The sequence below is a fragment of the Panthera pardus genome, unplaced genomic scaffold, assembly GCF_024362965.1.
Source record: "Panthera pardus isolate Hobbes unplaced genomic scaffold, ASM2436296v1 HiC_scaffold_13, whole genome shotgun sequence".
Lineage (NCBI taxonomy): Eukaryota > Metazoa > Chordata > Mammalia > Carnivora > Felidae > Panthera > Panthera pardus.
The window spans coordinates 148,820,684-148,923,550 of NW_026526688.1; the positions used below are offsets into that span (position 1 = coordinate 148,820,684).

Below are 102,867 nucleotides of genomic sequence, written 5' to 3' on the forward strand. Positions count from 1 at the left end.
AGATTCGTTGTTTTAATTTTGAATTGCTATTCACTCCCTTATTCATTGTGCTCCTGCAGAGGTGAAGTGTCTTATCTAACTAGTAAATTGGGGAGAAGGGCTGGCATGTTTTGCTCATTGCTACTCTCTTCTGGGAGTGGGCATGTACTCTTTCTTTAAAGATAAATTCTGCCTAACTCTGTGGTTTAGTAATTCTCTTTGGCTAGGGCCTAAAGTCATATTTTCCAGCTTGGCCTCTGTCAATAATAATGGCAATATTCTTGCATCATCTTTAATCATTTATTTTGTTTCTTAATATTGTACGGAAGCTGAGCCAAGAAGAGTAGCCTTCAATGGTCTGTAAAGGGCCCAATTGTGCTTGGATTGAGAACACTGAAAAATGAAATAACAAAATATTAGATAAAACACTCATGAGGAGAGGTTTTTGGAATGAAAAGGGCATTGTTTCTGTCCTTAATCTCTGGTATAAAGGGAAAGATTTTTGACGTTGATGTTTTTTAATAAGGGTTATACTGGGCCAGTTTTGACCCCTGTAACCTTGGTATCAATAATGTGGTATAGTGGCCTTAGAGATAACTGCAGCTTATGTAGGATTTCACCTTAAATGAGTGTTTTGTTTTTTTTTTTTTTTTTTCTTCAAGCAGGTCTTGGGCAAAGGTGGTATATTCCTTGAGAACAGCCTCAGTAAGAGCCAGAAGAGGATCCAAGCCAAAGGCGGCCAAATGGATAGCCTCAGAGAATGGATGGAGGTCTGTGAGACAGTTTGCAGATGACAGCAGAACTTTCTGCTTTGTCTCAGTAGACTCAAAGACTCAGTTATAAGCACAAATACACAAGAACACCAACAATAGCGCCTTAATAAAGTATGGCTCTGAGGCCTCTTAGCAGGCCCTGCTTGTCCTCAACTGAAGCAGCTGAGACAAACATTCCATACAGAGGAAAGATCCTTTAAAGCTTTTTGGTCAATGGTTGGCAGAACAGTATTGGTTGCTTCTAAACTGCAAAGCAGTTATATTCCTTGTTATTATAGAAATCAGCTTCTAGAAAGCAGATATTCTAAAACTCAGGTTCTAGCAGGATGTAGACAACAGTAGAATCACTAACCCAAATTTTATTCCATGCTTAGGGACACAGAGGAGCTGTAGAAAAGCTAACTTTGGACCCATCTGGTACTGAACACAAACTCAGGGCTACCCTCCTCCCATGGCATGATTTTATGTTGGCTATTGACTTACTTAATAAGAGGAAGCTTAGGATTCCTTCATGTACTCAACTCTCTCTAATATACCAAATCTTGTGTCAAAACCAACATCTTTCTGGGAGTTTGTTCACAGCTTAATTTAAGTATACAGGGCATGATGTGATAGATAATTTTATGTGTCAACATAGCTAGGCTATGTTGCCCAGTTGTTTGATCAAACACTAGTCTAGATGGTACAGTGAAGGTATTCTGGAATGTGATTAATGTTTCTAATCAGTTGACTTAAAGTAAAGGAGATTATCTTCACAATGTAGGTGGGCCTTATTCAATCAGTTGAAAGCATTAAGAACAAAAAGCTAGATTCCCCACCCCCCCCCCCAAAAAAAAAAATTCTGCCCTCAAGACTATACATAGAAACTTTACCCTACTGTTCCCCAGGCCACCTACAGATTTCAGACTCAGGACTGCAACATCAACTCTTGCCTAAGTTTCAGTCTGCCAACCCACTCTATGGATCTTGGACTAGTCTGCCCCCAAAATCATGTGAGCATATTTCTTGAAATAAATCTCTTCAGGGGCGCCTGCTTGGCTCAGTTGGAAGAGCATGCAACTCTTGATCGCAAGGTCATGGGTTTGAGCCCTCGTTGGGTGCAGATATTACTAAAAAACAATAATAAACTTAAAAAAAAATCTCTTTACACACTCACATACCTACAATCACCCAGACTTTCTCCCACATAAATGTGTGTGTGTATATATATATATATATATATATATATATATATATATATGATTGGATGTGTATGTATGAATATAAAGACATATATACATACATATATTGGTTTTGTTGCTCTGAAGAATCCTGAAAACCTCACATGGTATCTGGGCAACAGGCATAAAGTAATTGGCACCCTGGAAAAGTTAAAACGAGGAATAGTTTCTCTTTTCCTTGAATACCATTGAGTTCCTGCTATGGTCTTGATGAATACTAAATATTGAGGTTCAGTAGCTCAACATTGCCTGGAATAATTGCCTTAGGGAATAGTTTTTTTTTCTTTTTTTTTTTTTTAATGTTTTATTTATTCTTAAGAGAGAGAGAGAGATAGAGCATGAGCGGGTAAGGGGCAGAGTGAGAGAGAGACACAGAATACGAAGCAGGCTCCAGGCTCTGAGCTGTCAGCACAGAGCCTGATGGGGGGCTCAACTCCACAAGCTGTGAGGTCATGACCTGAGCCAAAATTGGACGCCCAATCGACTGAGCCACCCAAGTGCCCCCTTTTTTTTAATGTTATCTTTTTTTTTACTTTAAATATTATGTAATGTTTATTTATTTATTTATTTATTTTTTTGAAAGAGAGACAGACAGAGCATGAGTGAGGGAGGGGCAGAGAGAGAGACACACACACACAATCTCAAGGAGGCTCCAGGCTCCAAGCTGTCAGCACAGGGCTTGATGGGGGGCTTGAACCCACGAACTCTGAGATCATGACCTGACCTGAAGTCGGACACTTAACCAGATGAGCTGAATAGTTTTTTTTTTTTCTAAATATGGTATAGATGGTGGCAGGGTCGTGATATTATTTTGTATGTTACTAACTCTTCAAACTTTTTAATCTGCTGCATATCAGAAACTTTTGTTAGATTTTCTGAGACCCTGAAGGAATTAGGTCCATTCTAATGACAAAATTTAGGCTGCAACTGCTAATAGAACCCCAGAATCTACTAAATTATTAAGAATCCATCTGTCTGTGACTCAGGAGAATTCCAAGTTGAGAGAAATTGGGCTTTGGATTATGAACTTCTTGTTTTTATTATTCTTTTTAATAGTTTGTGGGTTCAAGCCCCACGTGGGGCTCTGTGCTGACAGCTCACAGCCTGGAGCCTGCTTCAGATTCTGTGCCTCCTTCTCTCTCTGCCTCTCCCTCACTCACGCCCTGTCTCTCTCTCAAAAATAAACATTAAGGGGTGCCTGGGTGGCTCAGTAGGCTAAGTGTCTGACTTCAGCTCATGAGCTCATGATCTCATGGTCTGTGAGTTCGAGCCCCGCATTGGGCTCTATGCTGACAGCTCAGAGCCTTAAGCCTGCTTCAGATTCTGTGTCTCCCTCTCTCTCTGCCCCTCCCCTGCTCATGCTCTGTCTCTCTCTGTCTCAAAAATAAATAAAAACATTAAAAAATTTTAAAAAAACATTAAAAGAATTTTTTTAAATATTTATTTTTGAGAAAGAGAGAGAGAGAGAGAGAAAGAGAGAGAGAGAACAAGCACGAGTGGGGGAGAGGCTGAGAGAAAGGGAAACACAGAATCCGAAGCAGGCTCCAGGCTCCAAGCTGTCAACACAGAGCCCAACGTGAGGCTCGAACTCACAGACTGTGAGATCATGACCTGAACGAAAGTTTAACACTCAACCGTCTTGAGCCACCCAGTTGCCCCTGGATTATGTACTTCTATTTCAGAAAAGAAAGAAAATTTTATTTTGGTAATTCTGTTTCTTTGGAGTTGGAGTTGCAATGGGATTTAATGTTTAACCTTTAACTTCTCTTAGGAATCTGACAAAAGAAGTGAGAATATAGTCCAATTTGGGATATTTTTATGCTGTTAGCAGTTTTTAGAATTTTTTTTGTGCTTTATCCTAATTATATCATTTAATTTCATTGCAGAATCTCTAATAATCTGATGATGATCAATAGGGATAGACATAATTGGGTTGAGAAATAGAATATGGAGTAAATTATAGAATGGCCTTTCTGTTGACTTAATTAATGTGCTGTTTGGATAATTTCACAGGTTTCTAAGGCCAAAATCTAACTACTGACCAGCAGTCCCAAAGGATAGACTGGTATTGGAGGAGTGGCTTTGGAAAGGTGTCACCAGGACTGTCCTGATTACTGCTAATCTTGGGGTGCCTGGGTGGCTCAGTTGGTTAAGCATCCAGCTTCAGCTCAGGTCATGATCTCGTGGTTTATGAGTGCAAGCCCCTTGTTGGACTCTGTGCTGACAGCTCAGAGCCTAGAGCCTGTTTCAGATTCTGTGTCTCCCTCTGTCTCTGCCCCTACTTCGTTCACACTCTGTCTCTCTCTCATAAATAAATGAACCTTAAAAAAAATTTAAACTGCTAATATCATTCAAGAGAAATGACATTATCCCTAGTTGATCATAGTTGATTGGTTAAGCCAAAGGAATAAAGAGAACAAATACTGAAAGAGTATTAGTAGGAAGCATCTCCTCCTCTTTGTGTTTTCTTTCTGTGAAAAGAGTTCTGATATTTAACTCAAAGCCTCTCTCCTCTACTGATTCTAAAGCTGAGGTTAAGTCATAAAACTAGTAAATTTGGGGAAAATAACTAAGCAAGCACTGTTCTGCTGCACTCTTCACCTTCTGACTGTTATTCTGGCCACTAAGGTATTCTGCTCTGCTTCTCCGGGTATAGGCCACCCCCCTATTGGACCTGTAGACCATATAGACCTATAAACCTATCCCAGTTCAGAATTACTCACAACTATGTCTGCCTAGTTTTGAGACCAGTATTAACAAGCCTATTTGACTGACAAATATAAAATTAAATTCATGGACTTGGTTTCAATCAATAATAAAGTTATTTTAGCTTCTTTTCCTTATATGTCCTTTCTCAGAACTTCAATGGAGAGCAGGGATTCTCTATATTGGGATCTATTTAGAGAGCTTAATATCTGGTTTCCATAAATATATTATTTTCCCAGTTATTCCAGGTACAACTATTAAACAACCATCCCCACACCTTCTACTGCCTTTTCCCTACGTAGAACTTACAGCCACATTTCTAAGGCATATAATTTGACAGAGTAATGAACTAGCTAACTAGTTCTCTCAATACCATTTCATAGATCACATTACCCTTTCCCACTGATTTAACAACCCCTTCTTTTTTATGTCACATATTATATACATTCACATTTCTGGATAGACAGAAGGAAATATAGAGGAAAGTCACAGTCTTAAGTAATGAAAGTTCATGTATTTATGTGTTTATTGTATTCATTATGTTGTCCTCTTCTGTTGAAAACCAAAGCACATTTTTTAACCTTTTGTATTTCTTACCACTATGGATTATGCATTGATACATAAATAATTTGTTTTAATTGTCCACAAATGACAGTGTATCCTACCTCTGTTTTTTTCCCAATTCCTAGCATAGTAAAGTCACAAGCTAACCATTCACTAAAGGGTTGTTGAATATATTTATATAAACTGTAAATCTGTTTACAAATATAAATTGAAGAAGTGATTATGAGTATTATTGAGATATTTTGTTGTTTCTAGAATATAAGACAATTGTCTTCTTTTGCTATATCTTGGGATAAATATGTTTTCAAACTTTAGTTGATGAGGGTTATAAATAGGTTGACTTATAACTTATGGGTTGGAAGCTTTATCTCCTGAGTTTTATTTGTAGAGGTTTTAAGAAAAGATGATACTGACGAATAGCACCCCCCTCCAAAATCATTCTACTATAAGGGACCTCTAATAGATGGTTTTATAGATAGATTGGACTTACCTACATATTGTCTAGTTATGTCTATGGTGGCATTAAAGATCTAAATACGCTTTTTCACATGTGGATCCATACAGCTTACTCAGGAGGAGAAGGGAGTCGAAGCCCAAACTTTGGTTCATAGACAGTGGGCCAGAGTATGAGGGGTAGAGTAATTCTTAGTGCTGCACAGGAACTACTGTCATTCATATTTCCCTCTATCCCTGTCATTCAGAGCTTCACAACACAAGGGCAGACACCACTAAGAAAAATCCTTCTTGGTTTCACCCATCACTGAATATGGAGACTGGGAAGTATTGAGAATTTCAGAAATCATGGTCTTTAGATGGGTACTGTAAATGGTTGCAATATGGACACTGGCATCAGAGGATATATGCCTCCATGAACTGGGATGAAAGAGGAAATCAGAAACCACCACAGGAGCCTGGAACTAGACCAGACGCATCCCCTAACAACTTCCAGAAAAATCCTGGAAGAATTTAAGAGCAACTGAAGTTCTTGCAAAGTACATGAAGTGAAAAAAGGAAGAAGAATGTTTTCATAATGTGTGCTCAGTACCTAAAAGGCATGTAAGAAATGGTCATTGCTGTTATTAGTAGTACTGTTACTGAAAGTATTCAATGACAGAGTGTCTTAGAGTTGTTAAGATTGTAAGCTTTGGAGTTGGAGTGCCTGTGTTCAAATCCTGGCCATGCCGCTTATTGGCAATGTGATGTTTGTCAGGTGACTTAATCCCTCTGCTTCAGTTTTCTCCTCTGTAAAAATGAGCATAAATATAGTTCCTACTCATGGTGTAATGAGGGTAAAGTTTGTAACATATGTCAAGCTCTTAGAATTGTGATTCACACATAGTAGGACTCAATAAATGTTAGATACTCTTCTCAGAAGGAATTTCATTTCAGAGAGTGAATGTATTGCCATCTTTAGACACTGGCCTGGCAAAGACACATTTACTTTTGAAAGCAACGTAACTTTTCTAAAAGCAAACATAAGATAATATGCCTAAAACAAACATGGCAGAATGGGAAACACACACACACACACACACACACACACACACACACACTTACACACACAGAGCCAGAAGATTCTTGTGGAGAAAAAAGATTAGAAGTATTAATCTCCACGCTACTAATCTACACTGTGAAGGAAGAACCACACTTGAAAACAATATATTATCGAAGCTTTGGTATAGTGTCTTGCATCAGTAAATTCTTACTGGATTATAATGTGTTTTCAACTTTTAAATTTAATATATAAGGGTGGATTCCAAAATCCTTAACAGACAATTGTGTTCAGATGATTCATTCTGAAAAAAAAGTTAGGAAACAAAAATGACTCTTAAAGAAACACACAGAGAGTACTGCCTCATAATTGTCTTATCAAAGCAATCTGTCTCATGTGTACCATGGAAAACAAAATTAAATATGACTAATCTTGAGTAAACACATGCTTAAGAACACGTTCAAAAACAAAAAAGAGGAAGAAGAAATCAGAAAAAGAAAAGAAAAAGAGGACACACACAGGCATGCCTGGGACTGGGAGACATTTACAAACTGCCTTAGGCAAAGCTTGTTTTGGAGCTGTGTTAAGTAGCCCCATTCAACTACCACAGGTCTGTTTGGTTGAAACCATTTCTCCAGTGAAATTTCCCAGATAGTGAGAACATTCTGATGTGAGTAATAATGAGATACTATGATGTGATTGCCAAAATGCATTGGTATAGCAGCCAAATTTTAATGCTCTTGCATGAGTCCTCTGAAGAGTCAGTGAAACCCCAAATATAAGCAAGTGTTGAATTTTATGTTTCATGACTCATTTATTAGAGACAAAAGAACCCCTGGGTTCTGAAGGCCAATATGACAAATTTCCGAAGTGAAAACACAGTACAATGTCACTATAGAGATAGGATTTTCAAACTGGATTCATGCATATTTTCTCTTTTTGTCTTGATATTCTAAGACAAGATGATTTACGAAGTCCTGATAGACGAATAAGGGCTGTTTGTAATGATTCTAAAATGGAAAAGTTTCTTTTTTTTTCTTCTTTCCTTTTCAAATTTCCTTTCTCCCACAATATTAGTGTTAACGTGTTCTTGTCCCTTCCATCCCACTCCACCTACATTTGACTATACGATCAAGTTATAAATAGCTGAATTACTTATTGTGATAGGTGACCTATATTCATGCATATGCAGAACACACGGACACACAAAGGCCATTGTCAGCATTGAGATTGTCTACTTTTATGTAACAAACTATTCAAAAACGTTAGTGGTGGGGGCGCCTGGTTGGCTCAGTCGGTTAAGCGTCGGACTTCAGCTCAGGTCACGATCTTGCGGTCCGTGAGTTCAAGCCCCACGTCGGGCTCTGGGCTGATGGCTCAGAGCCTGGAGCCTGCTTCCGATTCCATGTCTGCCTCTCTCTCTGCCCCTCCCCCGTTCATGCTCTGTCTCTGTCTCAAAAATAAATAAACGTTAAAAAAAATTAAAAAAAAAAAAACGTTAGTGGTGGAAAGCAAAACATTATCCTCAAAGTTGCTGTGGATCAGGGATCTAGACAAGGCGAAGACAGTGTGGCTTGTTTCTGCTCTGTAATGTTAGGACATTCAACTGGGAAGACTCAAATCTCAAGTGGCTGGGTGCTGAAATTTCCTTGGGGCATTTTTAATCCCACGTTGGGAGTCTAGGTTGTGTTGACTCGAAGACTACTCTCAGCTGGTAAGGGAGACCAGGGAGCCACATGTTTGTTTCTCGTGGCTTGGGCTTCCTCCAGAATGGTGGCTTCACTGTAGCTTGACTTCTTACATGACAGTGCAAGGCTCCAAGAGCAAGTGTTCTGGTAAACACGTTAGTAATTGCGTAGCGTTGTATGGTTCAGCATCAAAAGTTAAATAGTGGCATTTTCAATGTCTTCTTTCAGTTAAAGCAGTCACTCCCCTTCTCAAGGGGAGGTAAAGAGTACCACTCTTACTGAGAGGAGTATTAAAAATTTACATTCATGTTTTTAAAAACCACTGCAATAGTGTTGGAGATAAATATTAAAACAAAATTTCCTATTATAGCTGAAATCTGGATTTCTCACTATTTCATTCATTGGAATAAATATCCCTAGATTTTAATTATGACTGTTTTTCCTATTGATTCTAAGTAAAAGAAGAGCAGTGAAATCTTCAGGAGGGGGAATGAATCCGTTCTCCTCCTAGATTTTCTCCCCAGCATTGAAATAATACTAAGCAGTTTTGTGGGCTCTCCTTAGGTACAAAAATTTACATGTAGGCTGTAAGACAGCAGATTTTTGCTTGAGTAAAGGGAGATCAAAGTCCTGGTTAAAAATATTAGGTGCCTAGCGTAGAAATAGGAGCAAGAGGACCAACCTGTTGTAAAAGAGGTAAAAACCTAACAGCTAGATGATACCACAAAGTAAAAACTAATCCTTACTGCTCAGTCCCGCCCTCCCCCCCTCCCTACCTGAGTGGGATTTCATGGAGCTACAGTGCTTTTCCTTTCCTCTTCTCACATGTTTAGTCCTCTGGAATTGTTATCTTTTTGGTCAGTCATACTTTAGTTGGAAGAAATATATTCTTGGCCATTACCTGCTCATAAGCTTTAGAGAGCCACACTCTGGCCCTTCTCTGGCTGCACCTCTCTGGAAGCCAGGGAGTCTGCTCCTCCTTCTGGACCACGTTTTAGGAGTCTTGAACCCTGGAATTCCCTGCACATATAGCCCTAGCTTGCTCTCAGATCTATAAAAGTTCTTCTCAGGTCAGTCCTCCCCGGGCTGACCCCTGCAGCAGGCATGTGCCCAGCATGGTCAAGTGGGAGCTTTTAGCCAGGAGGGAGAGGTGTGGACAGAGCATAAGCTTGTGGCTTAGTTGGTCCAAATACATTTATATGAGGCCCTTTGGGTGGCAAATAGAGCTAACTGGGGCTGTGGTCCAGGGCTTCCATTTGTGCTGACAAATGTCAGCAGTGGGCCAGTTCCGGGCTGTTTCTGTTTGATAAAAAAAAAAAAATAAGAAGAAATAGCAACTTATAAAATTGCTCTTCTTTCCTAATCTCTCTTCACACTGGCGTATTAATTTATTTTCCTGACATATGAGTCCATAGATATGGGAATGTAATACATTTCACCCTGTATTATTATTTGTTTGAACAAAAGGTACAGGGTGTACAGTCACCAGTAGGGACACCCACCACTCCTGACACTTCCAACTTGGAGCTCTGAGCACACATTCCAGAGAGTTATTGTTACACAGCGATTAAGACATATAGAATAGCTTGTTATGTGCAATATTTCATGAAGTTAATCAGTCCCAGGGAAAGAGTTTTGTTTAGGTCAGTTGAGAACTACAGAACAGAAAATGTGTTCTAAAACATGTGATTTACAAATGAATTTCATGACTACAGTTGATTCAGGGTCATGGTTGGTTACACTGAAGCAGACGTCAAAACAAGTTTACCACTTAAAATTCTTCTGATGAAAATAGTACCATTTAACTTGAATTCATCTAGGTGCAGAAACTTTTCAGAAGACTACAGTGCAAAAGTGGAGAACAGTGATATTCAGGTTAAGCCAGACAGTTTAGGTCTGGTTCCAGATGGCTCTGAGCTCAGCGAGGGTCCTCTATCTGAGTCAGAATCCTAAAGGCTGGATACTTGAGGCTTTCAAAATTTTTCTTTCCGTGGCTTATTTGTTTTTATGAAATTATTGAAAGACTTATCTTTGCCTCATCCTAAATCATATACTTCTTACAAAATGCTACAGCTAAATTTGAGAAATAAAAGTTTAGTGATAATATGCGGAGCCCCCTTGATTAAAGATAAAGAAAGAAGGATGGTATATTCATGCTTGCTAATCTTGGGGTTAGTTACTTTTCAGAACAATGTTCACTTGAAAAAGTAAGTGCTTTCTCCTTATGGACATTGAAAGCCGTGAGGAGAATTAGGCACTTCCATCGTTGTTACAGGACATATGATGTAAATGTTCACTTTTATGATGATTTTTTTAACTAATTCTATTCAGTACTCTGGAGTTTATTCAAGGTCATGGGGCTTGGTATTTAACTAAGGATTGCAAAAATAAGTTCTCCTCACCCTCTTACCTCTTCAAGAATTTCATTCCACCAATATTTCCTTCTTTCTTGCACAATCATTCCCTCATCCCATGAATGTTATTCCTTCTATGTTAGAAAAATATATATACAAAAATCTCTTTACCCTGCATTGGCCTCCAGCAATCACTTCATTTCTCTACTCCCTTTACAGTAAACTCTTAGGTGTTGACTATCATCACAATCTCTTTGAATCCACTCCAGTGAGGCTTCCCCCCCCACCACCACTTTATCACACTGCCCTTGCCAAGTTCACCAAAAGCCTTCATATTGCTAAATTATATGGCAAATCTCAATTAGCTTACAATCAACAATGGGCACAGATAGTTCTTATTTTCTTCTTGAAAACTGACATTTGGCTTTTGGAACACTACGGTTACACATCAGAGATATTGCAGGTGCATTTTCAGACCACTGCAATAAAGCAAATATCCAAAAAATACTAGTCAAATGAATATTTTGGTTTCCTAGTGCATATTACATATACACTATATATACATTATATCATGTCTATTAAATGTGAGCATTATGTCTAAAAAAATGTACATATCTTAATTTAGAAAATACTTTATTGCTAAAAAAATGCTGGCCATCATCTGACCTTTCAGTGATGGTCATTTTTTTTGCTGGTGGAGGGTCTTGCCTCAATGTTGATGACTGCTGACTGATCAGGGTGGTGGTTGATGAAGGCTGAGGTGGCTGCGGTGATTTATTAAAATAAGATGACAATGAAGTTTGCCTTATTGATTGACCCCTTTTCATTTGAACACTTAGAGGCCATTGCAGGATTATTACCTGGCCTAGTTTCGATATTGTTGTGTCTCAGGGAACAGGGAGGGAGGAGAGGGATAATCATGGGGGAACAGCTGGTTGATGGAGTAGTCAGAACTCATACAGGACTTACCAATTAAGCTCACTGTCTTGTATGGGCATGGTTTGTGGCACCCCAAAACAATGAGAATAGTAACATCATAGATCACCGATCGCAGATCTCTGTAACAAATACAACAATAATGAAAAAGTTTGGAATATTTCAAGAATGATCATCATGTGACAGAACAAATACTATTGGGAAAATGGTGTTAGAAGACTTGATGCCATCAGCTATAAAATGGTGCTCAAGACAGGGTTGCCAAAGACCTTTAATTTGTAAAAAAAAAAAAAAAAAAAAAAAAAAAGGCTGTATCTGCAAAGCACAGTAAAGTGCAATACAAGGAGGTATGCCTGTTTTCCCAGTTGGTTCTTCTCCTACCTCCCTGACTGCTCTCCCTCAGTCTCCTTTCCTGCTTTCCCCTCATCTTGCCAACCTCCAAATACTGGAGTCATCCAGAACTCAGTTCTTGGATCACTTCTCTACCTATACTTACTCCATAGATGAGCTCATCTGTTGTCATTGTTTTAAAAATCATCGGGGGCGCCTGGGTGGCTCAGTGGGTTAAGCAGCCGACTTCGGCTCAGGTCATGATCTCACGGTCCGTGAGTTCGAGCCCCGCGTCGGGCTCTGTGCTGACAGCTCAGAGCCTGGAGCCTGTTTCAGATTCTGTGTCTCCCTCTCTCTGACCCTCCCCTGTTCATGCTCTGTCTCTCCCTGTCTCAAAAATAAAAATAAAATGTTAAAAAAAAATTAAAAAAAAAATCATCTGCAAGCTGATGACTTCCAAGTTTATATTTCATTCTGGACTTTTGCTTTGAGTTTAAAACTTCTGCCTCCAAAAGTGTACTCAGTATGACTACCTGAATGTTAAATGAGTGTGTCCAGTGTAATATATGTGTTCCAAACTGAAATTTTGATTCCAAACTCCAAACCTGCTTCCAGCACAACCTCATGTCAGTAAATGTCAACTCTCTCAATTGTGCAAGTAAATTAACCTTAGAATCATTCCCTACTCGTTTTTTCCTAAGACTTGCAGCACTACCTTCAAAGTATATCCCAAATCTGATCTCTTCTCACCACATCTCTCACTAATACCTTTCCCCAAACTTCTGGTACTAATAGCTTTGATTATAGCAACAACTTCCTAACTGGTCTCTGTGGTTCAGCCCTTGGCCTTTACCCTCAACCATCAACCCAGGACAGAAAGCTTCCACAAAGGCAGGAATCAAATAATGCCACTCCTCAGCCTAAAACCCTCCTGTTAACACTGTGGCAAGATTCTCACACAGAGAGTCACCAGTGACACTGAGGCTTTTTTTTTTTTTTTTTTTTTTTTTTCAGGAAGCAATTTTATTTGTCAGCACGGCTCAGTCTGGTTCCTACATGCAGAACTGAGCCCTGAACGCCACGTGGCATAGTTTTTTTTAAATACATTTTCTAATTCTTTGTCTCCCATATATGGTAACACACAAACATGCAGTCTGATTAAGTGGTCTCATGTTACAAGGTCGAGAGGGATGTTGCTACATATGTGTGTAGCTGGGTTGCCTTGAGGGTTTGTTTTGTTTTGTTTTGTTTTTTCATTCTTTAGGTAGGGGACCCTACCACGACACTGCATTTCTCACCAGAGTAGAAACCAATGTTCTTATAATGGCCTTCAAGTTTCAATGTATCTTTCCTTTTATCTCTTGGACCTCTTTATTTCCCCTCTCCAGTCTTGTCTGACCTCTTAGCGCTCTGTGAGCTTTTTAGGCATGATCCTGCCTCAGACTACAGCTCTTCTCTGTATTTGAAACATGCTTCCTTAAACATCCAGATGACTCACTCCCTCAGTTGTTTCAAAGGTCTTTTTACCAGAGAACTTCTCTGAACACTCTATAAACCTAATAGCTCACTCTCCAATCCATTTTCTCTTGACCAACTTTAATTTTTCTCCACACCACTTATCATCATCTAACATATATTAATTTCATTACTTGTTTAGAGTTTGTCTTTTCTCAAAAAATACAAACTCCGAGAGTGTAGGAACTTGATCTGCATGTATGCTACTGTATGTTCAGCATGCAGAATAATAAGTGGCAGGTAAATAGTATTCACTAAATGAATGAATGGACACAGAAGAAGATTCCCAAGCACACTAATAGAAGACTGTTTATTAAGATGGTAAAAGATCATTTCAGCTTCTGTAATGACAAAGAAAATTCTTGTGACATCTACTGCTGCAGATAAGAATAAAACTGATAGAGGGGCGCCTGGGTGGCGCAGTCGGTTAAGCGTCCGACTTCAGCCAGGTCACGATCTCGCGGTCCGTGAGTTCGAGCCCCGCGTCAGGCTCTGGGCTGATGGCTCGGAGCCTGGAGCCTGTTTCCGATTCTGTGTCTCCCTCTCTCTCTGCCCCTCCCCCGTTCATGCTCTGTCTCTCTCTGTCCCAGAAATAAATAAAAAAGGTTGAAAAAAATAAAAATAAAAAAAAAATAATAATAAAAAAAAAAGAATAAAACTGATAGAGTGAGAGCACACACAAGCAGGAAGGAGCAAAGAGAGAGGAAGAGAGAGCATCCCAAGCAGGCTTCATGCTCAGGGTAGAGACCATACAGGGCTCCATCCCCTGACTGTGAGATCATGACAGAAGCAGACATCAAGAGTCATGTGCTTAACCAACTGAGCCACCCAGGCGCTCCTTTAACGGAGTGTTTTTGTTTTTGTTTTTTTTGTTTCAGAGAGAGAGAGAGGGGGGCAGGGGCTCAAGTGAGCAAAAGGCAGAGAGAGAGAGGATCCCAGTAGGGGCAGAGGGAATGGGGGAGGAGAGAGAGAAAATCAGGGCTCACCTGAAGCAGGACTTGTGTTTTTTTACCTGAAGCAGGGCTCAAGCTTACCAGATGTGGGACTCGAGCTCACGAACCCTGAGATCATGGCCTAAGTCAGATGCTTAATGACTGAGCCACCCAGGTGCTATGTAAGAGGCTTTTAAAAAATAAAGTTTACTATAATTAAAAATACCATAGAGGCACCTGGGTGGCTCAGTCAGTTAAGCGTCTGACCTGGGATCAGGTCATGATCTCGCAGTTGGTGAGTTTGAGCCCTGCATCAGGCTCTGTGCTGACAGCTCAGAGTGTGGAGCCTGCTTCAGATTCTGTGTCTCCCTCTCTCTCTCTCTCTCCCCCTCCCCATTAACTCTGTCTCTCTCTCTTTCAAAAACAAGCAAACATTAAAAAATTTTAAAATATTTTTTAAATACCATGTCATTATTGGAAAATATCTTCGAAAGAAACAGAAGCAACAGTATGTATTTATTGTAGCATTGTTTGCAGTGGTAACAAAAATTGCATTTTTTTTTGTACACCGGTATGGATCTGGTACAACAAACTGTGGTAAACCTAAACTACCAAATAAGTCAATGATATTGACCTTGAGAAGGCTCATGGTGTATAGCAAATTTAAGAAGCAAATTGTAGAGTGCTAAAGGCTACCTGTCATACAAGTGAAATTTGTATGGGGTGCCTGGCTGGTTCAGTTGGTAGAGTATACAATTCTTGATCTCAAGGTCATGAGTTCAAGCCCACATTGGAAAGAGATTACATTTTTAAAAAGTGAGACTTGTTACATACTGCATCAAGAAACTTTGGGTTTGTTTTAAGTGATTTGGGAAAGGGGTCATGACGGTGGGGTTTGTCCTACGGTGGGCCAGTCAGAAAATGGGAGCAACTCTATGATGAAAATCTTTATATTTTATCTAGGTAGTGGGAGGGATGGAGTGAAGCTAAAGCTGTCATGGTTAGAGAACTATTAGTCACCCATGTTAGCTAAAAGAGAATGATAGATACTATTTTTGTTGTTCCATGGTATTCTTGTTTTTGTCTGGGCTTAGTCATGATTACAGAGTGATCCTGTTTTTGTCTCATTTACCCAGTCACAGACAGAGCCTGTTGGATTTTGGTGTTCTGCAAAATCTTTTAAATAGGAAACATGGTCAAGGTGATATTCATGGTAGGACAGACCAGCTGACAGCTCTCAAGGCTACTTTTGTCTTTCTCAAGATTAACGCGCACAATGTGATATTATTTTGATAAAAACATGTCATAGGCAGCAACATCAGCTTTTATAAATAAAAAAACATAGTATTTATAAATAAATAAACATATTGTATATATCTGTGTGCATATATATATATGCATATGCATGTCCCCATACACATACATATTAGGGTATATGTGGGTACATATGTGTAGGAGTGTGTAAATAGTCAGGAAAAATATACAACAAATGATTACCATTAGCCACAGGGATGGGGGAGTCAGAAAAGCTTGAGAAGAAGATAAGAAAAAATTATCAAATTTTTCATTAAATAACTGAAATCCTTGACGGATTGCCATGATCATGTATGTGTGATAGTTGTCAATCTGAATGGGAAAGCTAATAAAATTTGAAGACAAAAGAAAAGAACAATTTAGCCTCTAAATGAGAAGTATGTAATTGGTGGAAATAAGTTCTGATTCCAAAGCTTTCAATTGTCAGGAAATTCTTAACTTCTCTGACCTTGATTTCTTCATCTATAAAATAAAGTTAATATCACAGACATTTGTGACCATTCAACAAGAAACTGTTTGTAAAGCACCTTTGAAGTTATAATATTACAAATGTGTATCATCAGGCCTTAGGTTAGACCTGGATCTCACTCAGGACTTCTTTTCCGGATCCTAGTTCGTCCAACTTTGGGATATGCCGCCCCCACGTGGATGGTAGTGGATAATGCTGACCAGGTATCATGAGTCTGAATTCTTAGGATTTTCCTAAATTTGTTCATGGAATAAATATAAGATTTATCGAGATGTAGTTGTGTATATATTTGTGTATATATTTGTTGTGTTTAAATTTTTTAAATGTTTAATTATTTTTGAGAGACAGTGTGCGATTGGAGAGGAGCAAAGAGAGAGGAAGACACAGACTCTGAAGCAGGCTCCAGACTCGGAGCTGTCAGCACATAGCCTGCGGCGGGGCTCCAACTCACGGACTGGGAGATATGACCCGAGCAGAAGTCGGACGCTTAACTGACTGAGCCACCCAGGCGCCCCTTTTTTGTGTGTTTATATAAATATGTAATATAAAGATATGTTTATGTATAAAACGAATACATGATATCACACAAATTACATGTGTATGTCTGTGTATGTACACAGATATACAAAACCAACATGAATATACACAACATCTATAATAGGAAATTTCATGGCTATTCTCTAATCAATAACTTCCTTGATATCTAGCCAGGAAAGTCTTTTTACATTAGGGCCACTGCTATTTATAAAATAACAAGTGTATTAAAAGTTTAAGCCGATTTCATTAGCAACATATAGGACTCAATGGCATGTTACATAAAATTATTAAAATGATATAAATTATTGCTTATTAGATGTTAAAATTTCTAAAAATATATTCCTTACAATTTAAGAAATATGTAAGATTGTCTAATGTAATTCTCAAGACTATTGAAATAAAATATAACTGGGTTTCAAAATACAACTGGAGAATAGTTTTTTTCATCAATAGAAGTTCACTCCTTAGTTCCATGGGAAATCTAAAGACAGTAACAATAATAACAGCAAAACAATGAAAAACAAGGTGTCATTATCCTATTATTCTGTTTTAACATAGTTTTTGGAAATCATTCACATTTGCAATTTGATAAAAGAGAAAATTTTTCTAGGCCTTAGGAATTAGTTATTTCAGAACTGTTCAATTAGGAGTCTAAAGAAATTCAAATTATGGAAAAGTTGGTTTGGATATTTTAATAAATAGATTTCATACATATCTTATATATTCTCTACAATTCTATGAGAAAGATATTATTTCACATGCAAGGAAACCAAAGCCCTCATGTTGAGAACTTGTCCAAGAATGTGTGTGTGTGTGTGTGTGTGTGTAGTAGTAGTAGTAATAGTAAAGTTGAAATTAGTGACTGGCTACATATATTGTTCTTTCTATGATATTGTGGTTCAGCCAGAATTAAATGCAAGGTTCTTTTCGTATTGAACAGCTAGAGAAATGGGTCTGCAGCATAGTGTTTGTGTGTTTGTTTGGAGGAATGGGAGATAGGCATTGAATTTGACTGGAGTGGTTATAGTTCTCTTGAAAATATTTTTGGGGCAGGAAAATCAGGAGAGCCAGAAATTCAGGAAGTCAAATTAATGAATCTGGTGGAAGATTCCTCTGTAAAGGGAAGAGAAGAGACTAATAAAGATTGAAATTTTCTCCAACATTTTAAACAGTAATTATAAAGTGTTCACCAATGTAACCACCCCCATTTTAGAATTAGAATGTGTCTGGTAACTTAGAAGACCCCTTCATCACTATTGTTTCTTCCTTCTTTTCTTTCAAAGGTTACCCCTATCCTCACTTTTTGATAATAAATCTTTTTGCTATCTTTTCAGATGCAAATTCATTACTGAACAATGTAGTTTAATTTTGCTTGTTTTTACATTTTAAGAAGCTATTCAAGAGTTTGTTTTTGTAGATTCCCTTTATCATGTTAAAGAAGTTCCCTTTAAGCCTAGTATTCTATTTTTTTTTCAAATCATGAATAAATATTGAATTTTACTGATGGCTTTTTCTACATCTGTAAAAATCACCATATTATTTCCCTTCCTTTAATCTGTTTAATGTTGTGGATTATGTTAATTGATTTTTGAAAGTTAAACTTGAGTTCCTGGAATAATCCTGACTTGTACTTGAAGCTTATTATCCATAATTGGAAAAGTTTTGCTAAATTTGTGTCATTACTTGCCTCTATATTTATCAGTGATTTTCCTGTAATTTCTCTCTTTTGTACAGTACATATCAAGTTTTGGTTGGGAAAATTTAACGTTACCTGTTCTTTGAGTACTTCACAAAAGTTGCTCAGAAATCTGGTCTGGACCTGGAGTGTTTTTGTAGGAATTTATTTAACTACTGATTGAATATTCTTATATGGTTCTTGGGACAAATAGATTTACCCCTTCTTCTTGCATCACTTTGGTTAACTTATTTCTTCGTTTTTTATTTAACTTTCTTATTAAATGTATTAATTCATAACATTAATTAGTATTTTCATTTTTCTCTCAATAAATTATCCTACGTCACTTTAGCTCTATTTATCCCTCATGACTTACATGCTATTGGAATGAAATATTTTCTTTCTCTTTTATACCTTTCAATTTCATGAGGGTTTTTCTAATGTTTTATTCAATTAATGGTTAGATTTAACCATATGTTTACAATTTTCTTTGCTCTACACAAAAAATATATGTATGCATTTTTGTTCACATATAAGAAAATTAACAATATTTATATGAAGATTAAAAAATTTAAAATAATACTACATGCTATTTAATGATAAGAACAAAAATAATAACAGTACAAGGAAATTCAAGAGAATGCAAAGAACAGAATTCATTATTATGAGGGGCAAATGAGAAGTAAACTATAAAGAATTGATTTATAATTTCTAATTTTTTTAGCTGACCTTCTTACAGATTAGTATTTGCTTATCTCACTTTATTTGTAATATTTATAATATAGTACTAGAATCATTTACATAAAACCTTTGAAATTAGAGTTAAAAAATCCAACTTAATGCTTTTTACAATAAATTAATCTGAAAAAAATTAAACAAATATAAGGACCTGGCAAAAATGTGTTAAAAAATGAAAGCAATAAAAAAGAAACAGATTTTACAAAATTAACGCTGGCAAAAAAGCACAAATAAAGTTCCTTAAAGAGGCATGTTGTATATTGTAAACTACACAAGATTGCCTAATTTTCATACATTTTTTTGCCATGAATACAGACTCCTTTATTACTCATTGATTTTCTGTCAGCTTGTTCTGTCAATTATTGAGAGAGTATTACCATAATCACCAAGTATAATGGTGGATCTATTTCTTTTGTATTTCTATCAATTTGCTTTATGTATTTCGAAGCTCTGATGTTAGGTACGTACACATTCAAGGTAGTGACGTCTTTTCGATGAAATGACACTTTTAATTATAAAGTGACCTTCTTAATCCCAATAATATTCTTTACTCTGAAAATCTACTTTATCTGATATTTAGATAGCCACTTCAGCTTTACTAAGTTAATATTTTCATGGTGTGTGTATTCTTTTAACCTCTTTTTTCTTGTAAAGTGGATGCCTGTAGACAGCGTACAGTTTAATCTTCCTCCTTAAAAAAATCCATTATGACAATATCTAACTTTTAATTAAGATAATTAAACCATTCACATTTAATTTGCTTATCTTGCCATTTGTTTTCCGTTTATCTTATCTCTTCTTTGTTCTTTTTTTTCTTCCTCTCTACTTTTTTTTTATGTTTATTTATTTTTGAGAGAGAGAGAGAGAAAGAGAGAGAGAGAGAGCATAAGCAAGGGAAGAGCAGAGAGACAGGGAGGCACAGAATCCAAAGCAGGCTCCAGGCTCTGAGCTGTTAGCACAGAGCCTGATGCAGGGCTCGAACCCATGAACCATGAGATCATCACCTAAGCCAAAGTAATTTAGCCGACTGGGCCACCCAGGCGCCCCTCTTCCTCTCCACTTTCATTTGGATTAATAGAGTATTATTATTTCTATTGGCTTAGTAGATATTTCTCTTGGTTTTATTTTCCAGTGGCTGCTCTAAAGAGTAAGTATCATTTTTAGTGTAATTACTTTAGTGTACATCCTTTACCCCTTCTCAGAGTTTGCAGTATTTTTCATGTATTTTTTTCTATGTGTTATAAATTTCACCATACTTTGTTATTATTTTAGTTTTAAATAGTCATTTGACATTGAGAGACATTAAATAAAATAAGCAAAAAAGTCTTTCATATACACCCACATATTTACCATTTCCAGTATTCTTTCATTTGTTTAGAAATACATTTCCATTGGGGATAATTTTCCCTCTGCCTTTAACATTTCTTAAACTTGTGGTCTGTGGAAGATTCTCTTGGTTCTTGTAGCCATGAGAAAAGTCTAATTAGTCTTTATTGTAAAAATTTTGTTAGTTATATAATTTTCTGGGTATATATATTAATTAGAAGAGTTTTAATTTCTTTTAGTGCTTTATAGATGTCACTCCACCGTTTTTTAGCTTGCATTGCTTACAATGTTTAATTCGTTTCTTTGTTCCTTTGTTAGGTAATGTGTTTTTCTAAATTTTCCTGTTTTTGAGATTTTTGTTTAATCATTCATGGTCAGCATCTTAATTATGATGCACTAGAGGTGCTTTTTTCTCTTTCTTTTTGTTTTGAAAAAAAATTGATTATTAGAGCTTCTTATATCCATGTGTATATGTGATTTTTCAAATTTGAAAAAGTTTGGCTATTATTTCTTTCAATATTTGTTTCTATATCCACTCCCTCTTTCAGGGCCATAATTACATGTATGGTAGGCTGCTCTGTTCTTTTGGAGAGGGTGGTGGAGGGGAGTGGTTAATTTCCTCTGATTTTCATTTTGTGTAATTTCTATTACTATGTCTGGACGTTAATTTTTCTTCTATACTGTGTCTAATCTTTTCTATACTGTGCTAATCCCATCTGATGGATTTTTCATCTCCAGAAGTTTAATATGGGTAGGTCTCTGGAGCTCTTTTATTCTCTCTTCACATGCTTATGCTTATCACTATGTTTTTGGCCACATGCTAGTTATAATAGCTGTTTTAAAGTCCTTGTCAACTAATCCTATCATCTGTCATCACTATGATTTTATCTATTGAATGGGATACTGTATATTATACCCTATAAGTTATATATTCATACTTTGTTCAATGTCTCATAAATTTTTATTATGGATTTACATTGTTGGGTAATGGGTTTTTATTTCCATTTCTTGGTATTCTTTTAGGTATACAGGGTCTTTGTTCTAGTAGAGAGACATTTGGAATTTTACCCATTAGAAGTGTGCTATAGAGTTCGTTAAATCATATTCAGAACATACTTATTTTAGGGTGAATTTTACTCCACCACTGAGGTAGTACATATCTAAGGACTCTGCTTAAACTGCTTGCAGGTCTTTCCACTCTAGTTGGGAAAACATGAACTATTCCTACACCACCTACTATTTCTCACGGTTCTTCCCCAATTTCAGTAGGGATAGGAGAAACGGAATACCATGTATGGATACCCTCATGGAATATATAGTGATTGGGAGGTCACATTTCAAAGGTCATAATTTGCAAGATGGGGCAATAGCACTTGACATTAAATGGAGGTTCCATCTCCCCTATAATCTACACTGAGCAGGATTGATAGAAAAAGAAAATGAATATTAAAGCAGCAAAGTAAATTGTTAACAGGTAAAACCACCTTGGCTGGGTGAACTAAAGTACTGTTCCAGGTTTCAATATATTTGAATGATCAACCAGTAGGGCTTGCGCTCTATATGCCAGACTGGGGACCCTCTGCCAAAGCACCCAATACCATAAAGTTATGAAAATCCTAAGAAACTGACACTGCCCCAACTCTCACTGTAGACTAATATGGTACGCTGCTGAGAACACCAAGTCCTATCACCCAGTTGGAAAAGGTGTTGTCTACTGGAATTTACAATAGAATATTGCCCACCAAGATGGGTGAGTTACTTCCCACTCCTGCAAGAGGGGGAATTACTCAATCTCCCCTGGGACCCTATCGTCCTGCTGCAAGCTGCACCAGCTGAAACGCTTGATTCCTGGAATGGAACACGCACCATCACAAACGAGGAGAAGACAGGGGTCCTGATCTGGCATACTCATCCCCAGTGCATCTTCTCATGCCTAGACATACTTGGTTGGAAGGGGTGGTGGTGAAGGTTGCAGAGACTATAATAACAAAGGCAATATTTAATGCAAATAGTTGCCAGAAAACCAATAGGAGAAAACACCTTTAACAGAAGATTAGGTGCTTAACAATGTAGAGGAAGTGGAATGCCTTAGGAGTAAACAAATCTGTATAATCTCTCCTCTATTTAAGATCACATTTCGCATCATGTTATGCTTAGTCAACTAGGATTTCTTTAAATTCAACTTTCAAATAGCAAATGAGTGCTATTAAAGTTCTGGCTGGAAACTTCAGGTAAGAAATTTAAAAATCTCATGACAAATAATATATAATCTCATGACAAATATATATGATGTACATTTGGATTTATGTTGTCTTCTAAAAGAAAGGTCAATCATTACATGCTTCTGGGTTAACTTTTGGCTTGTTTAATCACTTTAGAAAAGTTTTCAGTTGTATTTTTACATAATTGGAGGGTTTTCCCCCCAGGTGTTATACTTCAGAATAATTTGATAGATCTTGAGGGAAGTGTACGACAAAGCAGTAAAATTAAAGTTGTATACAACTGTGAGCTCACTGGCCTATTACCTCGAATTTCTACCAGTGAAAAGTTAATTTGGTCCTTTAATAGGTAACACATGAAGTAAATACATAAAGGCAAATATGATTCTCACCAGTGACCATTACCATCTTTAAGATAACATGTGTAGATGAGCCAAGATATCATCCTTCGATGGGTATTTTATCTTCTTAATGTTGTGTACTGGATTTTGTATGTTTATATATTTTACATGTATTTTGTATGTTTATATATTTTACATGTACATATCAAATAAGTTTTATGCAAAGTCAAATTTATTTATTTAAAAAAAGGATATTAAAGTTTCTCTAAAGAAAATTCTGTTATAGGGGTGCCTGGGAGTCTCAGTCGGTTAAGTGTCTGGCTCTTGATTTCTGCTCAGGTCACGATCTCATGGTTCGTGAGAGGGAGCCGCCCTGTGTCCCGCTTTGCCCTGACAGTGTGCAGCCTGCTTGGGATTCTCTCTCTCTCCCTCTGTCTCTGTCCCTCCCACCCCCTACCCCATACGTGTCCTCTCTCTCAAAATAAACAAATAAGCATTAAAAAAAGAAAGAAAGAAAATTCTGTTGTAAAAGCAATGATCAATTGGGGTAATGTAAATACTATGTGTGCTCTCTTTTTGTGCAATTAATTGAAGCACGGCTTCTATTATCCTCTCTATGATAAAACTATTTGTATACAGTAGCTTCTTTTAAATTACTTTAGCTTTCCTTTCAACTCATCAGATTTCATAAATATATTAGTCATATGTTTAGCTATAGTTTCCTATAATTTTTTCTGGAAAGAGACTAGCTCTTCAGGGATCTTAAGGTCAGAATAATTAAAATCACATTTTTAGTTTTTGAAAAAAACCTTATTTTACAACCTCTTCAAATCTTTATGGTTAATATAATTTCTTCACTTAGGTTTCTATTAAATTTAAGAACACAAATCTAAAATTTAACTTCAATAATTGGAGAAGTTTTCTTAATACTGTCCCATTAGTAAGATACTTTTTAAAAAATCAAAAAGTTGGGGCACCTGGGTGGCTCAGTTGGTTAAGCGTCCGACTTCGGCTCAGATCGTGATCTCGCAGTCCGTGAGTTCAAGCCCCGCGTCGGGCTCTGTGCTGACAGCTCAGAGCCTGGAGCCTGCTTCAGATTCTGTGTCTCCCTCTCTCTGACCCTCCCCCATTCATGCTCTGTCTCTCTCTGTCTCAAAAATGAATAAACATTAAAAAAATTTTTTTTTTAAATAAATAAATAAATAATCAAAAAGTTAATTTATGACATAATACTGGTCATTGCCTATCACTCATGTGCAGACACTTCAAGCTCCAAGATGAGCCTCAAATACCACATTTCTAATAAAAACTTCCCCCTCTTTACCCCTACCTCTAATTCCTAAAAAACAGAAAGCAATCTGTACAAAGCTCTGACACATTTTACCTGTGTCATTTCATCTGAAGGTACTCGTCGCTTTCTCTAAAGTTAGGAGAAGGAGAAGGAATTAAATGAGAGAGATAATAGATTTTAAATGTGTCTTTTATTCCAGGCACTGTAGTTGTAGCTTAATCAATATTATTTTATTTATTTAAACATATAACTTTATCTTATATGATGCTCATGTCATTACATAATTTATAGTATTTATTGAATAGTTATTCATTTATTATATATTAATAAACATTTTATTTATCTTATATTACTTAATATAAAAGCCTCTTAAATTGCCTTTCATTTCTACCTTACAGAGGAGAAAACTGAGTCTCATAAATGTTAAACAAGCCAAAATTCTTTGGCCTGATTCTAAAACCTAAATTCTTCTCATGATATCATGCTGACTCTAATATACTATGCCTATTTTTATTATAGTTACGTCTGCAATTACCTTCACAGAGAGCATAAAATGGATATGAGATTATCTCCTTTATTCATCTGCCTTTCACTTAGCAGGGAGTTCTCTGTCTAGTAGCCACACAATAAACACAAATAAACTTAATAAAGGCTACAGTTTAATTGTTTAGAACTGAATCTGATTCCCTGATAGTGAATAACATGAGTAAAATATCAGTGAATTGTGACTGATTGTTCATTCTAGTGAATCACGACAACTATTTTAAAGTATCCTGGCAATTAACTATGGATGAGGTTGACACCAGCAGGCAAAAATTTTGTGCATACCATAAAATCTTAGTATACAGAGTCTTGAATTGAAATCTACTCCCAAGAACTGTACGATGAGTCTGCCAAACTCCGAATAGTACTTTGGAAAAGTTAGTAACTGCTTTAAAGAAGCAGCAAATGTCTCACTATAGATTATCTGTGGTTATAGGGGAGTTCAGCAAAGACATCACTAAAAAACATAGGATTTCTAATTTCAATAGATTTATTAAAACAAAAATAAGTCATTTCTACTTATTCACAGATATATGCATACACATACATGTACACTTTTCATAGAGGTGTTTTTCTTCAGATGATTTGTCCTACATTATCCAGTGTGGGCTGCACAAATTCATAATGTGTGAATTTGTGACACAAATTTATATTGTGTCAGCATGTTTTGGGCACTTTGTGGTTTACATGGGTAGGTTGCTTATACTTGATAAGAGGACATGATACACGCTGATAGGGCAATCTATCTTAGTGGTTTATACAATAGACTCTGGAAGCCAAAGAGCCTGAAGGCTGCTATTACCAGTTCTTTTCTTATTCTAGTATGTGAACTTGGCAAATTACTAAACTTCTCTGAGCAATGGTTCTTCCTTCTCTGATGGGAGAATATAGGATCGACTTCATTGAATCTTTTTTTAGTGAGAAATAAATGAGATTAACATATGTAAAACACTTTACACAATGTCTTGTTTGACACACGGTGAGTGCTTAATTAATGCTAGCAATTATGAAAGGTTGAATGTTGATGTAAATTATTTATTACTCAGACCAGCCAACTAGCTTTCAAGCACCACTTTCCATAAAAGCATGCTTGAGTTAGCATTCCTCTTCAAAGAACTCCTATTGACTAGTAATGTTACCCATCATCTCTTGAATGTATACTTGTACACAGTTCATCCATTTACTTATAATTTTTTCTCAGTATTAACATAAAATATTTTCCTAAACATATTATTAAAGTAGCAATAAACATTATAATTACTCTATCTGCTTGTACTTCACATTTTTTCTAAGTATTCCCTTTGTAATAATCTTATCTATTAACAACCAGTAACTACTATAATAATGTTTCATTGCTGCTATCGACACTATATTGAATGTGTTAAATATTGGAAAACTGATAGCCTTAGCCTCTCCACATTTCTGAATAAGTTCTGCCCCAAATTGAGGCTTCAGTAGCCAGGCCTGAGGGTAGAGTTGATGTACACAACAGCTTCAAGCAATTTAACAGTAAGAATTTCACAATTATGAGATGCAATGAAAAAGTTAAAGGATCAAGTTTAAGAAAATGATCAGAGAGCAGGAATCATGACCCAAGCTAAAGCAACAGGTTGAGAGGTAAGACACATGTTACCCCAAGCCTATAATTATCATAAAATATGGTGCTACCATGAGGAAAACCATTTGGTAGAGAGAAGGCTCTTAAGGGTATCGTTTTGAATCAAAACTGAAATAATTTTTCTTTCTTTTTTGCTTGAAAAACAGAGAAATTCATTTGTCATATCTCATCAAATCTTCTACATCAAGCTACATCATGTTAAACAAGAACATTCTGCTGTTGTATCTCCAGATTAGTCTCCTAGGAATCACTCTTGGTGGGAATGTTCTGATTTGGCCAATGGAAGGTAGTCACTGGCTGAACATTAAGATAATTATAGATGAGTTGATTGAAAAAGAGCATAATGTGACTGTCTTAGTTGCCTCTGGTGCACTTTTCATCACGCCAACCTCGACCCCATCTCTGACATTTGAAATATATAAGGTGGCCTTTGGCAAAGAAAGAATAGAAGGACTGATCAAGGACTTTGTTTTGACATGGATGGAAAAGAGGCCATCTCCTTCAACCATTTGGAGATTCTATCAAGATATAGCCAAAGTCATCAAGGACTTTCACATGGTATCTAGAGAAATCTGTGATGGTGTTCTTAAAAACCAAAAGCTGATGGACAAGCTGAAGAAAAGCAAATTTGAGGTCCTGATATCAGATCCAGTATTTCCTTGTGGTGATATAGTAGCTTTAAAGCTGGGAATTCCATTTATGTACTCCCTCAGGTTTTCTCCAGCCTCAACAGTGGAAAAACATTGTGGGAAGGTACCATTCCCTCCTTCCTATGTTCCTGCCACTTTATCAGAACTCACGGACCAGATGTCTTTCACTGACAGAATAAGAAATTTCATCTCCTACAGTCTACAGGACTACATGTTTAACACTCTTTGGAAATCATGGGATTCCTACTATAGTAAAGCTTTGGGTATGTAATATTTTTTTATTATTATCTGAATTAGAACAGAGCTTTGTATCACCTCTTTACTTCCCTGTGGCTATTATTTTTCAATCCTACCTATTGATTACTATTAGTATCACTTGAGAGCAGGAAGGAAGATAAGTAACAATATGCTTTGTAACTATCATGGGTTTTCTAATTTTATGGACTCAAAGATACCAACTAAATTCTTTTATGGGTAACATATAGCAACAAATATTTTAGTTTAAAAATAGGACTGAATTCTCATTTAGATATTGCACTGAAAACACATATTGCCTAGAAACTTCAGTGGTGTGTAGGGAAAACTGGAAGAGATTGTTTCCTACAAGTCCATTATTAACATAGAATGTGTATGTGTGTGTGTGTGTGTGTGTGGTGTGTGTGTGTGTGTGTTTAAAAACATACAGGCATACAGATAATCTCTGATCATTGTTCATATATCTCTCACTGTTTACTAGGTATGCCCTTAGGTAGGGAGGTTACAACATAGATTAAGATGAAGTTCCTGGCTTCAAGAATTTAAGTCAAGCAGAGAAGTCATACAAGAAAGAGAATGTTTATAATATGAACGATTGGGTAATGGAAATATGTATAAAGAACAGAGAGGGCATAAAGGAGATGAACAGTATGTGACAGAAGAGAGTGACATTCTGAGAAACTAGAGGTGATATACAAAGAAAAATTTAAACAGTGAATATGAATTTCCCTGCAAAATAAGTGTGGGGAAGGAAACTGTGCCCAATGTTGTGGAGTCTTAAAATAGCACATGTGTGCTGGGTATTACTGATGATTCATTTTTTATGAAGGTCAAAGTGTAAGATGCATGTAAAAGAACCATGGAGATATCAGGATTGCAAAAATGAATTAATCCAATAAATATTTTCAGAGCCTCTTGTATGTTATGCTAATCATTTGGTTTTTTATCTATTGAACAACTGGGAACTGTTTAAAGGGATGTATAGATTGCATCTTATATAAAATATCTAGATAGATGTGGACCCAGAGTGAGATGGTCTTAGGCTACAGGCTTCTGCGTGACTCCAGGAAAGATGTGGTAAGAGCATGTATGAATGAAGTAGCTTATGGGTGGAGAAGAATAATGTAGATGACACTGTGTATTAAGGCAATTAGGAAAGAAGGCTCTTGATAAACAATTTCTGGTTACAAGTGTGAGACCATGGAGAAGTAATTAATTCTCTTTACACCTGCATTTATTTATCCCATCTCTAACAGGGCTACTGCAAGGACTAAATTAGTTAACAATACAAGGATTTTACAAAAGTGTCTATGAGCTAGAACCATTCAATTTGTGTTAGCTGTGTTAGCTGTGAAATTAGTAAAAGCTAATGGCTAATTGGTAAGGCATGTTAAGAGGCATGAGGAAGAGATTAAGATGGTTTCTTTTTTTAATGGAGGTTTAATTGACATATAACATATTGGTTTCAGGTGTACAATCTAATGATTCTCTCTAAATATATATATATTTATATTTATATATTTATATCTATATCTATATTTATATTTATATATATTTAGAGAGAGATTATAGAGATATTATATATATTATATATACTATATGTTATATAGTATATATAATAATAAATTATTATTGTATTATTATATTATATATCATAATATATAATATTATTTTATATTAATATATAATATTATATATTATATTAATATTATTATATTATTATATATTATATATATTGTATATTATATATATATTTAGAGAGAGAGAGATATTGTGTGTATATATATATATATATATATATATATATATACAAAATGATCAGCACATTAAGTCTAGTTAACACTTGTCACCATACATAAATAATTTTTTCCTGTGGTAAGAACTTTTAAGATCTACTCTTCTAGCAACTTTCAAATATACAATACAGTATTAACTATAGTTGCCATGCTGTATATTATTACATCTCTAGGACTTAATTTACTTTGTAACTGGAAGTTTGTTCCTTTTGACCCTCTTCGCCCATTTCACCACCCTCCAACTCTCCACCTCTGGCAACCACCAATTTGTTCTCTGTAACAATGAGATTTTTTTTTTCATATTCCATGTATAAATGAAATCATACAATATTTGTCTTTCTCTGACTTATTTCACTTAACATATGCCCTCAAAGTCCATTCACATTGTCATAAATAACAGGATTCCCTTCTTTTTATGGCTGAATAATATTCAATTCTAGATACATATGCCACAGCTTTTTTATTCATTCACCCATTGATGGACACCTAGGTGGTTTCCATGTCTTGGCTAGTGTAAATAATTATGAAATGAACATGTGGGGTGCAGATATCTTTTCGAAAGAGTGATTTTGTTTCCTTTATGTATAACCCAGAAGTAAAATTATTGGATGACATAGTAGTTCTATTTTTAATTTTTTGAGGAATATCTATACTGTTTTCCATAGTGACTGTACCAATTTACAGTCCCATCAACAGTACCCAAGGGTTCCCTTTTTCCCCATATCCTTGCCAACAGTTGTTATGCCTTATCTTTTTGATAATTACCATTCTGACAGGTGTCAGGTAATATCTCATTGTAGTTTTGATTTCCACTTCCCTCATGATTGGTGATGCTGACCACTTTTTTTTGTACCTGTTGGCCATTAGTATATTTTCTTTGGAAAAATATCTATTCATATCCTCTGGCTGTTTTTTTTTTAATCAGGTGGTTTTGTTTTGTTTGCTCTTGAGTTATATGAGTTTTTATACATTTCAGATAGTGACCTCTTATCAGATGTATGATTTGCAAATATTTTTCCCATTAGGTAAGTTGTTTCTTCATTTTCTGGTGGTTTCCTTTGCTGTGTAGAAACTTTTTAGTTTGATGTAGTTACATTTGTTTTGTTTTTGTTTTCTTTTGTTACTTTTGCTTTTGGAGTCAAATCATCACCAAGACTGAGGTCAATCTGCTTACCACTTAAGTTTTATTCTAGGAGTTTTATGGTTTCAGGTCTTATCATCAAGTCTTTAAACAATTTTCAGTTAGTTTTTGTGTATGGTGTAAGAAAATGATCCAGTTTCATTCTTCTGCCGGTCCAGTTTTCCCAACACCACTTATTGAAGAGGCTATCTTTTCCCCCATTACATTTTCTTGGCTTCTTTGTCATAAATTAATTGACCATAAATGTGTGGGTTCATTGATGAGGATTGTTAAGAGGATTGTTAACTGGCTCATCATCTCCTGTGGGTATGTTAAATAGTTTTCCCCAAATTCAAAAGTAGATGTTTTATCTCCTGGGATGTAAATGAAGACTTGAGTTGTACTGTTATTCAGAGAGAATAAGCATAGCTACTATGTTGATTATAAACTATCCTATGAAGATAGAAGTGAATGATCAATATTGTAGGGCTAAAACAGGATCTTAAAAATGAAGAAAGAGGATAATGAAATGACAATTTTATGAGGCAATTAAGTTGTCAAGATCTGCAAAAACCCTTTAATCTCATGCATATAGTAAACAGGGACATCTGAACATGCGCAGCATCTCAGTTAATGAAATAGAGGAATGTAGGTAGAGAGCTCCTTGGTCATGATATGTTTACATTTTTATCTTATTACTTATTTTTTTTCAACTATTTGTTCTCAGTCTTGAAATAATAAGTATCACGATCGTAATGCCTCTTATTCATATTGGTGAGATTATTCCCCAGATAAACCTTCCTCATACTGGGAGTCATAGAATCACATGTTCCTTTGTATTTTGCTTGTAAATTAATACTGGTAATAAGACTACACAATTTTCCCGTCATAAGACATGAGACTATTCTTTCTTAACAATGTGTTCATGGAAGTGTAATAAAGATTTCTAAAAATGTTCTTATCCTTCGATTTTGATAATATCATGTTTCCAATCAAATTACACTCTTTTGACTTAAAATGACTATTTAAGTTTGTCTTTACAAGCAATATTCTTCTTATTGATGCTGAGGGACATGAACACTCATATTGAAAAGACCAGGTAAGAAAGTAAAAGTATTGACATGACAGAGTAGTTTATTTTTGTGCAAGCCTTTGTACAGGGAGAATGATAAATAGTGCTGACATAAAAATCACTTCCTTCCAATGTGTAATTTCTTCTACTTTAGTTTGAATGCTCTGATCAAAGTCGTTGCAATGAACTCTCAAGTCTCAAACTGGCACACCTGAGCAAAAATTAGGACTTTCTCTAAGATTACTTTTCTGTAGTGGAATGCAATAATAAGCTCAGAGTGAGTTCTTAATCTCTGCTAATTATTAGGAATCAGATCTTATAATGTCTAAATTACTTCTTTTATCCCAGGTTGTGGGTATTTGGTTCAAACTCATGGTTCAAAATCTTAATAGCAATAGCAGTTAACATTTGTTGATTCCTTCCTGTGCACTAGATACTGTGATAAGTCCTTCACATATTATATCTCTTTATCTTTGCAATGAATTTATGAAGAAAAAACTACTATCACAGGTGAGAATATTGAGGCTTGGAAATATCGATTGTCAACATAAAATTATATAGTGACTGGTAGGAGAAAACAGTTTTCATATGAAAGTCTGACACCAAAACTTCTAGAACAATTTTTCTTTCCTTTCAAAGTTTCAGTTGCAAATCCATCAATTATTCAGAATATTATTTAGGTTAAACTTGCTTGGGTACTTTTCCTCTTCCTTTAGGTGGACTTAGCTTTTGAAATCTGCTATCCCAGATTTTACTTAATTAAATTTGCTAAATGGAGTTTAATTAACTCATGTTATCATCAGGAAACTTGTTGTTTCTTTAGGCGTATGTCTCCATGTGACTGTTGCCTGGAGCGAATTGTCTGAGGATAGGTTTCTGGTCCTAAAAGAACTTTAAAAGCAAACTTTAACTGAAAGTATGAAAAGGCTTCTGCAGATTTCAAATGTATTTATATAAAACTGAACCAAGAAAATTATATTTTTGTGTACATATTAATAACAATAAAACTCCACCAAAATTGGGGGAACAATTAAGAAAATAATAATATGGCATTTTAATGCCAGTAAAAAATATTTATAATCCATAAACATTACCTATTGCTATCAACAGTTTTATCCTTTAGCCAGTATAGAAACAAATAGCTTTTTTTATGTGAATAATCTTTATATATTAGATTTATATGAATACATATGTTTTATTATCCATGAATATTTGGTGAATAATCTCTGAGAACTAATGCCATCTATAATAACAATAGACTTTCCTGTAAATATATTAAATAGGAAAAACAACAGATCTTCAAAAAAATTTATGATTGTAATATTCAGACCTTTGCATGTACTAAACACTAAGCACAGGTAATTAATGTAAAATAAAGTGCTAGAAATGAAACAAATGTGAATGTGTATATCTCCAAAATGCTTGATTTCCAGTAGATATTTTAAAGGAGAAAAAAAAATGTATTGGAGTTTTTTCCCTAAAGAGTAATACATGTTGGTTCGGAACATTTTTTTTTTCTTTTTCTCTCTCTTCCCAACCTTTTTCTTGCTTCCTTCTCTCCTCTCTTCCTTCCTTTCTCCTTCAGTTTTTTTATGTAAATTAATTTTGATTGGTTAGAACCAATCAAATGACCTCTGGTAGCATCTCCTTTTCCATAATAACCCCTGAGTGGGCTGACAGCCATTAGATGACATCCAAGATAGAATTTGGTATGGGACATGAGCAGTTTCAAGAGTATGGTCACTCTTTTACCCCCACTCAATGAAAGGGAATGAAGATGATCATTTTTATGGGTATACTCTTGAATTCTATATGTATGGACTTCTTAAAGCAAACCCTTTGTGAACTTTGGTACTGAATACATTGTTAACCATATCATTTGTGATGGGCCTCAGACTGAGCATGACTGACACAGGAAAACCTGCACCAAAGCTCAGATGCCCCAGGGGAGCATTACCTGAGAAGTGGAAGAGAGGAGGTGGGTCTAGGTGATGAGATCTGGTTAAATTGGTAATTCTTTTTTATTTTTTTATGTAAATTTTTTTTAATGTTTATTTATTTGAAAGACAGAGCACAAGCGGGGGAGGGTCAGAGAGAGAGGGAGACACTGAATCTGAAGCAGGCTCCAGGCTCTGAGCTGTCAGCACAGAGCCCGACACGGGGCTCAAACCCAGGGACCGTGAGATCATGACCTGAGCTAAAGTCGGTTGCTTAGCTGACTGAGCCACCCAGGCGCCACTGAATTGGTAATTCTTAAAGTAAGATTTTCTCCTTACATTATCATAAATAGCTAACACTTATTGAGCATGGATGCCATTCTGAATAATTTACATGCATTTTTTTTTCATTTAGTCCTCATAACGATAGGAAATAGGCACCATCATTCTCCACCACTTTGTAATGAGGAGGCTGAATAACTTGCCTGAGGTTACAATCAAGAAAGTCGTGAAGCATTTGATGCAAGACACTGAGCTAAAAGGAAAGTTCTAGAAAGATACTCAGTTTATATACAACAAAACAAAGGGGGGAAAAAGTAATCTAATTGAACACTTTCAAAAGGTTTAACTAAATACCAAACAAGATACTCAAAAAAAAAAAAAAAAAAAAAAAGGAAACTCTAATGTGAAGCTAAAACTCTAACATCACTAAGGAGTTGATTACTCAGTTTTTTAAAATAGTATTGATGGGAAAATGTTGGGGTTAAGAGCAAATGCTCAGAAATGAATTTTTGGAGCATCTTTGGTGGTTTTATTAAGGCACAGGGACAGGACCCGTGGGCAGAAAGAGCTGCACTGGGGTTGTGAGGAGTGGCTGATTATATACTTTCAAGCTGGGAGGGGGTTAGGGATAGCAAAAGTCTCTAAGGAATTTAAGAAGCAAGGTTTCCAGGACCTTGATGGGGCTAGCTGTTGTTAGGCAAAGGTCATTTATTACCATCTAGTAAAACCTTAGTCATGAGACCCTTTAGATGTATATCAGGGGACCATATGCTTGGAAGTTGATTACTAACATATATCTTGAGGGCCTCAAGATAAAGGAATCTTCCAAAGTAATTTTTATATGTAAAAGGAGACTTACAGGGTCCTGGAGGTCAGGATAATGTTAAGTTGTTTGCCTTTTGCTTTTAGCAAAGTATTAACATCAGGGCAGTTGAGTTTCTGGAGGAAGGTCACTCTGTTAGTCCTAAGTACTTCAGCTGTAAGTTGTAAGGAAATTTAATTTGTTCTAAATTTCTTCTGCCTTTGTTCTCCATATCAGTATGGAGGATGGTCTCCAGGCTTTTATGGCCTTTGGGACCATCTCCAAATCCATGAGAAATGAATTAGTACAATTAAATTCTACCCATTCATTATAATACTCAGTGAGCACACACAGGAAGAGGAAACCTTCAAGCCAGGGCATGTAATTGGGGGGAAAAAAAATTGTAAGAAAGAACTTGAATACAAAAATGTTATTTTAAGGATTCTCAATTCAAACTGGTAGTATTATACATATTTTAAAGAATTTGAATCTTACTTTAATTTTATACGGATGATATTCTCCAACAAGTGTTATATACACTGTTAAACAACACAAATTCAACTGAGTAAATTTGAATATCTAATTGGATTTATTAAATGGTTCAGGGATTGGACAGCATCCCATCTAGTAAGTAGAGGGGAGCTCTGTAGAGCTATAGAAAAGGAAAGGTTGAAAGAGGACTGGTTGGGGAGAATTATTACCAAAGAATGCAGTGTTTTAGGCAAAGTTGCCTTCCTAAGGGGAACAGAAAGTTCAGCAGATTACTTCCTGAGGTTTACCGGGATATTCCAGCTTGGCTGGTTAAAGGTTTCAAACTGGGGATTGAAACTGCAATTAGATTAGATATTAAATCTTTGTTTACTGATGTGGAACCTTAGCATGGCTTCATTTGGGGCCTGCACTTCTCTCTTTAAAAACACAAATTTTATCAAATAAGATTGAGAGAACTTTCTGTTTATTTTATCACCATTTGGAATACTTCCTTTCAAAATAAGCAGAATGAAAATGAGAACTTGATTCAAAGCACAAGGATTATATGCTAATTGGTGCAAACTTTCTCTGGCTGACTTAGTTTTCACTCATACCTACTCATATGTTCATGTTTCAGAAACATATTTAAAAATATCATTTTCTGGACTCTATGTTTAAGATGTCATATTATCAAATATTCACCACTACAAAATATGTTTTTCTAATTTTTGCTGTTATAAATTATATCTCACATTTTAAAAGGTAGAATAAAGGGTCTCCTGGGTGACTCAGTCTGTTAAGCATCTGACTTCGGCTTAGGTCATGATCTCACGGTTCATGAGTTCGAGCCCTGCATCGGTCTCTGTGCTGACAGCTCAGATCCTGGGGCCTGCTTTTGATTCTGTGTCTCCCTCTCTTTCTGGACCCCCCACTTGTGCTCTGTATCTCTTTCAAACATAAATAAACATCAAATTAATTAATTAATTAATTAATTAAAAGTACAATAAAAAAAGAAAGAATACTGGGCTGGGAAGTGGAATACTCATGTGTTCATCTATTCTGCCACTTACTAGCAATGTGACTTTGAGATTACTTAAACCTTTCTTGATCTGTTTTCTTACATATAAAATGATGGAGTTGGACAAACTGGACCCATGCTGTCTGCAGAATGACAATCCACTATGCTTTTACCCAAACTTTATTCAGATACCTATTAGCAAACAAATGTGATAATTTTAAATCACTGAACTTCATTTTTGTCATGAAACCAGGCATATTTGGCAAGAGTTGTTATTTTTCCCATTGATGGAAATTTAAATCTAAGGTTATACCTACATCTGTCCCCAAACATAATTTATTTTTTATCTTTTTAAATTTTTGAATTTGCAACTATGATATACTTCAGGCATACAGGAAACCAGAGGATAAGTATAACAGACATCTCTATCAACACCTGTGAAATTAAACACTGTAACATCAAAGTATAATTTTATATCAAAAAGCATATATATTAGCTATTAATAAATTCTATTATATGCTATTGTTCTTCAATAATTAGATAATTATGTTATTGTCCTGGAAAGGCCACTGTTTAACACTGACAAATTGACTCCTTGGACTCTCCTTGTTTTTTATTCAGGGTGATTTAGGGCTGCCTACATGTATTTGATTCAGGCATATATTTTGATAAGCTTTAAGTGCTAATATAACTATTGTTAATGAATAATCCTTAATTACTTATTATATTCTATTTATCCGGACGTCCATAATTAGACAAATCTAAGTATTTTATAGATAAACTTTTGATTATGCCTTGTACATTGCTGTGTTTTGTGTCCTATTTATTGGAAGGTTGTGATAGCACAGATTTATGAGGACACTTCAAATTCTTTCTACTAGGTCAATTTTAATGGTCTCCAGGATTACTCATACTCTCCTTTGCTGTTGTGTTTCAAAATCTAATAAATTTTAAAAGTACAGGGGTGTCAGGGTGGCTCAGTCGGTTAAACGTCCAACTGATTTAGGCTCAGGTCATGATCTCATGGTTCATAGGTTCAAGCCCCAAGTCAGGCTTTGCACTCACAGGGAGAAGCCTTCTTGGGATTCTGTCTCTCCCACTCTCTCTCTGCCCCTCCCCTGCTCATACTCTCTCTCTCTCTCTCTCTCTCTCTGTCTCATAATAAATAAATAAATAAATAAATAAATAAATAAATAAATAAATAAACATCAAAAAAAATTTAAAGACATAATATTGAAATTGAGGCTGACTCTTAAAAGGATACAAGCACAATAATTCTAAAAGCATCACTTCCCTCTCCTCTCTTTCCCTTTCTCTGTCTTTCTGGTCTTTTTGTTACTCAAAGGCCTGTAATTAGTCAATTCAGAGGCAACAGAGCATGAAAAAAAAGCAAACCACTTTATTTCCACTCTCAATTCCTGCTTTCTATCCTTTTAATCACTTTATTGTTCTTATTTTCTCTTTTTAATAGAAACCTCTAATAATTTTAATTTTTCAAATAGAACCATGATATAGCTGCCCTCCTTCAGTTTGGCATTTAGTAAGAATCTCAACTGATAGATATCATTTTATCTATGCCTAGCTGGTCATTCCGTAGCTAACCCATTGGTTTCCTGATCAATCTTTAGGTAAATTTATTAAACTATGAATATTACCAAATATTGCATTGAACCAAGCAGTTTATAAGACAACTTTGCAGGTATTATTGCTAATCCACAAAGTAATATAACAAATGAATATCATTATCTCTCATTTATGCATGAGAAAACCAAGGCTGAAAGGGTCTAGGTAGTTTTCCAGGGTCACAATGCTTGTAAAAGAAGTTTTTAAATCTGGGGCTATTGAATGCTAGTGTCCACATATTTTAAGCTACTACACAGCTCCAAGTGAAAAAGCATGTTGTTCCTTCTGGTGCCAGGCCCTATCCTCCTGATTTGGTGTGAAGATGCCATATGGAAGAAAGTGAAAAATTCCCTGCACCAAGGAGATGATTGTAAATATGCTTTATCAGAGAAGAAAACTCTCCTCTATCAAATGTGTAGTAATTTATTCTATAACCCAATTAATCTAAAACATCTTGAAATGTCCAAGAAACCTCTTCTAAATGAAGGTTGTTTTTAATTTTTTTCCTAAATATGAGCCATGGGGAAGTGATCATAAGGCTGGTCATTGTGCATTCCCAAAGCTTCTAACACTTTCAAAGATGAGGCATAATACTGTAGATCTCCAGCAATTTCTCAAATGATGGTATGATGATGGCCCAAATTGCCCTATTTTGTCATATGCTTTTGGGTATGCAACTCAGTATTAATTTCACTATGTATGAAATGGAGCAAATCATTTGTGCCTCACAGGTTCCATGAAGGACTGAATTAGACAATGTATGTAAAAATGCCTTGTGATATGGGTGGCCTGCGTGGCTCAGTCAGTGAAGCATTGGACTTCGGCTCAGGTCATGATCTCAGGGTTTGGTTCATGAATTTAAGCCTCACATCAGACTCTCTGCTGTTAGCATGGGGTCTGCTTCGGATCCTTTCTCCCTCTCTTTCTGCCCCTCCCCTACTCGTGCTTTTTCTCTCTCTAAAGAATAAATAAATAAATAAATAAATAAATAAATAAATAAATAAATAAATATTAGCTGCTCCTGAGTGGCTCAGTCAGTAAAGGGTCTGGCTCTTGATTTTGGTTCAGTTTATAATCTCACGGTTTGTGAGTTCAAGCCCCAAATCAGGCTCTGAATTGACGGTGTGGAGCCTGCTTGGGATTCTCTCTCTCCCTCTGTCTCTGCCCCTCCCCCTGCTTGCTCTCTTGCTCTTTCTCAAAAATAAATAAGTAAAAAGTAAAGACTAAAAATATGCCTTGTAATAAAGGACATCTAATTTGAAGATACCATAAGTTCTGAGTAAATGGCTTTAGCAATAAGAACTAATATTTTTTGTTAACCTAATTTGGGAAAAGGTTTATTAAATTGAAGACACGTTTTATAGTTATTATCACAGAGTACACAGATACCAGGCTTATAACTTGACTTCTTTTCCTTTAAAATAGGATTTGAAATATCATTTAAAATATCATTTCTGTTGTCAGAATAATCATATTAATGCATATAAAGGTTTGAATTATATCTTTTTCCTTTTAATCTATAGATCAATTGACCTATGAATGAGTGTAGCCATCACATTAAATATTATTTTATTTGAAAAATATGCCTAAATATACTTTGAAAATTTCTTTTTATATTAAAAGATCTACAGTAGGATGGTTTTTGTTGTGGATATCCCCATGTCTAAGAAGTTTGTCCAGCTGCTGGTTTTTATTTTGACTTTGACTAAAATTGTTCTTAATGGAAATGTGCTAATTTGGCCAACGGATGGTAGCCATTGGTTAAATATTGAGCTCATTTTAGAAGAGCTGATCCAAAGAAATCACAATGTGACTGTACTGGCTTCATCAGCAACTCTATTCATCAACTCCAATCCTGATTCTCCTGTGAATTTTGAAGTGATACCTATCTCCTATAAGAGCAGCAATATAGACTCCTTAATTGAACACATGATAATGCTGTGGATAGACCACAGACCAACTCCTCTCACTCTCTGGACTTTCTACAAAGAACTAGGAAAATTTCTAGATGCTGCTTTTCGAATGAATATACAAATCTGTGATGGAGTATTAAACAACACCAAGTTACTGGCAAGACTTCAGGAAGGTGGTTTTGATGTATTGTTAGCAGACCCAGTAACTGTCTGTGGGGACCTGGTTGCTCTGAAATTAGGAATTCCATTTGTGTACACACTGAGGTTCTCTCCAGCCTCAACAGTGGAGAGACACTGTGGGAAAATCCCCGCACCTGCCTCCTATGTTCCTGCAGCTTTGTCAGAGCTCACTGACCACATGACCTTTGGTGAGAGGGTAAAAAATACTATATCCTATCTTCTGCAAGACTACATATTTGAATCCTATTGGGGAGAATGGAATTCATACTACAGCAAAGTTCTAGGTAAGTCTCTAAAATATTGTCTTATTAATGACTCCAGATACCTTATTTATCTTGACAGTAATACAGCAAAGGTTTCTATTCCACTGCACATGCCAGGCTGAAGTACAGATAGTTATTATAAATATAATTCTCTCTACAAGATCATTATTTTTGGATAAGTTTGTAAAAAATGTAATGGTGTTATTAATATGTATGTAGTGTTTCAATGCAAATAATCTCGTGACTATTTAGGTAGTGGCTTTCCAGTGAGTAAATCAATCTTCCTATATAAATGAAAGTGTCTTTACTAGGATGAACTGCAACCCTGCTAAAAAATACCTGCCCAATATTTTGAAGTATACATGATTTACTTTCTCTTCTTCACTGCTCATTCTTTTGTAGGTCTGCAGAAAACTTTAAAAGGCCTAGGACTGGGGGGCACCTGAGTGTTTCAGTCAGTTGAGCATCCAACTTCATCTCAGGTCATGATCTCATGGTTCGTGAGTTCGAGCCCCGCATCAGGCTCTGTGTTGACAGCTCGGAGCCTGGAGCCTGGTTCGGATTCTGTGCCTCCCTCTTTCTCTGCCTCTACCCGAGTCACACTCTGTCTGTCTGTCAAAAATAATAAATAAACATTAAAAAAAAAGGTTCAACCCTGATAAAAGGCCTAGCATTGGGGATTGGAAACCTGACTTTATACCCTGCCCTTCTCTATCTCTCCATCCTTAGGCTCCTTTGGGTGCTTAGACTAGCATGGCTCCAACTTAATTTCCCTGTATCTTTTGGCAATCCTCAAGTTTCATGGCCTCACAGATCCCTTAGGGGGATCAAATAAAATAATGTAAACAAGGCCAGCTCTGGTTGGTTGTTTATATTTCTGATCTCTTTCTGATACTTATGAACCCTCCTTCATTTTTCTATTTTCTTCTCTCCTGAATGTTTTTTTTTATCTAGATTTATCAGTAGCACCAGGAGTATTAATTAACAGCAGAAATTAACTGTTGATGATATCAATGCTACTTTTTCACGAAGATAAGATGCAAAATATTGTCCTTTTACATACCTTTCAGGCTCCCTCTCTCTCACTCTTTATTTTCCTTTCTTTCTCCTTCCTCTCTTCTTTCCCTCCCTCCCCTCCTTCCTTCCTTCTATCATGCTTTCATTGTGTAAAAAACAGCATTTCTTGAACACCAACCCAGTACCTGCCACTTTTCTAAGTACAGTTGGCAAAACAGATCAAAATCTCTACCCCCATGGAGCTTACATCCCAGTAAGAAGATACAGACAATAAATGAATACAATATAAGATGTTAGACTGTGATATATGCTGTATAGTAAAATAAGAATAAATAGTTCTGGGAGGAGGGTTACACTTTTAAATACGGTGATCAGGGAAGGTCTCAAAAGGTGACATTTGAATGAAGACTTGAGGGCAGTGAGGGTGAGCGCCATTGGATCCCTGGGCGAAAAGCATTTTATTAAAATTGTTTTTTAGTTTTTTTTTTAAGTTTATTTATTTATTTTGAGAAAGAGAGAATGTGTGCCAGTGGGGGAGAGACAGAAAGAAAGACAGAGAGAGAGAGAGAGAGCAGGGGGTGGGAGCTGGCAGAGAGAAAGAGACAGAATCACAAGTGCTGTCAGCACAGATACCTATATGGGGCCTGAACTCAGGAACCATGAAATCATGACCTGAGCTAAGATCAAGAGTCAGGCGCTTAACCCACTGAGCCACCCATGTACCCCTGAGGGAAAGTATTTTAGACATCGATAAGAACAAGTAGATGGAAAGATCTGTGGTAAGTCATAGAACCAGGAATATCCTTGCTGTAACTTGACCTTAATCTTACCTTTCACAAACAGATTTTGTATATATTTTTTCTTTATTGGATTTTGGAATATTTTTCATCCAATTTTCCATCACTTAAACTTTTAAATTGCTTCATAGAATTGGTCTAGAGAGAAAATATCAAACACATCACACATATAAATAAAACATATGCGGGGCGCCTGGGTGGCGCAGTCGGTTAAGCGTCCGTCTTCAGCCAGGTCACGATCTCGCGGTCTGTGAGTTCGAGCCCCGCGTCAGGCTCTGGGCTGAGGGCTCGGAGCCTGGAGCCTATTTCCGATTCTGTGTCTCCCTCTCTCTCTGCCCCTCCCCCGTTCATGCTCTGTCTCTCTCTGTCCCAAAAATAAATAAAAAACGTTAAAAAAAATTTAAAAAATAAATAAATAAATAAAAATAAATAAATAAATAAATAAAACATATGCAAGATAATTAGATTTACATAGACTTTTGAAGATACATACAGTAATTAGAATTTTGAAAGTAAAATGTTGTGTTTTTATATTCATTATAATGTCACCTAATTATATTTTCCTTTTCCTGGATTCCAAATTTCTTATGCCTCAAAGACATATTTTGATTTAAATTTAGATGTTATTCATCTGATTATTTCCCAAGACATTTTAAATGTGTTCTATAATAATTACCCCTGCCCATATATGTATCACATACCAACTATTGCAGGTATTGGTGAGATAGCAGTCTATATTCCTTAAAAAAGGGGATTACAAAAAGTAACATGGTGACGGTTCCTGGAAAGTCATGAGGCTCTGAGTTCAAGTTCCATTTGCTATGTATCTTCAGGCAAATGACTTAAACTCTGAGTCACAACATTTCCGCCTCTTTAAAAGAGGGTAATTATTTCACTGTACTCTTTAGGATGACCATTAGACACCATATATATGGATATGCTATGTCAATTATAAAAAATTATACTTATGTTAAATATTGTTTATACCAAACTGCACAAGAACTCTGCAATGACAATTATACTACCTACCCTATATATATAGGGTATATACTACCCTAATTATACTACCATGGGGCTTTGTGCTTGTAGAGTAGTGTGTGTATATGTGTGTGTGTGTGTGTGTGTGTGTGTGTGTGTGTATATATGTATATATATATATATATATATATATATATATATATATATATATATATGAAGAATAAATGGCCTCTGGAGTTTACTAAATCTCCTTTTTCAAAGGGACCCATAACAAGTTATATAATGCATGGAAAAGCCTTTGTAAAACACAATGTTCTTGACTTCTTGTTTTCACAGGATAATAGTTTCAGAAATCCTAGATTCTGAGAAATTAAATATTTTATTTATCTATATCCTTTATACTTCTCATGTTACTAAACATACTTGAACAACAAATAACTCTCTTGGGTATTTTATTTCAAATCAGGAGGAGTGGTATAATCCAATTTGTCTTTTGTTTGCAATTACATTCTTATTCAGGACACCTGGTAACTGTAAACTGATACTGAAATAGGGCAGGTGCCTTGCACTTCATATTATCCTCAAGCATAGGAGAACACAGGAGATTTAATAACCTCAAATTTCTGTGGAGTTCACTTCTAAATGACTATTCTTTAGGTCTCTGGGAAAAGCAGATGAGAAAAATAGCATATTTAACCATGGTAAAGAATATACCCAAATATCTATATTGAAGGAAACAAGTCAGTGACAAGGAAATATCTAACTACATTGGTTAAAAATCTTGTTTTATTTATCAGTGTGATGTTAAATTTTATAGATGAAGCAAATAAAAATCATCATCAATTCAATTTTAAATATGCTTCTAATGCCTAATGGAGCAGGCATATCTGAGAAATGACAATCATTGCTATTCATATACAGGAGTGAATGGATAATAAATCTTGGTCAAGCCAAGTGTTCTGTAGAGTACCTTCAAATTGTACTGAGCTTGATCTCCCCCCAGCCTCTGAGAAATCTGCTGTATGGCATGTAGATAGCTCTAATGTGGGTAGGATTGGGGACTGGCCTTTGCTACAGCTCTAGGAAGGATGAGGGCTGAATGCTATAGTAAAACTAAACAGGTACAGCAACTGCATGTCCCCATTTTGTCTGTACCTTTTGGTTTCCCAGTTGGTTTCCATCTTTCTAAGCACAGTACATATCAAGAGAGCAGAAACCCAGTATTAATCTAGGCACCATTTGGCCAATGTAGCCTATTTTACATGTCAGTACCATACTGTACTGTCAGTACTGACACTTAGATGGTTTCCATATCTTGTCTATTATGAGAACGTTGCAGTAAACATGGGAGTGTAGATATCTTTTTAAGACAGTAATTTCATTTCCTTTATATATAAACCCAGAAGTGAAATTGTTGGATCATATGGTACCTCCACGTTTAACTTTTTGAGAAACTTCCATACTGTTTTCCACTGTGGCTGCACCAATTTACATTCTCACCAACAGTGCACAAGGGTTTCCTTTCCTCCACATCCTCACCAACACCCATCACTTGTCTTTTTGATAATAACCATTTTAACAAGTGTGAGATGATACCTCATGGTGGTTTTGATTTGCATTTATTGATGATTAGTGATGTTGAACACCTTTTCATGTATCTGTTGGTGATTTTTATGTTTTCTTTGAAAAAATATCTCTTCAGTTCCTCTTCCCACTTTTAAGTGGATTATTTGAGGTTTTCTGGGATTGAGTTGTATGAGTCCCTTACATATTTTGAATATTAACCCTTTATCAGATATGTCGTTTGCAAATATTTTCTCCTGTTCCATAGGTTGCTTCCTCATTTCATTTCTTTTGCTGTGAAGAAGCTTTTGAGTTTGATGCAGTACTACTTATTTTTTCCTTTGTTTGTGCTTTGGTTGTCTTATCCATAAAACAATTGCCAAGACCAATATCAAGCAGCTTTGATTCTGTTTTCTTCTAGGAGTTTTATGGTTTTAGGTCTTATATTTGTCTTTACCATTTTTGTGAGTGATGTAAGATAGGAATCCAATTTCACTCATTTGCATATGAATATCCAGTTTTCCCAGCTACCTTTCCTTAAGAGATTATCTTATCTCTATTGAGTATTTGTGGTTCCCCTGTCAAATATTAGTTAACCATAGATGCATGGGTTTATTTCTGAGTTCTCAATTCTGATCTATTAGTCTATGTGTCTGTTTTTATATCAGTATCATATTAATTACTGTACCTTATAAATATAGTTTAACAACAAGAAGTGTGATCCCTCCAACTTTGATCCTTTTTTCTTGGGATTACTCTGGCTATTCAGGGTATTTTATGGTTCTATACAAATTTTAGGATGGCTTTTTCTATTTCTATAAAAAATGGAAAAATGGAATTGGAATCTTAATAAGAATTTGCTTGTATCTGTAGATTGCTTTGGGTAGTATGTACATTTTAACCATATTCACTTTTATAATCCTGAACATAGGATACCTTTCCCTTTATTTGTGTCTTCTTCAATTTTTTCATTAATATTTTAAAGTTCTCCATGTATAATTAAGGGTCTAAATGTGAAACCTGAAACCACAAAAATCCTAGAAGAGAGCACAGGTAGCAATTTCTCTGACATCATTCATAGAAACAGTTTTGTAGATATGTCTCCTCAAGGAAGAGAAACAAAAGAAAAAAAAAACTATTACAACTACATCAAAATAAAAAGCTTCTGTGCAGTGAAGGAAACCATCAACAAACCTAAAAGGCAACCTACAGAATGAGAGAAGATATTGGCAAATGATATATCCAATAAAGGGTTAGTATCCAAAATCTATAAAGAATTCATATTAACTCAACCCCCCCCCCAAAACAAACAATCCAATTAAAATTAGGCAGAAGACATGAACAGACATTTCTCCAAAGAAGACATACAGATGATCAACAGACACATTAAAAAGATAAGCAACATCACTCATCATCAGGCAAATGCAAATCAAAACCAGGTGAGGTAAGGTATCACTTCACACCTGTCAGAATGGCTAAAATCAAAACCACAAGAAACAAGTGTTGACAAGGATAAAGACAAAAAGGAAAGCTTATGCACTGTTAATGAGATGCAAACTGTCATAGCCACTGTGGAAAACAGTATAGAGGTTTCTCAAAAAATTAAAAGTAGAACTGCCATATGATCCAGTAATTCCACTACTAGGTATTTACCCAAAGAATATGAAAACACTAATTCAAAAAAATACATGCATCCCTATGTTTATTGCAGCATTATTTATAACAGCCAAATTATGGAAGCAACCCAAGTATCCACTGATAGATGAATGGGTAAAGAAGATGTGCTATACATATACACAATGGAACACTCTCCAGCCATGAAAAATAACGAAATCTTGCCATTTGCAACAATTTGGACAGATCTAGAGGGTATGATGCTAAGTGAAATAAGTTAGAGCAGGACAAATACTGTATGACTTCACTTATATGTGGAATTTAAAAAACAAAACCAAGAAGAAAAGAGACTCTTAACTATAAAGAACAAACTGATGGTTACCGGAGGAGAGTTGGTGGGGACTGGAGTGATAGATGAAACAGGTGATGGGGAATTAAAAGTACACTTCTCATGATGAACACTGTATGTTAACTATACTGTAATTAAATTTAAAAATAATAAAATTTTCCGAGTACAAATTTTTTACTTTCTTGGTTAAATTTATTCCTAAGTATTTTATTATTTTTGGTGCTGTTGCAAATGGGATAAAAATAATTTTTAATTAATTTTACAGTTATTTTGTTGTTAGTGTATAGAAACAACTGATTTTTGTATGTTGACTTTGTATCTTGCATCTTTACTAAATTCATTTATTAATTCTAACAGATTTTTGGTGAAGTCGTTTAAACTTTCTATATATAAAATGGTGCCGTCTTCAAGCAGAGAAAATTTCACTATTTCTTTTCTAATTCAGATATCTTTTATTTCTTTTTTCTTGCCTGACTGTCTTACTAGGACTTCCAATACTATGTTGAATAGGAATGCTGAGAGTGGGCAACATTGCGTTGTTTCTGATTTTAGAGGAAAAACTTTTGACCTTTCACCATTGTGGATGATGTTAGCTATGGGTTTCTTATAATTTTCTGTCAAATATCTTGGGTTGGGGAATTTATTGCAGGGGAGTCTTTGGCAATACCTATACTTCCTAAAATTTAGAAGATTTCTTTTTCTACTTATGTCAATTTTGGCTAATGTTAAATAGGATAGATAGATGACAGTTTAGATAGATAGATAGATAGATAGATAGATAGATAGATAGATATAGATAGATAAGTAGATAGATACATAGACACATAGATATATAGATACACAGATACATGGATATGTAGATACATAGATAATATGGTAGGTAATCTTACCCATCTTTAAGTTGTCAAATGTATTTTCTTAGAGTTCTGGTAACTAGCTTTTTAAGTGTCTTCTTTATATCTATTCTCTTTACTTTTTTAAAGTTCTTTTTTATTATGATTTTCCAGCTTTCCCTATAATGCATTCCCATATGGAGTCATCTCCCGCTCTGACTCTGGTCTTAGCTATTTACATTGCTTTGGCCTATGTGAATGTAATACAAGTGGACTCTTATAAGCAGCTTACTCTCACTGCTCTGTGAAATTATTTTTAAAACTATTAATGGAAATATTCATTTAGCATAAGAAACCATTACAACAGGGGCACCTGGGTGGCTCAGTTGGTTGAGCATCTGACTTCGGCCCAGGTCATGAGGTCATGATCTCACAGTTTGTGGGTTTGAGCCCCACATCAGGCTCCGTGCTGACTGCTTGCTCAGAGCTTGGAGCCCGCCTCAGATGAGCCTGGAGCCCACCTCAGATGAGCCTGAAGCCTGCTTCAGATTCTGTGTCTCCTTCTCTCTCTGCCCCTCCCCCACTCACGCTTTGTCTTGCTCTGTTTCTCAAAAAAAATAAATATAAAAAAATTTTTAAAAAAGAAACCATTACAACATATTGAGTTTTGGTTTTTTATTTAATTTTTCTAATGTTTATTTATTTTTGAGAGAGAGAGAGAGAGAGAGTGAGTGGGAGAGGGACAGAGAGAGAAGGAAACTGAATCTGAAGCAGGCTCCAGGCTCTGAGCTGTCAGCACAGAGCCCCGATGTGGGGCCCTGACTCACAAATCGTGAGATCATGACCTGAGCCAAAGTCTGAGGCTTAACCACCCAGCTGCCCTTCAATATGTTGAGTTTTTAAAAGCTGACAAATACCATAAGCATCACAAAATCCAGAAAAATAACACATTTTTATTTTTCATTTTTTTAAGTTTATTTATTTTGAGAGAGGGAGAGAGAGAGAGAGCACGAGCAGGGGAGGGGCAGAGAGAAAGGAAGAGAGAGAATTCCAAGCAGGCTCCACACTCTCAGGGCAGAGCCTGACTTTGTGCTCAAACCCACAAACTATGAGATCATGACCTGAACAGAAACCAAGAGTCAAATGCTTAACGTACTGAGCTACACAGGTGCCCCAGAAAAATAACACATTTTTAAATTTACTTCCTGGCATTTCATTATAACCCTTTTTCATAATTTTTTTGGCTGAACATTCTTTGCTTGCCCTATTCACATGACATTTTATAATTCAATATTCTATAGAGAATAAGGGTATTTCAACCTATTGTCTAGCATGGTTGACCAAAATGTATTTTTTACTATTCAAAATTAAAAAAAAATTTTTTTCAGTTTCACAACTTGCTTTTGGGTCATATCAGGTAAACTTTAAGAATTACTGCCAAGTTTGAGAAAACCTCTGTCAGGTTTCTTTTAAAACAGCTGTAAGGTTTGAAAGAACATTCCATATACCAAATTTTGGCTCTGTAGAGTTTTTAATTTTTTTTTTTAATTTTAATTTTTATTTTTATTTTAAATTCAGGTGTAAGTAACATACACTATATTAGTTTCAGGTATAAAACGTAATGAACCAAATTTGTATATATTGCAAAATAATCACAATAAGTCTAGTTAACATCTGTCACTATACACAGTTACAAAATTTTTTTGTTTAATGAAAACTTTTAAGAGTCACTCTCTTTTTTTTTTCTTTTTGGCTTTTTGGTGTGTCTTTTTTTTAAAAAATATAATTTAATGTCAGGGCACCTGGGTGGCTCAGTCGGTTGAGCACCTGACTTCAGCTCAGGTCATGATCTCACGGTCTGTGAGTTTGAGCCCCGCAACGGGCTCTGTGCTGACAGCTCATAGCCTGGAGCCTGCTTCGGATTCTGCGTCTCCCTCTCTCTCTGCCCTTTCCCCAATCATCCTCTGCGTCTCTCTGTCTCAGAAATAAATAAACATTAAAAAAATTTTTAATAATAATTTATTGTCAAGTTAGCTAACATACAGTGTATACGGTGTGCTCTTGGCTTCAGGGGTAGATTCCTGTGATTCATCACTTTCATACAACAGCCAGTGCTCATCACAAGTGCCCTCCTCAATGCCTGTCACCCACTTTCCCCTCTCCCTTGTCCCCATATCAACCTTCAGTTTGTTCTCTGTATTTAAGAGTCTCTTATGGTTTGCCTCCTTCTCTGTTTGAAAGTATTTTTTCTCCTTCCATCCCCCATGGTCTTCTATTAGTTTCTCAAGTTCCACATATGAGTGAAAACATATGATATCTGTCTTTCTCTGACTGACTTATTTCAGTTAGCATAATACCCTCCAGCTCTATCCATGTTGCTGCAAATGGCAGAATTTCATTCTTTCCAATTGCCAAGTAGTATTCCATCATATATATAAACCACATCTTCCTTATCCAGTCATCAGTTGATGGACATTTGGGCTCTTACCATAATTCGGCTATTGTTGAAAGTGCTGCTATAAACAGTCGGTACATGTGCCCCTCTGAATCAGCACTCCTGTATCCTTTGGATAAATTCCTAGTAGTGCTATTGCTGGGTTATAGGATTTTTTTTATTTTTTTATTTTTTATTTTATTTTTTTATTATTTTTAATTTTTTGAGGAACCTCTACAGTTTTCCAGAGCGATTCCACCAGTTTGCATTCCCACCAACAGTGCAAGAGGGTTCTCATTTCTCTGCATCCTCACCAATATCTGTTGTTTCCTGAGTTGTTCATTTTGGTCACTCTGACAAGTGTGAGTTGGTATCTCAGTGTGGTTTTCATTTGTATTTCCCTGATGATGAGAGATGTTTAGCATCTTTTCATGTGTCTGTTGGCCATATGGATATTTCCTTTGGAAAGGTGTCTATTCATGTCTTTTGCCCATTTATTCACCAGATTATTTGTTTTTAGGGTGTTGAGTTTGGTATGTTCTTTGTACATTTTGGTTATAACCCTTTATCCAATATGTCATTTGCAAATATCTTCTACCATTCTGTCGATTGCCTTTTAGTTTTGTTGACTGTTTACAGTGCGGAAGGTTTTATCTTGATGAGGTCCCAATAGTTCATTTTTGCTTTTATTTCCCTTGCCTTCAGAGACGTGTCAAGTAAGAAGTTGCTGCAGCTGAGGTCAAAGAGGTTGTTGCCTGTTTTCTCCTCTAGGGTTTTCATGGTTTCCTCTCTCACCTTTGAGTCTTTCATCCATTTTGAGTTTATTTTTGTGTATGGTGTAAGAAAGTGGTCCAGTTTCATTCTTCTGCATGTTGCTGTCCATTTCTCCCAGCACCATTTGCTGGAGACTGTCTTTTTCCGTTGGATACTCTTTCCTCCTTTGTCAAAGATTAGTTGGCCATACATTTGTGGGTCCAGTTCTGGGTTCTCTATTTTATTCCATTGGTCTTTGTGTCTGTTTTTGTGCCTATACCAATCTGTCTTGATGATTACAGCTTTGTAGTAGAGACTAAAGTCTGGGATTGTGATGCCTCTCACTTTTTTTTTTCAACATTACTCAGGCTACTCAGGGTCTTTTGTGGTTCCATACAAATTTTAGGATTGTTTGTTCTAGCTTTGAGAAGAATGCTGGTGCAAATTTGATTGGGATTGCATTGAATGTGTAGATTGGTTTGGGTAGTATTGACATTTTAACAACATTTATTCTTCCAATCCATGAGCATGGAATGTTTTTCCATTTCTTTGTATCTTCTCAATTTCCTTGATAAGTTTTCTATAGTTTTCAGCATACAGATCTTTTACATCCTTGGTTAGGTTTATTCCTAAGTATTTTATGGTTCTTGATGCAATTGTAAATGAGATCAATTTCTTGATTTCTCTTTCTGTTGCTTCATTATTGGTGTTTACAAATGCAACCGACTTTTGTACCTTGATTTTGTACCATACAACTTTGCTGAATTCATGTATCAGTTCTAGCAGCCTTTTGGTGGAGCCTTTTAGGTTTTCGATATAGAGTATTATGTCATCTGTGAAAAGTGAAAGTTTGACCTCTACTTTGCCTATTTGGATGCCTTTTATTTCATTTTGTTGTCTGATTGCTGAAGCTAGGATTTCCAACACTATGTTAAACAACAGTGGTGAGGGTGTACATTCCTATCGTGTTCCTGATGCCAGGGGGAAAGCTCTCAGTTTTTCCCCATTGAGGATGATATTAGCTATGGGCTTTTCATATATGGCTTTCATGATGTTAAGGTATGTTCCTTCTATCCTGACTTTCTTGAGGGCTTTTATTAAGAAAGGATGCTGTATTTTATCCAATGCTTTTTCTGCAACTATTGATAGGATCATATGGTTCTTATCCTTTCTTCTATTAATATGATGTATCACATTGATTGATTTGCGAATATTGAACCAGTCTTGCAGCCCAGGAATGAATCCCAAATGATCATAGTGAATAATTCTTTTAATATACTGTTGAATTAGATTTTCTAGTATCTGGTTGAGAATTTTTCCATCCGTATTCATCACGGATATTGGCCTGTAATTCTCTTTTTTAGTGATGTCTCTGTTGCTCTAGAAATCAAGGTAATGTTGGCTTCATAGAATGAGTCTGGAAACTTTCTTTCCATTTCTATTTCTTGGAACAGCTTGAGAAGGGTAGGTATTAACTCTCCTTTAAATGTCTGGTAGAATTTCCCTGGGAAGCCATCTGGTCCTGGACTCTTATTTGTTGGGAGATTTTTGATAACTGATTCAATTTCTTCACGGTTATGGGTCTGTTCAAATTTCCTGTTTCTTCCCATTTGAGTTTTGGTAGCATGTGGATGTCTAGGAATTTATCCATTTCTTCCAGGTTGTCCAGTTTGTTGGCATATAATTCTTCATAGTATCCTCTAATAATTGTTTGTATTTCTGTGGTGTTGGTTGTGATCTGTCCTCTTTCATTTGTGATTTTATCTATTTGGGTCCTCTCTCTTTTCTTTTTGAGAAGTCTGGCTAGGGGTTAATCAATTTTGTTTATTTATTTTTTTTTTTTTTCAAAAAAACCAGGACTTAGATTCATTAATCTGTTCTACTGGTTCTTTTGGATTCTATGTTGTTTATTTCTGCTCTAATCTTTATTATTTCTCTTCTTCTGCTTACTTTGGGGTTTCCTTGCTGTTCTGCTTCTAGTTCCTTTAGGTGTGCTGTTTTGTTTTGTATTTGGAATTTTTCTCATTTCTTGAGATAGGACTGGATTATAATGTATTTTCCTCTTAGGACTGCTTTTGCTGAATCCCAAAAGGTTTAGACCTCCATGTTTTCATTTTCATTTGCTTCCATGTCTTTTTTAATTTCTTCTTTAATTGCCTTGTTGACCCATTCTGCTTTTAGTCGGATATTCTATAACCTCCATGCATTTGGAGGCTTTGCAGTTTTTTTCATGTGGTTGATTTCAAGTTTCATGGCATTGTGATCTGAAAATATGCACGGTATGATGTCAATTATTTTATATTTATTGAGGGCTGTTTTGTGACCCCATTTGTGATCTATCTTGGAGAATGTTCCATTTGCACTTGAGAAGAATGTGTATTCTGCTGCTTTTGGATGAAAACTTCTGAATATATGTGTAAAATCCATGTAGTCCAGTGTATCATTCAAGGACATTGTTACTTTTTTTAAATTTTTTTAAGTTTATTTATTTTGAGAGACAGAGAGAGTGGAAGAGGGGCAGAGAGAGAGGGAGAGAGAGAATCGCAGGCAGGCTCCTTGCTGTCAGCACAGAGCCCAACGTGGGGCTCAAACTCACGAACTGTGAGATCATGACCTGAGCCCAAGGCCATTGTTTCTTTACTGATTTTCTGCCTAGATGATCAATCTATTGTTGTAAGTGGAGTATTAAAGTCCCCTGCAATTATCATATTCTTATCAATAGGATTGTTTATGTTTGTGATTAATTGATGTATATATTTGGGTGTCATCAAGTTGGGGGCATAACCATTTATAATTGTTAGCTCTTCCTGATGGTAGACCCTGTAATTATGATATAATGCCCTTTTCCTCTCTTGTTACAGCCTTTAGTTTAAAATCTCGTTTGTCTGACATAAGTATGGCTACTCTGGCTTTCTTTTGACTTCCAGTAGCATGATAGATGGTTCTCCATCCCCTCACTTTCAATCTGAAGGTGTCCTCAGGTCTAAAATGGGTCTCTTGTAGACAGCATAAAGATGGATTTTTTTAATCCATTCTGATACCCTATCTCTTTTGATTTGAGCATTTAGCCCATTTACATTCAACGTTATTATTGAAAGATATGGATTTAGTGTCGTTGTGTTATCTGAAGGTTTCATGCTTGTGGTGATGTCTCTGGTCCTTTGTAGCCTGTGCAGTGTTCCACTCACAGAGTCCCCCTTAGGATCTCTTGCAGGGTTGGTTTAGTGGTCATGAACTCCTTCAGTTTTTGTTTGTCTGGGAAAGTCTTTAATCTTAAGCCTTAAGATTCACTCTCTTAACAAGTTTCAAGTATACAACACAGTATTGTTAACTGTAGTTAGTTTGCTACATATTACTTCCCCATTATTTATTTTATAAGTAGAAGTTTGTACCTTTTGACCCCCCTTACTTATTTTACCCACTCTGTGCCTTCAGTAGCCACCAACTTTTCTCTGTATCCATAAGCTTGTTGTTTGTTGTTGTTATTTTCTACATACAAGTAAGATCATACAGTATTTGTCTTTCACTGTCTAATTTGTTTCACTTAGCATGATACCCTTAAGGTCCATCCATATTGCTGTGAACTCTTTGTTCTGTGATTTAACCTTCAGGCATGCTGAATGCTGAGGGACACACAACTTGGGAGATTGACCCACAGAGATATGAGAGACACAACTGCAAAACATGCAGTGATGACCTCTAAGATAAGCTCACCCTCTGATGAGTCTGATTCACATGAACATGAACAAAGCCAGCCTAGAAAAGCTCTCTAGTCTAAAGCAGAATTGGGAGCAGAGTCAAAGTTAAATAGAAAGTTGTTTTAAGACTCTAAATCATTCAATAATGGAAAACTAATAAAAATACTTTTAGCTTTTAGGTACTCCATTTGTTAAATCCTGGAACTCTACTTTGCTCTCTCTACATATGCACTCTCTTTTTTTGCACTTCAGTATCTGATGATGTGCTATAAATGTTTACCAATTGGCTTTCTGTGGTGAAAAAAGAAAAAAAAACACTTTTGCATAGCATTTACCAATATCTGTGGTGTAAAACCTTCCACCTTGACTAGTTTCAAGCTATTTGTTATATAACGAGCAACTTGGCAAAACACATGGAAGATAACAATTAACTTTCATTAACCTGCAATAACCAGGTCCAGATAATCTCTAGCGTATCCATTTATGACACCAGCATTGATCCATTCAGATGCCCAAAGTTCATGGACATAAGTCTTATTATGCTGAAAAATAGTCTTTGCTCCAACACATGCTACAGACTAATATCTGGGCCTATGGATATTGTACCCAGAGATTTCTTTATATAACAAACTATAAGCTTATACAAATTATGTGTTTAGTAAAGCAGAAGCTTCTCTCTTGGAGAAATCTGTTCCTCAAGAGAAATCTTGGGCAATAAATAAATGCCCTCCTCTGTAGATCATTTTTATAGCCACAGAACTCCCATCTCCACTTACATACATACATTTTTAAAATACATCATTTTTTACTCTTCAAGAAAATTGTCACTTTTTAAATATTTCTGAAAAGTTAAATGGATACAATAACTCTCTTTCCCAATGTCTTCCAAGATACTACTAAAAAGTTTACCTTCTAGGAAGGATCATGTTCCAGAAAAAATAATATGCAATCTAACAATACTACAATAAAGAACTAGTTCAACAACTTAGTAATCTAGTACACTGCCACAGGATACTTGAAATTTCAAAAAAAGTCTTTTATGCACTAGATACCTATATAAAAGAGAAGAAAAAAAATGAAAAGTAACAATTGATTATTTCATGCAGTATTCTTAATTTCCTTTATTAAAAATTAGTAATTACTTCTAGGGGCACTTGGGAGGCTTAGTTGGTTAAGCATCCAACTCTTGATTTCAGCTCAGGTCATGATCTCATGGTTCATGAGACTGAGCCTTATGTCAGGCTCCACGCTGAGTGTGGAGCCTGCTTGAGATTCTTTCTCTCCCTCTCTCTCTCCCTCTCCCACCCCGCACTTGTGCACTCTCTCTCAAAATAAACATTTTAATATATATAAAAACACAAATAAAAAATAGTAATTACTTTTAGAATTTAGTATTTTTGGATCAGGTCAACTGTTCTGCATGTTACAGGCCTTTTACTGCTTATATATTTCCCTAATAATGTAAATGTGCACTAAACTTGACATGTCAGACCATGTAGATACTATCAAAAATACAAACACAAAGACAATCACACTTTTTATTAACTTTTGACAATGGGCATCCAAGGAAATACTAGATCTCTGATGTATCACACTCTTCTAGCCCTCAAAGGTAATAGAAGCTCAATACCTGACCATGCTTTATATTTCATGAAGGTAACATTTCAAACGGAAGTTGGAAAAAATATTTTAATCCACATGTTAATTTAATGATGCTATAATAGAATAATGCCACTTAGAGATTAGGAAGGAATTTCCTCCAATTATGGGAAAATTTTTACTACACTTTAGTACGTGTGCCTCACTAAACTAACATACTTAATTCTTTTTAACTTTGTTGTATTATGCTATGTCTTCACTCTTGGAAACAATCCATGAAAGAAATAGTTTTTTTTTTAATTTTTTTAACGTTTATTTATTTTTAAGACAGAGCATGAACAGGGGAGGGTCAGAGAGAGGGAGACGCAGAATCCGAAACAGGCTTCAGGCTCTGAGCTGTCAGCACAGAGCCAGACACGGGGCTCGAACTCACGGACTGCGAGATCATGACCTGAACCAAAGTCGGCCACTTAAGCGACTGAGCCACCCAGGCGCCCCAAGAAATAGTTTTTAAGCTGGGTTTCATTAAAAACTTCTGCTCTGTGGAAGACAATGTCAAAAGAATGAGAATGCAAGCTATAGACTGGGAGAAAATATTTGCAAAGGACATGCCTGATAAAGAACAATTATAAGTATAAACAGAATTCTTAAAACTCAACATTAAGAAAACATATAACCCAATGAAAATATGGTTCAAAGACATTAACAGACACCTTACCAAAGACATACAGATGGCAAATAAGCATAGGAAAAGATGCTCCACATCATTTGTCATTAGAGAAATTCAAATTAAAATGATAATTAGATACTACTACACACCTCGTAGAATGGCCAAAATCTGGAACACAAACTAGAGCCACATGCTGGTGAAGATGGGCAGGAACAGGAATCACTCTAGGTATTTACCCAAAGAATACAAAATACAAATTCAAAGGGATATTATGCGCCCTGATGTTTATAGCAGCATTATCTATAGTAGCCAAATAATGGAATATATATACTCAGCCATATACATATACAATGGAATATGACTCATCCATAAAAAAGAATGAAATCTTGCCATTTGTGATGACATGGATGGAGCTAACAAGCATAATGCTAAGCGAAATAGGTCAGTCAAGCACAAATATATGATTTCACTCACATGTGGAACTTAAGAAATAAAACAAATGACAAAGGGGAGAAAAAAGAGGAGGCAAACCAAGAAACAGACCCTTAACTATAGAGAACCAACTGGTGGTTACCAGAGGAGAGGTGAGTTGGGGAATGGGTGAAATAGGTAATGGGGATTAAGGAGTGCACTTGTTGTGGTGAGCACTGGCTGTTATATGGAAGTGTTGAGCCACTGAATTGTGCACCTGAAACTGATATTACACTGCATGTTAACCAACTAGAATTTAATAAAAACTTAAAATTAAAAAAAAATTTAAACTCAGGTTATATTTACTGCACCTTTTAAACTCTACACTGTGTATCCTTCTATGTATTTACTCCACATCTTTCTAAACTAAGCCAACTAAATAAAAATCAACATTTAACTTTCATTTATTTCTCATACTAAGCATTGTATTTTTCTTGTCTGCCATTTTTTGTTGATTTTATGATTATGTTAATAATACTTTTGTTCAAAATAATATTATGAATTCTGTCGTATTTTGGAATGTGGAAGTGTCTCTGACCTATTTCTCAATATTGATGTCTAGGTGGTTAATCTGTGGATGGCATACTTTCTTTTGGCATTATCTTCAGTTTAGTATTAAAATATATAGTGATTTAACCCTCTGCTGAAGCATCTTCCTAAATATTTCTGTTAGTATTACAATTTTCACAACATACTAACAAAATATCATTAACTCCATTTTTATGGATAATGAAATAAAGGCTAAGATTTAGTAACTCTCATTCATAAACATCATTTTGTACAGTATATAAACAGAGTTCTCTTTATCCCCAAAGTCCACCCAACTAATTTCACTAAAGACCTTATATGAATCCCCATGGTTCTAGGATTAACGCAAACCTTACTTCTCTGCTTTTAGGAAAATAAACCAGTGGAAAATCACCCCGGCCAAAAAAAAAAATCATTTGGTATTGGTCATGTAACACTCATTTTCTTTTACAGAATAGGAAAATAACACTATATTCTTTCAAAAGGGAACAGTAAAGAAAGTTATATTAATGTTTGTCTATAACTGGGGAGTGAGGGATCCAATACAGAAAGCAGATACCAATTATTAATAGTGTTTAGGTAATATTGTTAGCTCTGACACATAGTCATGGATTCTTTAGTAAACACCACCATGTAGTAATTTTGCACATACGTATGTGTAATTGAAGTATAATGTAAATGTGTGTGTGTGTGTGTGTGTGTGTGTGTGCAAACAGCATGCACACGCACTATAGTAGCTGTTCCCCAGTGATTTCTCCAGGGGATTATAGGATTGCATTCATGGTTTTGTCCTAAGTAATTCCATGCCACTAACAAAATAAAATATTTGAGGTGTATAATTTTAATATGTCCTTGACAACTCAGCTATAATCAATGCCTTTAATCGGTTTAATTATTGAATATTTATATCATTTTATTTGCATTTCTCTTGGTGTTTATTTAGATGCTTATTTTGTAATTCCTTGTTTATAATATTTTCTACTTGGAGTGAGGGAGATCCATATTTGGAGTGACTTGTAGGAATTCAGAATTGAAATTGTAAATATAAAATCTGCATAACTGTAATGAAGCTTATAAAAAGTAGGAGATGATATAGTAAGGGTGTGAAAAATGATAGATTATGGTCCTGGGGAAATGACAAATATAGCTTTGGCATAGTCAGCATAAGACTATAACCAGAAGGAGGTGGAAGAGGAGAACCATGGGGAGTAAAGACCACCCAGAGAACATTTGGGGAGAAGGAAATTTTGTACAGGTCTTGATGTATATGGTCCTACTCTAGCTGTCTCAGAAATAGAGAAAAAATACAGGAGAATGTATATGAGTAGATTGAGGTGTTACTATTGGTAAATCTTCTTTAAAACAAAGAGAAAGGTAAGACTCTACTAGGATAAAGTCTCATTAAAGTTCCAACTTATTAGGTTGGATTTGAGATAATTTCTTTTTATACGATCCTCAATATCTTTTTATGAATATAATTTATTGTCAAATTGGCTTACATACAACACCCCGTGCTCATCCCAACAAGTGCCCTCCTCAATGCCCATCACCCATTTTCCCCTCTTCCCCACCCCTGTCCACCCTCAGTTTGTTCTCTGTATTTAAGAGTTTCTTATGGTTCGCCTCCCTCCTCTGTTTGTGACTATTTTTTTTCTCCTTTCCTTCCCCCATGGTCTTCGGTTAAGTTTTTCAAGGTCCACATATGAGTGAAAATACATGATATCTGTCCTTCTCTGATGAATGGATAAAGAAGATAATCTTCAATATCTACTCAAAGTCACATTTAAGTCTGGGAAATAAATTAAAATAGTTTCCATGCTGTTTTTGGAATACTTGCTATAAATACACATTCAAGGTTAAGGGGTTTAGAGAAAACATTTTACAAAGAAATTGACATTGCAGTCATGAACTGCATTGTTTTAATAAATTATCCATTATGGTTTACTTCTTATTCTAATGACTTTGTGATTCCAAAATCATCAATATTATATATGTGTGTGTATCTATGTTCATAGTGATATTCATATTGTTTTTTAAAGTTGAATATATCTATCTACATAAAGTATTATATCTTATATAATATTATATATAGAATACCCTATGTAATATCATATCTAGTTAAACATGCATATGTGGGACTTAAAAAAAAATACATATGTATGACATCTTCTAATATATGTAAAATTATATATATTAAATATATAATTATAAATTTATAGAATTACATAATTAAAATATCTGTATATTTTATAATTTATAATAATTTACGTATATAAATTTAAATCTTGACTCTGTGCAAAACTATAACTTGGCAGTGGCTGTAGGTTTCTTTGAATTTCAATATGGCAGTCACATTCTTTTTAATTCTTAGGTATTTAATATATTTTTCTTATGATTAGTGAGATTTTCCATTTAATATTAAATAGAAGTTGGTATTATAGGGCAGTCTCATATTTTATTTCATTTGATTACTATTATTTTTTAATTTACATATTTAAATTCATGTTAGTTAACATTCAGTGTAATCTTGGTTTCAATGATTCATCACTTACATATAACACCCAGTGTTCATCCCAAGAGCACTCCCTAATGCCCATCACCCATTTAGCCCATCTCCATCCATTTCCACTCCAGCAACCATCAGTTTGTTCTCTGTATTTAAGTCTTTTATGGTTTGCCTCCCTCTCTGTTTTTACCTTATTTTTCCTTCCCTTCCCCTATGTTCACCTGTTTTGTTTCTTAAATTCCACATATCAGTGAAATCATATGATGTCTGTCTTTCTCTGACTGATTTATTTTACTTAGCATATTACTGTAGTTCAATTCATGTTGTTGCAAATGGCAAGATTTCATTCTTTTTGATTGCCGAGTAATATTCCAGTGTGTGTGTGTGTGTGTGTATCCATCCCACATCTTTCTTATCCATTCATCAGTCAATGCACATTTGAATTTTTTCCATAATTTGGCTATTGTTGATAGAGCTGCTATTGGGGTGCATGTACCCCTTCAAATCAGCATTTTTGTATCCTTTGGATAAATACCTAGTAGTACATTTTGCTCATGTGTTGATAGAAATAGAAATACCTTTGTATTCATGAGTGATTATAGATTCTGAATATGTTTCTATTTCAATATTTTCCTATAAGATTGTACTGTTTTTTTGGTGGGGGGGGGGGGAGATGAATGAAATGAATATTTCTTCCTCTTCCTTCCCACCAACCTTTGGAATAAAGATTTATTACCTGTAATTTTATTAGTGTATACCTGTAAAATCATATGGGGGTAGTATTCTCTCCATGCAAAGGAATTTGACTGCTGTCTCTGTTCTTTTAACAAATGAATCTATATGGCAAATATTTTACTCTGGTTGCAAAAAAATTTTTTACAGGTCTATAGACTAACAATTCTGAAACTATTTTATGTGTCTACTAAAACTGATCAAATAAGTAAGCATAAAGTGGTATTGGAGACAGGTTTCTCACTGTTGAAAGGACTTGGGAATAAACAGAGAAGGCTAGATATAGAAACAACTATAGATAGGGATTTATAACAGTATTAGGATGTGCAATTATATTTGCTTGTTTACTTTCTGATTAAAACTAACATGTCGGTAGCAATGAACACATTTAGCATTCTCATCTTGATTTTTAAAGGCCATTCTCTACTAAAATGAAACAGTGTTCCTTGGAGACATGGTTGATTTTAAGGTTGAGGCAGTGAAAATAGTAACTAAGCCTGAAATATCTTATAGTAATAGAAAGTGAAAATTGCTTTAAAAGAATGGGGTCATATCAAAAGGAAATAGGAAACAATATATGGAAAAGTTTCCAAAATCTGGGACAACCTGAATAATAAAAATAAATAATGACAATAGTTGAGAGGCCCCTGGGGGGGGGGGGGAGGTTCTCAGTTGGTTAAGCATCTGACTCCTGGTTCTGACTCACAGTTCCTGCGTTGGAGCCCTGCGTCGGGCTCTACCCTGACAGCACAGAACTGCTTGGGATTTTTCTCTCTCCCTCTCTCTCTGCCCTTCCCTGGCTTGCTCTCTCTCAAAAAATAAATTGAAAAAAATTTTAAATAATGATAATAGCTAGGTAAAATATATAAAATAAAATAAATTTATATGCATTATACTGATATGCATAAATAAATTAATAAACAGGCAATTTCTTAAATGCCAATTAAAAATAGAAAGAATGATGGGGCGCCTGGGTGGCTCAGTGGGTTAAGAGTCCGACTTCGGCTCAGCGTCATGATCTCCTGGTTCATGCGTTGGAGTCCCGCACAGGCTTGGTGCTGGCAGCTCAGAGCCTGGAGCCTGTTTCAGATTCTGTGTCTCCCTCTCTCTCTATCTCTCCTCTCTTCACACACTATCTCTCTCTCCTTCAAAAATAAACATTAAAAAGTTAAAAATAGAAAGAGTGAAAAAATTTTAATTATGTTTTTAATAATAACATTTTACATAAGCATAATAAAATGATCAAAACTAGGATTCTTATAAAATGTCAATTATCTTTCTAATTTTTTTCTTTCCAGTAAATAATGCAGGTTCCCCTCTTGCATTTATTTGTCCAGGGTCCTTACTTTTTTCCAACTTGTGATAGTTCACACAGTCTTTCTTTGCCTCTTCTTTATGAAGAGTATGAGGCATTATACATATATATGTATACATATATATCCTTCAATTTGGGTTTTCTGATATATTCTCATGATTAGAGTGGGATTCTACATTTTCGGTAAGAATACTACAGAAGCAATTTGTGTCCTTCACAGTGTGGCATATCTGGAGGTACAAAATATAAATCGATTATCACTATTGATAATTTTTATAATTTATATAAGATAGTTTCTGCCAGGATTCTCCCTATGTAATTAATACATATCTTGTAGGGAGATACTGTAAAACCATGCAAATTATACTAACCATATGTTTTCACATATTTTTACAATCCTTTACAGTAAAATTCCAGTTAGTAACTACATAAGGAATCATGAAAATGGTAATTCACCATTAGGCCAACACAATAGTGATAGAGTAATAATTACTGCAGGGTATAAAGAAGTCTCAATACTTCACTTGTAACTTTTTTGTCTAAAATTATTATTAAAAAATTAAAAGAAACTGGAAGATATGTTTGAGAGAACTAAAATTTAGGGCTTAGTTTTGCAGTCTGGTTGCATGAAGAAGAGCCAGCTTTAAAGAGTAGAAAAGGAGTTGAGAGAGGAGACACCAAGTAGGTCAAACCAACGTTTGGATGCAGATATCTTAGTCTAATCTCCATGTCTCTTAACCATTCTATCCTATTTCCTATTCCATGTGTTTTTATTCAGAACTTAATTCTAAAGACTATCTTTAAGATTTCTCTTCTGGGTTATGTTTTATTTCTACAGGGGTATCTAATTTACTCTTTACTATATCTATTGAGTTTTAAATTTCATTTGTTGAATTTGTAATTTCTAGAAATTATTTTTGGTTCTTTAGTAATTTTTCACAATTATTCTTTTTGGTTTTTTTTTTTTAATTTATTTATTTTGACAGAGAGTATTTTAGAGAGAGAGCACAGATGGGGGAGGGGTAGAGAGAGGGAGAGACAGAACCCCAAGCAGTGTCAGTGCCATCAGCAAAGAGCCGGATGGAGGTCTCAAACTCACAAACCATGAGATCACAACCAGAGCCCAGATCAAGTCTGATGCTTAAGCAATTGAATCACCCAGGTGTCCCGGCAATTATTCTTTTTAATCTCTTGCTCCTTATGCTTTTAGGCTTTGCTTTCATCATCTTAAACACTGAAAAAAATAATTATATACTTCATTTCGAATAATATTTCAAATCACTGTGTTAGTATTTATGGTCTCTGTTTCTGTTAATATTTATGGTCTCTGTTAATATTTATGGATCTCAGTCATGAAGCCTCCTTTCCTTATAAACAAATTCTAATTATGCAGGATTGGCTGCAGATTTGACGCTAGATTTATCTTTGCATCTTTTAAACAATTCTACTTTGGGTCTTCTTTTTAGTGCAACAGAAAAACTCTCAAGGGACTTGAAATTTCAGTATGTCCCTGTCAATTTATCTAATTGAATATAATTTTGTCACTGAATATAACATTGATATAACTATGTTACACTTCTTAGAACATAGATACATTAGTATTCTCTTTTACTTCCAAATGATACTTTTCAACCTGGTGGCTACCAAGCACTCTTAAAGACTTAGCTAAAGCATTATTGCATTATTCTCTTCCAGGAAGCAACTTCCTTCATGGGCTTGCCTTCCTCAACTCGTTCTGACCATCTAAGATCCATCTCCATTATATTTGTAGAATAAGTATTGGTTCCAATGACATTTTCTGCAGTAATCTGTGAACTCATTTTGAACCTGAAGTGGTCTTTCTTGTTTATGCCCTGTGCATAATATAGAATCTGGCATACACTATGCGCTAAAAACTTGTCTTTTGGAGGTATGAAATATTAAAGGATTTGTAGAGGAACTGAAATTGGGTTAAAGTATAGATGGATGATTGCACACAGCATCTACACTTCTAAATTGTACCCCTCCCTTGAGATTGTAGTGTTCACAGCCCAATTAATATTTCCACAGACATGTCCAATTATTAACTCACACACTGAAGGTCAAAAACCTTTCCGTAGCTACTACTTATCTAACATTTTGTGGTTTTGCTAGTCATTATCCATACTCCGGTTGGTCAAACCACAAACTGAGCACTTCTCTGTTTTTTAAGACTCATTCTGTGATTTCCATTCACAAACCAATATTATATTTTCCCTGACACTCATCAAGTCTTGTTTTCCTAATATTTACTTTTAGCCTGTTACAGATTGTTTTTTCCCTACCACTCAAATCCTATTTAGATTCTGGAAGAGTTTTATTATAGGACACATATGATCATTTTCTGGACATGATTTGAAAATCTGAGTAGACCTCTTTTGTGGAAACTGAAATTGATCCCAGAGTATAGCACTCAAGACTCTCCAAAGTGTTCTGTTTTAACTAGTATTTTCTTTGTCTGTACTGTTCTGTGTTAGCCTTGACTCTATGCATACTGAACTGATAACTGCATACTTAAATGGCCATCATTTCCACATCATCATTCTTTTTCTCCTTGTCTTCCATTCACCTTCAGAACCCATCTTCTGTCATGTTTGCTACTGGGCTCAATGAAAGGCACCCACATCCTGAAGCTTTGTGAGATTTTTTTCCACATTGGAGTGATAGCATCTTCTGGAGCCTGGAAATATTGTACCTTAGTATAATATTTAGCATACTCTTCCTATTGTTATTGTGATGTGATGTGATGTGTGCATCTTGTCCACATACTATCATACAACCAAATTTATGTCAAGACCTACATTTTTGTTTTCCCAAATTTTCAATCATCATGTTCCATAAGATATACCATATTATTTACTAGACTTTCTTAAATGGGTTCTATTGTAATTAAAAAGTGTCCATTGAAAAGTATCATTTTTATTTTAATATATTTAAAATGAACTCCTAAAATGCTGCAGCCATTTCCTCCAGAATATTTAAATATTTCATGCATTCTCCTAACAAATATCCTATAGTATTGTGCCCGGTGCACGCTACTGACAAAGTTCTCTACACGGTATCATTTCCTAACTCTAGAAATTAATTTTTAACTTGATCTGTATCTAAATTGCGTCTTCACCTCTGTGCTCTGCAAACATTTAACCTCTGCAGAGCAGTGGCTGAGGGAACCGCTGTCATGGTCCCTAACAAATGGATTTCAGCAATTGTGCTTCTGCAGCTCTGCTACGCTGGCTGTGGACTCTGTGGGAAGGTCCTGGTGTGGCCCTGTGACATGAGCCACTGGCTCAACCTAAAGATCATACTGGAGGAACTCACAGAAAGGGGCCACGAGGTGACCGTGTTGGTGTCTCCACAGAGTTTCATCATCGACTACAGCAAGCCTTCTGCAATGAACTTTGAGGTGGTCCCTGTGCCACAAAACAGAGAGACTGCTGAGAAAACGCTAAATGACTTTTTAGATATAGCTGCTAATGTTATGCCAACATTGTCACTCTGGCAGTCAACAATGAAACTGCAACAATTCCTTCTTCAAATAACCGGGCATTTAAAACTCCAGTGTGAGAGTGTAGTCTACAACCAGTCAATGATGAAGAAACTCCAGGAAACCAACTACAATGTAATGGTCATAGACCCGGTGTTACCCTGTGGAGAGCTGATTGCTGAGTTGCTGGCAGTCCCTTTTGTGTATACAATAAGGTATTCCATGGGTTACACGCTGGAAAAATATTGTGGGAAACTTCCGGTTCCACTTTCTTATGTGCCTGTTGACGTGGCGGCACTATCAGAGAGAATGACCTTCCTGGAAAGGGTAAAAAATTTAATGTTCTCCATTTTCTTTGACTTCTGGATCCAACAATATGATACTCAGCTTTGGGACCAGTTTTACAGTGATGCATTAGGTAAGAGAGTGCTCCTCATTCTAAAGGAGTTAAGAAAATTAGGTGGTTTAAGAAAAGCCTAGGAAAATGAAAAGAGTGTATTTTTAAGTTTCACTTTCACATGAAACTTCATAAGTGATAGCAATGACTGTTATCAACAACCAATTGGGAGGGAGAGGCAAGAAAAGTCTTGGTTACCCTTTCTTTAAAGTCATCTAACCATTTTGTAAGAAACCTTAATACTTAAAGATTGTTATCAAAACAAAACAAAATATGAAACATACTAATAAATGTCAACCTAATGGAAGATGTATTTTTTGTCCAATATAGGGTATCACAAAAAAGTCTTGTACACTGAGTTTTTATAGTGGAAGAGATTTGACTTTTTATTGGTCAAAAAAGTGTAACATTTGTTGTAAGAATAACATAATCTCCTTGCCTTATTCCACTAATAAACTGAAAACTGAGCTATATTAACAATGGGATTAACTTTGCATGTAATTTATTTTGTCTGAATTGTGACCCACAAATTTTGAGAATCATGGATTATTACATTCAAAATTTATAGTATTCTCTGTGTTGAATCTGAGTCCCTGACATTCTTATCCCTTTCGTAAATTTCGGATGAAGCTTCAGTAAGTCTTAAGTGAACTGTTTCATCGTAGCTAGTCATACTGAAAAGTTTCCTAGGATGCTTTGTACTTCTTCAGGGAGTACTACACAGAAACCTGAACAATGAAATGGAAAACTGTAAAAAATTATAGCTTTAGGTGTTGAAAGAAGCATGTTTTTTTTACTTCACTACTTACATATATATTCCATCTATTTTTAATGGTTTGCATTTTTCTATCAGGAATGGTTTTGCTTTGTTATTTTTACACAGATAGCTCTCATTTGATTCCATCAATATTAACTAATTTAACTCTCTGATTGTATTAGTTTTGTAGGTCTGCCACAACTAAATACCACAGACTAAGTGGCAGAAACAACAGAAATTTGTCTTCTTATAGTTTGGATGCTAGAAGTCCATAACCAAGGTGTTGCCAGGCCAGTTTCTCTTCAGGCCTGTCTCCTAGCTTGTAATGTGACCACTTTTTTTGCTATGTTCTCTCATGGTATTTCCTCTGTGTATATATAATCCCAGTGTCTCCCCCTCTTCTTATAAGAAGACCAGTGATATTGGATTAAGGCCCACTCTTAGGACCTCACTTAAGCTTTATTATGTCTTTAAAGGACCTAACTCAAAATATAATCAGATTTCAACATATGATTGTTAGAGGAACAAAAGTCAGTCCATAATGCTGACTTCCAGTAGATACCTTTTTTCACAAACGGATATTCAAAGGAAGCCACTTTAAAAATCCTGAGGTTTATACATGATTTAAATCTATACTATGTCAATTTCACAGTAAATAATTCAAGCACCAGAAACACTACCTGGGTGTAGGCAGTGTGTTGGGCTCTATGGATTTAAAGTAAATCAGACAGTATCTTGGCCTCAATTCTATTGTCAGGAAAAGAAATGCAAGATATAAAAAAATAAATATATTCTGAAAACTAAGGATGTTTTCCTAGTTCTAATCAATAAGTTTTTAGGACATTTGTCATATTATGCATAAATAGGGGAAAGTTATAAGATTCTGTATGTATAAATTTTATGGATTAAATGTAGTCCTTAGGATCTATGGTAATTTTTAAACTCTATCATCTTTAACAGGTTTGTTTGTTTGTTTGATTGTGTACTTTTGTTGATTTTCATTCTCTCATTTTCTTTATCAGGAAATTCTGAATGCACCATGAATATGATTTAATTCTCAATCTCATAATAAAAGATAACTAATACAAATGGGTAAAAAAATTCAAACGGAACAAAAATATATATAATGAATAATAACTGGCTTCATATTTCCTCTACATAAGTATCATTAACTATTCTTGTCATTACATCAAGATATTATCTATGCATCATTAAGCATAAGTATTTATATATGTCTTTTTTTTCTTTTTTGCCAATAGGAGCAATTACTAAATATTCATTTTGCCTTTCTTTTTAACAAATATATATTTGACACAGAATATTTTAAAATCTACATTATTCTTTACATTGACTTAATTGTAGTGATGTCAATGGATCTAACAAATCATTAAACTATTCATTCAATATCTACTCTCCTAGCAACTATCAAGTATATAATACAATATTGTTAACTATAGTGACTATGTTGAATAATAGATCCCCAGAACTTCCTCATCTTGTGGTTGGAATTTTGTACCTTTTGACCAACAACCCCCATTTGCCCCAGCCCCAAGCACTGTTAACCAGCATTCTACTCTCATTCCCGAGTTTGGTTTATGTTAAGTGAAATAAACCAGACAGAGAAAGACAAACACAATATAATTTCAGTTACCTGTGAGAAAAGCAAACAAACAAAATAACAAGCTCATAAACAGAACAGATTGGTCATTACCAAAGCAGGGGTGGGGGCTGGGTAAAATGGGTGAAGGGAGGCAAAAGGTACAAACTTGCGGTTATAAAATAAAAAGTCATGAAAATGTAATGTACAGCATGGCGACTATAGTTAATAATACTACATAGCATATTTGAAAGTTGTTGACAAAGTAGGTCTTAAAAGTTGTCATCAAAAGAAAAAAATTCTGTAACTACGTATGGTTATGGATGTAAACTAGATGTGTTGTGTTGACCATTTAGCAATATATGCAAATATGAAATCACCATGTTGTACATTTGAAATTAATACAATGTATGTCAATTATACCTCAATATAAAAAAGGAAAAGAAAGATCTAAAATCAACAATCTAAATTTCCACCTTGGAAAACTAGCAAAAGAAGAGTAAATTAAATTCAAAGTAAGCAGAAGAAAATAAATAATAAGAATTAAAGCAGAAATCAGGGGCGCCTGGGTGGCGCAGTCAGTTAAGCGTCCGACTTCAGCCAGGTCACGATCTCGCGGTCCGTGAGTTCGAGCCCCGCGTCAGGCTCTGGGCTGATGGCTCGGAGCCTGGAGCCTGTTTCCGATTCTGTGTCTCCCTCTCTCTCTGCCCCTCCCCCGTTCATGCTCTGTCTCTCTCTGTCCCAAAAATAAATAAAAAAAACGTTGAAAAAAAAAATTTAAAAAAAAAAAAAAGCAGAAATCAATGAAACAGAAAACAGGAAATCAACAGAAAAAATCAAGGAAAAAAAATGTGATATGTTGAAAAGATCAATAAAATTGATCAGACTCTAGCCAACCTAAACAAAATAAAAAACTTAAAAGAAAGGATATCACTACGGATGCTATGGACATTAAAAAGGATAACAAGTGTACGCTATGAATAATTATTTGCCCACAAATTCCATGAAAAACACAGTTCCTTGAAATACATAATTTGCCAAATCTCACACGAGGACAAGTAGACAATCTAAATAACCCTGTATCTAATAAATTGGGTTAATAATTACTCATCCAAGACAGAAAGCACCAGGCTGTTTGTTGGTGAATTTTACTAAATATTTTTTTCTTAAATGTTTATTTATTTATTTTGATAGAGAGACAGAGAAAGAGGCAGAGAAAGAGGGAGAGAGAATTCCAAGCAGGCTCCATGCTCAGCATGGAGCCCAACATGGGGCTCAATCCCATGACCATGAGATCATGACCTGAGCCGAAACCAAGAGTCAGATGCTTAACTGACTGAGCCTCCCAGCTGCCCCCTCTACAAAATATTTAATAATGACATTATACTAATTTTCTATAATCACTTTTAGAGGATAGAAGCAGAGGGAATACTTCCTAAGTCATTCTATGGTGCCAGTATTGTCCAAATATCAAAACCAGACAAAAACATTACAGCAAAAGAAAACTATAGACCAATATTTCTCATAAACATAGATCCAAAATCCTTAACAAAATATTAGCAAAGTGAATCCAACAATGTATAAAAAAAATTATATACCATCATCAGGTAGGATTTACTCTAAGTATGCAAGACCAGTTCACCATTCAAAAATCAATTAATGTTACCCATCACAAGAGACTAAAAAAAAAACAAACAAACAAACAAACAAAAAACACAAGAGGATATCAATAGATGCAGAAAAATTATTTGTTAAAATCCAACCCCAATTCATGTTAAAAATTCTCAGTAAATTAGGCATAACAAGGACTTTCTTCAATTTGATAAATAATATCCATAAAAAACATATAGCTAAAAAACAAAAACAAAAAAAGTTAAAAATAAAATCCTACAGCTAAAATCATCTTTAATGATGGAAAACTGAAAGCTTTTCTTCCAAGATCGTATACTAGGCAAGATGTCATCTCTCTCCATACCGCTTTAATGTAATACTGAAAGTTCTAGCTAAGGGACTAAGACAAGAAAAGGAAATAATAGAGAGGCCAGGAATAGACCCACACAAGAGAGTCAACTGATCTTTGACAAGGAAGCAAAAGTAGTACAATAGATAAAGATAGTCTTTTCAAGAAATGATGCTGGAACAACCGGATATCCACATGCAAAAAAAAAAAAAAAAAAAAAAGCATGTAGGTACAGAACATATACCCTTCACAAAATTTAGCTATTAGTGAATCATAGATCTAAATGTAAAACCCAACACTATAAAACTTCTAGAAGATAACATAGGAAAAAACATAGATGATGTTGGGTATGTCAATGGCTTTTTATAAACAACACCAAAGACACAAAATAAAAATAATGAATAAGCTGGACTTCAACAAAATTAAAAAACTTCTGCTCTATAAAAGACAGTGTCAAGAGAATGAAAAGATAAGACGCTGATTGATAGAACATATTTGCAACAGGCATATCTGATAAAAGATTGTTATATATGTTTTTAAACTCTTAAAACTCAATAATAAGAAAACACATAACAATTAAAAATAGGACAAAGAGAGACACCTCACCAAAGAAGATATACAGTTGGCAAATAAGCATATATAAAGATGCTCCATATCATGTGCCATGCAAATTAAAATAATAAGATAGTACTCTACATCTATTAGAATGGTCAAAATGCAGAATAGTGACAAAGGCTAAATGCTGGCAAGTTGTGGAACAGGAACTCTCACATTCTGCGAGTGGGAATGCAAAATGGTACAGCCACTTTGGAAGACATTTTGATGGTTTCTTACAAAGATAAACATATTCTGAATAACAGTGGTGACAGTGGACATCCCTGTCATATTCCTGAACTTAGGGGGAAAGCTCTCAGTTTTTCCCTATTGAGAATGATATTAGCAGTGGGTCTTTCATATATGGCTTTTATGATCTTGAGGTATGATCCTTCTATCCCTACTTTCCTGAAGGTTTTTATCAAGAAAGGATGCTGTAATTTGTCAGATGCTATCTCTGCATCTGTTGAGAGGATCATGTGGTTCTTGTCCTTTCTTTTACTGATGTGATGTATCACATTGATTGGTTTGTGGATATTGAACCAGCCCTGCATCACAGGCATGAACCTCATTTGGTCCTGATAAATAATTCTTTTAAAGTATTGTTGGATCTGGTTGGCTAATATCTTGTTGAGAATTTTTGCATCCATGTTCATCAGAGAAATTGGTCTGTAGGTCTCCTTTTTACTGGGGTCTTTCTCTGATTTTGGAATCAAGGTAATTTTGGCTTCATAGAATGAGTCTGGAAGTTTTCCTTCCATTTCTGTTTTTTTTGGAACAACTTCAAAAGAATAGGTGTTAATTCTTCCTTCAATGTTTGGTAGAATTCCCCTGGAAAGCCATCCAGCCCTGGACTCCTGTTTTATGGGAGATTTTTGGTTACTAATTTGATTTTCTTCCTGGTTATGGGCCTGTTCAAATTTTCTATTTCTTCCTATTTGAGTTTTAGTAGTTTATATGTGTTTAGGAATTTGTCCATTTCTTCCATATTGCCCATCTTATTGGTATATGATTGCACATAATATTCCCTTATTATTGTTGGTATTTCTGCAGTGTTGATTGTGATCTCTCCTCTTTCATTCTTGATTTTATTTATTTGGGTTGTTTCCTTTTTCTTTTTGATCAGACTGGCTAGGCATTTACCAATTTTGTTAATTCTTTCAAAGAATCAATTCCTGTTTCATTGATCTCTTCTACTGCTTTTTGTTTTTACTTTGTTTTTGCTTTTTCTTTCTTTCTTTCTTTCTTTTATTTATTTTTTTATGATAGCATTGGTTTCTTCTCCAATCTTTTATTATTTCCTGTCTTCTGCCGGGTTGGGGTTTTGTTATTCTTTTTCCAGCTCTTTAAGGTGTAAAGTTAGGTTGTGTATCTGTGACCTTTCTTTCTTCTTTGGGAAGGCCTGGATTGCTATATACTGCCCTCTTATGACTGCCTTTGCTGTGTTCCAGAGGTTTTGGGCTGTGGTGTTATCATTTTCATTGGCTTCCATGTCCTTTTTAATTTCCTCTTTAACTTCTTGGTTAGCCCATTCCTTCTTTAGTAGGATGTTCTTTAGTCTCCAAGTATTTGTTATCTTTCCAAATTTTTTCTTGTGGTTGATTTCGAGTTTCATAGTGTTGTGGTCTGAAAATATACATGGTACGATTTTGTATTTGTTGAGGGATGATTTCATCCCAGTTTATGATCTATTCTGGAGAATGTTCCATGTGCACTGGAGAAGAATGTGTATTCTGCTGCTTTAGGATGAAATGTTCTGAATATATCTGTTAAGTCCATCTGGTCCAGTGTGTCATTCAAAACCATTGTTTTCTTGTTGATTTTCTGCTTAGATGAACTTTCCATCTGTAAGTGGGTGTTGAAGTCCCCTACTATTATGGTATTATTGTCAATGTGTTTCTTTATGCTTGTGATTAGTTGATTTATATATTTGCATGTTTACACATGGGGGCACAAATGTTTAGAATTTTTAGGTATTCTGGGTGGATAGACCTCTTAACTATGATATAACACCCTTCTTCAACTCTTGTTACCATCTTAATTTTAAAACTTAGATTGATATAAGTATGGCAATTTCGGCTTTCTCTTGGCTACCATTAGCATGATAGATGGTTCTCCAACCCTTTACTTTCAATCTGGTCTTTAGGTCTCAAATGGATCTCTTGTAAACAACATATAGATGGATCTTGTTTTCTTATCCTTCTGTTACCCTGTCTTTTAATTGGAGCGTTTAGTCCATTGACATTTAGAGTCAGTACTGAAAGATATGAATTTATTGCCATTGTGTACCCTATAGAGTTGGAATCACTGGTGGTGTTCTCTGGTGCTTTCTAGTCTTTGATGCTTTGGGACTTTTTGTTTTGTTTTGTTTCATCATTTCTTCCTTCAGAGAGTCCCCCTTAAAATTTCTTGCAGGGCTGGTGTAGTGGTCACAAACTCCTTTAGTTTTTGTTTGTCTGGGAAACTCTTTATCTCTCCTTCTATTTTGAATGACAGCCTTGCTGGGTGAAGAATTCTTGGCTCCATTTTTTCAGATTCACCATGTTAAATATATCCTGCCACTCCCTTCTGGCCTGCCAAGTTTCTGTGGATAGGTCTACAATGATACTGATCTGCCTTCCCTTGTAGATTAAGGACTTTTTTCCCTTGCTTCTTTCATGATTCTTTCCTTCTCTGTGTATTTTGTGAATTTCTCTATGATATGCCTTGTTGATGGTTGTTTTTTGTCTAATCTAATGGGAGTTCTCTGTGCTTCCTGGATTTGAATGCTGTGTCTTTTCCCAGGTTAGGAAAGTTTTCTACTATGATTTGCTCATATAAAACTTGTACCCCTTTTTTTCTCGGTTCACCTTCTGGGAACCCTATGATTCAGATGTTATTCCTTTTTTAATGAGGCAGCGAGTTCTCTAGATTTTATATCACACTCTTTTGCTTTAGTTTCCCTCTTTTTTTCTGGTTCATTTTTTTCCATAAGTTTGTCCCCTATACTGCTGATTCACTGTTCTGTTTTATCCATCCTTGCCACCATGGCATCCATTTGAGATCACAGCTCAGTTGTAACGTTTTTTATTTTGTCCTGACTAAATTTTAACCCTTTTATCTCCCAGAAAGGGATTCTACACTTTTTTCAATCCGAGCTAGTATTCTAACTATGATTCTAAATTCTGGTTCAGACATCTTGTTCATATCTGTTTTGATTAAGTCCCTGGCTCTCATTTACTCCTATTCTTTCTTTTAGAGTGAATTCCTTTGCTTCATCATTTTGAAGGAAGAAAAAGAATAAAATAAATAAAAATTTAAAAATCAAATGAAGAATTCTAGATCCTAGGTGTGTTTTGGTCTTGTGGATGAAAGAAGCTTGGTAGAATAGAGAAAAAAGGGAAAGAAGAGAAAAGGAAAAAAAAGAAAGAAAGAAAGGAAAAGGAAAGGAAAAAAGGTTGGAAAACGTATGAAAAATTTTAAATATATATATAATAAAATAGATTCAAATGAAATGAGGAAAGTAAAATGAAATAAAAAATTTAAAAATACAGTAGAAAACAATAAAGAAAAATGTTTTTTATAAAGCATAAAATAAAATTAACCCTTTCTCTTTCTGTATTCAAGAATAGGAAAGAAAAGAAAGGAAAGGAAAAGAAAAAGAAAAAGAAAAAAATTGAATAGATGGATCAGAGAAAAGAATAAATATTATTGAAATTACATCCAGTTTGCCCTAACAGTCAAACTATGAAGCACTTTATAGTCTATAAACTAGCAGGCAGAGAGACTGGTGGTGTTCCTCTAGAGCACAGTTGGAACAGTTGGACGGACTTGGTGTAACGGCTCTGTTCTCCACTAGATGGTACTGCTTAGCTTATTGGTGTGGATCCTTATGGCACATGTACACGTGTATGCGCATGCATAGAGAAGGTAAAAATGGTATCACCTGGCTACATAGTCTCTGGCAACAGAACTCTGTGGTCTCTCCCACCGGCAATAAAACACCCCTCCTTTGTCTCTGGCTACTGTCCACTCCCTACTTCTACACTGTCATGATCAAGCTGTCAGCCTACCAGATGGCACCTCTCTCCAAAATTTTATCTCAGATGAGGATGTGTTTCTAAACCCCTCACTTCTGAGGTCCCTGTGGCTTTGACCTGCTCTGACCATCTGGGGGAGTATCTTGCCGAGCAATGGCCAGGTATCAGCCAGTCCACAGGAACATTTGTGTGACCGTGCTACTGCAGATGCCAGAGACTGTGGCCAGGTGCCAGCCTGCCCCAGAAAAAGTCCATGAGATCATGTAGAAGCAGCGTTTCAGGGATTATGGTAAATCAAAACACACATCTGGCGCGAAGCTTCACCTCCCTCTAACGTCTTTGTTCCAAGACCAGCAAATGTGGATGTTCTCTGGGGTCTGCTGAGACCTTTGCCTGTGAGGAGGCCGCACAACCTCTACCAAATGTCTTTTCACCAGGGGAACTGCCTCTCTCCCATGTGGTCCGAGGACCTCTCAATCCTGGGGATTGGCCCTTCCCACCAGAGCTCCACCAGTTATCGAGCTGTGGAGTTCCAGAATCTGTGCTCCCCTGTTTATAGAGTCCTAATCATATTTAAAGCCTCTCCTTTCTCCTTTCTTCCTTTCTTGTTCAGTCCCTTATGGGTATTTCCACTCGTTCACTTTCTCTCCAGCTACTTTCAGGGAGAGTGCTTTTCCTGTACTCTCCCCTCTGTCTCTGTCCTCTCTCCACAAGCAAAAATTGCTCCCTACACTCTGCAGCTTCTCTCTCCCAGTTCACCTCTGTGCCACATACCTGCCAAATTCTGTGACTCAAGTTATGTAGATTGTGGGGTTGATCCTCAGATCAATCTTATAGGTGTGCAAGATGGTTTGTTGTTGCATTTCAGGGATGAGTTGAATTTCTAGCTGCATTTTATGGACAAGAGGAGCAAAAAACTTCCATGTTGCTCCGCTATCATGGTCCCTCCCCTTATTTCCTTTACTTTTGATTGCCTTTGTATTTGTAACTGTGCACCACTATCTCAAATATAGAATTTTAGTCAATACTTTAATTTGGGTATTTCTTAAAATGTGATCTATACATTATACACAGTAATTTCACCAAGGGAGTTGGTAATCAAGACAGGATGTCACACACATGGAATAAGACAACTAAAGTACATAAATATATTGACGTGGAGGTTGTGAGGTGGGGTTTTCATCCAATCTCTGGCAATTTCAAGTTAAGTTGCCTTGAGAAATTCCTCTTCATTATTAAATTAAGGCATCTGACCATATAGCTTCAGATGTAAATTCAAGCACTACAAAGCAATGACTATAGAAAGAGAGTCTATCCTTTCTGTGTTGCACATGATCCCCAGGTTTGCTTATAATCCTTAAAAAAGGAGATTTCTCATCTGAATTTTTCTTTATTTAGGGCAAAACATGTTTCCTGTGTCTAAAACTGGTTGACCTGGTCATTTGCAAACACTCGTTCTTGTCCACAAATCTTCTAAAATTAATACGTAGAATATCCCTTTCAAAAAATATAATTCAAAGATAACACTAAAATAACTGTGTGATATTGGTGACATGTATATTTCACATTCCAAAGGGGCTTGTATTGGGAATGAATCAGGGAATTCCTACTAAGAAAATAGTGGCAAATCAGTTGTAGTGGAAAATAATGGGATTTTATTGAGGAAGATAAAGTAAACAAATACTAGTGGGATTCTTAAACAATAGGAGTAAATCAGAGACTATAACAAGCTGGAAGATAGTTAGAAAACCATTGATAGGGAATTTGGTGCTGATATGCTGGGGCTAATCTGTCATCTGTCATTTAACTGGAGAGAAACAATGAGTATTAAGTTCATCAGTACATGGAGTTGTGGTTAAATTTTAGATTGAATTTGTAGTTGTGAAACTTCATTTGCATATTACTATTCCTACCCAAATATATTCTTACCTTCTCTCCTTCTCTCCTCTCATCCTTCTTTTCCTTACCCCCTTTCCTCCCTCCCTCCCTCTTTCCTCCCTTATTCTCTTCCTTCCTTCCTTCCTTCCTTCCTTCCTTCCTTCCTTCCTCCAACCCCCACCCCACTTTCTTTCTTCCCTCCTTCTCTTTCTCCCTCTCTCCTTATAATCTTAATTTCCCCTTCCTTTTAACTAGATGTGATCTTCCTTTTCACATCTTCCTTTTCCTCTAGATGTGATAGATAGCTAGAGGACAAAGATTTCCCTTGTTTGTCAGAAAATTAATGGTACATTTTATCCTAAGACACATATATGCTAATAACTTTCACTTACCTTTTTTTCATTTTCTCTAGGAAGACCCACTACATTATGTGAGGTTATGGGGAAAGCAGAAATTTGGCTAATCCGGACATATTGGGATTTTGAATTTCCTCGTCCATACTTACCTAATTTTGAGTTTGTAGGAGGGTTGCACTGTAAACCAGCCAAACCATTACCTAAGGTATGTCTATTACAGTGGAGGATGTTTTGTGTACCGTATGATATAATCCTATTATTTCTTTATTTAAAGTGTGCTGCCTCAATAACAGAGATATACTATTTGCTACTCCAAATCTATTTTACAAACCATAGGAGTCTTTTATGAATTATATTACCTTTTTGAACTTCACTTTGATATTTCAGCTGAAGAAAGAAGTGATTCAAGTGGCATGTTAAAATATCAGTGTGTTGAGCACCTGGCTGGCTGGGTCAGTTATGCATCTAACTCTTGATCTCAGCTCAGTTCATGATCTCACAATTCATGAAATCGAGCCTCCATGTCAGTCTCTGTGCTGTCAGTGCAGACCCTGCTTGGGATTCTCTCTCCCTCTCTCTTTGCCCCTTCCCCACTTGCACTCTCCCTATGTCTCAAAATAAACAAATAAACTTTAAAATAAGACATCAATGTGTCTATAGTTTGGGTACTGTACGGAAGGAACAGGAAGCTATAGCCTTGGAATTCCCTCAGGAAAGTGCTTTGGTCTTCCTAACAAGTGTGATGGGGTTATGAGTATGAGACAGTTACTATGATTCCTTGAGCGATAACGATGCCTTCATGAAAACTCTCAGATAGATTTCACAGACTTTGGTCAGTAAGAAGTAAGTGTTGACAGAAGACATGGAATTAGGTAGCAATTCTTGGATAACAGTGACCTTTACCAAGACAGGAAATAATTCACAGAAAAGCTTTTTTGAGATGACAAGGATGGATTCAGTTCAGACCTATTCACTTTTAGGAGCCAAAGGAATTTTCAGGTGGATATTTCTAGGAATCATTCAGGTAATGCAAAGTCTGGGTTTCAGAGAGAGCATTAGGAACAGATTAGGTAAAATAGTCATAGAACTGAGAAACCCAGTCACTGAATTTGTTCTTTAGTACCATGATGCCTGGTTTCTCTGAAGTAAAAAGGAAAATTGTGTACCACATTCCAAAGTCACCAACAAATAAATATTGATAGCCAAAAATGTTGGAAGAAGACAATATTGAGAAGTAAAAGAGAATGAGAGAAAAACATGATAAGAATATTGTATTTAAGTCTCTTTATCAATAACTGTCTTTATGAAAGAATTGAAGAGGCAGACACTCATTTGCTCGTGTTGCAGATAAACAAACAATCTCTGAGACAATTGCAGGTTAAATAGTGCTCTTAGGAGAGTTCTCAATTTCTATTTAGGGTAAAATGCATATTTAAGTTTAAATCTTATGGCAGGATTCTGGATATACTTTTCTTACCACTCAAGTTATAGCTGCAGGTAAGCTCTACTGAGTGTTATTATAGCAGATAATGAACCAGTATCTAAACAGAGTTACAGAAAGAGATGTGACATATTCCTTGTTCACTAGATAAAATCCCATACCACACTATTATATTTATCTTCCCATCCTCACTTTTCACACACACACACACACACACACACAATTTCACAACATAGTTCAGACATGTTTTTGTAAAGGAGGAAAAATTATTCCATCCCAAGCCCAATTACTAATACAAACATTTGGACAATATGGACACCAATCATAGCTTTTATCTCTGATGAAAAAATTATGCCAGTCATTGGATACACAGAAAAAAAAAAATGAACAGCCAAATCAAGAATCCAAATCCAGCTGCTAGATGTGTAAGGCTTCATGTACGTGTGTGTGTGTGTGTGTGTGTGTGTGTGTGTGTGTGTGTTTATTCAATCACTGTCCTTAGGGTGGTAAATCAAAATGGCAAAACACCAATTCCTGGGACTTCAGAGATATTCTCCTAACATTAACTAAGCTAAAATAGCAATCTACTTTCATTTATGACATCATCCTTTCCCTAGTAATTTTACTACCTTTAAATTGATAAATACATTGAGAAATAAATATAATTGATAATTGTAATAAATATATTGAGAAATATTACAGGGAAGCCACAATAGTTGCACAGGGCATGCATAACAGATCTCTAGAAGTTGACATTCACATAAATTATGATACAAAAGACTGTAATCCCAGACTTTGCAGAGCCCAACCTGCATAACTGTAAGTGGTGACCCAGAAAATTTTATTTGTCGAGAAATTTATATTTACCAGTGCGCTAAGGCTCAAGTTAAGGGCAGGTCAGCTACTTGTGGGAGGGTAGACAAATAATGTCTCATAAATGTTATCATGATAGGACAATAGCAGAAGTTTACCTTTTATTTTTTTTTATTTTTTTTTTAATTTTTTTTTAATTTTTTTTAACGTTTATTTTTGAGACAGAGAGAGACAGAGCATGAACGGGGGAGGGTCAGAGAGAGAGGGAGACACAGAATCCGAAACAGGCTCCAGGCTCCGAGCGGTCAGCACAGAGCCCGACGCGGGGCTCGAACTCACGGACCGTGAGATCATGACCTGAGCCGAAGTCGGACGCTTAACCTACCAAGCCACCCAGGCGCCCCAGAAGTTTACCTTTTAAAACATATAATTATATATTGAAGTTCTAAAAAACTCATTTGTAGGCCTATTAGTCAGGAAAAGAATAAACACGAGAAAAATATCCTGAATGCCTAATAGGGAGTTAGATTGATTTTTTAATAATTTATTGGATCTAAATTGACATGGTACAATTTTAACACATGTCATGCATAAATGAGAAAACTTTTCTCCCCCTATGATCCTGCATATTTGCAATGAAAATAATTTTGTCTTTGTAGGAAATGGAAGAATTTGTCCAAAGTTCAGGTGAAGATGGTATTGTGGTGTTTTCTCTGGGGTCAATGGTCAGAAACCTCTCAGATGAAAAAGCCAATCTCATTGCCTCAGCCTTGGCCCAGATTCCACAAAAGGTTAGTACAACATTGGATCCTGGTGCATAGCAACTCTGCCAATTGGAGAGAAAGTGTGGCTAACAGTTCTCTTTCTAGATCAAAGTTGAAACACTGAACATAACTAGTACCATCTGTAAGTAAAATTTTCTCAAAATATTAAAACGGTGTATTGGGGCACATTTGGTCACTTGTTTAATAAACTTTTGCATTGCTATGGAAATACATCTTTTTATACTATCATTTATTTTCAATGAAATAGAGATTAAAATGTTAAGATCCCAATAACCTTTTGAAATCTTAGGACCTGCACTGAGTACTCCTCAAATTCTCAAGAATGTTAACTCCAAGGTCCAGGAAAGGAGAGAGGTTCTACATAAAGTAGACAGGAATCATACTCAAGGATATACTTTATATCTCTAGGTTTTATTAAGATTTTATCATGATCTAGTTGGTTTAGAAATAGAAGCTTCATCTTTCTAAACTGAAATTTCTACAGTTAAACACAATTAAAAATCCTAGTATTATTATCAAACAGTATGTATTTTCTGATTTATGATACTCAATTAACTTTTTGTTGTCATTATAGTTAGAGATTTCTACTCTTTATATACTCCTGTTCATTAAATACCCTAGAATTCATTATATTGGCATATTAGTTAAACTATATAAAACTCTATAACTGTGAGTGCACTAATGAGGCCTGTTAAACCTTTGAATTTTTATTTCTAAGCTTTTCTGCTAAAATTTTGCCATCTGAGAATGGGGAGAAAAAGGAACTCTCTTGCACTGTTGGGAATGCAAACTGGTACAGTCCCTGTGGAAAACAATATAAAGGTTCCTCAAATAGTTAAAAATAGAACTACCCTATGATCCAGCAATTTCACTGCTAGAGATTGACCCAAAGAATAAAATACTACTGATTCAAAGGGATACATGCACCTGATGTTATGGCAGCACCATCAACAATAGTCAAATTATGGAAAGGGCACAAACATCCATCAACTGATGAATGGATAAAGAAGATGTGGTATAGATACACAGTAGAATACTATTCAGCCAAAAAAAAAGTGAAATCTTTCCATTTGCAAAGACATGGGTGGAGCTATAGAGTATAATGCTTAGCAAAATAAGTCAAAGACAAATGCCATATGATTTCACTTATACACGGAATTTAAGAAACAAATGAGCATAGGGGGAGAAAAGAGAGACAGACAAACCAAGAAACAGACTCTTAGTTATAGAGAACAAACTGATGGTTACCAGAAGGGAGGAGTTTGGGGGGATGGGTTAAATAGGTGATGGGCATTAAGGAATTCACTTGTTGTGATGAGCACTAAGTGAGTTATGGAATTGTTGAATAAAATAAAAACTTAAACAGTGTGCCACTTACTTATATTCAATCTGAACTTAGTCATACAGAGCTCACCCCTAAAAGTATGTAACAAAAGGTTAACATCCCAAGAAGATACTTTATTAAATAATTACAGAAGGCAAACCTCTGTCTCCTCCTCCTTCCAACTTCAGAAGGAAGGAGAACAAGGCAGAGAGAAAGGCAGGCAGGCAGGCAGGCAGGAAGGAAGGAAGGAAGGAAAAACAGAAGAATGGAGAAAGAAAAAGAGGCAGATGGAGGGAGAGAGGGAAGAAGGAAAGAAGGAAAGACTATCATTCAAAAACCAGACAATACAATTTTAAAGCTAATTATATTTCTGGAAAACATTGCATTTGAAACATGAGAGTTAGGATGGCCTTATGACATAAATAAATTTACACAGTATTCATGTTTATTTTAATGTTTTTTAGAACCTCCACACTCCGGTTGATTAAATTAGTCTTTTCTTTTCTCTCTTCACTTACAATCTCACACCTCAATACTTTGAGTGACAAATATAAAAATGATAAAACTATATTTAATAGACTATTAGCACAAGCCCTTTTTGACAACGTTGATGTAAACAGTCCCACTATATCTCCATGTTTGCAAACTATCCCTTATGACCACTTTTCTCACTATCACATAAAGTAGTGGTGGGCTACATGACTTATAAATAACTCTATAGCCTTAAGATGACTTCATTGTGTGTTTTCACTTGCAAAATTAAAGTACTGTCTTCCACAGGTTTTATGGAGATACAAAGGAAAGAAACCAGCCACATTAGGAGCCAATACTCGGCTCTATGATTGGATACCCCAGAATGATCTTCTTGGTAAGACTGAGGAGAAAAAAAGCTGTACAATTGGAAATGGACAAGTAAAGTGACTGTTTAACAACAAACAAATTCAATAAGTATATAATTAAAAATGTCACATTTTAGGCTAAAATGAAAAACACAAGAAACAAGTGTTGGCAAGGGTGTGGAGGAAAAGGAACTCTCTTGCATTGTTAGTGAAAATGCAAACTGGTGCAGCCACTCTGGAAAACAGTATGGATGTTCCTCAAAAAAAAAAAAAAAAAAATAGACGTGCCATATGATTTGGTAATCACACTACTGGGCATTTACCCAAAGAATATAAAAACAATAATTAAAAGGGATACATGCACCCCTATATCTATAGCAGTATTATTTATAGTAGCCAAGATATGGAAGCAGCCCAAGTGTAACTGATGGATGAATGGATGAAGATGTGGTATATTTACACAATGGAATATTATTTAGCCATAAAAAAAGAATTAAATCTTGCCATATGCAAAGACATGGATGGATCTAGAGAGTGTAATGCTAAGAGAACTGAGTCAGAGAAAGACAAATACCATATAATTTCACTCATATGAGGAATTTAAGAAAGAGCAACAAAAGAAATGAGCATAGGAAAAATAAAAGAGAGACAATGCAAGAAACAGACTCTTAACTACAGAGAACAAATGGATGGTTACCAGAGGGGAGGTGGGGGAGAGGTAGATCAAACAAATGCTGGGGATTAAGGTGTGCCATTATGGTGATGAGCACTGGGTGAAATATGGAATTATTGAATCACTGTGTTGTATACCTGAAACTAATAGAACACTGTATGTTAACCATACCGGAATTTAAAATAAAATTTAAAAAATAAATTAAAAACTAAAGCTAGAAAAAATAATAAAATGTTACATTTTACTTACAGTTTCAAAGCAGAAATAATTTGAGAATTGGCTCTGGATTTTATAGATTCAATGCTTTCTTCGGTTCACAAAAGAGCATCTTCAATTAAGACTCTCATTATTCTTCAAGTTTCAATCTCAGTTCAGGTGTTACTTCCTCAAGCAAATCTTTCTGCACAATGCAGAAGGAACTAATTCCTCCTTTCCTGGGATCATTGTTTTCTATGTGTATAGAAATAGCCCATGTGCTCAGCTTTTGTGGAAAATGCTGCTTTCTTCATTGACTTACCCTGTAGTTTTTTCCCTGTCTCTTCCTGAAACTCTGTTAACCTGTCTTAATGAAATCCTCACCCACTTCTCACCCAATTCCCGAACTAGGTCATCCCAAAACAAAAGCTTTTATCACTCATGGTGGAACCAATGGGATCTATGAAGCTATTTATCATGGGGTTCCTATGGTGGGAGTTCCCATGTTTGCTGATCAGCCTGATAATATCGCTCACATGAAGGCCAAAGGAGCAGCTGTGGAGGTGAACATAAACACAATGACAAGTGAAGATCTGCTCAATGCCTTGAGAACAGTCATTAATGAACCTTCGTAAGTACTACTGCTTTTAAAAGCTTACCATTGTTTATACTGCCCATCACTCCTGGAAAAACATCCATTGTCTCATGCCTTTTAACTGATTTATTTTCAAATAACAATCATAACATTATCAATATAAGAACCACTCTATTATTTCATTTCCCATACACTGGAGTAATTTGCTGAAATTGCAAAAAAAGACTAATACTTCAAATATTTTATCAATGTAATTTCAAAATCAATAATTTCCATGATGACATAAACTCCCAGATATTTTTTAATAATCTGCTTATATGTATAGACACACATATATATGCTTATTTAAATAGTATAACCATTCAGTAAGTACAAAATTGGAAGTAATAATTAACACTGCCATTCAAAAATACCCATCATTAACGCTGACTATATACCATTCTGCAGTTTATGAATATACACAGGGAGGATAAATATAGAGTAGGCAATAATTTTATAAATATTGGTTATTACTATGTGTTGATTTTTAAACAAAATTTTGTATTTTACCTGAATTAGGTAAAGATTAATTGCAATAAATCAATAAACTATATTGAACTTCAGGTATATATCATTATGGTTTTTTTTCCCTGAAAGATCTCACCTAAAAAAGAGGATAAATATAGAGTAGGCAATAATTTTATAAATATTGGTTATTACTATGTGTTGATTTTTAAACAAAATTTTGTATTTTACCTGAATTAGGTAAAGATTAATTGCAATAAATCAATAAACTATATTGAACTTCAGGTATATATCATTATGGTTTTTTTTCCCTGAAAGATCTCACCAAGATTAAGAATTAATACATGAACTCAGTTTTGTCTTTATTTTTAACTATGTATTTTTAATTTTAGCAATAGTTGAACTCCTGCTATAGAAATAATCTCTAATATGTATTACTTAAAATTTTAATTTGTTGGCTTGCCTGAGTGGCTCAGTCAGTTAAGCAGGTGATTCTTGATTTCAACTCAGGTCATGATGTCACAATCCTGGGATCAAGCCCTATGTTGGGCCCTGCATGTCCCCCAACTCGTGATCTCCCTCTCTCTCTCCCCCACCTCCAAATTCTTTTTTAACATGTCAATATGTATGCCACTTATTTTCCTCATATTTACTCTTTTGGCTGTATCTTAAGGGAATCTGGATTTGCCATTGATTCAGAGATTTTTTACTCCAAAATATTTCGGATTCATTCTTAACTGAATATATTGTATGAATTCCCTGAGAACATGTTTAGCCTTATTTGCTGAATGTCTTGATATAAGAATGACACCTCTCTGAATATAATATATTTAGCTCTCTCTTTTCTTCAGAACTGTGTAAATATTACTCATGGTATTCTGGCTTTAACTCCTTCTGTAAGAACTTGAAGCTTGTCTGATTATTTTTGGTTGTTTCTTTTTCAGTTTGGAAAAAAATCATCTTTTTTTCTAAATTCAGAAACCTAGTTAATGATGTATCTTTATCAGTTATTGTCTACACTTTTCCTGGGTTATGGTATGTCCTTTCAATACTATTAATCTAGAATAAAAAATATTTAATTTTTTTCTTCTCAGAAAATTTTTTGTTTGTTATTTATTAGAATGTTTGTTACGTTTTTTTCTATTTCAGAGACATCAAAGTTCAATGTTCTCTATGTTAAAATATTTTGGATTGTTTTGCTTCTGTATTATTTTCTAAGTGTCCTAATATTTTTTACTTTTCTTAACTCATTGAGATTTCCTCAAACAATCCATAATTAGTAAATTTACTTTTTGCCATTAAAAAATTACTGTTTCTAATTTCATTATTAATCCTTTAAGGAGGTATTTTAACCATTCAAACAGCCCATTTCTATCCTTTATCACTGTTTTTTGTTTTATAACTTGATTTTTTAATCTTTTGTTGATCACCATTGCATTCTTATTAAAATTCAACTCTCCTTAAGCTATGTATTATGCCTAACTACATTCTGAGTCCATCATTTTTATGTTTCCCCCCAATATTGTATATTTTTTCATCTAGCTCTCTCGGTGTTTGTTCTGAATTTGTACAGGTGCCTTGTATTTAAACTTGTTTCCAGGTTATCTGAGACTCCATTATTTTATTCAGAGGCAAAACTCAAAGGATAGTTATCACATTCTGTTTATATTACTGAAATCTGAAATTCAGGAGGTAGAGGAGAAGGTAAACTCAAAGGCAATGTTGTGCAGCTTTTTTTTTTTTGGTGGAACTAATCTATGTAAAACCATCTATTCAAAGCCCTACTTGCAGGATTTTTTAGACAAAGGGGTCAAGGTATTGATTCCCAAGCGGGAGAACACTCAATGTTTGCTTTATATCCAACTTAAAAAGTCAGTGCTAGTAGTTCATTTCCCCCTCTCACACACATTCCAATCAAATGATTTTTATTAAATGCATTTTAAGTCTTAATTTTCAAAATAGTCTTGGTATCATCAATTCAGGAGCTGGATCTAGGGTTAAGAGCTTCATCAAGGCTTACTATGATCTTCTGTTTCTCATAAATGATGATCTCGATGTCTAATGCATTAGACTTGCTGGGTTGTTAATTGCTGACAATGTGGTTCCTTTTACTAAATATCAGAGTAAGTCAGTTCTGTAATTTTTTAAAACTCTACTTTATTGCATAGAATACCAGTAAATTTTATTGTAAATTTGGAAACTATTGACACAAAAGATAGAAACATAAATAATCAGAATTTTCCAGTAAAATACCTAAAATTATTTCTTTTGAAATATCTTACCATTAACTCTAAACCTAATTCTAATTCTAAAATTATCTGGGAACAAAAGGGTTTACTGTAGAGTGTATATATGGATATATTTAGTTTCCATTTTTCTTAATCCATAAAGGAATTAAGGAACACAAAAGATTACACTTAAATACATAAACTATAGTAATTTTAATTAATTGAATGTTTTGAGATAACAGTCATATAACATTAGTGTATGATAAAATATTAAATGATCATTTTAAATATGAGCATAGGTCTTTCTTTTCACATTGATAGGAAAGTATATTTTACAAATGCAAGTTTATCTATCTAGTATATATGTATTTCAGATTTTAAATCTCTGTCTATAAATGGAGAAAACCTTGAACAAAAATATGATTTGGAAAAATAGGCATTTATTGCCACCACAGTTTGCCTGAAATGTTTTAGGATGAGCTATGTGAAATTCTACTTAACCCTACCTATATTACAATCCAATTGAAATAGTGTGACTATCCTTTCTCCCTGCACACCAAAAAAGAATACAAGTAAGTTACCCCCTGCTACTGGACCTAGCATACCATGTTCACTGGTGATTGATGATCACATTCCTCCTTTTCCAATCCCAAATGTCCGACTCACATCAGGACATCTCTTCGCATTTCACCAACCTTCCTTTAGCTTCATGTCTCCATTTGGAACTTTTATTTCTAACACAAAACCAAAATAAAATATACTAATTCTAGCTCACCAGCCAAGAAATGTCCAGTGAAGACACTACTTGCCTTTCAAATACATACTTACGCCCATTGTTATTTGAGAGATTAGAGTTGTTAAAACTCTATATAACTATTGCTACAGTGATGTCACATTGATTAGGGGCAATAATTCTAACAAGATATTTCTATTATTCTGAAAAACTGAAAGTTCATGTCCTTGATACTTCCAAAATTACCCTATTATCTTTACACAATCTTGATATTGCCTATATAGACACTGTCTTTTGCATTACAAAAACACAAGTGCATGCAGCAGAGGAATTATCACAGAGTCAAGGTCTTAGACACCGAAGAAATGGTTTACTTATGTTAATTATCAGTTACTTGTCTATCGTCATGAACTAGCCAGAGATTAGACACCATGCTTATGGACCTTCTTATGGATATTTCCCCACAATATTGGGTTATTCACAGTCTTGGTTTTTGAACGATCCTGGAAACTATACTTTACACAAGATCAAAATTGCTGCTTGGAAAACTTAGGCTATACATTTGTAACAAATTTATTCCATCTCTTATGTTTGCATTTCACCGCATTCTGTTAAGAATATATTTCTTCTACATCCTCTCTTAACACCTCTTTTGAGATTCTATACAATCAACAAAGTTAATGTCTCACAAAGAATGAATTTTTTCTCAAGGTATCTATGGCCTTTGGCTTAATTAACATATAACATGCATGACATATTGCCTATAATGAGAAGAAAACCTTTTTCTAATTCCTATGTAATTTCTCAATTGTCTATTTTTGCCTACCAGTTATAAAGAGAATGCTACAAGGTTATCAAGGATTCAACATGATCAACCTGTAAAGCCCCTAGATCGAGCAGTCTTCTGGATAGAGTTTGTCATGCGTCACAAAGGAGCCAAGCACCTGCGTCCAGCTGCCCATGACCTCACCTGGTTCCAGTACCATTCTTTCGATGTGATTGGTTTCCTGCTGGTCTGTGTAGCAACTGCTATCTTCTTGGTCACAAAATGTTGTTTGTTTTCTTGCCAAAAACTTGGTAAAACAGGAAAGAAGAAAAAGAGGGAATAGATCTTTCTAAGTTTGGCAAAGGCCTTAATGGGCAATCCTGTTCATTCTAGCCACAGTGACCTTAATGAAAACACATGATCTCCATCTTGTTTTCAAAATTCCCTTTCCTCTACCTTAGCTTAGAGATAAAGCCTAGAATTCAACATGATCATTAACTAGTAAACATGTCCCAGTCTTCTTTTGTCTTCTCCCAGGTGCCTTTACCCTCTTCTTCTCATTTTCCTGACACAGGGACACTAATAATTTTATGTATACTCTATTCAAAATACCACTATTTTTCAGTATGCTTAAGAACATGCTGGCTGACAACATGCTGAATCCTCAGGAACACACAAAGTATGAGCTGAATGTGATGGATGTAGGGAACATAGAAGACTAAACTTCACAAGTTCCCCTAGAATATACAAATCAAGGAACCACCATAAAATATTAGTATGCTATAATAAGAGTAATTATTTCTTTTTGCATAAAAATAAGCCCTTCTGCTAGCCCAAAGCAACTGGAGTCATAGCCTATATTGATAACTGTAATAATGTATCATTCTAGGGAAAGTCTACAAATTCCCACTGAACACACAGATAATCATGGCCTATGTTCCAGCCTGTAATCAACCAGTACTCTTGTGTGGACTCTAATGCAAGGGTCTGGGGACTTCCCTCAAACAAAAGAGATTAAGTGGGTCATTATTTGCTCTCAGGGACAGAGAATGTCAGCAATGTTAAAGATGAAGAGATCATTTATGGAAGAAATAACTAAGAAATATAGAAAATATTTTAGTAATTTTATGAAATGTTTAATTAACAGTACAATTGATAAAGTTAAATGCCAATTTAGTATATTGAAAAATGACTAATGCACATAATCTATAATCACTCTTTATAATCAAATTTGTTCAGTTTTCTAGCAAAAACAAACATTTACTTGGAATATAAGATCATTGTATCATTTTTCAGTCTTTGTCTTCTACAAATTTAAATTTATTAATTAAGCATTATGCCAAGGACGTATGGTATTAGCAGGTCTACATGACTAAGGGCATGCTATAGTAAATAGTTATCATGCAAAGATCATATTTGAATCAGCTTTGCATTAATTTAGCAACTAGATTAAAGACTGCACTTTCTTTACCCTTTATAAACTTAATGACATGTTCTAATTAAAGTTTTAATTCCAGTATTAGCTGTATAGTTGAGGCAATAAATAACATCCATTGGCTTACTGAAAATTTTGAAATCTGTTGTCATTTCAATGTGGCATTTTGAAAATTACTTCCAATTTTAAAATAACTGAATGATATATGATACATGAACATATAAGAATTTCTTTTTGAATATGTACATGACTGGAAATGCAAATAAACTCTTAAAAAAATTTTTTGTGAAGGCTGAAAATGTGTTTGTTAAATGTTAACATTTTAGTAGTTGATTCATGTTGATGTGTTTTTAATTTTACAATTTGATTATGTTCCCAGAAGAGCTGCTTTTGTTTGTTCTATGCCCAGTTCACTTTCTGCTATTGGATTGCAGTAAATGGCTTAAGGTCCAATGAGAGGTTGGCTAGCTATTCATGGTGTTGAGCACTACCCATGTTCAGACACCCATTTGGTTTCAGAGACTGGCCACCTACCACATAGAGATTTGCTTCTGTTCAATAGCCACTGCTCACCTCCTTTCTCCCCTCCTACTGGTTATCTTCAGTTTTCTTCCTTTGCCTGAACATCAGAAGGCAGCTGGCAAAAATTCCTGTTAGTTAGCTGTCTAACTGCAACATGTATTTGGATAATAAACAATTAAATAAAAATAATACATATGCACATACATACATTTATACATACATGCATACATACATACCCACTGAAAATGAACTTTCCTGAGTGGTTGTTTGTAGAACTATTCAAATGAGGAAACTCTCATCCCTAACAAGCAGAAACCAAGTCCTATCAGAGCACTGTTCCACAGCCCTTACATTCTCAGAACTTAGAGATACTCAAGAGGCTGCACTTAATACTTTTACTTATTTTGTTCATAAGCATTACATGTTCCCCTTATCCTCTGGCAGCATCTCCTCTAGTTAGGGTTCTTTACCTGATAGGGTGATCCAAAACTTCATCCACAGCAAATAAACGTCAGCAGCTTAATTACCTTTGGTATTTTGAATCCATGACTACAGCCAAGAGAGTAACACAATCTTTGACTGAATTCTGAAGCAGAGGAGATCAAAATAATCAAGAAACATTCATGGTTTATAATCTAAGTAAATCATGGCCATATCATTCCTCTTTTGAGAAATGCAACCTCCAACTGCCTGACTTCAAGTTTTAATAATGGAAAACAAACTTGTCTAAGGAAAATGGTGAAGCATACGTGTAGGGGACTCATTACCATTTTCAACCCCTTGAGACCTGAACCATGTATTCAAACTAAAATACAGAAGACTTTTTATATGAGACTCTGATTTGAAGCATACATTGCATCCTTTGAGACAGCAACTAAAATACATAGGATATTGTCTCCCAGCTAAAACCCTGAAGATCTTTCATTAGCTAAGGGGGAATTTGGTAAAATCAGCAAATTCCATGAATATTAGATTTTGCTGCATTTGCTTGGCTGTAAATATGTTTCCTGGTCATACACAATGTTGATATCAAAACCAACATTTTTACTAAGGCCTCATGTGCATAGTTTGTGATCTGGCAGAAATACTACAGATAAGGTGAAGGGGAAATCTGTTATCTTGAAATTATAACTACTTCTATGAAGAATAAAATGGTTCATCCTTTCAGTGGAAGGTGACCAATTTTTCTACTTTCTAGCTAGCTAGAACCTTAGGCAGTTTACCATATTGGGAAGGAGGTGGGGACATATTTGCTAATAACAGATTGAGCATGTAACAGCTGGCACAGCCAGATGAGCCTTGGTGAGGTGAACTCCTTGCTGTGCATTCATACATAGTTTCATCCCAGTCTTCACTGCTTTGTGCATGAGCTTTATGATAAAATTCTGGACTGTCTGGAAAAAGACTCCAACAGGACAGGACTGCTCATCCAAACCACCTTATTATTGATACCGTTGTCTATAGCACATGACTTCTGAAGGGAATTTTTACAGAATATAAGTATCTTCATAATCTATGCAAGCTCCAAGAGGCTTATTCACATACCTCTACCCTCAGATCTTCTTGCCTTTAATCTTCTCTCTAATTATTCCTGTCTTTGACAAACCACTCAATCCATTAGTCTTTGCCTATGAATCTATAGAGTTGTAAAGCACCTTTTCCCCATAAAAACAGAGTTACCTAGATATACTCCTTGATATTTTACACTTGGGGAAAATTTTGTTTTCACCACTATCTTTCAGAGACACCTTTCAGTGGAGCTGTAACAATGGCTACTTCTTGCTGCTGGGAGAATATCATGTATACTCATACATAAATTAGCCCTGGGAATGTTTTCCCTATTTTCAAAGGGTAATTCCTTTGTGATTCTGAAAGTGAGGATTGACAAATTTATTTAAAAATATTCGTTAAGTTCCATGAGAGTCTAAGCCACCTGCAGAGAAAATTTACTTGTTTTTCTGGGCCTGCTTGGCCTGTTCTCATATATACTGTATCTATTTAATTGTGTTATGTTGCTGCTAACGTTCAGTCACATTTTTCTTGCTACCACAACATAGGCCATCACAAGTAGCAGAGTCACTTGGTGCCCATGGTCAAGTGTCTCATCTCAGCCAGAGCTCAGTAATAAGCCAGGAGATGGTTTTTTTTTTTCCTATGGGAAAGAGGTATCATGAAAATGGATCATATTTTTGCTTCAACATCCTAAGATTCTCTTTTTTGGGGGTTGTCAAAAGTTTATTTAACATTGCTATCTGGTACTGGCATAGTAGTTACCCTTGGATTTTCTTTATTATTGTGGTAAACAAAGCAACACATGAGATCTACCCTCTTACCAAAATTTTAAGTATATGGTACAGTGTTATTAAAGCATAAGCCCAGTGTTTGTACAAAAGATCGCTAGAGATCATTCATCTTGCATAACTGAAATGTTTTGCTTCTTGAGCAGCAACTCCTGTTGACCCATCCCTCTAGCCTCTGGCATCTACCATTCTACCTTCTGCTTCAATAAGTTTGCTTACTTTAGACACCTCGTATAAGTGGAATCATGCAGTATTTTTCCTTCTACGCCTGGCTTATTTCACTTAGCATAATGGCCTCAAGTTTCTTCCATGTTGTAGCATATGACAGGATTTCCTTCTTTTTTTAATGCTGATTAATATTCTATTTTATGTTTATGCCACATTTTCTTTATCCATTCATCTATGGGTAGACATTTATGTTACTTCCACGTCTGAGCTATTGTGAATAATGCTACAATTAACCAGGGAGTACAGATATCTCTTTGAGATACTGATTTTAATTCTTTTGGAGAAGTATCCAGAAAAGGACTTGCTGTATCATAGAAAAATAAATTTTTAATTTTTTGAGTAATATCCATACTGTTTTCAATAGTGGATGCATCATTTTACTTTCCATATGTGTTACATTACTTACATTTATATTATAACAGTGCACAATGATTCTGATATCTCCATATCGTCACCAATACTTTCTTTTATAATGGCCACTCTAACAACAGATGTGAGGTGATGTCTCATTGTGGTTTTGATTTACATTTCCCTAATGATTAGTTATGTTGAGCATTTTCTCATATACACATTGGCCACCTGTATGTCTTCTTTGGAGATATGTCTATTCAGATCTTCTGCTCACTTTATTCAGATTTAATCACACAATTTCCATGCAGATGACAAAAGTCACCTAAGATGTTTCAAACAAGATCACTTCAATGAAAAGAATACTTAGCAAATATCTGGGCAGTGTGAAGGATACTAAAAGGAATGGTGAGGCCCCCAGACTAACAACAGTTCAAACCATTAACCCATTAGGCTAAGGCATAAAAGAAAGCGGTAATATTTCCAGAGACTAGCGAGAATAGGAACTGTGTAGGAAGAAACCAATGACAAGAGATGTAGTAATGGAAAGACAAACCAATTGCCGAAGACAAGGTCCCAAATCAGGGAGGAAACAGCAAAAAAACTACAATTGCTCTGTTCTACCATTGTCTGAACCAGAAGTGACAAGGCAGAGGAACTCACATGATTACAGTGCACAGATGTGAGCTTCCTGAGAGCCAAAAGTAGAAAAGAAAATTGAGGATAATAAATCTGGGAATATAAATAAAGAATAATTAGAGCATTCCAGGTCCACCATTCAGAACAGAGACAAAGAAACAGAAGTTATAAAGTGAGAATAAGAAAGAATGACTAGGTATCAGGAGTAAAACTGGAGATTTTATTGTTAGGGAAACCAGGAGAGGATGCTGCTTCAAGAAGGAGGGAAAAAATAATTGTGAAATTATTTAAGCATTCTCATTGATACATGATGCAAAACCAGGGAAACTTTTACAATACACTAACTTTTAAGACACGCATGAGTTATCACTGAGAAGGACACCAATGTAATCAATTTTACAGATACAATTGTTTACCTGAAGGTCTAAACTTATTTAATCAAATAACTATTAGAATTAATAGAAGCTCAGTAAAATGAGCAGATACTAAAAATTCTACATCCTTGAACTTACTGAGTAAACTTTTCCCAAGTATTTGTGAGGTGATTTATACACATTTCTGTAGTACTTAAAACAACTCCATGATGCAGACATATTCATCTTAGTAGAATGAGTAAGAAAGCCATATGTATGTACTTAATGTTATTTTGTGGGGACATAAAATCAGAAGATACATCAGGGGCACCTGGATGGCTCAGTCCGTTGAGTGTTCAACTTCAGTTCAGGTCATTATCTTACTGCTCGTGAGTTCAAGCCCCACATCAGGCTTTGTGCTGATGGCTCAGAGACTGGAGCCTGCTTTGGTTTCTGTGTCTACTTCTCTCTCTGCCCCTCACCCACTCATGGTCTGTCTCTCTCTCTCTCAAAAACAAATAAACATAAAAAAATTTTTAATAAAAAAATAAAAAATAAAATCATAAGATACATGAAAAAACAAATGTTTATATATAACTATGTACATAAACTACATGTTAACAGTGCATATATATTTTTATTTTTTATAATAGTCTCCTCTTACATTTGACTTAGAATTTTTTTTAATATAATTGTCATATTGGCTTACATACAACACCAAGTGCTCATCCCAACAAGTGCCCTCCTCAATGCCCATCACCCACTTTCCCCTCTTCCCCATCCGCCATCAACCTTCAGTTTAGGGGAAAAAATAGTTACATATAACTCATTTATATAAGTATAATTACACTTGTAAAAATTATATGTGCTAATGAACAATGACTAGAAATATGAAACTTCATTCAATGTTTATTTAATTCACTCATTTATTCAACAAATATTTTTAGAGAAAACATGGAGAAATTTTGGAGAATAATTGTGCTATTACAGAGGATATGATAGTTAATAAATTAAACACTGTACTTCTTTATGAAAAATGAGTAATTTTCTAGAGAAAAGAATTGCAAGTGTGGATATGAAAATAATATTGAGAAGTTTATGACCATTATGTCTTTCTGTATTTTTCTACCATAAATATGGCTGTCCTTATCCATTTATCAACAACAGAAATTAAGTTAGGTGCCCTTTAAGAGCTTCTATTAGATTTCAAGTTTTCATAGAGAAAAGTACAATGAAAGGGAAGTGTCCAGGGAGGAGAAAATTAAGATGGACTCCTGGATTTCTACCTTGTGAGTGTATTTGGACAGAGTTTGCTTTTACAGAAATAGAAAACAACTTGAGGGGCAGCTTCACTGAGATTAATATGCTGTGTTCTGTCTCGAACTTATTTACTTTGAAGAGCCAAAGTGATATTTGGATGGAGATTTTTAGAAGTCATTTGGATAACACAAGGTCTCAATCTCAGCAAACAGCAAAAGAAATAAATTGAAACTCAACAGCAGAAAGGAGACTTTATGGAAATGAGAGACCTAAACATGGGTTGGTTCTCTATCAGTGTGATGGTAGATTGTTTTTAAGTAAAAAAAAAAAAAATTGCATAACACATTCCAAGTCTCCAAAAAAGAAATGTAGTGTGTTAGGGATTTTGGAAAGAAACAGTACTGAGAAGGAAAAGATAGTAACAATAAATAGGGACCAATACTATTTAGCTAATAATAGGGTCTGTGAAGAGAGGCCATCTTTTGCTTGGGTTGTAGGAATATGAGTAAAATCTCTTTGGGAAGATTGCAAGGTAAAGGAGGGATCTTGATTCCTATTTATGGTACAATGTGTACTGATGTTTGAAATTTTATTTCAAGATTTTGAATATCCTTTTTTTTCCCTAGTCAAGTTATAGTTGCAATCCAACCTCGACTGAGAGTTACTATTGTAGGAGTAATGAGTCAATATTTATTAGACATAAAAAATAAGGCATGACATTTTTCATGGCTCTCTAGATAATATCCCATTCTTTAATATTATATTTTTTCTTCTACTCTCATTTTTCACACATAAACACACACACATATTCACATGCACATACACATACCACACAATGAGTCACAATTCTTCACAGTCATCTCAGTGATGCAAGATGGGAAAAATTATACTCTTCCTCCCTTTCCAAATTCACCTATTGATATAAAATCTTGTGCAGTTTGAGTACTGCTGGAAACATTTTCATTCAACAGGGTAGACATTGTATATTGAGTGTCTTAATAAAAAAAGAATTACATTGATGTACATTCATTATTAACATGGAGGGATAGATAGATAAACAGATGAATGATTATCCACTTCATATCTTGAAACATTATCATGTACTTAAATCTTAATATTCAAGGGGAATATAAACATTCCCATAAAGTTGTCTTATTAAATCAATCACTGTAGGGAAAAAAAATCTCAAATAGATGATATTTATTCCTAGACCTGCTGTGTTTTGTGTATCACATCTTACCTAATGATATTATCAGCCATTTGGTTATTGAGGCAGAAATCACATTTCTTCACCTCTTTGTACAAAACCATACATCTTTACTCTAATATATTTTTTCTAGTCACAGACCTAATCAGTAATTACAAATTTCAACTATGTTTCTAACATTTACTAGTAGCAGTCCATGTTTCAGGCTATTTTGATTCCATGTTTAAGTTATTAACCCATATTTTTAAAGATTTTCTGTTCTTTTTTTTTCATTTTCTGTTCTTTAAACTCTTGCCTTTGTATGCCAATTTATATTTAGCTGCCAGAACTGTCTGCTAAAGGAAAAATTTGATCTTGTGATTTTTTAAACCTAAGTAAATATTTTTTGCCTATGAATTAAAATCCAAACTTATTTTATATTATTCAAGTTTAACTTAATGTCTCTTATGTCAATCCAACTTTCTTCTATAACCTACTGCCCACAGCTTTATCTGAGATCCATATCCATTTGAATACTTCCCTAATATCCTTTAACTTTCCCCCTTCTTCTATATATCGTGAAACCTGCCTTTTTGCCATACTCTGCCTAGATTCTACCAAAGCTTTCATCTCATCTCATGTGTTATCTGACTTACTAAAGTTGTTTCTAATTGTTCCATAGCAATAATGACGTTTATTTTCCTCTGGAATTCTGAACACCCCGCACTATTTATTTGACTTTTACCAATGTATTCCTCTAGGTATCCAAGTGTATTTAAGCAAACTAGTTGCTATTCCACGTTGGGAAAAAGATGTGGAATATGTTTGCCTAAACCACCTGGCCCCTTTAAACATAGTGTGTGTGTGTGTGTGTGTGTGTGTGTGTGTGTGTGTGTGTGTGTTTCAATGTGTGAAATACTAATTATAGAGCGTTCTTATTTGTTGTTTATCTCATTGTCAATCCAGAGAATACGTGTATCTCTATTTTATGTTAGTTCTATAAGTTTGGAATAATTTTTCCTAGGTATTTTTGCCTGTATGTTTTATTCTCTCAATCAACATAAAACTTGCAAGCAATAAATAAAATTTTTCCTTTAAAATTAATTTTTAACTTTTTCTGTGTCTAAACTGTCATTTTTTCTCTGCATCCAGCAGCAACACACTGCAACCTCTGCAGAACAATGTGTGAGGGTGCTGTTGTCTTGATGTCCGAGAAGGGGGCTAGGGCAGTTCTCCTGTTGCAGCTCTGCTCTGGTTGTAGACTCTGTGGGAAGATTCTGGGGTTGGCCCTGTGACATGAGCCACTGGCTTCATGGGAAGATCATTCTGGACAAACTCACAGTGAAAGACCATGAGGTAACAGTGTTGACTCCTTCATATGCTCTCCTCATTGACTAGAAGAAGCTTTCCTGCTCTGAACTTCAAGGTAATCCATTCAGTGGATATCAAAACATTATTTGAAAATTCAAATAATAAACTTATAGACCTACCTCTTAATGTCTTGCCAGAATTAACATACTGGTAGTCAACAATGAAACAGAGATTTCTTTGTCAAAATGACTGAAACTAAAAAAGTCCTGTGGGAGAGTATAATCTACAATCACATTCCAGGAAATCAACTACAATGTAATGATTACAGAACCTGTGATGCCCTCTGGGGAGCTGGTGGCAGAATTGCTTGCAGTCCCTTTTGTGACCACGTTAAGAGCCTCTGTAGGAAGCATGAAGGAGAAACATTGTGGGAAACTTCCAGCCCTACCTTCCTATGTAGTTGTTCACATGACAGGATTAACAGAATGTCCTTTCCGGAAAGAATGAGAAATGCAATGCTTTCTGTTTTCTTTGACTTCTGGATCCAGGATTATGACATTCATTTTGAAACAGTTTTATAGTGAGGCATTAGCTAAGAGACACTGCTTTTCATTTTAAACTTGTTATCAGAAGAAATTTAGAAAGATTTAAGTGAAATCTATATCAATTAAAGGAATACATTTTAAAACATTTGTCTTCCATTTTAACTCTGCAAGTGACAACAATGAACTGGTTATCAAAAACTAAGTGAGAATGGAGACAAGAAATTTCTTGCCATGGTTACTCTTTATAGTCATCAAATCATTTCCCATAAGATACCTTCATATTTGTTAAATTCATGTCCAAAACAATGCAAAACACTCAAAAAATTATTAATCCTCTGTAAGAGAGATTGTTTATCAGGTTTGGTTATGACATACAAGTTCAGTACCAAGAGTTTTCATATAGGAAGAAATTGTAGATATTCTTGGTAAAAATAGTATAATATTTATTCTAAGAGTAAGATAAAACCTACTTACTGACACCAGTAGTAAATTGAAATATGTCAACATTAACAAGGAGATTAACAAAAAGATTTAATTTATCTGAATCTGCTCCAAAAATTATTGATAATTAGGGATTATTACACCCAATCTTATACCATTCCTATTGGAACAGACTGCTCATCATTTTTCCCTCTTATAAATTTTAGATGAAACTTCAGAAAGTCATATTTGGAAAGTTTCATCATGGCTTGTCACTGAAAAGTTTCCTAGAATGCTTTATATTTTTGGAGAGAGTACCATACAAAATCCTGAAAAAGCAATTAGAAAACTCTAAGAAACGTTGTTTCTTAGCAGTAAAAAAGAGACTTTTTTTACTTCACTGATAAATTTATTCTACTTGTTTTTAATTCCTTGCCTTTTCTGATAAAAATGCTTTTTCTTTGGAATTTTCATAAACTCAAGTATGGTCAGAATCGATCAACTCAGACTTCCACTTCAATTGTCTCTGAGTATTAGACATAGATATGAAGTAATGAACAAAGGTTCATATTAGAAAGAAAATATTACCTAATTTAATTCATTGAATGTCTAATTATCTCACCAAATTGATGTTCAAAGGAACCCACTTCAAAAGTCCTTAGATTTAGACATGATTTTAATTTAAATGCATTGATTTACTATATTTAATTAATTTAATAATCAGTACACATTGCCTAGATGCAGACTACATGTTAGACTATATATAGATTGGGTAAAAAACATAAGGATCTTGGCCTCAAGTCCACCTCAGAGGTAAGTTAAAGAGATGGAACTATAAATTGGATTATTTTAGTAAAGACCTCTGGAAGGACTCATGTTGATAACAAGAGGACAGAAGCATTATCAAAGGATAATTAAGCGGGGGGAAACAGCCTAATGTGTTTAGGCGGGGGGAAACAGCTAAAGTGTGTACTGGCCATGCTTCAGGCAATCCCCAAGAACTGTAAATATTTATGCCCCAAACCTGAAACACCAAAATATATAAAACAATTAATAACAAACATAAACAAACTCATTGATAATAACAATAATAGTAGGGGACTTTAACATCCCACTTACAACAATGGACATATCATCTAAGCAGAAAATCAACAAGAAAACAATGGCTCTGAATGGCACACAGGACTGGATAGACTTAACAGATATATTCAGAACATTTCATCCTAAAGCAGCAGAATACACATTCTTTTCCAATTCACATGAAATGCTGTCTAGAATAGATCAGATACTAGGTCACAAGTCAGGCCTCAAGAAGTACAAAAAGATTGATGTTATACCATGCATATTTCCAGCCATAACACTATGAAATGAAGTCAACTGCAAGAAAAAATTTGGAAGACCACAAATACTTGGAGGTTAAAGAACATCCTACTAAAAAATGAATAGGTTAACCAGGAAATTAAAGAAAAAAAAAGACAGAAGCAAATGAAGATGAAAACACAACAATCCAGAACCGTTGGGAAGCAGCAAAGACAGTCCTAAGAGAAAAGTATATAGCAACACAGGCCTACCTCAAAAAGCAAGAAAAGTCTCAAATAAACAACCTGAACTTATACGTAAAGGAGTTAGAAAAGGAACAGAAAGTGAAACCTAAAGCCAACATAAGAAGGGAAATAATAAAGACTAGAGCAGAAATAAATGATAAAGAAACAAAGTAAGAGTAGAACAGATTGATGAAACCAGGAGCTGTTTTTTTGATTTATATATAATTGATAAACCTCTAGCTAGACTTATCAAAAAGAAAAATAGACCCAAATAAATAAAATCACAAATGAGAGAGGGGAGAGATCACAACCAACACCACAGAAATTCAAACAATTATAAGAGAATATTATGACAAATTATATTGCAACAAATTGGGCAATCTGGAAGAAATTGATAAATTCCTAGAAACATACAAACTCCCAAAACTGAAATAGAAGAAATATAAACTTTGAACAGACTGATAACCAACAAAGAAACTGAAATCAGTAATCAAAAGTCTCCCCAAAAACAAATGTCCAGGGCAGATGGCTTCACAGGGAAATTCTACCAGACATTTAAGGAAGAGTTAAGAGCTATCCTTCTCAAACTATTCCAAAACACAGAAACTGAAGAAAAACTTCCAAACTCACTCTACGATGCCAACCATACCTTGATTCCAACACCAGACCAAGACCCACTAAAACAGAGAATTACAAGCCAATATCCCTGATGAACATGCAAAAATTCTCAACAAGATACTAGCAAATCCAATCCAATAGTACATTAAAAGAATTATTCACCACAAGCATGTGAAATTTATTCCCAGACTGCAAGAGTAGTTCAATATTCACAAATCAATCAATGTCATTCACCACATTAATAAGAGAATTAATAATAATATGATCCTCTCAATGGATACAGTAAAAATATTTGACAAAATACAGTATCCATTCTTGATAAAAATCCTCAACAAAGAAGAGATAGAGGGAACACACCTCAAAATCATAAAGGCCATATAACAAAGAAACACAGCTAATATTATCCTCAGTGGGGAAAAACAGAGGTTTTCATGTAAGGTCAAGAACAAGAAAGGATTCCACTCTCACAACTTTTATTCAACATATTACTGGAGGAGAGGTGGATAGGGGGATGGGATAAATGGTGCTGGGTATTAAGAAGGGCACTCGTTGCATTGAGCACTTGGTGTTATATGTAAGTGATGAACCACTAAATTCTACTTCTGAAACTAATATTATACTATGTGTTAACTAACTAGAATTTAAATAAAAAATTGGAAAAAAAGACAGAAAAAATGAAGGGGCATCCCATCCAGAGACCACAACAATGGAAGATATAGAAGATACTTAGTAATTATTAACTGGAATAGTGAATAAATAAGGAACCCTCATATTTACTAGACAGACAGAAGCTACTATAACGGGGGTGGGGAGGAGGTGGAAAACACTAAGTGGAGCAAATAGAAGGTAGATGAAAAGCCTGGAGAATATGATAAGTCACGAAGTATAGGAAGAATTTTAGCAGATATAGGAAAATGCTATTAAATTTAGGTCATATAAATAAAACTACTGATACATTTTTATCCAATTTCAGCAGAGAACATAGTTATTACTCTATTTGGGATCCATAATTTACAGATAAATTTTGGGGATGGTTTAGTCAATTAAGTGTCAGCCATTCTGTTGTCTAAATTAAGTATCAAGTATGTATGTCATTAAAAGCCTATGCATAAGTTTTACCACATTTGTGCAAACTAAGTAAATGATTTTAAAAGATTCCTTCCAAAGTATTAATACTATTCAAAAGAGTGGCATTCCTTGTTTCTATGCCATTCATTTGTGCACATGAATTTAGTCACACTGTTTCCACATTCCCTAGGTCCTGATTTTGTTAGTCTTATCGAGTCCAACCATGTCATCTATTGGCCAGCCCAGAAATAAGTTTATTTAATGTCTTTTTCTCAGAAACAGCTTTGTGTGATACAGTGGAGGTAAGAAGCCTGTGTTATGATTGTCTTGCTCCCTACATGCTTATGTTCCACTGTATGTGTTTTATCCATATCAGTCTTATTGACGAGTGGCCATTTTCTCTTTAAAATCTATTTTAGTTTTCTCCCATTTCTGCTTTCTGCAAAAGAAAATACCTTTTGAAAGTTTCAACATTATTATTATTTATTTTCTATTTTATTATCAACAAATATGCTACTTACACTGTGATGTCATAGTATTCGCCATTTCCAACACACTGAACATTACCAGAAATCATGTTACATGATTTTCATATAGTAACTTATAATTCTCAATAATTCCATATGTTGATGTTGTTGATGTTGTCATTGCACTTTACAGATAACATTAATAGACTCAAATCTCCTCAGAACATGCTAGTCTGGCCTTTCAATCAACATATCCAAATATGAGTTATGAAATGAATCAACAGGAATGACTTAGGTGATAAACCTGAACATCAAAAGTAGGTTTTCTACACTGCTTACTATTTATTTCTGCACAATGTCAAATACAGTCTTCTCTAAAAATAATTATATATAATGATTATATACATAATGATTATATGTAACATATATTGATTATATAATGATTATATAATGATTTTGTTTAGATATTTTATTTAAACCCACAGCTACATTATTCCTCACAATCATTCAATGTTTAAATATCAAAATTTTGATATCTTATCACTTAGGCAAATACTGGTTTTTTGTTGTTGTTGATTTTTTTGTCCTTTATTTTAAATAGGCAGACTTATTTTTCTGTTTTGTTTTTCATTTCACTCAGTAAATATAATTTGCATTGTTTTAACTTATAGTATAAACCTAGGGATTTTATTTTGCTATGGTTATCCTTTGATTCTTTTTTTTAATGCTTATTTATTTTTGAGAGAAAGACAGTGTGAGCCAGGGAGGGGCAGAGAGAGACACACACACACACACAGAATCCAAAACAGGCCCCAGACTCTGAACTGTCAGCACAGAGCCTGACGGGGTGGGGGGGAATCAAACTCAC

The 102,867-nt window shown here is 35.2% G+C and overlaps 1 protein-coding gene across 5 annotated transcripts; it reads left to right on the forward strand.

Moving 5' to 3' along the window:
- Positions 1-26,755: 26,755 nt before the first annotated feature.
- Positions 26,756-89,473, forward strand: LOC109278177 (UDP-glucuronosyltransferase 2A1). 5 transcript variants are annotated; one of them, XM_053901496.1, is made up of 7 exons: positions 26,756-27,471; positions 39,332-39,963; positions 76,916-77,064; positions 79,773-79,904; positions 82,003-82,090; positions 83,341-83,560; positions 87,819-89,473. In XM_053901496.1, the coding sequence occupies exons 1-7, from the start codon at positions 26,756-26,758 to the stop codon at positions 88,096-88,098; spliced, it is 2,217 nt and encodes a 738-aa protein (XP_053757471.1). In that variant the 3' UTR covers positions 88,099-89,473. The 5 variants fall into 5 exon arrangements, with proteins under 5 accessions (XP_053757471.1, XP_019323824.2, XP_019323796.2 ...); XM_019468279.2 differs by lacking the exon at positions 39,332-39,963 and having other exon boundaries at positions 26,756-27,473; XM_019468251.2 differs by lacking the exon at positions 79,773-79,904.
- Positions 89,474-102,867: the final 13,394 nt, after the last annotated feature.

Excerpts from the sequence above, each read along its gene's own strand:
- LOC109278177 (XM_053901496.1), top strand. The coding sequence starts at position 26,756 with ATGTTAAACAAGAACATTCTGCTGTTGTATCTCCAGATTAGTCTCCTA. Across the intron at positions 79,905-82,002 it reads TGGCCCAGATTCCACAAAAG|GTTTTATGGAGATACAAAGG; the intron begins GTTAGTACAACA and ends TGTCTTCCACAG. Across the intron at positions 83,561-87,818 it reads ACAGTCATTAATGAACCTTC|TTATAAAGAGAATGCTACAA; the intron begins GTAAGTACTACT and ends TTTGCCTACCAG.